This window comes from Solenopsis invicta, chromosome 4, assembly GCF_016802725.1.
Source record: "Solenopsis invicta isolate M01_SB chromosome 4, UNIL_Sinv_3.0, whole genome shotgun sequence".
In the NCBI taxonomy this organism is placed as follows: Eukaryota; Metazoa; Arthropoda; class Insecta; order Hymenoptera; family Formicidae; genus Solenopsis; species Solenopsis invicta.
In genome coordinates, this window is record NC_052667.1 from 7166659 (window position 1) to 7310837 (window position 144179).

Below are 144179 nucleotides of genomic sequence, written 5' to 3' on the forward strand. Positions count from 1 at the left end.
TGCAATCTGTATTTGTGAAATCTAATTCACCACTTCTGTGTTGCACTATACTTGACGCGATATCTAGCGTGTATCACAGCGATAACGCGAATTATTTCATTCTCGAGGGACAGAACACCCTGTCCCAGTTTGCGGAGAAAATTCACTTGAAGAATCCAGAAATACAAGAGAAATTCTTTCAACTGTTGGAATTCATTGTTTTTCAACTTAATTTCGTTCCGTGTAAAGAACTCATATCTCTGTCTATTTTATTGAAAACGAACAATTCAATCTCGTGCAGTATTATGTGTATGGAAACTCTCCTTAATATACTCAGGTATTATGCTAAAGATAACTTGGGAAATTTTTAAAATACATTCAAATATCGTCGTTTTAAATGCAATCGCGCTTGTTTCAGACACAATACCATATTTAAAGATGTTTATAGAGAAGTTGGTATGTTAGAAGTTTTTGTGACTTGTCTTCATCGGTACGCGACATTACTTAAGGATAAGCAAGCCGCAATTGATCAAGGATTAGGTAATGTTCGTTTTAAAGACATACGACCACTTCGATCAATTCCAATTAACTTTAATCGACAATTAATTCAATCGCCTGGTTTTGAGCTGGTAAAATAATATCTTTAACGATATTTTGACTTCAAAATGACGACAAATAACATCAGTTTGTTACCCGGGCGATTTAAATTAATTCGATTAAAATTAATTGAAGTTGGTCGAAGTGGCCCATAATCATACGTAAGATTGTACGTGAGTTTGAGAATATCGCATTTGGTTTTAGAATATACGATATGCTCCGAGGATGAACGGTTGGGTGCCTTAGTAATGGAGGCTTTAACAACACTATTAGCGAGTAATGTTCAAAATGCGAATGTCTTTAGAGAATGTGGAGGCGCGCGTTGCGCTCATAATCTAGTGCCCTATGTAGATTGTCGGTATCAAGCGCTTGGTATCGTGAGAGAATTGATACTCAGCGCGGGTGGCGACGACGACATGGCTACACTGTTGGGAGTTATGCATTCGGCACCTCCTAATGCCTTGATTTTAAAGACACATATATTAAAGGTGAGTTTAATATTCTCTATTATTTCATATCATTATATATGTAAAATTATTAACGATATGTGATTATTTTTTTCAGTCTCTGTTAGCCTGTTTGCGCGAGTCGCATAGGACTAGAACGGTTTTCCGGAAAGTCGGGGGCTTCGTTTACGTAATGTCAGTTCTGGTGTCTCTGGAAAGTCAGTTAGGCCCGCAAAGATCGGAGAAGAGTGAACCTTGTAACGACATCATACAAAGGACTATGCAGGACGAGAGCCAATTGCTAACGTTGTTACACGTGGTATTTCATACTATAAGTACAGCTATGCGATTTGAGCCGGCAAACGCGAAATTCTTCCATCATGAGGTACAGATTTGAAGCGTATTGTAATCATACTATTAATAGAAAGTTATTTTTATTGCATAAAAATAATATCGATCTCGCAGATTTGCCAATCGAGTCTGTGCGATACTTTACGCCTCCTCGGATGCTTCTCGACGCAGACGAAAATCTCAGAGATGGATATGATACCGACTATGAATTACCATAATATGCTAATATCATTATTTACCGGGAGTGTATTGGACCCAATATTTCCCGATAATATGCCAAAGACATTAGGATACGCGTGCTTGCTGCTGCGCTTGCTTTACGACGTGGCGCTCGATTCCTTTGACAAACCCAATTTAGCTAATGTTGGGATAAGGTCACCGAGTCACAAGCAAAATTGCATGGAGGTATACTCTTTTATCAGAATATCACCAACGTTTTAGCCTTTAAAAATGGTAACTATGGCTGTATGTGTTTCAGCAAAAGTCATCATTCGACTCTCCTGGAAGCGGCAAGAGATGTATTATAAATTCCTTAAACCTAAGCCCACCTGCACCCGAGCCAATTGTAGTTCATCCTGGTATAGTAGTAGGAATGCTTCACTTACTCCCGTCTATATCCGAACCATCCAATCCGCAAATGGCACTAGCGTTACAATTGTATGTGGCGGAGATCATCAAGAGCTTAGTACGGTCAGAAAGAAATCAGCAGGTGATGTGTGAAGCCGGTATGGCCGGTGAATTGCTTTCAGTAGGTAGAATCGCTTTGCAAGACGAAACGCATCCGCTTCATCAACCTCTGCAGTACATCATAGAGAGACTCGCTGCGCAATCGCTTGAACCGAGAGATCTAAGGTAAGATTGAGATTATATATAAAAAGGAGAGAAAAGTGGAAGAAATACATATTCGAGTTTGTCGTTATTCGTAATTTAACTTCTTCCAGAGAATTTCTACGTTTGGGTGATCCATTATGTTGCATTTCATTGGATGATATCGAGCCGAACAAGTTCAGAGGTGGACCAGTTCCTTTAACGCGGATTAAGACACTAGTGTCGATGACGACACCCAAGGACTTCAGGGCTCACGGTTCGTGCACCTTGCCACCTTTCGTCGAGTTGGATATGAGCGCCGAGGGATTTGCGTGTTTGTATCTACCGAGTGTCGCTCCGCAAAGTACCACACCTCCTACAGTTGTTTCTGCGGATAACAGTGTACTTGGAGGAATTGGATCAGGTAAATGATGTATTAATTGTATTTTTATTCAATTTATATTGTAGTAAATGATATTGAAATATTAATACAAAGTTAGAAGTAAAAGTTATAAATAATGCTCAGAGGAATAAAATTCAATAATTTAAAACAAAAAATTAGTGTGGTTATCACTGTTAAATTAGGTCTCTATAAGCATGTAACATTATTTTTATGTTAAATAATATTCTTGAAATATTAATAAAAAGTGGTTATATATCCACATCTGATAATATTACATAAATATATGAATATTATATGAGAAGTAAATAATATTACTTACTTCAATATTTTAATTTTAAATTATTGGGAATATTATAACTTTTAAATGTAATAATTATAAAGTTTATAAATATTTTATGCCTAATAATTTACATTAATTTTTTATCACAATAATATTAGAATATTTTCGTAGTATTCCATGAATAGTACATAAAAATGAACATATAACATTAACATAATATTCTTATAATATTAAAATAACATGAAAAATATTGAACAACATTATCGGAATATTATTTTAATGAGTTTAATTTTTAATAATATTCTAGGAATATTGTATGCTTATAGGGATAATACGTGTAATAAAAATCGATTCAAATAATGAAATAATAATGAAAAAGCGGTTCATTTCGTACTAACATTATAAATTTTATAATGATTGTTATTACACATAAAGAATTCTTTTAGGCGACAGATTATTTCCACCGCAGACCGGCTTAACATACAGCACATGGATATGTGTTGACAAATTTAGTGATCCCAGAACTGATCCCCATTGCGTAAGATTACTGACATTGGTGCGTACTCCGCAATCGGCGAGAGACTTAATTTGCCTGACTGCAATTCTTAGCGCTAGAGATAAGGCTATTATTGTTTCCACTCAGGAGACACCCATTCCGCAAAGTAAGTATATTCTAAACGAGTATGCGTCATTAAACTCACAAGTGAAGTAATGTAAATTAATGTGCATTTAGATACAGGCGAATGGGAACCCGAAGGAACGGGCGAATGCGGTGCCAGAGTTTGGTGTCCCGATTTACTTCACGAAGGACAGTGGCACCACATAGCTATCGTGTTAAACCGCGCGGTTCTGAAAAACTCTAGTTTCTCATTATACTTGGATGGTCAACATATCCATAGTCAAAAGGTAATTACCATTAAGACAAAGTAGTTTTCTAGTTCACGTATATAAATGTATTTTTTTAGCTTCATTATATTACACAAGTTCCTGGAGGTGGGGCGGCCAACTTGACCGTGGCTTCGCCAGTTTACGGCTACATTGGTACACCACCCTGCTGGCGCAGATATTCTAGATTGACGTGGAAACAAGGACCGTGCCATTTGGTGGAGGAAGTGTTTAATTCTCAGAACATTGCTACTTTGTTCAGACTGGGTCCGCATTACATGGGAAGCTTGCAAGCACCACAATTGAGTGGTACGAACATGACCAATCTTTAAAATACACTTCTACAAGTAATCAATATTAATAATACATACGTTATTGCAGGCCCTGAACCTCTAGCGCCTCTTGTGGCTGAAGAGAAGGTTGTGTTTGGACTGAATGCAAAAGCCATGTCGCAGTTAACTTTAGCTAAAATCCGGAAGGTTTACAGTCGAGCGGATAATAAGTCAATTGCCAAACAAGTACGAATATTTTTCTTATCTGCGTTTAATAAGAGGAAAAGAAAAAGGGATAAAATAATACGCATTAATATTTGATCATTTTGTACAATAGCTTGGCATGTCATCGCATGAGAATGCCACACCTATCAGAGTCCTTCATAATTCCGCGGGGCATCTCAGTGGTCCAGCCAGAGCATTAGGCGGTGTAGTTGTCGGTTACCTTGGCGTTCGTGTATTTAGTCCTAAACCAGTAGCTACTATGATCGACAATGTAGGAGGATGTTCAGTGTTATTAGGTACGGTTGAGAATCTCAAGTGGCAAATTGGATCTTCATATTGTTATGATAAGACAAGATTAAGAACGATATCTGAATCTGTTTAAAAGGTTTAATAGCTATGGCCCAAGACGTAGAATCTTTGTATGCGGCTGTTAAGGCACTAGTATGCGTAGTAAGATCCAACCAAGCGGCCCAACAAGAGATGGATCGCAGGAGAGGATATCAGACTCTGGCTATGTTGTTAAGAAGAAAATGTCCTCTCCTAAATAGTCATATATTGCATCTAACGTTCAGTCTCGTTGGGACAGTCGACAGCGGTAGAGAAACTAGTGCAATTCCTAATGTCACAGCGTTTCAGGATCTCTTATGTGATTTGCAAGTAAGTTTATAAAACTTCATAATTTCAATACAGAATTTTTTAAATCTGTGACGATCGAGCGTGTATGTAAACAACTTTGATTTAATTAATTAACTTGGTTAATTCAGGTTTGGCATGAAGCTCCAGGAGAATTGCTAAGATCTCTCCTCGAACATTTGTACGAACTAATAGCGGAATCCAGTGAGAAACGAACTAACTTGCGATTAATGAGAGATTTACAATTAGTACACAAACTATTGCACATCTTAAGCGATGTAAAGCTAGGTAGCACCAGACAAATCCTTTTAGCGCTTCTCAGTATATTATTGAGTCAACCACGACAAGCTGATCTATTATGGTAAACAATTTTTCCGTTCACATTTACATAATTACGTATTGTATTCTCTACGTGCATATAACTTTCTTATCTGTCTCATTCAGGTTTGGACAATTTATTGTGGCTACCTTACCGCTATGTTCCGAAAAGCACCTAATCCTTAGAGAAGGAGATGGACCCAAAGATGGGGAAGGAGAGAGCATACTTTTACGCAATCGTTGTTTACAGCTTTTACATTCGTTGTTGTTTAATGGATCCAAGGTTAATGTAAAGTAAGAAATTGCGTTAATATTTTTATTAAATCAGCACACATATATTCGATGATACAAATGCAACTGTACTTTTGCAGTATGTGTGAAGAAGTAGCTAAAGTTTTGGGCCTAGATTGGGTGCTACTGTTCCTCCAGTCTGGTCTTCATAGTACTACAGTCGTCTGGGGGTTACGTATACTCGTAGCGATATGTTCTGTGCAATCGATTCTGCAAAAGTTCAAAGAGGGCACGAGCAATGGTGGTTGGCTGCGACATACCGATCACAATAAGATGGCACTAGCACTTGGTATGCAACGCAATGATGTATTTGTTTTTGTATTTATCGTTTATACAAGCGCTTCGATAAATATTGATTTTATATATTTAATCTAAAAAAGTTGCAATATAATAATACAACATGATTATAACAGGTTGTCACCAACAAATGTCGACTGGTGAAATTAAACCATCCGGGCTTCACGTACCAGGATTTCAGCATCTGGGCTGGTTGCTTCCGCAACATATCGATCTTGTTCCGGAACTTTATTTCCTTTTCATCGCTCTCATGATGGGACAGCCTGTAAAATTACTACCTACCGATTCAAAGGTAAAAATATAGTTAAATATATTAATCGCGTATCTTTATATCAGATATCTATGCATTTTCGCGAAGCTGTAAATTTAAATTTAATTTTGAAATAATTTAGTTGATTTTTATTTTTTGTAATTGTGCTTCTTTATTAAGATTTAATATGTAGAGAATAATAATACTAATTACGTGTATATTATGTGGCAGCTCGATTTAGATAATGTTTGGAATTTTATGTTCGGAGTTCCGGCAAATCACACATTATCGTCCTTTGCTAGTAGAATTAATCTTTGTCCTGAAGCGATGGTCACACTACTAGCTATGGTGCGGACCATGTTAAACAGCCATTCGAACAAGTGAGTTATCAAGAAAAACTGTTAATCTATTTTAACAGAATGTATCACATTAGGTTACTCTTTTTTTCGTATTACGTTACTCTTTCTTTCGACAGCCCGGAAGTGTTGCCAGAGTGGTTAAACGATTATCCCGTGACAATAATACAATTCCTGTTCTTCCTTTACCGCAATTTCACCGACTTCATGCAAGTCTTTATGTCCGCGGAAGTTCTGGGTGCCTTAGCTGGAACCTTGTTTCCGAAACCCGCGAGTTCTAGTCAGGATAGCAGCGGTGCCAGTACCCCAGCCGACGAGGTAATTATATTGACAAAATGTCCTTTAAAAAAAAAACTTAAATTTCAAAATTTAAAGAATTGAATATACTATTAAAATTGTGTTCAAGGCACTTTTAAAAAGCGTGCAATATAAATTTGTTGAATTAGAAAGTATTTATAAAATGTATTAATCTTTTGTAATTAAAAATATTAACTTTAATATGGGATAATTATTGCAGCAAGAACCAGTATTAGTGAGATCACCATCGAAAGATGTTGGGCTGACAAATCACCCGGCGAAGAAGTTCATAATGGACTTTTTTAAAGTTATCGTCGTCGACTCGCTCTCATTGCCAGTTACAGCAAAGTCGCCAGCGATAGATCTTGTCTTGGAGGCATGGCCGGAACATGCGTCGTCGGGACAACAAATGCGTTATCAGACGGAGGTGTTGTCTATATTAATGGAGCATTTGTTAGCCGCCGATGTATTGATCGGGGAACAGGCCGCATTGCCTGTCGTTCCCGGTGGATCGGCCAATAATATAACCAATAATGTTTGTTACGTGGCAGCCAGAATAGTTGACAAATTGTGGCAAGGTAAGAGTTCGGTTCACATTCGGTTAATCTAATTGAATAAGATTAATAGAAAATGTTATACGTCTTCCTCATCAGGTGCTTTGACAAAGGATCCGCACGAGGTATTCGATTTTATCGTAAAACTAATTGGTCAAGCGAAAAGACGACCTGGTGCTGTCAGTATGGAAGGTCTTCATCACTGCCTGAATAGGACAATTTTATTCTTACTGTCACGTCCGACCGAATCTATTGCCGATCAAATGGCGGTACTAGAGGCATTACATAAGCTTACTACTCATAGGTATGTACGAATTACATTTATACACATGTAACACGTATATTTTCGTTAAAAGGAAAGATAAATTTAAATGAGTTTTATGATTCTTTCGTAGATTATTAGTGTTCGGTGCTGGCAATCATGAATTAGAATTTATCGGCTGTTTAACGTATTGCCTCTTACAACTGACGGCTGATATAAGGATTATGTTAGACATCAATATGAAAACTCTGTGGCACGTTAATCCGCAAGTGGAAGCCAGCGACGATAGACTAATGTCTCATCAGGGGCACAATTTAATGGCTGTAGCGGCAACGAGAGTCTGGGAGGAGTTGTACGTATGCAAAAAGCCCGCAATAGAGGAAGTTTTCAAAGTGACTTTGTCGACGCCCGTGGGTAACGAGCGAGCACCAGAATTGCCGGTCGTGAGAGAACAAGTTTACGAAGCTGCGTTCAAAGTTTGGCACAATTACGTAGGTTCAGAAAAAAAAGCCCCATACAAAATTCCCTGGGAACTTCACAATCAGATACAGTCGGTATGTAAAGCTTTTTCTATTCTCTTTTCCTGTGCTTTTTCCGGGATTAGGTAGTGACTAGTTAAAAAGTTAAAAGCTAATAACTTTTAATTTAACTTAGCTAATTTTTAATGATGTTTAACTTTAGTTATTGTTGAAATACATAAATTTTATTAACTTTTTTCTAAGTTAAAAATTTATGTAAAAAAAAAGAATTTAAAAAAAAAATATTCCTGTATATAAAATTATTCAATATTTCTTTGTTATTTCATATAAATTTAATTTACTAAGAAAATATTAAATTTCTTTGATGATTCATATTATAATTATTTTAAATAATCTAACTTTAAAACCTTTCAAATTTAATATGAATGTTTTTCAAAATTAACTTTTAATTTAACTTAGTTTATAATAATTTTAGCCCAACGTTTAGATGAGTTAGTTTTTTGTTTATGTAACTTGTAACTTAACTAAATTAACTTTATAAACCATTAGCCCTTATGTGCACAACCGGGTACCCGGGTATCCACCGCGCCATACTTTTGCGTATAACTTCATGAAAAATTGAAATATCGATTTTTCCGTCTAGGAATGCCTCGTTGAACTCTTTGAGAATATGAAACGACTGAAAAAAAATTTTTTTTCGAATTTTTTTAACCTAAATTACATGATTTTATGACACATACACGTTGGGCACAACCGGGTACCCGGGTATCCATTAGGTATAAAATTATGTTTTCGCTCAGAAATTAATTAATAACATTGATTAATATTTTATTTAGGTAATGATAGTTTATAAATAAACAACAAATATAATTTTCATGCACTGCAAACCTTTATTGAACTTTACTGTGCGCAATCGATACATTTTACAATTGATATACAATGTTCATCGCAGACTGGTTTTTCGCACATTGCACAACTCTTTCGTGTCTTCCTGCGTCGTTTTACCGTCTCCTTATAGCAGACGTGACACGAACCAGTAGTTTTCTTGCGGCCAGTACTGTCACGTGGCTGGTTTTGGACAGCAGGAACCTCAGAAGGGGTAAGCTGTAGACCGACGATGCTCTCGATAGCGAGTTTTGTGTTGAAATGGCGCATCACTTGAGGATTCCCAGCGCGATCTTCAATGAATGGCTTCGCCAGTTCTTCACTCAGTTGCCGCAAGAAAATACGTCGTTGATTCGTCTTTTTATCGATCATCTTGTTGTTTTCGTAGTAGATAACGTATGCAGCAAGAGCTCCTATATCCACAACGTTGAAGAACAAAGCAAGTGGCGTTCGTCTATGAGTTGTGTATCTCGTTACTATCTGGTCCATAGTATCCAACCCACTTTTGTACATATTATAAAAAGTGATCATGCGAGGCTTCTTTTTTTCGTCGTCATTTATAGCAGCATCGTTGTGCGTTGTCGAAAGTAAGATTACAGCCTTATTTTTTTTGGAACATAGGAGCAAAGGGTTACTTTTTCGTGGAAGCCAAACAATGAAGAATACTGTGGTCGGGATTTCAGGGAAGTCATCTGTTTCGGAATGTATGGCTTGTTTTTATGAAGAGTACCTACTACAGATATTTGCCACGAAAGCAAATGCTTGGCAAGTGGTAATGATGTAAAAAAATTGTCCATTGTTATATTTCTACCACTTCCTTTGTAAGGTGCTGCTAGTTGTTTGACGACTCTCTCACCTTGATTTTTTTCTCGGGCATTACCTGTTTTTCCTGAATAAATAATTCCTTGCAGTGAGTACGCATTTTCGGCATCGCAGATCCACCATATTTTTATGCCATACTTTGCTGGCTTGGACGGGATGTATTGCGTAAATTTTGTATGGCCTCGAAAAGGATACAGCTGTTCGTCAATTGTCAAATTTGCAGTCGGCTTGTACATTTTACTCAAATTTGAATTCAAAATATTCCAAACATCACTGATGGGAGCAAGTTTATCCATTTCTGATCATGCTGCGCGTGTATTGACGTCATCAAATCTAATAAATTTCAGTATCAAGCGAAATCTATTTATGCCCATTACCGCTCGATAAAGTGGGTAAGACGTGCTTTTCCACATTTCTGTTGTGTGATCAGTGTTCGAATTGTTAACGCCAGAGCAAATCAAGATACCGAAAAACGCGTACAATTCTTGCGATGTTACAGGCTTCCATGACCGTTGAGAATTCGGATTTTTTTCATTATAATCATCGTATACTTTTTGGGCTTTTTTATTAGTATATCTAACCATTAGATCAACCATTTCGATAGTAATTATTTTTGTGAACGACTGTCGTCGAACTCATCTTCGGATTCCTCATCATTGTCTCCAAGCAAAGTAGTGATGTACTCACGTTTTTGCTGCCTCGTCAATCTAAATTCCAATTCAAAAGTTTCAATTGACAAATATGACAACAAGAAAAATACAAGAAAACGACAAGAATAAGACAAGATAATGACATAAAAATACATCAGGGAATAATATTTACCTTGAAAATTCAGTTCCCGATAATTCATCATCCATAGCGTACAATATTGGCACGAAAAATGCTTGAAAACAATCACAGAAAAATGTTTCACACGCGAAACGAGATGACGCTCTACCGACCGTTACGGAATGTATTCAACACGTTACAATGTATTCATTACTCCACTACAGCCGGTCGACTAAAGTCGCCCGATCCCCTTCGTACCTGCGCAGCGCTCCGGTACTCAATTGTTATGTTTATTTTTTGGAATGCTGTGGCGGGCTCAGGATCTCCAATATGACTTAAATACTTTCTATTGATTTATTTAATGAAATAAATTTATTTCAAACAATTCCGTTTGTTTAAACTGTCAAAAATTAAGATAAACTCGCAGTGGATACCCGGGTACCTCGGTTGTGCAACAACGTGGAAAAAGTTGGTTGTGCACATAAGGGTTAACTTAATTTAGTTAAAAAAATATATTAATATATATCTAACTCTAGCTTTTTCTATGTATATTGTGTATATGCGTCAGCTAGTTATAAGAAAGAAATATAAAATGGAATAATTACACAAAGTGTATGAACAAGTATTATATACATATAAAACAAATTACAGAAAATCCAAAGGGTGACAGGAGGATTAACAAGATTGGCGAGCCGAACAAAAGTGCGAAAAGAGGAGTCTGTGCGTGTAAGGCTTAGATTACATCAGAGTACTGTTGCTCAATGGACGGAGCAACATGTCGCGTTAGTCAGAGAACTTGCTGCGGTAAGACGTCTACAGCATCAACAGACAAACCTGCACACTCAACGTTACGTTTATCAAGTAAGAAAGTTTAAGAATTCTATCTCTGTTTAGTTATTTTGATTTTTTTATCTTAAAGAAAAATGAAATAAGTGGATAAAATAACATGCTAAAAATGCTTTTAATCTATTTGTAGGAATGGCTGCAAACTGAAACGGAATTGACTAGGGAACGCGGTCTTTGGGGATCTCCGACACCGACTATATTGGACAAATGGATGTTGGATATGACTGAAGGGCCGTGTAGAATGCGAAAGAAGATGATGAAGAATGAACTCTTCTATGTACATTATCCATATCGGCCTGAATTAGAGCACCCTGATAATGTAAGTTGTATGTCTTTAATGATGAGTTTTAAAACTTAAACCCACGTTTTTACATGTATTCGGATTTATAATGCATTGCTCTATTAATTTTAGAAACAGCTAAAGTACAAAGTAGCGTCGAGCATGGATAGCAAGGAATACTATCTGAAGCAACTCGGCAATTCATCGGGAATGTTCGAACGCGAACGAGATCCCGTTATAGATGATACACCATTAAACATCAACGAAACCTCCACCGAGAGCGAGCCACCAATGGTTCCGTGTACGCTGGAACGTCACGCTAGTGAACCGGACGAAGCGCCCGAAGATAACGAACAAGAAGAGGAGAACAATCAAACGGTTCCGGACAATCAAACTTTGATACGTCTACTCGAGGAGCACGAGAAGGTTTCTGTTTTTATACAATCGATATCCACGAAATTGCCGCGCATTGCAACTCTTTTTTTCAATATTTCTGTTCACACGTTTCAGATAAGTCACATGTTCAGATGCGCGCGAATACAGGGTTTGGACACGACCGAGGGTCTCCTTTTATTTGGAAAGGAACATTTCTACGTGATCGATGGATTCACATTGTTAAAATCTAGGGAGATAAGAGATATAGAGAGTTTGCCGGACGCGTACGAACCAATCCTACCATCACCAGGATCGCCCAGAAGATCAAGAGCGATGAGACAGTGCTCCAAGTTTAATTACGAAGACATCAGGTATTCTCGAAATAAGATTTCTCCTTGGACAATATTTGAATCATAATTGAAATCACTATAACCTTTGTGTTATCCATAGGGAAGTACACAAAAGACGATACTTATTACAACCCATGGCACTGGAAGTATTCAGCGGAGATGGTAGAAACTATTTACTTGCATTTCCGCGGAAAGTGAGGAACAAAGTTTACCAAAGATTCATGACGTTCGCTACTGCGATCGCCGACAGCGCTCAGCAGTCCGTAGCGGGTCAAAGGCGTACGGCGAATGTTGAGCAAGCCACCGGTCTGCTATCGAATCTTATAGGGGAAACTTCAGTTACGCAAAGATGGGTGGTTAGTAGTTATAATTATATAAAGCAAACAAGACGAGACTCTAGTACTCCTTATTAAATATGGATGTTTTTTTCATGTACAGAGAGGAGAAATATCTAATTTCCAATACCTGATGCATCTTAATACTCTGGCGGGCCGTAGCTACAATGATCTTATGCAGTACCCGATATTCCCGTGGATCTTGGCAGATTACGACAGCGAGGAGCTAGATCTCACGGACTCGTCGACGTTCAGAGATTTTAGCAAACCTATGGGCGCACAAAGTCCCGAACGATTGTTACAATTTAAGAAGAGGTATAGAAAAAATGAGCTATATGTATACGCATTTAAAGACACGTCTTTAAAATGATTATCTTTCGTTACAGATATAAAGAGTGGGATGATCCGCATGGAGAGACTCCCCCTTATCACTATGGCACACATTATTCCTCAGCGATGATAGTATGTTCCTACCTAGTTAGAATGGAACCGTTCACGCAACACTTTCTTAGATTACAGGTTTGTATATATCATGAAAGTACAGTTTACCGCTTATACCCAACCTTTACACGCGTAGTAATTGCAATTTTTGCAGGGTGGGCATTTCGATTTAGCCGACAGGATGTTCAATAGTATAAAAGAAGCGTGGCTATCTGCTTCCAAGCACAACATGGCCGACGTAAAGGAACTTATCCCAGAATTTTTTTACCTCCCAGAATTCTTAGTCAATTCGAATCACTTTGATCTAGGTAAACATCTTCTCAAACAATTAATTATTCCGATTTCTTTGCGTGTAGCGTGTCTCATACGTGACGATTTTCTCGCAGGCTCTAAGCAAAGCGGTGTTCAACTCGGCGATATCGTTCTTCCACCTTGGGCGAAGCAGGATCCTCGCGAATTCATTCGCGGACACAGACTCGCGTTGGAGTGTGATTACGTGTCGCAGCATCTCCACCAGTGGATCGATCTGATATTTGGATGTAAACAAAACGGCCCAGCGGCTGTCGAGGCCGTGAATGTGTTCCATCATCTGTTCTACGAAGGCAACGTTGACATTTACAAGTCAGTTTGCATAATTAATTCTGTTCATTTATGAGATTCCCGAGATCGTCGAGATCTAGAATAAGTTTTCTAATTCCGTCTCTCGATTGTAGCATCGATGATCCGCTGAAAAAGAATGCGACTATCGGCTTCATCAATAATTTCGGCCAGATACCTAAGCAATTATTCAAGAAGCCGCATCCGGCGAAGAAGATGACGCAAAGGACCAGCGTTATAGATCCTGGGCCCATTACCCCTGGACTGAGCATCACCACGTCTGACAAGTTGTTCTTCCACAATCTTGATAATTTAAAACCATCGCTGCAACCTATTAAAGGTTTATATCCTTATATCTCAACATTATTATGACACCATACATTTTTAAATGTCTAATTTATTTCTTTTCTTTCGTAGAATTAAAGGGTCCCGTTGGACAAATACTGCACATTGACAAAGCTGTGTTAGCGGTGGAGCAAAACAAGACTCTCATCCCACCCTCCTACAACAAATATGTGGCGTGGGGATTCGCCGATCATTCTCTCAGAATAGGAAACTACGACAGCGAGAAGGCGATCTTCGTCGGCGAGGCCATGATGCAAAGCAGCGGGGAGATAGTAGCGTGCGTTTGTCCGTCTTCCAAATTGATCGTTACTGCTGGCACCAGCTCCGTAAGTCTTTCGTTTATAGAAAAGGGGGAGTAGTTTTAAATAACAATCTCCTTTTTTATAAAAAGAAGACATACTATAAATTTTTTTTTAAATAAATATACTATTAAAAAAAATAGTAAAAAAATTACATTTAATTTTATTACAGTTTAATATAGTTAAAAAATGGTAGTTTAGAATTGAACTTGTGTGAAGATTGTTACTTGAAAAACTATTTTTTTCTTATTTCACTTTATGTTAGTATTAAATACGTATTTGTAGGTCGTCACTGTTTGGGAATATGCCAAGCGGCAGCTTTCCATAAAACAATGCCTGTACGGACATATTGATGCAGTCACATGTTTATCGTCCAGTCCCGCATACAATGTTATCGTGTCAGGATCGCGAGATGGTACAGCGATCATATGGGACTTATCTCGATGTTTGTTCGTGCGTCAGCTCAGGGGCCACGCAGGACCAGTGGCTGCAGTGGCCATAAATGAATTAACGGTATTCACATTAACAATATACGTAAAGATGTAGTGATTAGATGCACATAATAAAATGTTACAAAATCTGGAAAAATATTTGCATTGCAGGGAGACATAGCTACTTGCGCGGCTACATGGCTACACGTGTGGAGTATCAATGGAGAAGAATTGGCGAGCGTTAATACTTGTGTCGGTCGCGCCGACAGAATGCAACAAATATTATGCGTCGCTTTCAGTCAGACCCACGAATGGGATTCCCAAAATGTTATTATGACTGGCTCTACTGACGGCGTTGCTCGTGTAAGAGACACGACGTTTCTATTTCTCTAAAATATTTTAGTATAATTTCACGAAAAATATTTGCCATCATTGAGATTATTGTAATTTGTTTACAGATGTGGTCGATGGATTATGTGCAAGTGCCTGCGGAGGAAGACAAACCTGAGGAAGTGACAACTGCCAAAGAAAAGAACGAGAAGCAAAACACGGAAGGCAATCAAACTGAAACGAAAAAGAGAGTTCAGGAATTAGTCAAACAAATGAGTATATCTGCTGAAGGATCAGGTAAGGATGTCAATGACTATATCAGTATATATCAATGTATATATCAGTTATAATTAATTTTTATCTTTGCTTCAAGCTGCACTTATGAAAAGTGGCTCTGAAAGCAGTCTCTCCGAAGCAGAAAATGCCAAAGAAGCTTCTAGGCTTCACGAGGAAAAGGAGGAGTGTTCCGATAATGAATCTAGTAATTCAAGTAATAAACCTTCACCTCAGAATAATCACGCATCACTGGTCGTACTGCGTAGGAAAAGTCGCGGAAATCCGATGTTCAGGAAAAGCGAGGGCGGCGGACGTGCTGATAGTGAGGGAACGCAAACCAAGTAATATGCAATATAATACTAGATTATTATGTATAAATAATATTAAGACAATGCAATCGATCATAACTGAATTTTACTACTTAATATTTTTTGCGTGAGTTTATATACATTATCTAATTTATCAAATATTTTCGTTCTTAAATCTGTTATTGTCATAATAAATAAATGCTTATTTAGCATCATTATTATTAAATTGATAATTTAACATTGTGATATTATTCTGGTCTATCTATAACTGTTTCAAGACCGAAGACTTAGATAATGTGTATAAAAAATATTAAGCTATTAAGATCTAGCTTTGGTCGCGCCAGATAATACAATTTATACGCCACAAATCTCGCAAGGATCCTATTGTAATATTCCTTTATTACAGCGAATCCGTCAGTAATTCTGGAGATTCTGAAGGAGCATTGAGGGCTAGTAAAAGCGACACCAGTCTGACCGACAGTTTCGTTATGGTTACCGAAGCTGACACAAAACCGCGAAAGATCAATCCGCAAAACATTTTGCGGGACGGTTTCAAGTGGCAAAGACAATTAGTATTCCGCAGTAAATTAACAATGCATACTGCCTACGATCGTAAAGACAATGCAGAACCAGCATCCATTACGGCCCTAGCAGTGTCAAGGTATTGTGAAATGTATATTATTATTGTTAAAATTATATTGGCAAAGTTTCCTTGTAATGAAGTAAATTTTATAATTTATTGGTTTACGATCTCTGTTTAAAAAAATGTAAAAAAATGAACGAACTTGAAATTAAAACATCTCAATAGTCGTATCATTTGCGGTATATCTTTCGTTTGCATATACGATTACATATATAAAGTTTAATTATTTATGATACAATATTAACTACATTAACATATCGTGTTTTTATTCGCAGGGATCATAGGACGGTGTATGTGGGCGACACTCGCGGTAGAGTATTTTCGTGGAGTGTGTGCGAACAACCTGGACGCACGGTCGCCGATCATTGGTTGAAAGATGAGGGAGCGGACTCTTGCGCTGGTTGTGGCGTCAGGTTCAACCTGTACGAAAGGAGACACCATTGCCGCAACTGTGGGCAAGTATTCTGCTCAAGGTAAGTTGAAAATTTGCAGTTGTCTCAAGAAAAATGGTCCCTGTTGCTGTGCATACTTAGACGAGTTAATTACTTCATACAGATGCAGCCGATTCGAGTCCAAAATATCCAGGCTAGGTATCCTAAAGCCGGTTAGAGTCTGTCAGGGCTGTTATTCGTCATTACGGTCTCAGAGTAATTCTACCGAGAGTAACACTTAATGCGACAGCACGGAGTCTTATCTTACATAAATCGTTAAATTATATGGAAAGCTCTTAGCGGGTTGTAAATACTTATAAGTGTACCTATTAATCTTTTAGTTGAAATTCTGTACACGAACAAAAAAAAACACAAAGCATTCTATTATACCTCGTGTGCGAATTAAACGCGCGATCTACTGTATTGTATCTATTTTTTATGGATGAGTTGATGCAGTCGTAATTCTATTCGTATTTGCGTAAGCAAAGACATTGTTGCATTTTTATTCTTCGCGATGACATTTCCATTATTAACCGACTTATTGAAGCAACAACAAGGTAATGATTAATATAAGTGTTAAGTACTAGGTTGTACATTCCTTGTTGACTGTTTCAAGTCGTGGATAGGATATTATTAACTTGCGAAGGAAAGAGATAAACAATCCTAATATATTAAGATGCATTATATACATATTTAATATACTTTTTATTATTGACAAATTTGTATAAAATTTACTCGTATTTTTTCACTCTCTCTATTCTTATGTTTTAAATCGAGTTATTAATTATATGTTACCCTTAAGATTTTGCATCGACAGGGACAACGTAAGATGTACTTTCCAAATTTCCTTAATTATTAAAATTCTTATATATATTTGTACATTTTTCTATTTAGCACAATAGTGCGTTAAGTCGCGAAATGGTAATAATATTTATTGCTCTAAGCAATGCATTGTGTTATGTGTTACCTTGATTGTCATTGATCATAATATTATATATATTATTTATATGTAAAATTAAGTATATACAACCTGTGATTTTATTATTTTATTTTTATTTAATAATTTTTATAAATATTAATTATGTTGTTATATTGATATTTTATGACCTCTAAGTTATCAATTTTACAATTTCATATATTTTAATGTTGAATTAAATTTGAAAATAATTAACTGAATATTTTGATTTATTTAATACATCTACTAATGAAAAAAAGACAGATGTATATGATTGTTTTCTTATATATATATAAATGTTTATTTTTTTTTTGTTTGAGACTTTTAATTTATTTATTCATATCATTTTCATATATCATATGTTTTACAATGCTTAAAGAGAATTGGAAAGTATTTCTTTGTGATGTAATCGTACAAGCATTTTTTTCATACATCATATACGTTTGACTTTTCTATTGCGCATACGGTATATGTAATCGCTATTTAAGAACTGTATTACGATTTAACAAAAAAATATATATATACTGCAATGTACTCCTGATCTTTTATCTAAAGATATAGAAATCATAACTTCATAATAGACAATACCGTATCTATGTAATATGTTATTAATTATAAGCCACTTAAACAAAACCATAGTTAAAAATAATAAACTGTAGGTAAAATCCACCAGCTAATGTCATTAGCAGTGACATACGTGTGAAATACAAATGATTGTGGTTTACAAATTAATGTGCCGTAATTCTTATATACGTGAAATTAATTGTGGGATTAATTTCCAAGGTGAATTTAGAAGTCCCTATGTACACACGAGAAATTTGTAAAGTTCACTACATTCTATGGTTATAAATATGGGTGTACCTTCTCTATAAGAGTTTAAGTTTCTTACGAAGAGCCGGATTAACATGAGCTATTTGAACAGTTTTACAAATTTCGAGGTCGATTTTACGATCAATTACGAAATTTATATTACCAATCGACTCTACCCTATTTGTATTCTCTAACTTTATGGTACATTTCCACTTCCACTAAAAAGCACAAATTTTATAGATGACAAAAAAAGATTGAAGTTAACGATACAATCACGAGCAGTAGACGAAGGTATTTCGACTGGAATTTTTTTTACATTTTTTTTTTACATTATAAGCATAACGTAGTTGAATATTTCTCGAACGAGAATGTACAAGAATGACAAGAGAGTCGAAGTAGGCAATGCAGATAATATGCAAGAGAATATTGGCGCTCTAACATATGCACACGCATTCAGAGTCACTGTTTTATCATGCATAAAAAGAAACATCTGTGTTACACGTTAGTTCGAATTACATGTCGTCAATTTATTATTATTTATATTTTGCTTTTTGTTCTTCTGAAAAATCTGTCGAACTTTTAACAACCGGCTGTTACGGAAAATCAGACGAGATAAGCGGTGATTTGATAACATATATTTTCGTAAAAGTAGCTGAGAGAAGAAACGTAGATTATTTTTCTTTGAGAATAGAGAGTTCACCAATCTCATGTTCATTATTTTTGAAAAGAAGAAAAAAAGAACTTATATACCAAAGGGATTATAAACGTTTAAACGACAGAGTAAATAAATAAGTTGTGTGAAAATTGTAGGAAAATATATCAGTTATTATATAACAGTATACATATAGCTTAAACACAAATCGCAATGGTATTATCATTGTAGGTTTATAACCATGATTTCTAGTCATATAAATTGGTATAAAAAAGGAATTGTTTTCACTTGACAAAATTTTACTTCATTACACGTGTTAGTGAGATATTATTTATAATTATTGTATAAATAAAATATATTTACTGGATACTACAGATAGATTTTTGGATACAGTTTATTATTATATTGTTTACCAGGAGATTAAAAGCGCAATGCTTTTGAAAGAGTGAGTTTGAAGTCTGCATTGTACCGTTGTTATACTACTGTTCAAATTATTTGCAAGTAAAAATGTGGTTTTAGCACATTACTGTATGCAAAAGTTTATCGCAATTTGTTATGCAGATTTTTCTGAAACGAAATAGAGCGTAATTTTTATTTTTGTAAAGATGCACATTCTTCGTCTTCTTTTAACGTATTTTGTATATGGCATATGTAGCATAACAACCGTACAATTTTTCCGTAAGAATGGTAACCTGCGATAAGCGATTATTTCATTAATGACATTGTATTAGCAAATTTATATTTTCACAATATTTTTTTAAATAGAATACGGAGGAAATCTTTTCCTTGACGATGTGGCGTCACTTCATTCATACGATTGCTATCCACTAAGATGGATTTGAATAGTGTAATAAGACACCTGCGTATTATACAGTTAGAATGACTTGAAATTGTATATAAGTAGAATGAAGAAAAGCAACTTCACAGATTTATTGCTTAAAATTGTACGATAAGATTAGATTTTAGAGAGTAATATATAAATATATAAATAAAACATTGTAATACCCGATATACGACGAATGTGTGAACCTGCACGAGTGTGTTTATGCGCGTATGCGAGTACTTTGCTACCCTTGCGCATAGGAAATATACATGTACACATAATGTAATACGGTATGGTATATATATAAACTATATGTATACGTTATATATATATATATATATATATATATATATATATATATATATATATATATATATATATATGTATGTATGTATGTATGTATACAATATTTATTATATACATACCAATCGCATTATGCAAATATAAATATATATATAAATATATATATATATATATATATATATATATGTAGTTAAAGAGAGCGACTGTTAGCTGATATTCGTAAAACATTGTATAGTAGAAAAGAAGATTCTGATTGGTAAAATTATATTGAATGGGCCAAAGTTACAAGAAATTATGTTTATTTAACTAATAAGGGAAATATAATAATTTATCAAATGTGTCATGTCGCAAAGCTATGTTACGGATACTTGGTTAAATTGATTCTTTTTCCTTTCATCGCAGGGCCTTTTCCGTTGAATTTAGGGAGATTTTATATTTTTTAATACTTTTGTTTTTTATTATAACGAATCAATGTACGCGAATAACGGAATAGCACATAAAGCTGAATGTATATTAACATTAAGAAAGTCAATTCAATGTCTTGCCTTTTGATGGACTTTCCTCAAGAATGTAATTTCCTCACACTGAAGTTTCGGATAAAATACGGAAATTCTACAGGATCGAACTTTTTTTGTTTATCTAGAAAATATAGCGGTTGAGATTATACTTGTACTGGCTCAAGTGCCGTAACAGTAAAGAGAGAACAAACAAATTCTAAAGACAGTAAATTATTGTATTTCATTAAGCCAAATAAGACCATAACGTATTATATAATTTACAAGATAAGTATATTCTAAATGTACGAAATAAAAGTTGTGTGTATTAAAAAAAAAGAAAGAGTATCATTCTTAAGAATTTCTCGAATGTCGGAGGAATTTTTCCCATTGCTTCTTTACTTTTTTTGCTTTGCAGTGAAAGCTCAGTGCTATACATGCACTTTACATTCAAAATTAACAATAAACGTCTATGAAATGCATATATAATAATATTTTAAAAATATTATTTTGTATGAATATTATTTTTTACATTATATACAGCAGAGTGTTTCGATAATTGTATATTATCTATTTTATTATATATATATATATATAATAAAATATACATATATTTACCTAATCAATTTTATTTATTAAATAAAATTTATTTAATAAAATTTTACTTTGTCTATTACCATTTTATTTTATTTACTAATTATCAATTGCCTAATACACATAAATTAATTTCATTTCTTTATTTTTCTACTTTTTACATTCTTCATATTCTTTATTTTATAATAAAGAATAAAATAAGATAAAAGATAAAAAGGTAATAAAACATGATAATAATAATTTATTAGAACGTTAGTAATTTATAAAAATTACTAACGTTCTAATAAATTATTATTAACATAAAGATTAATAAAATAATCAACTTATCTCCAGACTGCGCTTCGATCAGAAGATAATATACCGATATATTCTAGCTGATTGTTAATTAATATTACAACATTACGAATTAATATTGCAGCATTGTTTAATCAATAGATGGCATTTGTTATAAATTTGATAAATAATTAATCTAATCAGGCTAATCCTCTCAAAATATTATTCGCACATCTGCGTGTTCAAAAAGAATATTTTGATTTTTAATTGTCTCGTCAATTCAGATTAATTTTATTATTTCTATTTTTTTTATCAATTTATTAAGATAATCATAATTAAACGAATTATTCAAATATCATGCAAAAGATCTTGTAATCGAGATGTTTTGACATAAAAGATAACGTTAAAACAAGTTTAATGAGATTATAAATTCACATTGAATTCACCTTGTATTATAAAGATTATCGATTGCACGTTTGTCCAAAATTATGGCAGAAGACAGTCAATAACAGTCCTCTAAAATACGATTATTTACACGCTCTGTGATCTGTAATGAAAACAAGAAATCCCCTCGCTGTTTCTTGTTTCTTGACCCTTCAAATCAGTTAGATTGTTTACCGATATACGAATTGGATGAATAATCGATTTTTGCGGGGAATAATTTGAACGGAAGAAAAAAAAGAAGGGAGAGGGGGGAAGGGGGGAAGAAGAAAAGTGAGAACAGACGCGACATATTTTGCGACTCCTTTCTTTTCGTCGCGGTGTCTGAGGCGCTTATCTAATGATAAGGCTTCGGTTCATAGTACGTTCGAGATGCAGGCCTCATAAGAGACCGGGATACTCGAGGCCCAGCCTCAGTTAAAGCTGCGTGTGCAAACCGACAATTAAAGACGGGACGAGTCGCCTAGAATAGCTTCTTCTCCGCGATTGTTGGCAGCAACAGCATCACTCTAATTTTCGTGTATATTGTGTTGTCATCATCTTCTGATTGTTTTCATCGCTATTTCATCCGCTTCTGACGAGAAAGAGATAATTATTTTCTATCCACGATCAGAGGATACAATCAACCCCCGGGAGGAACTATCCGCATTTCATCATCCTCTTCTTTCATTGAAATAACTGACGGTTATTTCACAAGACTGAAGTATGAGTCCTAGGTATAAGGATTTTTACCGATCGACTAGGCCTCTCGATTCGTAATCCCTCTCGGACGGGGGTTTCCGAAGGCGAAACATCGAACGGGAAAACAAAGATGCCCGCCTGCTCGAGCGAGAGCTCGTCTAGATTATGGTCCTCCAGTCCACCAATGTCGCGAAGCAGCAGCGCGTCGCCGTCGTTACCCGGCACACCGTTGTCCACGTCGCCACCCCGGATGTCGCCCGTGTCCATGTTGAAGCGTACGACGTCGAATGTGACCGTGCCGACGTCCAACGTGCCGAGCAATCTTTCCCGAGCGTCATCGCTCTCGAGTATATCGACAGTGATACTCTCCCAGAGACGGCAGCAGCAACGGCAGCAGCAGCAGCAGCAACATGGTACGCTGGCGGCGGATAATCGAAACGCCGTGCGGAGCAACGATTCCATACTGTCGAGGATTCTATCTTGGTACTTTGGACTTCTGTCAGGTCTATTTCGAAGTGTCTTCAATGTTATCGGCTATGCGATCTGGGCGCCTGCCCTCTGGGCATCCGCCTGGGTCTGTTTGTTCTGGGTGATTCTACAGCTACCACTGACCGCTCTCAAATGGTTCATCACCGTGCTGCACACCCCGGCGTACGAGAGATCGCGCAACAAGCGATGTGTTCTGATCAGCGGTGGTAGCACGGTGCAGGCGGTACATCTCGCGCGTAATTTCTACAAAGCTGGCGCCCGGGTGGTGGTGTGCGATCTCGAGGGTCTGTTCGGCCTGGCCAGATTTTCCACCGCCTGCTGCAAGTACTACACAATACCGCGGCCCGGGCCCAGAAATGTTGTCGAGTACATAAAAGCGTTGCGGGATATCGTTCAACGCGAACGGGTGGCCTACTACATACCGGTGAGCGCTGCCAGCACGGCGTACTACGACGCCCTGGCGAAGCCGCATCTGGAGATCATGGGTTGCGAGTGCTTCGTGCCCGACGCCAGCGAGGTGACCGCGCTGGACGACCCGTTGGAGCTGCTGCGACGCTGTCGCATGCTCGGTCTCTCGACTCCGCAGCACTTCCTGCTGCGATCGATGCAAGACCTGTCCGGGCTCTACGAAGGCAACGTGTTTCGCACTGGCAGGTACATGATGCTAGCCGCCGGTCCCGCCGGGATGCGCGACCGCGCCAAGATCCTGCTGCCGCCTACCCTCCAAGAGTTCCGGAATCAGCAGCACGAGATCAGCGAGAGGCGACCGTGGGTGGTGATCCGCGACCCCGACGGAAGTCACTTTATCACCTGCACTACGGTCAAGGAGTCACGGATCATGGCAAACGTGACCTGCCGAGTGGATGAGGATCGGGGTCTCATACCCGAGGAACGTCCGGAGGTGACGCGATGGCTCGAGCAGTTCTTCGCCCGTTCCTTCGGCGGCAGGATCAACGGTCACCTGAGCTTCCGGTTGGCGATGTCAGAGCGGACGGGTGAGCTGATGTCCCTCAGCTGCCGGGTGGGCGTGAGCCTGCCCTACATCTGCCACACGGGAATACATCCGCGTCTGGTGTGGAAACCCTGCCGACACTTCTCCAGGCAGAACTCAGCGTTGCTGGGCACGTCGAACCGGCAGTTGCCGACCGACGCCATGGCGAGTGCTCTCAAGCAATCGACCAGCGAGACCGCGCCCCATCTTCTGGGCACGGTGCTGGACAAGAGGGAGTCCCTTTTCGTGTATTGGGACCCGTTGCCCTATTGCGCCTACTATCATCTTCAATTGCCGTTCAGACGCGTCGCGGGGGCCATCAGGACGCAGCATAATCCACCCTTGGCGGTGGTGCAATAGGGAGACCCTCGTCCCTAAAGCGCGGGGGCTTTTCTTGCATCGAGATCCCAACTGTTCTGCCATAGCTACTTTTCAGAAACGCATCGCGAGACTCATCCAGAGCATCTTGACTCGATCCTTGGCCCGCGGTGCAACTGAAGGTTGGAGTGTAGCTAATAGAGTATCTGAACCTCAAACGTCGATCGCGTCTCCGAGAAGAAACGAAATGTGCCAAAGAGGAGATCCGCAGATCAATTCCGGACGAGATTCTTATCCGTACTTATTTCTTTTTCATGAGTAATTGTGTAGAGTGTGATATTATTTATTGGAGAACAATGTATCTGCGCGCGATATCCATTTCATATATGGCTGATTGGCAAAGAGCGCTACGTTTTTCCTTGTTACATTACCTTGCATCGTATTGTAACATATAAGTGAATATGAGACTCCAACAATGCGATTTCACGGAGTGTGTGCGTGCGTGCGTGAGAGAGAGAGAGAGAGAGAGAGAGAGAGAGAGAGAGCTAGCATGCGTATGCTTGTATGTATTTTCATTTCACTTTCTACTTATTAACAATTACGATATAAGTATGTAGCAGTAATAGTTCGCTAAAGGAGGGACACGCGGTAGTTGTGTGCCAATTAGAGAACTAGACAAGTAAGAACTTGGCAAGGGGGCGCGTGCTCGAGAGGGATTTGCGAAAGTATCGTGCTACCGGCGATCGCGGATTCGAACGAAAGTGAGCGAGTTAAAAATAGGTGCAAAGGTCAAGTTCGATTCGTAATCGGCTTAAAAAGGAAAAGGGGAGAGAAAAAAAAGAAATAGCTCTCTCTCTCTCTTTTTCTCTCTCTACGTGTGCGTTGCCACTCGGGCCTTCGTCTCTTGCTCGATTGGGGGAAACGTATGGGGGAGGAGAGTGCGATCGGACACACGGATGAAAAAAAACACATGCTCTCAGCGGGTTGCACGCTATCAAATACTGATTATACTAAACGGGAGACTTTTGCGCCGCGCTTGATTAATATAGGTTCCTATCTTCTGTAGAATGGCACAGCGACGGCCCGTATACAACAATGGCAGACAAAGAGGGAGAAAGGGGTAGATTCGAGAAGCCGGTTAATTCTAATCTCACCTCCTCCGCTATATTTTACCATAATCGCGCGGCCGCGGTCGCGAGAGGGAGAGCTTCCTCGATTCAATTTGCTCGAATTGTCGATCAGGCCGATCAAGATGCTATAGTAGTCGCATTGAAATGCGAGATTTCGTATTTAAAATCGACGTTCATCGATTATAGCGATATTCTGGAGAGGATGTAATCTTCGATTTTCCATTTGTTATTGAATTGAGATTGATCGCAATTTTGTTTTTTTTTCCGCGCGGTTGCGTAACAGCGAGAGACGTTCGCACGATCGCCGATAGAGATTATTTATGAACTATTGTGCATAGATCAATAGGCGCCGGCGATACAAACGTTTGCCTTTACTCATCGAGCGAGTGAGCGAGCGAGCGTGCTCGTTCACGAATACGATTACTTGGTACATGTTTTTGTAAATACCAGCGCATAATCGGATGGAAGTGGCTTAACTCTTCCGATATCATTTCTTCCTTTTATATGAAAAAAGCACGAGGTATTTATATTGATAAGTTCATGATGCATTTCGACTTTTTTTTTTACATTACGTTGAATCGAATTTAGCGACTCTATCAAACGAGACGTATCTCTGTACTCCGCAATGAAACGAATGATTATTTATTGCTTTCTTTATTCTCGGTGAAACTTTTTGAGCGTTCCTTGGGATCGGGCACGTATCGAGATGTATCCTGATGATATCGAAGGATTAACGAGTAATAAGTTTATCTCTAAACGTTTAATGTATTTCGTCCCGTTATTTTTATTTTGATAGTTCAGTTTTGAAGAGAAGTCTTCGAAATACTTCCAAGAATCTATATTATTCCTGATGATAGTATAATCCACAATGTCAGCCTTTCATTAATAAATGTTATAAAAAAAAAAAAAAAAAAAAATTGAACCATACTCAACAAAAATTTTTGTTATTCCCCAGGTAAAAGCTAAATACTCATGTTAATTGATTACATTTGAAATATATTGAAAAAAATATATTTATAAATACTTTAAACATATTTATATTTTTATAAATTAAAAAACAATATATATAAATATATTTAAAATATTAAGTAATAAGATCTTGGTGGAATTCGTTGCATTGATATTGCAATAAATTCTGCAAACATATATAAACATATGTACATTTTTTATTCCTCATATTTACTGAAATTATTACTAATTAGGGAAGAGCAATCAACCAAAATTGATACGAAGAAGATTACGGGAAGACCGTAAATAAAAAATTCGCGTAAGCAGCCTTCACCGTTTCTTACCTACTATCATTTATATTTTCAAGATCTGTTTTGCATTGGCATTACAATAAACCTTGCGAATGTATTATGGAGTATTTTTTGAAAATCCACACAAGGGAGAGATTTTTGTCAACCTTTCGATGTGCTGTTGTAACAAAAGAGCAATGACCATCGTGCGACATCGCGATCGCATCGTTGATCGATTGTTCGCTGAAAATCGTTGTTTGCTCGTCGGGCGCGACGCGACGTGATGCATCTCGCATACACCGAGGGCGTTTCGCCAACGAATTACTGGCTAGTTGGCTGGGTGGAACTTGTAATCTCCTCACGACGCGATTGTACGCGTGAAACTGTAAATAATGCCTCGCTATATAGATGGAATGACCCGGGGGCAACTGGCTGACGGACTTTGACAGCTCGGGGTCGCCGGTTCGTGAAGAGAGAGAGAGAGAGAGAGAGAGAGAGACTCGGAGAAGTGCTCGGTTTGCCGGTATTATCTGCCTTTCTTCTCCTTTTTTCACCTCTCCTCCCTCCCTTCGTCGAAACGTATTGCACTAGCAACCGCCTCTTTCTCCGAGTAGACAGATATCCGCGTCAACGTCGCCGAACAATCAACTTTGCCGTCAAATTAACCCTTAGTTAGTCGCCCACGGCTCTAATATAACCGATTGCGCGGTGTTACGACTCTCCCGTTACATTTTTCACTACATCGCGCATTATTACAGTTGTCGCTACAAATTGGAAATTAATAACTTATCCGGCTCAATCTCAAGTAAATAACTGTGCGCTGTGCGAATCTGTCAACAGAAACGCGTATGCAACCTCGTTTCCTTTCCCCAGCTGTTTCCCGCACCTCTGCGCTCGGTACAGCCGCACTTGTCACGAGCCCATACATTCGATTACCATTTAATCTCAGGAATCTAGTTCCAGACTACGATCGAGACTGATAAGGATGATCGGAAACATCGATCTTCCGGCGATGATAATGGAAAACAAAGGAAGCCAACAAATGGAAATGTTCACGAGTTAGCGGAAAAATTCGGTCTGATAAGGCGCGATATGCAAAAGCTGTCTGGCGATAGTTTTATCGCCGATAATTCCTCCACGTGCCTCGGCGTAAAAAAAATCATGTTAGAGATGAAAACGCGCTTGGGAGAGCGCGACCAAGATACACAAGGGCAGTAAACTGACAGAGAAAAAAAAACATTTCGCGAAAATACAAGAATACAGAATTATCTTTGAAAATGAAAATTATCGGTAAGATACATTCGCCTAAAGCCAATGTGAAGGTCACGCGAATCCGATTTCAACTTTTATCCCTATTCGAGCGTGATATATGTACTTTTGCGGAGTGAATGAATAAGCAACGTTTATCATATCTCGCTGTTACTATAATATTTCTCGGTAAGTGTAACGTGTGAGCTAAGAAGAGAAGCTCATCTCACAGAAAACGATATGTTTTTTTATCACGTGAAAATACTTTACCAATAACTGTATGCCCTAACAGCACAAGATATCGTACGAATATTACAGAATATTCTAGATATCGTACGAACATTCGTACATTATCGTGATAACGTGCGTATATTTCTAAAATGTCACAATATTCGTTCGATATCATGTGCTGCTGTTAGGGTGAGTATTCGCTCTTCGATGAGCTTACAAGAGAGAAGGTGGAAATGAGAGGCTCTAGTCGGTCCGTCGCTTTTTTTTTTCTTTTCACTAAGCTGGGGTGAGACAGCTGGAGATTCGGACAATAAAGTGTGTAACGCAGTCTTATCATGCGATAATATTGAAATGCAGTACCTTGACGACGGCTAGTAAAATAAATCAATATATACGCCGGTACCCTACCCTCATTTTTTGCTCTCCTTCAGGAGAGGCACGCGATAAGGGCGTCTATCTTTCCCGTAAACTTAGGCGAGTCAGGCTCTCATTCACGGAGGCAGCGATGCCCGACTCGATCCGTTTCTACTCAAGACGAGGATAATACGCTGATACGTAATAACGATGACTCTGCCTTCGATATAATAACGATAGTAACGATCGTTCCGGCCCTCAAGTCGATCTCGCCGTAACGAAACTCCGAAGTAAAAGGACTTAAAAGCCGCTAACTCGGTTTAGCGGCGTGGAGAACAAGAAGTAAAGCCATTTCCTTAGGCAACGCGAGCCGCGTGGTTCCAGGTACGGCGTTGTGGGAACCGATTCACCTGGCTGACATAGCGATGGTCTGGTTACTGCCAGCCGGTTACCTCTCGCTGCCATTCGCTGGTTGCAATAATGTATTTTACAATTCAATACCCGCCTTTCTTCGGTGCCCGAAACCTCGCTTTTCACGCCGTCTAGACCAAACAGAGAGGCACTTGTTGACACCACCAAAGACCATGTTCTACGCGGGATACGGTTGATTTCACGTAGGCAGATCCACTTTTGTCATCACTTTTGTGTACATCATTTGTGAAGCGCAAAGCGCTTTATAACGAGCTTCGGAACGCTTGTTACTTAGAAATTATAGAGTTAGTTCACTCAATAATGTAACTGTTATATAACAAGTGTTATATAACAATTACATTATTGAGTGGGAAATTACAATATAACATTTCTATAACTATGTAACTTTGCTTGTGCTTGCTGGGTAATATTTCAAGTCATAAATATGTCGCTTCAGAGACTTCTTATTGCGACTTGATGGAACGTTTTCCCTCAAATTGGTGTCTTATTCCCTGTGCTAAACATTCTGAATCGTTTCTATATGATTCTATGAATTGCGATCGATTTCGTGTAATATTATTTGAAGCGCAAGGCACTTTCACTGTGAGGGACGCTTGTTGCTTAGAAATGATAGAAACTGTTAGCTGTCAGTAACAAATCATAATATATTACTATGAAGACTTGTTTTTCTTTTACTGCGACTAGTCGAAAAGTTCTCCCTCAAATTAGCGTCTCGTTTCTTGCGGCAGACATTCTGAATTGTTTCTACATGATTCTATGAATTGTGATCGATTTCGTGTAACATTATTTAAAGCGCAAGACATTTTACGTGATGAGCTTCGGAATGCGCTTGTTGCTTAATAATTACAGAGAATTGCCGGTTATTAGTAATGAACCGTGATATACTGCTACCAAGACTTCTTTTTCTTACTGCGACTTGTCGGAAAGTTTTCCTCTTGTATTAGCTTCTCATTTTCTGCGGCAAATAATCTGAATTTACACAATTCTGTGAATCGCGATTGTCCGTTGAGGAAAGAATAGTGTTACATATAAATTTATAACAAGATTATAATGGTTAATTTTATGGCACATTATATTGCACCTATTTTTTACAAAGTGTTAATATTTATACTTTAAATAAACTATATACATATGAAAGATGCGCTTATAACATTCTATTTTTATTAAATAATAAACGTTTATAGTTTATTATTATATTTACTCTATTGGTTATTAATTTTTATACAAATTTTTTTTGTATAAGTACTTCAAGTATTTATATATTTAAGATAATTTATGCAAAATTTTATTAAAATTCTGAGCACGATTGTTTTGTAAATAAATAAATAAATTTTGTTTACTTACAGAATTAATCTCTATATCGCAATGAAATTTTATCTCAATAGACACTCTGTGTGAATATTGCACAATCATGGTATCACGAATTGATGCAAATTTTGCGCTAAAACAATACATCATAACGTAGGCATTTTATCGAAATAAAATTTCTAATTAATAATTGTCAAAAATTAAACAAGTCTTAGTTTAAAATATATTTCACAATTATTTAAAAAACCGTTTGATTTTTCATTTAAAATGTTACTATGTTGAATGTGTAATATTTCATACTGCAATATTTCTACATTATAATTTAGGAATATTTATACATTTTTGTAAACATAAATGATTAATTATATTCATAAATGTTTTGTACACAATACAGCTAAAATATTTTTTATTAAACAATTTTTTCTAAATTTAATTTTGTAAATATATCATTACGATGAATCGATACAGTTTTGCCGAAATACATGTTAAAAAATTCATATTTTTGTCTTTATTTCTTAAAACTCGCTTTACACGATCTGTAATTTACAACACAATTAAGGTAGGTATCGCGCAAAAGTGCCGTCCAAAAGTTAGTCCCTCCATATATGTAATAATTCAACGAAAACAAGCGTAATACTGAACAATTTTATTAAAGAGTGTATTTTTGTCATTTATTATCGCGTAAAAAAGTGAGGAAAACATTCTAAACATTCATACTAAAAATACGAGATAAAAACGGTCACGAGCATTTCGTGTGGACTGTATGTACGTCTAACGACAATGTCACACTGCTATCGAATTGATAACAAGCTTTGCTGATTATTTTATGTAAATATTATATTTATGTGTGTGAATTTTTGGAGAATATTTGATAATTTTTATCAATATTTTTAAAAAAATTGATAAATGTCGGAAATAAATGAACGAGTTCGGTATCTTAATAGAATATTTGAATAGTAGAGTGTTAAAAGACGCGCGAAAGCACTCGCAGTTCGTTTTCCATACGTCTCTCGTACTACTGAAAGTTCATCTTAAAGAATGATTTTAAAAAACAACTTAAAAAATGTATCCTAAAAAACATCTTTTAGATATCTTAAAATCGTCTTATGACCCAATGTTAGATTTTGTGTTATTTGGGTAACATAGGGAACGTATGTTAAGAGTACTAACTTTAAATACAATTATCTTTTGAACATGCCTGGTAACTTCCCTAAAAATTGTGCGTATGTATAGAGAATATCATTATTCTTAAATAGCAAAAGTTTCAAATAAATCTTAACAGAGTCAGTTCGCGATAAAACTATCTTAAAAAAAATCTCGAAAGCAACAATCAAATATTCTATACATAATTTTAAATCAAATTATGGTTCATACATAACACAATTTTTTCCCCTCTACTTATTAATTATATTCATAATTTAATACATAAAATTATAAATAGAATTTCGTCTTGAATTTTGTTGCAAATTAGAAACAGTGTAAAATGAACTTAAAACATTTTTGTTAGAGCATATTTCTACTCTTCTGTTTAAAATAATAATTTTTTATCTAACTAATAGATAAAAAATCATGGCCAAATCTTTTGTACTAATTTCAAACGCAATATAGAATAATGTGTAATTTTATTTTGTTCTTTTTTTTCATTATTTTGAAGATAAGTGTAATATATATTCCTGTTATTTATCCGTATAATAATTAGTTGTATGAAATCGCAGTTGCATGCACACAGATCTATGACAGTCGGAGCCCAACCTCCCGTACAGCTTCGCGAATTCGCCGAGCAGATAAGCCTGCGTTTTACACAAACAGAATAAATATAACCAGGAGGTGTGATACGCGTTGCATATGACGCTGTCAGCGAGGTCAGAGTTGGCAAAGTTGATTTTACATGAGTGATGCCGGTTAATGATTATGTCGGCATCACTTGCAGTTTTATACTTGGAAGTATCGAGAAATTCGATAAAAAAAGAAAGCAGAACTTTGTCAAAACGGAGAACGTGTCGCGTCTCTTCCGTTCAACGGATTTTCCTTTTTTTAAAAAATTGCGTAACCGTGAAAGAAATACAAAGACGCAAATTCGAGATCCTCATTACTCTCTTTCAAACCCTGAGATTTCAACTGACGATCCGTAAATCTCGCCTGACAGTTTGACGCTTTGTAAACTTTGAAAAAGCTTCATGAAAATTTCCATATTAAATTTTTCAAAAATTATAAATTTATAATAAAAAAAAAACCAATATAGTAAAATTGTGAAAAATACTTTAGGATCTCTGAAATGAGTGCCTAAATTGCCTTTTTGACATTGATAATGGTTTAGTAGAAAATAAATAAATAAAAAAAAAAACACAAATTTTGACTACTTGTTTAGTTACAGTAAATAAAAATGTATAGTTGCCTAACTTTTTTTATACTTATTCGGGCAACGTTTTATTTGTCGTACGAGAAACGTGGATTGGTTGCAGGATAGAAAAGTTCTCTTTCGAAATCTTTTCATACACCACACCATTGCGAAAAACATTGCAAAATATTGCTGCAATGTTTCAGCAACATTGCAGCTATGATAAAATGTCCGCTTTAGAAAAATTGATATCTAGCGTTGCAGCAACACACATAATATATTGTGTTCAGGGCTGGACAAAAGGTATTTCAAACACAAAATATTGGCAATTTTAATATTTCAATTACAAAATATTGGCAAACTCGATTTAAAATATAAAACACAAGTCGTATTTCATGTTCCGAATCAAAAGATTTCTAGTATTCTGAATTTTATAATTCAAATATTAAGATTGCCAATAATTTGTATTCTGTATTTAAAATGCTTTTTGTCCAGCCCTGATTGTAATAACGTTACTGCAATACCCTGACGAAATTAGTATGATTATAAAATGTTTGCTTACGTTTTAAAACATATGAAGTGTTTATGAGATGGAAATTTAAACATGGAATTATATGAGATGTTCACGACTGTTCAACAAACGTTCAAAAAATGCACAGAAAAAAAAATTAGTATCAAATAAACAATTCATTATTTTATATATAAGCGAGAATATAAAATCTTCTTGGAAAAATTTATAATCTTAAACAAACATAATTTGCTTACACGGAAAAAAAATTTTTTTTTTCTTTATGTAAGCAAATTATGTCTAAGATTGATTTAATACTAATTTTTTTTTTCTGTGTACGCTTTCAGAATGTAGTAAATGTCCAAAGGGTGTTTTACAAAACCTTTGAACATTTGCAACATTATAAAAAACATAGAACACTTTTAATAAAACATTCCCCGAACATTTGTAACATTCCGAAAGCATACAACATACTTTTCGAACGTCGTCCATCAATCAGTCGCGAACATCTCGTAAACATGTATAAATTTCCATCTCATAAACACATCCATAAATGTTTAGTAAATATACTATTTTCACCAGAGCGTCGCGTATCAACATTTCTGAAGCGGATATTTCATCGTTGCTGCAATATTGCTGAAACGATACGATTGCAGCGACATTTTACAAATGTTTTTGCCACGCTGTGCTGTACGGGCTCTCTATTTAGCAGCCAGTCGACGCACTTGACAAATCTGTCGAGCATGCGACAAATGTAATAGTACCTACCAACTGATTACAGACGCGTGACGCGCTAGTCGCGTTTCTCTCGCGGACCACTCGGGACCCATCGACGACGATGCACACGTCCACGATGATTTCGGCGTTGCGTAACGTGGAGAAGAGGCCAACCCGGCCCGTTTGCGATTACCCGCCCCCTGCTCGCTCGCCCGCTCTGCTCGAAACAACACCGGAGCCGGCACGGGCGGGCGGATGTACGATTGGCATTGTATCTAATCTCCGCGGCTGCAACGCACGAGGAGTAAATATTCTGTATCCCAGAAGGGGATACTTTCGGTGCGTATCGACGTATCGGCTATTAATACCGTTCGTTCGGTTAGTGCTATCCGCAGTCTCCGATCGCTCGACAATAAACCGCCCGTCCTCCCACTCGAAAATAATCCGGAAGGATCTCTCCCGCGCGAAGAGTGAAGATCACTGGGGTCGTACGTTGAAATTTTCTTTCTTTCTCCATTACTCTTCTCCTTTCCCCCCCCCTCCCCGCTCGACAATCGTCGTATCTCTATTCGTTAATGATTGATATATTCTTCTCTTCCCGCGGCGCATCATCCTCGGCGAAGGAAGAAGTCGAGAGGAGGAGACATGCGGTTCCGATCGCCGACGTTTCTGCTCCTCTGCGCCGTTTCGCTCGCGACGGCGCAGGAAATCGGCGAGTGTCAAGAGGGTGCCGACGACGAATTGCTCTGGGAATATGGCGTCAGGAGACCGCATCGAATCGGTGGTTATCAAGTGCGTTTCTTTTTTTTCTTTTTTTCTTTTTACGATCGCGTCACGCGGATCACTGCTAGTCGCATGAGCTTCTCGGGATCTCGCGATGCGCTTTGTTAATGGTTACCTTAAGCCACTCACGAAGGTTTCTCGATTGCAAGTAGGAGGTGGAAGAGGATTACGGGCCGACGGACGCGAGGATCACGTGCATACGTTTCAACTCGCTGTCCGACGAGGATAACGACGCGGCGTGGGTCACCGCCGGCGGAATCGGCCACAACTTCGTCAAAGTCAAGTTCAGGTCGAAGTACTCGCGAGGGCTTCTCTACAGCGTCGTCGTTTACGGACGGTCCACCCTGAGAAGAGGCTCGCTACTTTGATGGCTACCTTCGAAAAGTCCCTCGTGTCCCTCGCATTAGTACTTAATTCCCTATGCGTTTGGATGCGTAATCGTTTTATTCGTTTCTGCCTTCTTTTCATATTTTCTTTAACCCTTTGCGTCATAACCGCTAGAACGCTCTGCCTTCCATCATTCTCCGTTCAGTTTTTAATTATTTTAATGAATTTATTGACGTTAAGTAACGGTTTTTTTTTGTTTTCGCACACAAGTGTGTTAAAAAAGTAGACAGCCATACATTTTTACTTGCGTAATTACTATAACTAAATGAGTAGTCAAAATTTGTGCTTTCTAAAAAAAAAATCATTTTTTATTAAACTATATACATGTCAATATCAAAACGGCAATTTAATCACTCATTTAGAACATTCTAAAGTTTTTTAAAATTTTGTCAGATTTTTTTATTATGAATTAATAATTATAATCTTTGAAAACTCAATAGTTTCTACTATAAATCCAAATAAATAACTTGAATATCGTTTATAACGGTGTTCTAAAGATTTTTTGGGTCACTGAATCCTAATTTGAGATGATAACTTCCAAATTTTAAAATCCCAAACGGCAGAATCACTATGCTGAACCGAAAACAAAAATTAGTCTCATTATCTTAAAATAAGTTCCGAGTTTTTGTTTTATTGCTGCATCCGAATCTGAGGTCAAGATTTTCGCATATCGCAAGATGATAAAACCAAAATGACGAACAAAAAGTATATATTAAAAAATATAGTATAATTCTTTAACTTGTTTTGCGAGGTTTTTTTTGGTTGCGGAATGTTTGATAAAAATTTTCAAAAACCAAAATAATTACAAGAGAATAACATTTATTGCATGTAATCTTCTAATTATCTATTTTAGTCTGATTCTCTATTATCTAAACTGATTTTCATAAAAATTAAAACATTTTTTAATTATTCCGTCATATTGGACCGGTCATTTAAAAATTCTGACTTCTGATTCGTAATGAGCCAAAAATTTTCCGGGTTCCAAAAATAGGTCCAATATAAAAATTCGTGACACAAAGGGTTAACTCTCACAATACAATATAAAAAAGGAGTCTAATTTATTCTCTATTGCTTTTCCTAGTTACTAGTTCTACTATTTAAAGTAGTTCAAAAAAATCTTTAAAAATTTACTAGCATACTTTCAAGTTTTTAAAACAAGACAATTTAAATTTCTTCTTAAAAATCAAGTAAAATAAAATGTATATAATTTAATTACTTTTGAAATTTTAAGAAACTTTCATAAATAGAAATTGATGAAATACGAAGAATACTTATTGAGCCTGGAGAGTTAATATTATTACATCATGTGAAGTAATGCCGTAGTAGAGCCACATGTATATGAATGAGAAGATAAAAATCTCCGCGTTAGATCCGCCCACTTAAATATATTTACAATCCTCATTATCTCGTCGGCCTTCGTCCGGGGCAGCGTGTCGCACGAATTTTCGACACCATCGTCCGCGCAATAAATCTGTAGATACCACCGTCGTAATTTAGGACGTTAACCCTTCGCGTGTCCCGATAATACTGACAGAAATGGAAATGCCTCGTGACAGGAGTTAGAGGCTCCTGCGATAGTAAATCTATCCCCTTCCATTTTATATTTTACTTCTGGCAAAAGTAATAAAAATGTAAACGCAAGCAATTAGCAGTACGTTGTTCTAATTTACTGCAACGTGTTCGTTCTCCGCAAAATTAGGCGAGGACAGGCTTAACCTCGCGCGTGTAATAACGCAATAAATCTTTTTACACGTAAAACATTCCTTAATAATGTAAAAACGAACAGAAAAAAAAAGAATATTTTTATTTTAAAAGTATCTTTATTTTCAAAATATCAAATATTAACACGAGATTACATGTGCCGTTAAACAGATATAACTTGCTTTCACGAAGAATTCTGTTGGCTTTCGCCAAGAAAAATATATTCTCATTATTTTCAATAACAATTTTCACAAGTTGAAAGGAAAAAATATATCAGATAAAAAATAGCAATGTCTTCAAGAATTAAAATTGTTTAATATTACTAGAACAATTATATCGTGTTCTTTAGAAAATTATTAAAATATTGAAATAAAAACGTATACTTCGCTAAAATTTAAGTTATTAAATTCTTAAAAAAAAAGGGGGGTTAAATTACATGTTAACTAAATTATCATTATTTCACATGTAACCACGAATAGAATTTCTTCTATAAGCAAGAAATTATCTAATTATGAAAGAATAATTATTAAATAAATATTAGATTTTTTATACTGTTTTTTTTCTGTGCGGAAAAAATAAATAAAAAAATAAATAATCTTAAAATGTAAAAATATTTACTTGGCTTTAGTTTCGAAAAAAAAACAAAAAAACTATTGATTCTGAAAACAGAAAAATTAATTTTTATGATCCTCAGTTGAGAGACGACGGTAATGTAAAGTTACTATTATTTGGCCAGTTGAAGACTCGGTTTTGTCGAGAAGCTGGCTCGGGTAGGGAAGGAGGTTCATCGCGTTTCCAAATGCACGGTACCATGTAACCTATATATCCCTTGTGGGCCAAATTCCGAAAGCAAACTGACGTGACCGCAGCGATAAGCTCGCGTCGAGTTCTACGTAGAAAGGCGCGGGGACGACTCTCCAGGATTGGAAAAGCATAATACGAGCCAGCCCCTCGGTGAAGGGGGGTGTACCATTCGCGGATTGCCTCCATCGACGAGTACGAAAGAAATATATTTTCCCTGCGTGCAGGAAATAATTACGTGGTCGAACATGCGAAACGATATCCGCCGTTCCTTCGGGCAATTACACGAAAAGAAAGTTTTGATCGGCTAGTCCGGATAGGCGAGCACGTCGAGCGGTATCCGGAAGGGATTGTCTGTTCATCAATCGCATCAGGATATTCGAGGACACTTTCGATATCTGTTCCTTAATATCTTGAAATGGGATTTTCTCATTTTGCGCGAATAATATTTTTGAAATAATTAAAAGTTTAACGTAGAGATAACTTTTTAATCGTATCGAACAAAAAAGAGAGAGCACGCAAACGAAAAGAAGTAAGAAGGTATAATCCTGATTAATGGCAAGCGAGGTTAAATTTTTGTGTTTAATCAACATATAAGTTATCATTATTAATTAGCGTTAATTATGTGTATAAATATTAACATTATCATATTATTCTGCATGCGTTGCAATCGAATATTGTATAATGTACATTAAATATATAAATATATCTCAATATTATCACGCATACACAATAATTTCTATTTTTTTGTCTTATCCTTCACCCGTTGTAGCCTATCTTATATTTCAACGAAGAAAAATGATAGATAAGTAGCAATTTTCGATTACAAATAACGAACGTTCATTTATCACTTTGATTTTAACTAAATTGAGTTAAGTTAATGATTTAGAAAGTTAATTTGATTTTGTTGAAAGTTATATGAACGAAAAACTGATTCAATTACAAGTTATGTTACGATTAAATTGATTTAAAAATTAATTTTGAAAAGCATAATTCATATTAAATTAAAAATTCAAGTTTTTAAAGCTAGATTACTCAAAACAGGTATAATACGGATCATCAAAGAAATTTAATATTTCATTTGTGAATTAAGTTTATATGAAATAACAAAGAAATATTGTTTTTTATGTTGCAATATATTTTTCCTTAAAAAGTTATTAACTTTTTAATTTCGATATTTGTAACTTTTTAATTAATTACTGCTAATACTAATTTAATTAATTACTACCAACTACCTTAATCCTTTATAATTTTTCTAAAATTATGTAAAATGTTCATATTGTTTTAAGAACGCAGTTATATACAATAATAAATAGAAGTAGATTTAGCTATGTGAATAACACGAGAAATAAAAAAAATACCATTTTTCGATTGAAGCAGATCTTATTAAATTTTATAATTGTGTCGCATGAATCTTTGTGTTATATAATACTTTTATATCAATTATTAAATACATTTTTCAGTCTTGTAGATTGCGTGCCGATATGGATTGTCGGACTTGAAACACAATCGTAGACTGAAAGCTAAAAATAACATCTAAAATTATAATTTGATTGTCAGATTCAATATATAATGATGCTTCAAGCATCTCAATATCGTATCGTATCAGCACGCAGTCTACAGAACTGAAAAATGCGTTTATTAATTGATATGAAAATATTATTAAGCGCGAAGATCCGTTTCGATGTAATTATATAAATTATAAAATTGATAAGATAACAAGTCGAACATTCCGTCCGCACGTAACTAGGCAGCGAATTTCGATTCTCCCGGCTCGAATGTTCACACCACGTTCCACGTTGCCCGCCCTCGTTCGTTCGCCGCGTGGATACGCGGGGGATACGTGCGCCGGGACACCCTCGCGTACGGCACCCCCGGCCCTCGCGCTGACTCGCGGCGCAAACGGGGACCGCGTTTAAAGGCGAAAGGCGTTCGTGGGCGCCGCGCGCGGCACGCGATCCCGCCACCCGCGGTGGGATCCCCAGGAACAAAACGGAGCAGAAGCGTCGCGACGCCGATCCGTCGACGGCGCCTCAGTGAAGTCCGGCCGTCCGTGGCGAACGCAAGCGACCGCACCCCCGCTGTTAGGGCCGCCGTCGAGAGAAGCCCTGAGGAAACCGTACCGCCGCCAACCGTCGTCCCTCCTACGATCGCCGGACGAGAGCGCTTTGCTTCCAGCACCAGCGCCTTTGCGAAGAAGCATCGCCAGTTTGAACATCGACGAGACACGCTTCGAAGATGCCGCGGGTGAGTTGCGCCGATTTTCTTTTATTTTCAGATCAATTTTGGATCATTTCGAGTTAAGTACTAATATAAAATTAATTATTATAATGACATATTAATATTTTACAATTATGATATGATATTAAGACGCTGGCGGCATCATTGTACTAAAACTGACAAATTAATTGAAGACATTATTTTTAGCTTCAATTTACGATTGCGTTTTAAGTTCGACACGCAATCTACACAACTGAAAAATGTATTTAATATTTAATACAAAAATATTCAAGTGCAGTATATCGTAGTTATTACAATTATTTCCTATTAGTTCTCTTAACCATTAACTCAGTTGCAATAACTATAATATAGTTTATTTAATTATATATTATAGTTCTATTAACAAAGCTCGAATGGTTGTTCCCTTAAAGTTGCCACCTCTACAATTTTTTTTTCCCAAGTATACTTCATATTGTAATAAATATTTGCTTTTATGTATAAAAAGTTAGATTTCAATTAGCGGAGAGAAATCGTTCACTCTTTTGATATTTAAAAAAATTGCACATCCTTCATGAAGCAAGTAAAAATAGTTTTACCTCTTTATGATTATGCACTGCGTATATTTTTAATAGCAGTGCGTCGTTGATATTTATCACAACGTAGCATTTTTATTGCTAGAGAGTTTTTATATAGACTAAACTGCCTGATCCGAAGACGATTGAACCCCCGCATGGATTCCCGATGCCTAATTACATACGCCACTCTTATCGTGCAATTGATCGGCGAAGTCTTCAAACAAGCGGTTAGTCCTGCAATGTTCAGTTAAGCGTTCGCTGAGAGCGTAGAAATGAAATCGTTAGTAACATCGCTTAACTAGTTCCACGCCAGCGAGAGTTGATTGACTCCTTTCATTATTTCGAACCGCACAAACACTAGTGGTGTGAAGTGATCCTATTACTGCCCGATTCTCTCACGTATTCTACTGGGATATGAGCGTAAAATCTAATTACAAAACTTACAATTTTTTAACTGAAAACAATTACACATTTCTTTGTTGTCTACTATTCGAAATAGTTTATCGCGCATGATGTGAAGAATGATTCCTATTTTTATTATTCGTTCCAAAAATACACGAATGTGAAAGGATATCATAATATCCTTCACGTGGATATAATAATATAAACGAAGATAAAAATTTCTGCTTAAAGTGTAGTTGGTATTTGAAATTTCTTCAAAAAATTGAACAATTTCTTCTTAAATAGAAAAGTATATTGCAATAAACACAGCTACATAGAAACGTTTCAATTCTTCTTGCTACGAAAAGCAGATTAGACTTGAAGTATGATAGATGTTAGCATCCGGAATTTCTTCAAAGGAAAACTAAACAATGACTACGTTTACACGGTCCAATTTACTCCAAAGTTATAATATCGATGTTATAAAACTGCCAATCATAAGTATTCCTCTGAAAAATAAACTGCCTGTAATTGGCTAGTTTCTAACTTCAGCGTAAACGTGTAAACGTAATCGATTTCTTCCCAAATAGAAAAGTATGTTGCAATCGACAGACGTTACACTGAGAAAAATTGTAATTCTACTGCTAATGCCCATTTCCATCAATGTAGATTAACTTTAATCTGAGTTTAATATATTCTTTTTTTTTCTAAGTTTTAAAATTAGAAAAGGATGAAGAGTAAATTAAACCGAGATCAAAGTTAATCTACATTGATAAAAATGGACATAAGAAAAGCAATTACTTAATTTACTTTTTTTTTCTTTTAGCACAAATAACGGTTACCTTCAACAAAGAATATTTTCTTGATAATTGTTTTAAACTACACTCGTTACAAATTTTGGAAAAAAATTTTTTTTTTATTATGTAGTAAAAAAAAAGAATTTACATTTTCGAGGAATATCATAAAATTTTATTTAAAAAAGTCAGAACAATAAGCAAATCGAATTTTTGTTTTAACTTAATATTCTTAATTAAAATATTAAATTACTAGGATTTATAATACACTTCGAACAATTTGATGCTTACGATAATTAACTTATGACAGACTTGCGAATGTAAACCCATAAAATACAATTAGTAACTTATATAATCAAAGTAATTTAAAGTATGCATTTTTCTGTACGAACACAAACATTTATTTTAAATAAAAATTACTTGCTTCAAGTAATATCAATAGTGTATTTTAAGACCATTATCAAGAAAATGTTCATTGAAAATATTCTAAAGATAATCTTTTATTTTTTACTGAAACGAGAGAAGAAAAGCAAAATTGAGTAATCGCTTTTCTTATCATTAAAATGATATTTTTCGGCGTGATATTTTTATTAATAAAAATTGCTTGTCATTTCACTTTCAATTCTGTCTAACGATCCTATGATTTATGTTGGTGCCAATATCCAATATCCAATAAGATATTAGCGTTCGTAAAATGGACAGTGACCACTGGGCAGTTTCACAGAGCATGACGCATTCGAAGGGGAATGTCGACGTAAAATCATAATAATCTATTCATGAACTGGGGTTCATTCTGTCACGTGTCGCAACCTCATTCACCAGTCACATGTCGGCTACGCTACATGTGCTCTCGATACGAAACCATACGTGCTAAGTACACGAGATAAAAACGTTTTTAGAGTCAAAGATCCCACATTTATAGCGCCGAATCGTACAATGCTCTACACGTAAACGCATCCGTTTTCCATCTTTCCTTTTATTGGACAAATAAATTAAATGTCTACGTGCGTCGCGCCGTTTGACGAAGGTCCTTCATTGGGCGATGAATCACATAGGTTTTTTGTGTTATGTTATCATCGATGAGACTGTCGCATTTGCATCATTAATCTTGCGAAGGAACACCGAACCGCGTTTCCATTTTCTGACTGTGATAAGGCAAATGCGCAACATATGTCACGGTTGCGTGTATTTACTTACATGCATATATACTACACGAAATGCAAAGCCGGTTGCGCACTTTTAACACGCGTGCACTGACACACTCGCCGCGGGTGTGAGACGCTCGATCGATACGACATACGCCACGGGGTAAAATATCCTTCGTAACACCGTTTTTCCTCGCGAGACTCCAATAAGTTGGTCTCATTGTGAGAAATTCTTTCGGAATAATGCAGACTTTTATAAACGCCAGATGCATTTTAATTTGAACAGAATCGCAAAAAAAAAACGTTATCACATATCCGTGTTTGCATAATTCCGAAAACGCAGCATTTACAGATCACCGGGCAATGTTCATTACCGTTATATAATTGTATCAACTGCGCTGATGCAACACTCCTTTAATGCGACATTAAAGTTTGATTCCATATAGTGGGTCGTTAAGTATAAAACTTTACACATGTGAATATCAAGATATTCACATGTGTAAAGTTTCATACTTAACGACCCAATATATTGTATATATAAAAAAGATTACACATATATGCACACACATACACACACTAAGAGATAAAATATCTAATCAAAAAATTTTACTTAGCAAAAAAAAAAATATTTACTCGCCGGATGAGTCCCAATAGCTTATTTACTTACAATCAAGTTGAAAATTTCTTAATTAAAATATTTATGTGAGCAAAATAAAGAAGCAATTTTTAATCGAGTAATTTTTTGCAGTTTTAGAAAGTATTTACTGCTAAATTATTTTTATATTCAAGATAATCACAGATTTTTTTAATCCAAGAAAACAATTTATTTAATTGTTAAGTTTAATAATATTAATTTATTTGCATAATCATTATTTAAATGAGAAAAAATGTAAAAATACAAAATTATATACTTGAGATTACACGGCTATTTATTACTTAAAAGTAAATACTTTTAGTTAAACAAAACAAACGCTTGCATCAAAATATATGGTTTTAAGAAAACGTACTTTTTTTCATAAAAAAAAAAAATGTTTCACAGTGTATACAAATATATATATAGAAAGTCGTATAAGTGTGTTTCAAAGTTTATTAAACACACACACGCACGTACGCACATACATCACGGTTGCATCACGGTTGATTAGTTTATATTTTCTTTAAATTGAAGTTAATAATTTATAAAGTCAATTTAGTTCCGTTGCATGCACAAAGACTAAAGCTATAATCAGACTAGAGATCGAGATTGAGATTCGATTAGAATTTGACCAATCAAAGCAAAGTTCTTCAACTTGTGATTGGTTTTCTTTCTTCGGATTGGTTAAATTCCAATTCAATCTCAATCTCAATCTCTAGTCTGTAATTACGGCTTATCTCATTTAAAAGTTGAGCATTAAAATTAAATTAAGTTACATTAAAACTTATTTTGGATAAAAATTATTTATATTAAATTATATCATAATTTTTTTTAATTATTTTAAATAACAAGACAATATGGAACATCATAATACATATGTATGTATGTATGTACACTAAAAAAAAATTTTCTTCCGTTGAAATCATTTTCTTGATTTAAATAAATATCAATATAAAATAAATAATTTTTAAACTTGGGAAATATTTTTTTAATCAAGGGAATGTTAAAATAAAGATATTTATTTAAAAATAAAAAAATCTTTTTTATATAAATTTAATATTTTATTTGTAAATTAAGTTTATAAGAAATAACAAAAAATATTGTTTTTACATAGGAATACACCTTTTCTTTTACACAGGAAATTTTTTAAATTAAAAAAAGTTAATAAATTAAAATTTATGTGTTTTAATAACTAGATAAAATTAAAAATTAACTAAATTAAGAGTTATCTTTTTAACTTTATTTTTATATAATTTTTAAATTTAAAAATTTTCTACTACCTATCCTTGATATACTCATACACATATAATACGATAATATGAAATCACGTTTTCTTTATTTTTAATTTTTTGTTTTCAGTTAACATATTTACATAATATTATTTTAGCACAGCAGACTTCGAATTTTAATCATTGGACATTGACCGGATAATAGTTTCCGTGGGTAAGGCAAAAGCATCTTTTTTTTTCATTTCCTCCAGACTTCACGAGGGAATGATGAAATTGCATTGATAGTACGTAAAATCCGCAAATAAACGGATGACAAAGTGATAAGTTAAAAATCGGAGCCGTTAATAGAAGTGTTTTGAAACGTTATCACAGAAAATCCAAAAGCGGTTATCATAAGGACACTTACTAACGAAATCACGTTTCGCGCATGATACGTCTATAACATATGCAGACAGGCGTTTTCCACAATCTCTCTTATTTTTTCCCTTGGTACGGCGACCAATACGAGCTTGCCATCGGGAAATGTTATCACGGAATAAGTACGAAGATTAGTCCTCTAAGAGAGCGCGTCTCTCGATTTAATAATAATAACCGGTTGATCTCTTAATAAAGTTCGTGACATATATACGATAAGGCGAAACGAGAATTGATGCAGTCTGCACACGATCAAGGGCAACGATAGGCCATCCCTTACGAAACCGCGTGATCGCGAATGTCCGCACGTAGATACGAATTCCCTCACGTTACGCGCGATCGTAGACCATCTCCCTCCCCGTTTGCGTATTTATAATATTATCGAAGATTACTCTCCGTTCGACGACGCTGAAATCCGCGACTTCCGATTCCGTTCCGTGAATTTTCATGCGCAACGAGGCTACGTGGCTTTCGCCAAAAAGAGTTGGGCCTGCGCGTCTTCCTACGTGAAATTTCTCGATATCGCGCTCTCGACTTTGTCCCGTCGCGATGGAAAGGAGAAAGAACAGAAAACAAAAAACCCGAAGAGGAGGGAAAAAAAAAGAGAAAGGAGAACATACCCGGCGCACAGACTCCCCCACATTTTGTTAAAAATCCGTGCACACAGTTCTCCACGGCGTGCTTATCGTCGCGGGACGGAGCGAGATGGCCGGGAGAAAGAGGGAAAAGACGATACCGCGTCTCGCTGACCCACGAAGCCATAGTCTACAAAAACTTACTTGTCAGATAGAGACAGACTCGATCGCTGCGTGCCCCTCAAATGGGGCCTCGTCGACGGAAACTTTGTAAAAAGAGAGAGAGAGAGAGAGAAAGAACGAGAGAGATTCCGTGACAAACTTGGAATTTTTCTTGCGCTCGAACGACCTTCCTGCGGTGGAAGCGGCGGCGACGGCGACGGCGGCGGCGCGGCTATCAACCGGAGCACGTGGACCGCGAGTGATCGGGAGAACTCAAAAACCGATATTTTTGTGCGTTTCTCTCCCGCAAAAAAAAAAATGCTATTGCCTACGAGATACCCGCTATCGTGCGACGCGTAATAAATGAAGACGCCACTCCCAGTCTGGGTCGCCATTGATACCGAAACAAAGTTTTGCACTTTGAGTCAGACATTTCCGCACTTCATTTGTCACTCGTGACAAATACGATTATCTGAAATTATTGCTGATCTCAAAGTCCAATGTTAAATTAAACTACGTTTTGCGCGGCACGTGCGCCTCCAATAAACGGGAATCGGGGGCTAAAAAGGCGGAACGTGTTTTATAATTGTTGCGCGCATTTATGTCGGTCAGCGATAGTGCCGAAAAGAGACGTTCGCCGTGATTTTGCGCGGGAGAAAAAGAAACCGTTATTGCGCAAATTATCCGATTTGCAATGCGATTATTTTTAAGGGCTATGCCCAGTTTGGGTTCCGAGTGAACAATCATGAGTCATATATTAATCAATAGGGGGATACTTAAAAAGTATATAAAACAAGGGGTTTTAATTGCCATATTGAAGTCTGGCAAACGTACGAACCTTATCTATCTTCAGTTTCCTCTTCCTCATCGGAATTCTCTAAAAACTAAACACGCGTCGCTAGCTGATCTTCTTGACACATGGATGTTTTCGTCCAAGTGTTGGGCAATATGGAATATACAATAGTATTGGGCATATGTTGGTGTTGGATCAGTAATACATGATAATACAATACATGTAAGTCATAATAGTGAACTTCAGACGGCTCTAGCACTTAGAAGACTGATTTTATAAGGTCGTGTCAATGGAATTTTTAATCCTCTTTTGATGCTCTACAATCTTGGCCGTGTCTCAATGCTGCTCCCACGCGGGGAGCCCAAATTTCACTAGTAAAACTGGGCATAGTTCTTTAAGAGACTGAAATTATATTGTCCTCAACGCGTCGTGTAAATCGAAACGACCGGTTGTTCCCTCTCGTTTTTCACGGTCTTCCCCGGAGGAGAAATCGGACCTCCCCCTTCGAGGCGAAGCGTTTAACTCGAGCGATGGTACGGCGCGAGCCCGTGTCTAATTTTTGTCTTCCCTACGAAGGGCCTCTAGTATCTGGCATCTGAGCGAATGGGAAGTAGAAGAAGCCCGAGCCGCTGCCAGGCACTGAATGGCACCAATCGATATATGCCCAACTTGGTCCGCCAGGATATCACCGGCGAATACACCGCGCCGGGCTCGAGTCTTCCCGTGTACGAAGACGCTCCCTCTGTCTGACTTTAAGTTGTCACGACGACTTAAATGTGCCGCGTGAACCGGCGACACGCTATAGTTTCCATTGGATAACGTCACCCTTGCCTGGACTTTACCCTGCTGGTCGTAGACTAAATGAATTCTCTGCGTGATCGTAGATCGTAGCTTTCGAGGCGTTCACTAACCTGGCGCTAACCTTAATCGCACGTCATTCTTTTATCGTAATTACGGTTTGCGTCATGGAAAGATGTGTGAACGCGTATCGGCACAGATATTTTTTTCAATTGCTCACGATCGAGTTTCCAAATCAAAGTTCTTTTATGAAACGACGCATAAAATCTGTTGAACCCTCGACGATTGTCAGGGACCGTTTTAGACCCTATTAAAATTTATGGTATCCCGTGACGAACTAAATGAACCGATGGTTTACTGCCAAACTCTTTAAAACGATATTGGAGTCTCGAAGGGTGAAGCAATCGATTTTATGAGTAAATCTGGCGGTGTATAATTTCGCGGTAATAATACTTATTTTAAAGATATATTCTTTATTTATAAGATATTTCTATTAAATCTATATATTTCAATTTTTTCCAGCACGGGTGTCGACACTGTCGGCAAGTTTTTTTCTGTAGAGTCAGGTAATAAATATTTTAAGCTTTGCAGCAAGGTTTGAAAAATCTCAAGTTTAAAAAAAAAATCAGTTCAATGGTTTTTCTGCATTTTTTAGGGATTTTATATTTTGTTATAGTCCATTAATAATTAATAAAATTCGCTATTCAATTAATAATTCTGTTATGAATTAATTTTGATTAAGTATTATTTATTTATATTATTTTTGTTTATTAGTTTAACTTATTAATTTTAACTTAAATAATAATAATTATTATTATTAACTATTAATAATAATTTTAATTTTAATATAATGGACGCATATGTATAAGGGATATTTTATGCCAAATTGATCTTTGGACCCATTTTTCGTTCAATTTTCTGACAAATAATTAAAAAAAAGATTTTATCATGTATGAAGTCTTAAAATATTTGTGTTTCGTATGGTAGATTTTTTATAAATTTGCCTAAAAAAATAAAAATAACTATAATTAATATTTAAAAAAATATAGAAAAAAATAAATTAAATTAAACAATTGTTCTTAGTTCTTTAAAAAAATAGAAAAAATGATTTTACTGGTTGGGATTTTTATAGGGTTTTTAAATGAGTTTCTTTTTAAATAGATCCAATTTGATAAAACCCAATGGATTTTAATGAATTGGAATCTCGTAAAACCGTGCTTTGCAAGCCACGAGGATATTATATAAAAATTTATATTTATAACAAATTTTCACAAATTTTTTTTATAGGTAAAGTTCAAAATATAATAATAATCGCACGTTTATTGTAATCCATTAACTTCTTGATATAGACTTTAAGTGTCCCTAAATCAAAATACCCATTTTTTTGTTCACATTTCAAAACAATTACAATGTCAATTACAATCTTAAATAAATACACATGAAAAGAAAAATTTTGCTGAGATGTCTAAAAAAATTAGCTACAGATCTGAAAATAATTTCGTTAGATCATCAAAATAATTATGTCAGATATTCAAGCTAGTTAATAGAATGTCAAAACTTTTTACATTGCTCACCATGCTTGAGCTTCTACATAATTATATTCTGAAGATCCAACAAAATTATTTTTAGATCTGCCCGATCGGATTGTACGGGTAGATCTCGCAATGTATGATTTCGCGGCACATCCCAGCGGCCATTTATTCGCGCGATCGTACGGTTACTAGCACCCCATGAGAACTCAGCACCTGGACTAATAACTGCCACGAGATAAACCGCAGGTCCGATTCAACCATGCATCAACACCACACCGCCAGGAATATATACGTTTAAAACTACTGTGATCACTATAAAATGAACGTCTGTCTTGACAAACGCAATATTATCTAATCGTTGACAGCGATCATTGTCGAAAACTAGTTCTTGCATTCTCGTTATATACCATATTTTGATATATTATATTTAATATTATATTTTTAATTAGAACCGTCACGACAGCATGATGAAATTAATCAGTTTAATACGAAACATGTGATAAATTATTTTCTATTTTATTTGTGCAGAATAATACTAATTTTGTGAATTTTATTCTCCAGTTTATCTCTGCATTACAATACTATATATACGGGCGTATATATAGTAGGTAAAGAAAAAAGGTTAGATATTATCTCGGTGCATCTCATCCCAATATGTAACGAGATAAAATACGTCGTACGACAGAGACGAAACACAGAAAATATTTAGAACTTCTACTCCGCCAATTTGTTTCGTCTTCGTATCACGATAACGGCGTGTTTTGATAGCAAAGACCGCCTCCGTGCTGCAATCAATCAACAAGCTGACCTATCGTAACTATAAATGTGTTGAATCGCATATCGGCGGTCGCGGTTCAGCTATTAGGAGCTGATATCGATCTACAAGCAAAAAAATTTAACTGGACGCATGCGGATTAATCCTGCTGTTTTATCAGCTTAATTAGGTTTCCGTCAAAGTATCTCACAAATGAGAAAACAATTCTACAGTTAGGGCAATTGCGACGATAAACTCGGGCGCATGAATTCGCGAAAATATCAATTACACAATTCTCCGAAAAAGATAGGTGCATCAAATACGTAAAAAACATTAAAAATAATATTTAGAAGATTGCTTTCTCGCAAATGAAATTTTCGATTAAAGATGTTTTGGCTATACAAGAGCTAAAAGTTGCCAAAATTTAAAAACCGAAAAAAGACTTCTTAAAGACTTCTTAATTAGAATTATTTTTTTTTCTATTTCCCTGAATGCTCGAATTTTGACCTTGAAACCAAAAAGCAAACAACGAAAAATTTGATTTATAATGATTTTTGCAGCGAAAATGTTTGGCTACAGTTTTAGATAAATAACTTCTTAACGCATCAGTAGATTCAAATAAATATTTTTCTTTACGAATATTTATTAAAGTTTCATTAATATACGTAAAAAATTTAATTTAAGCCGTAGTGCTACTTCATCTTTTTAAAAAAATTACCAAATGTGATTTTATATAATAATCAATAGCAAACCAAAAATTAAACAACTTTTAAACCAATAAAAAAAATATGCTTAAATTTTACATAATTCAAACGTAATAATAGGACAATCTATAAAATTGTTAAATTTCTGATAATAAATACTTTGAAATGTGATACATATATCCTTAAAATCGAGATATGATACAGTGCTTAATTATTTAAATTAATCGAAAGATGTTATATGTGTATTGCAGCCAGTTTCGAAAGGACCTCCTCAATTATCGGCACGGGGACAGATGGAGAGGCGGCGGCCACCGTTCCTCAGAGCTTCTGCCAAAACCAAGGAGGTGAGAAAAAAAAATATAAAAAGTATCGTAAATGTGTGTGTGTTTTATGTAAAAATTAAAAAAAAAATTTGTTTAAGAAAAACTTTTCTTGAATCATTATATGAAATAGGGGAGAATAGGCTTCCCTCTTTCTCTTTTAGAATGTAATTACATTAATTAAAAAACAATTTTATTATGTTTGTCTCATTATATGTTTAGTTACATATTATTATAAACATTAATATATAGGTATTAAAAAAATATGTACTCTCAACTTCGACAATAAAAAATAGAACAGTATACATGCGCGCAACAATGATTATTGTAATTTAGAATTATTTGTAAATCATAAAGCAAAATTAGTTTGCATTTAATTTATAATAAAATTTCTTTTTAATAAATTTGTATAACGGGTGCTAATAAAACTTCAATGCGCGCAACTATCACGATGAAACACCTCGTTACGCCAATGAATGTGACGTCACCGTTACCACGACAACTCGTAATAAACAATAAACAGAATTCTAACCAAGATGCACATGACTTCATGTGCGCTCGCGACACGTGCTACTCTATTTTGTTTATTGCATTATTTATATAAATTATTTTTACATTATATTAGTTATTTATGTTAGCATTTATGTATATTATATTAAAAATGATTATTCATAACTTCACATTAAGATAAAACATCTTATCTTGATTGTGAAAAATAATTTTGAATAAAAATCCACAATAAAGGAAATACATTTTTTAATAACAGTATGTTTTATTTTATACGCATACAGTTCCTCTCCCTTATGTTGTTTTCTTTCATATTGATATATCAAATTAGTGAAAAATAGGATTCAATGACTCGATAGGAGAGTGTGACATAACGGTTTCTTTAATGGAATCAAAATAGAATCCCGAGTCTCCGTAACGTGAAGTGCAGTAGAAAATTATGCATTTACAGACGGAACGAAGCAGTAAGATGGATTCTGCACGCAGCGGGGGTGCCATAGAAGAACAAGGTAGTGATGAAGATCTGTCGCCAGACGCTCTAGTTAGGCAAAATTATGAGCTCCGTCATCGCTTGGAAGAGGAGACTGCGAGTTACAAGAGACGTTTGGACACATATCGGCAAGCTCAGCAGCATCAAGCTGCCCTCGTCTCACGGTTACAAGCTAAAGCAAGTATCATTGATGTTTCTTGTTCGATACAGAACTAATTGACGCGCGCACTGTAGGATTCGCCGGCAACAAGCAAATAACAATTGAAGGTGTGCTTTAGGTTCTGCAGTATAAACAGAGGTGTTCGGAACTGGAGAATCAGATGGCAGAGACGATTCCGTGCGATACTATTAAACCGACAGCGACAGCCACAGTGTCCTCCACCACCGTGCTAGAGGCTGCCCATCAGACACTTCGGGATATACGAGAGGAACAAATTCACGACTTGGATACTGCATTGAAAAAGCTTGGAGAAGAACGACGAAAGTACGTAGAAATAACACAGATCGATGACGGTGCTGGTGAAAATATAGTTAGTTGAAACGAAAAATATTAATGAAACGATTTATTCATAGGATTTATTTATAAAAAGTATTACTTTTGAAATAAAAATATTTTGTGTAATAAATATAAAAAAGTAAATGTTAAATAAATTTTCTCTATTTTCTTTCGTTGATTTACTATTTTCTATTTCTTAAGAATGCAAAATAGAAAATAGTAAGAGTAAAATAATTACCTAGCTGCCTTGATAATCAATAACAAGTGAATATATTTTAAAACATGTTTCTAGAAGAATGAGTTACGTCTATACATCCATGAAACATGTACTGTTTTCTATTTTAGAGGAAACTTATTTATATATTGATTTATATGTAAAATACTACATAAAATACTTTTTCAAATAGTAGTTCTTTTTTTTATAGATACATCCTTTAAATAAATATTTCTATTGAATCTATTTCAATTTTTTTCCAGCACCAATCGGTGGTCGACAAGCTTTTTCTGTAAAACCAGATAATAAATATTTTAAACTTTACAAGTAAGAAGATATAACATAAAAGTTTATATTTATGATAAACTGCAAAATTTCTTTATTGACAAAATTCAAAATACGTACTAAAAAAAATTTATTTTCAAATAAATATTTTTCTACATTTCCTTCATACAAAAAAAAAATCTTAAGTTTAAAAATAAATTATCTTGTACTAATTAATATTTGTTTAAATCAAAGGAAATGATTTGATCAAAAGAAACTTTTTTTCAGCGTAATACTAATAAAATATAACAATAATCACACCAATCGTAATTTATTGACTCTAGATATAGATTTCAAGCATTCCTAAATCAAGTTAGATACATGTGTATGAAAAGAAGGATTTTTGCTGAAATATCTGAGAATTTAGCAGACAAAGCTAAAAATGATTTTATTAAACTGTCAAAATATTTATGTCAGATGTTCAAGCTGGTTGCTAGAATGTCAAAACTTTACAGTATTGCTTATCATGCTTGAGCGTCCTACAAAATTATTTTGATGGTCCAACGAAATTATTTTTAGTATCTGTATCTAGCTACATTTTTAGATATTTTGGCAAAATGATCCTGTTCGTACATAGTATTACGTTGTATTTTTCAAAGAAGCCTCCTCTTTTCTGTTACAGATGTGAAGAACTTATACAACTAAATGCAACGATTAAAGATCAACTCGAAGAGTCTCATCAAACAAACGAGGCACTAACCAACGATTTGCAAAAATTAAGTAACGATTGGGATATACTGAGAGAAGAATTGGCTATTAAGGAAGAAGAATGGAAAGAAGAAGAACACGCATTCAATGAATATTACATCTCTGAGCATAATCGATTACTGAACCTGTGGCGCGACGTTGTTTCCGTTAAAAGACTCTTTGCAGAAATGAAATCTACTACAGAAAGAGATTTGTCCAAACTGCGAAACGAAATTATTTCATCGTCTAATGAAATGACATCGGCGTGCAATAGTGCGAATTTCACTATGAAGCTTCAAGCAACTACGGGCCAATCCACAGTAAGATCATTCTATAATTATATGCTAATTCAGGGTGTTTACTCAAATTTTGTAAAAGAATTCCCTGAGAATTTCCAAAATTTCCCAAGAAACTTTAATCAAAATTCCATATAGGATAAGATTAGAGAATGTTTTAATTCTTTTATGCAACTTTGAAATAAATTTATTTAATTGTACTTTTTCATATTTTTAATCATACAATCACAAAGAAAAGTCACTTAAATTTTAAATATTAAATTTGAGGTAGTAAGAAGAAATAAGATGAATTAAACATAACGACACATAACGATCTGTTAATGTCACTAGTGAATTTGACGATCTGTATAGTGTGGAAGCAGAGTGTTAAACAAATTTAATAGGAATTTGAAAGGATTAAACACACAATACTAATTTAGAGCGACGTATTACCTTCCAAGTCACTAATTAATTTACAAAAATTCATGGATTATACGAGAATATACGTGGATATACATGCTATATTTATTGCTAGTTGATCGCCGACAATTTATATTATAAAAAAAATAAACTAACAATTTTGTCAGAAAGATATGAATTTAAATTAAAAAAAATATTTTAGCGCATTTAAAAATTAACTTATTGTTAGTTAAATTTTAAGACAGGAAAAAACAAAGACACATCCTTGCTAAACTGACAAATATCTTTCACAATTAACTTATATATTATAATTAATAACTTGGAAAGTTATAATTATAAATCACTGCAATAATTTAAACATTGCAAATAATTGTAGAATTAATAAAATTCTGTAAAAATCTACGATTTTTAAAGATAAAAAATTTTATGAAAATTCCAGATTTTCCCAGTTTTTCCCGCTGGTAAACACCTGTAATTATACATAATCCATTTTTCATTAAAATTTTCCATTGCCTTTACATCTTATTTTCTATTTAGCCATTTTCCCAGAAAATGGAAGAGGAACAAGCTGTGGCCATCCTGAAAACAGAGATTACCGCGCTCAAGCAACAGAATGTTGCCAATCAACATGAAATTCGTACCAAAGACGACCGGATAGACCAACTTATTCGAGAAATTCGTAATTTAGTAAGCGTCAGTGTACTTCAAATTTAATCTACATCAAGATCTCGTTTCGACAGCGTGCTTTTTCCGTATGTGTAGGAAGAAAGATGTAGCGTTTCCGAGGCGGCAGTGAGCCAGACCATGCGTATGCAGGAAGACATCGAGGTGCTGGAATCCGCGTTACGGGATGTCGCGCATGCCGTGATTCAGGACGCCGAGAGCCGGGACGCCGACGTTAAACAGACACCTACGCACATCCACCTGCCGTCCAGCGGACTGATCCAGCAGAGATCGCCCAAGAGGAGCACGCGAAGCAGCACTATACCGGCGTTTGCCGAAAGTACAATAAGCGCGGTACGAGCAGCTCTGCAGAAGTATCAGTTAACGATACGCGAATTACAGGTACGCGACATCTTGTAAAAATAAAAATAAAAAAAGGTTTTACAGTGCTCGCAGCTTATTTATGAATTTTTCACGTTAGATTAAATCACAAACGAGCAAGGATCAGATTCTATCGATGCGCAAGCAGTGTGACACCGCGGAGGAAAATGCTCATACGTTAAATACGAGGGTTGCGGAACTGATCTCTCAGTTGGATGCGTGCCGTTCGCAATGCGCACAACTGGATCAAGAGAAGGACATGCTGCAGAAGAGTCTCGACACTGTGAAAGTGGAGAAAAATGCATTGGATAAGAATAAAATAGAACTCAATAGCACGGTAAGATCCAAAATATCAATTGATCTTTCTTATACTTAAAAGAGAAGTTTAATTTCAAGATATTAAAATAGTTTATTTATGTCTCCGGGTTTTAAATACTTAAAAATGTTTTAGTTTCAAATAGCGTTTAGGATTTAAAACACTAAAATCTTTAACACGTGTTTTGAGAAATGTCGTATATATCATTAAAATTAAAACATTTTTAAGTATTTAAAAACAGAAATAAAAAACATTTTAATATTAAAAAAATTTTAATACCTTAATACTTTAAAAATTAAATACTGTTTTCGGAATGTATACGCTTATTGTTTATAGCTTAATGGAATTTATATTACAGATGGAGGCTCTTAAAAACAATTACGAGAAACTTCAGAAGACCAATAATAAATTGCAAAAACTGTGCGACAACTTGGAAGATGAAAAGTTATATTTACAAAATGAGCTTGGTAGAATATCGGAGGACGCTGATTTAAAGTAAATACATTAACTGTATTTTGTGCACCGCAATCTACTTCAATTCTGTTACAAATTATTACACATACAGGATGATTATTAATGGAATGTCCCCACTTTTTACCATAGGAGCCCGATTTACCGACGGATACGTATTTCTAACATATTATTATATTAGAAATTACAAATGCGTGCTCCTATGGTAAAAAGTGGGGACATTCATTAATAATCACTCTGTATATTCTTCTTACACAACACTTTCCAGAGAATTAAGTTTACGATCGGAGGAAGATAGATGCAGTAAAATGAGAGAAGAGATCCTGACATTGCGAGAAGATCTTAGCAAAACTCATCTTGCCAAGGACATGTTGGAACAGCAGAAGTTAGAAACCGATGGATTAATTTCTCAAATCGAAAAGAGCAAAGGTACCTTTCGTGTTCCTACTGACAAGTGCTAGACCTTAATTGTAGCTTTTCAAAGTATTATATAAACGTCTCACGCGAATAATTTATTAGGCGATCTTGAGTTGGAGCTGGAACGTATACTATTGGAGAAGTCAGATGTACAGGAAATTTTAATTAAAATAGAGGCGATGTGCTCCAATCACGAGCAGGATAAGCAAAGATTGCAAGAAGAATTGAAAAAAGTAACGTCTAACATTGTCACCAATAATACAGGCGTGATACTAACTACAGATTTATTATAGATGACAGACGAGAAAAATAAGCTCGAGAAAAATAAGCTTGCGAGTCAGTGCATCGATCAACAAGGGGATCTGAATTCGTTGAGAAAGGAATTGCTGCAGGCCGAGCAGACTCGGCTCGACGTGGAGTCCGAGAAGGTTACGTTGAACGAGAAGATTAAATTTCTGGAGATAGAAAAGGAGAAGGTGGAAATGGAGTTGGGTCAAGTGACTCGCGAGCGCAGCGATTTGAGCAATCAACTGTCAGTCTTAGCGCGAAAAAAGGAAACGTTAAACGAGGAGCTCATGAGACTTCGGCAAAGATTAGAGCAGGCCAACGAAATGAATGCGCGAATTAACAGAAACTTGAAAGATCTTGTGAAAGATAATGAGGAGAAACAGGCAAGGGCAATACCAACTAATTAATATCATATTATACATATCAATCATATTATACATATATAATTTACATTATATAAAACTGTAAAGCAATTTTCTTGTTTGTGCACAGGTACTCTTAGAAACAAATGAGAAGGAGTTCCAAAGGTTGCAAGAGCAGCTTGCGTCAATGCGCACTGAGAAAGAAATACTAGAAGGAGTGCTATTTGATACACAGACCAATTTAGAAACTACACACATCAGGAAAACCCAGTTGGAGAAGGAGCAAAAGGAGATGTTAATAAAACAGGAAAGCTTGAAGGGACAGGTGACGCGACTAACGAAAGAGCTGGAGAATAGCGAGAAACGTGCGCAAGATACCAAACAATCGCTTACGCAACAGAGCGGCGAACAGATCGCAGAATTTCAACAAATTATATCCAACATGAAGAGACAATCGGAAGATAGTATAAAAAAGATAAACGACGAGAAGGTATTTGATCCATTATTTGTAGAATTATTTGAATGAATCTTTGACTGTCTAAACCGCATGTTATTTCTATTGCGCTTTGTCCATTCTTTTCGTTTGTCTTTAGGAACAAGTGAGAATAAGTTTAGAGAAACGATTGCAACAGTCTCTGTTGCAAGTGGAGGGAGAGAAAAACGAAGAAATCAATCAACTGCAACAGCGAATAGAGGAGCTGCAGCAACACATAGAGAATTTATGTAAGCAGCACGAGGAAGCGCTTCTCAGAGCCGAGAATGATAAACAACAGGCACTTTTAATAGGTGAGTCAATCGAATATTCTTAATTAAATCTTAATTGATTCTTTTAATTCTCAGCTCGCACTTCAAAAAAGTCCCCAGTTGCTCGCACTCGGATATTCTAACAGAGAAAAAAAAATTAACATCGAATCGATAATTCATTGTTTTATATAAGTATAAGCAAGAATTTATTATATAATCTTAAAAGCAAATGGTGTCTGTTTAAGATTATAAATTCTTCCAAGATTTTATACTCTTGAAACAACGAATTGTTGATTTGAAACCAAATTTTTTTTTTTGTAAACCCGGCGTTTTCTCTCTTGTTTATATTTTGAATCGTAATATATCAATTTTAACTAATTTTTTTCAAATCGATTGTTTAAGGACAAAAAAAGAATTTTTCGGTGCAAAAGTCTGAAAAGTCATAATAAAAAAAAATTTGACAACAAGTAAAAGATGATTGCAAAAAAATACGAAAAAGATAAATTTTTTTCAAAGTCAATTTGTATTTTTGATAAAAATGAATGAAAAAAAGTTTTATTAGTGATGAATCAACAGCTAATGAGTTGAACTTTAAGAAACCGAAGACAATCCGTGGTTTATATTATACATTATTATATATTTAAATATATTTGAATTTGTTACAGCTCATCACGATCAACAGGCTTTAATCGAAAAGATTGACACCATTATGCGCGAATTAGAGGAAGAAAAGAACACCTTGGAACGTGTTAAAAGAGAGGCCGCAGCGCGCGCCGATCAAGAACGCAACAATACGAATCAACTGCGCGACGAATTGAATCGTCTGAAGACAAAGCTGGACGAGACAAAGTTGAAGGCGAGCGAGGAGAAGATGAAGCTCGACTTAAAGATAGAGGAGCTCTGGAAGGAACGAGAGTCCACGCAACGAGAAGTCGAAGAGTTGCAAGTTCAACTGCACATGACGGAGGATAAAGTAGATGGACTGCAAAATCAGTTGCACGATACTATTAGAAAACTCAAAGACGGTAATAAACTCTCTTCCCATTTCTCAATTCTCGTAGTTATCTTAATCAATTTATTATATTTTATCGCAGCTGACAACGTGAACGAGACAATGCGTAAAGAGTTAGTGGACGTGCGAAGACAATTAGCGGATACGAAGTATGAAAAGGAAAAGTACAACAACAGTAACAAGGAGTTGCGGGAACACGTTAAGCAAATTGAGAGCGAAAGAAGGGAACAAGGAAGAACGTTGGAGGAGTTGTATCAAAAGATAGCAAGTCGGTATTATTTTTTCTTGCTATAGACGCGTTTGGCGATTCAGAATAGGTACTAAAATGTCAGTGTTTAGCGTTGGAAGACGCGAAAGCGGCCATGGACGTCGAGAGGACGCGTCTGCAAGCGCAAGTACGCGACATGGAACGCGAAGCGTTGCAACTGCAGCAGCAACTTCGCTTCACGCAGGACGAGCTGCAGAAATGCCACGAGAACAATGCCCAGGCACAAAACGAGGAGAAGGAACTGCAGGCCAGATTGGCTAACGAGATCGAGGAGCGAGAGCGAATACAGCTGCAGTTGCATCAAGTGAAGAAACAGGTGAAGAAACGCGCGAATCCTATAATTCGGTTCCAGTCGATATTGTGGCTGCATTACGATACGTACTGTCAACACACATTTCTTGTTTCGAAAATCTTTACTCTTAAAATGTTAAAAATTGAAATAAAATTTTATAATTCACTTTGTATTATATCAAGAAAAATATATTCTCATTATTTATCAATAATTTTCGTGGATTTAGATGAAAAAATATTAAACAGAAAATAACAATATCTTTAAACCAAAGAGTTTGAATTTTTCGAGGGGAAATTCACAGCCGGCATTGGTGTACAAAATTTCGGCAGTGGACTGCCGAAAAAAGTAAGCAGTGACCTATAATATTGACGGCATTGTCGTCAGTGGTTGGGGAGTGGTGAGCTCACTTCAGAGTCGGTTTTTCGATCATGGGGTTGAGCACAAAAATTTTTGAATACTTCGGGAAAGCTTTAGAATTCTTGTGCAGGCATTGGCGTATGATAATGGGCACGCGGTAGTGTTCATAATTGCATGGCATTGCCTTAATTTTAATATAGGATTGACGGCATTGTAGGCATTGACTAACAATAAGCATTGTCGGCAGTGTACAAAAATGTCGGCAGTGTTTTACAGCAATGCCAAAAATCGGCATTGGTGTACAAAATTTTGGGTTGTGAATTCCCCCTCGGAATTTTTTAATACCATTATTATCGAAACAATCAAACTATGTTCTTTAAATAAATTTAATATATATATATATATATATATATATATATATATATATATATATGTATATATACATTTACAATCTATACTAAAATAAAAAAAATAATATATATTTTATGCTAAAATTTAAAAGTATTAAATTCTTTAAAAAAGATTAAATTATATATGAGCAAAATTTATCATTATTTCATATATGGATAAGTAAGAACATAAAATTTTTTTTAAAGAATTTGAAAATCTTAAAAAGCGATATAATTTGCTTACATAAAGAAATTTGTAGTTTTATAAAAAAAATTCTTATTATTCAATAATATTTTAAAATTTTCATAAATTGAGAAGAAACAATATCGAAAATATAGAACGTAACAATCTTTAAAGCAAGGAATTAAAATTTTTTAAAATATTATTGAATAATAAGAATTTTTTTTTATAAAACTACAAATTTCTTTATGTAAGCAAATTATATCTCTTTAAGATTTTCAAATTTATTATTATCAAAACATTGACTTTTACGTCTGTGTTACTTTGATTTTCTTCAGTGACTCTTTCAGTTGCTCCTTTAGCTAAATTTTAAATAAACTATTATATTACTGAAATAAAAACATATTTTGCTGAAAAGTAAGATTATAAAATTCTTTAAAAAAAATTAAATTATATCATTGTTTCATATAAGCAATAATATAATTTCTTGCTTATATATAAAATAATAATTATTAAATAGAATATACTAGTTACAAATCTATAATTCACGTATATCACGGATTTTCAGTACTAGCAGTGAATTTTGGAACACAGTCTGTAAATCTTGTTATCATAGGTAGTCGACTTGGACAACAGTTTGGAAGTTACACGACAAGAGCTAGGAAAGCTACGCGCGCGAGCGGATGAAGAAGATGAGAGATGGCGTGCCCGGGAACAAGAGTTGCTGGTACGGCTCGAGGATAGCCGCTGTCGCGAAAGAAAATTGGAAGATCAGAAACATAATCTGGAAGTTTGCTTGGCCGACGCCACGCAGCAGCTTCAAGAGCTGAAGGTATTTTCAAGGAGAGGCGCTCGCGTTCGGTTTGCATAAAATTAAGAGTGTATGTCTACTCTCAGGCGCGCCTTGGAGGCTCCGAAGGCAGAGTGAGAGCTCTCGATGCGCAACTGTCGCAATTAGAAATTGCTAAGAAGGAAGTGGAGCAAAAATTGAGCAGTGTAGGCTCCACCCTACGCCGTATTGCCGGTATCCAAATGGACGGAAGCGTGAACATGCCGTTCAAATTGATGAGCCCTTCGAGAAGATGGAGTCCAGCGCGTGGTAATAAAATCGTTCTTATTTCAATCTACAACAATATGATATTATCTCACGGTACATAAGTGCAATTAATATAACATATTTCAATCAAGCACAAGATCACGGTGACACTAGCAGAGATATCATACTAGATGTTGATCCTGAAGCCGTTAGGAAAGGAGTACGATCGCTTATGCAACAAGTTGCTCAAATTGAACGAGAAAGAGTATGTTCAAATCACATACTGATTTTAATATGACATAACATATAATTCATATAATCTATTGTATAAAATTCATTTTATAAAATCAATGATAATTTAATTTTAGGACGATTACAAAACAGAACTGTGTAGCTTCAAGAAGCAACTGAAGGAGTCTCAAGAAAATCAAAGCAACACAGATGTGAAAGTCAACAGCCTCCTGGCTAATATTCGGACGCTTCAGGAAGAGAGGAAATCTATAGAGGCAAAACTAACACAAACGCAGACTAGCTATCAAGCACAGGTACATCTTGTTTTCTAACCACGTGTCTTGTGTTCCTAGGAAAAATTAATATCTTTTATGTATTTTCAGTTGGACGCGTTCCAACAAAAGACGGAGGAATGCGAGCAACTGTGTGAAAAACTTACCACCTTGGAGCTAAAGATAAGTGCGGAATCGGACGAGAAATTACAGTACGAGGTACAATCTAGCAGGCATATTCTCACGATTATTACGTATAATCTTTCAGTGTATACAGCTTTGCATTTTTTTTTAAGGATAAACTAGAAAAACTGAAACAAGAATTGAATAGATTGGAAACGGAAAAGCGTAATCTTCAGAAAGAGGTCCGTCACAGCGACTCTCGCGCAACAGAGATGGAACTGCACCGAATGTCCTTAGACGGCGATCTCCAAAGACTGCAAATGATGCTGCAAGAAAAAGAAGCGCATAATCAAGTAAGGTGGCAACACTTACGATTGCACAAAGTATTTTAATTGCCCACAGCAATTTTGAGAAGAGCGTCATAATCGAGTCGGTGTCAATGCATGTTGTGACAATCTACGAAAACAGTGGCTCGTATTGTCAACTCACTTTTATCGATGAAAGTGAAATGAGTTGAGAATATGGACCAATGTGCTTTGAGAGTTTTTGGAATTTAAACGCAAATACTGTTTTTCCTTTAGAAATTACAAGACCGCTTTGACACGCAAAGCCGTACCATGGCAGGTTTAGAGGAACGTTGCGCTTCGTTAAAGTCTACTATAGAGCAATTAAAACTGTCGTTAGAGAAGGCGTCCGCTACGGAAAGCGAACTCAAGAGTGAAATAAGTTTGTTGCAACACAATGTAATGGAGATTACCACTTCCTCTCAAAGTGACAATGAAAAACTCAAGCAGGTAAGAGTCTGTGATAAAGATTCTTTTCTCCAAACCACAAAATTGACACATGCATATGTTTCTTTTCATTTCAGCTGCAGAAACAACTTTCGAATGCCGAAAATGATCGTAGAATATTATCCGAACGCCTGGAAACGGTTCAGAACACGTTGAGCAATTTGAAACATACCAATCAATCTCTGATTGATCAAAATTCACGGCTGCAGAATGAACTAGCCAATAATGAAGTACAACGATCAGCTTTGGAGTCGCAATTAAGATTGTCCACATGGCCACCGGAAAGCAACGCGACCAAAGACGAAGAAGTCTTACGACAGTTGCAAACTGCTCAAAGAGAAAGAAGCGAGATGAGAGGAAAAGTAGAGGCTCTCAACGATAAAGTAAGGGCGTTTTACAGACAGACGTATTGAAAGAATGAAAAACACGGTAAATGTAAATTGAACTTCCTATTATTTACGAAATATGTTTTCTTGGTAGGTGAAGCTGTTAGAAGCTGACAAACGTAACTTAGAGCGTCAGATCACCGCAGGCAAGACCAGTGCTCGAAGCAAGAGTTACGAACGTCCGGAGAAGGCGCATATAGAACTCCTGGGTACCAGTTACAGCATCGACAGTTTGGAGCACGAAAATAGAGAATTGAGATTGAAGGTACGCAAATTGGAGACCCAACTAGCGGAGAAGGAGGCCGAGCTGATACGCGTGAAATCCACTTACATCCATTCCTCTCATTCGTTATTGGACACGAGTCGAGATAGAGGCGGAGAATTGGAACGGATTCGAGCCGCGCAACTGCAAGCCGAGAAATTATTAGAGGCGAGAGAGCAGAGCCATCGTCAGCAAGTATCACGTTTGGAAAACCAGGTATATATTTTATATATTTTATATGCTGTTTAAAATCGAAAGTAACAGCGTAGTTTAAAAAAAAATGTATTTAAAGATTAGAAAATGTATTTGAAATCATGATGTTCATCACTAAGATCTTGCTGCGATCTTTCCTTGATTTAAATTGTATTATACAAATCGCAGTCTTAGACTAATTTTTTAATCATCCTAATTGTCTGTTAATGATTATATAATATACTTTACATGTTCATGTTTCTCTAATGAAACATATAACACGGCGTGTACATTCAAAAAAAATAAGTGTTCAATTATAAGATATTAAAATATTTTATTTTTGTCTCCATTTTTTATATACTTAAAAATGTCTTTTACTTTGAGTGATGGTTTAGCTTTAAAACACTAAAGCTGTTTTAGATTTACACATTTTAGTATTTTAAATCTAAACAATTATAAAATTAAAACCTTTCTAAGAATTTATTTAAAAAAAACGTAGAAATAAAACATTTTAATATCTTAAAATCAAAGTTGAATAAATTAATATATTTTTTAACTAAATTAAGTTAAAATTGCTGGTTTATAAAATTAATTTAATTAAGTTAAAAGTTACATGAACAAAACACTCTCTAAAAATTATTTTTAATGTTTTGAGAGATATCCTATACATTTTTAAGATTAAATTAACCTATATTAAATTAAAAGTTAATTTTGAACAGCATTTGTATTAAATTAGAAATTTGTGATTTGTGATTTTAAAATTAGATTACTCAAAATAATTATATTATGGATCATCAAATTTTCAATATTTTATTTGTAAATTAAGTTTATACAAAATAATAAAGAAATATTGTTTTTATGTATTTTTTTCTTTTACAACTTTTTCTTTTCAGATAAATTTTTAACTTGGAAAAAAAAGTTAATAAATTAAAGTTTCTGTTTCAAAAATAAAAACTTAAAAATTACTTTTTAACTTAATTATTTAAACTTTTAACTTTTCAACTAGTTGTTACTCAACCCTGCTTAAAATTGAACACTTCTTTTATTAATGTATACATCCAATATTATATTTACTGATATCTACTGCCCATAAATTCACAATGAGTAAAACGAACATTTTGTTTCCTCGCAGATACAATTATTGCGGGAACAGCTCAATCAAGAGATAAAGCGCAGACAACTGTACGTTTTACGAAGCTCGCGAGCCGGTAGAGAAATGCAACAATTGCGACAAGCATTGGGCGACTCCTTGAGAACCGTGGCGCAGGATCCGTCGCTGGATGCGGTATTATTGGAACACGAAGCCCGTAAATTGGACTCTACCCTGACGAGTAGCGCTAGCTTACCACCGTCATTAGCTTTACCCGCTCCGCCGACTTACAGATCCAGCACTCCGTCGCAACTCAAGTAATGCAACAAGTAATCGCGGACTGAATTTTCTCTGAAAACTGCCAGTATATATTACGTATCAAGCATAGTACTTATATATTTTAAGTGTAGTACTTGTATACTGTGCTTAGATATTGGTATCAGTATATGGGTACTTGTAAGTTATATTTCTCTCGAGGAGTACAATTAACTCTCGCGTATGTAGAAATATTGTTCAGCGAGCGCTGCAGCATTGCATAACCGAAGTCATTTACAGAAAGTATGCGTCGAACTATCGCGATGAATTCGTAGCGCTTCTTGGGTGTATCTTATGATTGGGACAATCGCGGATTTTTCGACGACTATATTTCATTTGATATACGATTTTTACATCGAACATATTGAATTTTTAAGGATTTTACTTTATACGAATTTTATGCTTCCAATGATTAACGTTGCATGAGAGATCCAGACATATTTCATACAGTTTATTAAATACGCGTGGGATATGTCAAGGTTTTTGTGATATATGCGTATATTTAACAAGAATACTTAGCTAAATTAATAGTAATATTTGCAACTTTGTTTCACTACCTCGATTCTTATCTATCGACTATGAAGAAATTGTTGCAAGTCAGTTAATATCCAGTAATTAGTAAACACAAAAATCATCCCATTATAATCCATTTATCTAAAAAAAGACTATATTAATTAATATGTTAAGAATATATTAATATATTATAAATTATTATTTAACAAAATCCTGATGAAGATTTTAACAACGAATATTAACATAAATCAAGTATATATACTAGTCTATGAAATGCTAGTCCACGAGTTCATCCGTCCATCGTTGCTGACCAAGCTAAACTTGCGAATTTATTTATTTTAGATATTGATACATTCATTTTGTGACAGATAATCGAAGGAACATGTCGAGGGAATGAAGCGTGTACACTGAAAAAAGAGTTTGGTAATGGATATTAAACTTTGATGAAATAATTTCAATTAAATGATAATATAATATATTATAATATTTGGCAATATTTAATAAGTCAAATATTTAATTTTATTAAACAAACATTTAATTTAATTTGTTCAGGTTCTACCAATAGTAGATAAAAATTATTGAAATTTAAAAGCTGTAGGCTTCTTAGATTTTATCTTTTTCTTCCAATCAACGACTAAAAATTTTAATGCCCGAATTTTGACCCTGAAACTACCCATATAGCAAAGAACATTTCAGTAATATTGTAGCAAAATTGTAACATTTCAATAATATTGCGAAAACGGTGGAAATATTGTGGCAATATTGCTAGAATATTCTGTATAGACAGTGGCAAAAAACGAAATAATGAAGAATTTGACTTACACAATAAAAATGAGCATATTTTGTCGCAGTTTTAGGTAAATTTAAACTTCTAAACGAATAAATGGATCCAAATAAACTTTTGCACAAATATTTATAAGATTACTAATATATGTGTAAAAAATTTGATTTAATTTGTAAGAAAATTTCTCATGCACTACTTGCTCGTGAAATTTACAAATGAATACTATAAATTGCAATTTTACATAAGAATCAAGAGTAAATAAATAAATACTTTTAAACTTGTAATAAAAAAATTGTGCTCAAATTCTACACAGATATTCAAACGTAATAATAGAACAATCTATCACATTTTTATACTTTTGGTAATATTTGGAAATGTGACACAATACATCCTAAATTATCTCACTAAGGCTTAGTAACTATTATCTAATTGATTATCGTTAAACAAGCTCTTCTTCTTCAGTGTACACGCTGATGGATTCGTATAACGAGAAGTGCTTATAAATGTAGGCGGCAACAGTAAAGTGAAAGATGCTATGTTTAGTCTCGTTTTGAGACCAAAGTAAATCAGCAAACAAGAGTATTGTAGAGATACGCTTCCGATTATCAGGTAGACACAAAGCGCGCCACTGAGTAAATTTACCAAAGTCACAGTCTAGCTTATAGACTGTGCCAAAGTAAAGCATAGGAGAACGGCGTGCCGCAACAGGGAGGAGCGAATTTAAGAAATACATAGATGACAGCGAGACGGACTGTGTCTGTTCTCTTTATTATTGAGAATATAGACATCCAGTCCTGCAAATGTAGCCTAATTGTAGCCTGCCTCGATTGAGCCGTCCGGTTTGTGATACGGAACGATCAAAAGAGTTAAAAGGAAAATAATATATTTAATGTTTTGTACGTCTTTTCAAAACTTTTTCTCGAGCAAGAAATTTTGGAGAAACATTACTGCTACTTTGAGTGAAAGTGCATCCACAAAGTCAAGACTTGGAGGGTTTTGTGACAAACACCAAACAACTCCAAAAAGTTTTAGGAGACAGAAAAAACTTTTTAAATTCAAATCATTCGTTAAGTAAATATGATAATATTTCTTTGGACATACAATAAACATAAAAATAAAATTGTAGGTTTTAATTAATATTTCGAGGAGATCCATTTAAAAAAAAGCATCTGGATTTATTTGATTCTTATAGAAGAATATTATATTTATTATGTGTTTACCACATAATATTTTACATTTATTTTTATAACATTTATATATTTTTATAACTTTTTTGAAAACATTAATCATGATAAAACATGAAAAAGGAAATATTAATTGAAATATCATTAAAAATATAAAATATATAATTTTACATTTCTTTTTGTACAAATTTAGTAAAAATTTTTTCTCTAAACATATAATAGATATACGAACAAATTTTAAAATCAATTTTCTCAATGAATATTGAATGTAACACACAATGGATATTATAATATTAGACATAAATGTGTTATATGAAACACATCACGTACCCATAGTATTTCTTGAGCAAGACTCTTCTAATTTCTGTTCCTAATATCTAATCCATACAGCGTAGAACTTGCAACAACATTGTTGCAATGTTGAAATAATATTTCTGCAAGCTTCTGTGCTGTAATATTTCTCCATATATGTATACATGCAGAGCCTCAGGTTAATATTTAGAAAAATTCATAATCAAATCTCTGGAAATCACTTGTGTGCTTGGTTCTTATCAGAAATTGTATATTTATTATATTTATATTTCCTATTTTCTGTTTGATGCTTTGACCTGAAAATTGTTCACGATAATTAATGAAAAATAATTTTGTGCCATAACTTATAGATTTTTTTTTAATGGACTTGTTTGGTTTTTGCAGAAAGCACTTCATCTTTTTCTCACACTTTTTTGTACTTTATAAGTTGCGAAATATTAAAATAACAGTATTTTTATGTAGACAAGATGTTATTGAATGTTATTTTAAGCTGTCAAAATTAGTAATAAAAATGAATCAGTACTGTGTGAGTGCAAATTCACCCACAGTGGCATTCAAGAGTAAAGTTTTAACTCGATTATATCCATAACGAGGAAACCGACTTTCTTGGTAAAAACTGTATTTCTTTTTTTAGACGTATCACATCTCGTTCATGAATCAAGCATCGTCATCAATATCTCGCGAGTGTATTCGCGTTGCGTTTAATCGAAATGCCGGAGAGTTTGTGTGAAAAGGGGCGCTTTTAGATGCGGAGTCATAGTAGAAATATTGTATGTTGTAACATCGTTAAATCGTGTTTTATATTCACGTTCACATTTTTAGAAATATATAAATATAGTATAGCATTGCAAAAATCTTGAGACTTAATACAATTGTTATGCCATTAAGTTATATATATACATATATATATTTGAAATTAAATAGTACGCACCGCTACCGCATGTTCCATTGTATTTCCTCTCCACGCGCAGCTTTCCTCCGTTGCCATCTTTTCGCGTAGATCACGTCCGCGGTAACACAGTCGGGCGGTTGCATTTCATGATTACCGTGTAAGCTCTTCAGCAGCTGGAATTGATTAATTTACGTCAAGAATCTCGATATTTCACATTTCCAAATCCAAATGTTAATCGCACGCAAGACATACTTGTTTACATTCTTGTGACAATACGACGGAACGACCAGAGCAAAAGAAGATCGCCAAAAACGATGCTCGCGCCGTCACGCATGGCGGTTGGTGGAGAAGTTTCGAAAGTCGCGCCGTTCCGTAGACAACTTCACGCACAGGCTGACGCGCGCAGCTACGGTGCTGCACCTATTGTTCCTGGCCGCAACTATCAGTCACATTTCACACACCTGATTGGATGTGTTCTAACGAGCCTTCTGCTCGACTTCCAATGATGACAGATTAAGGGCCATTTGCACCAACTCCGGTTAACTTAATTGGCTGATTTGTCTATCGGAATTGACCAATCGTATTTGTTGTTTTTACTTAACGACAAATACGATTGGTCAATTCCGATAGAAAAATCAGCCGATTAAGTTAATCGGCGTTGGTGCAAGTGGCCCTAAAGAATATCTTCAAAAATTAGAGTTTTGTTATTTCTGCGAGAAATTTCTGAGAAGATAAAAAGTTTACAATATAGGCGACGCAATCAACGCATTGCAGACGGTGCAACGCAGGTGGTCACAGTAAAATAAAATGCAAATTTAACTGGACAAAATTCTAATGTTTTAGAATTTGTAACATAATTATATTAACAAGAATAATTGAAGAAGAACTAACAACAAAATTACAGAAAAATACAAATTTTTGGAGAATTGTAGTGAATATTTGTTGAGAATTTTTCGATATTTTTTCTGCAAGATTAATTTGCAAAAAAATTGAGAAAAAAGTAAAATAGCAAATTTTTAGTGCAATTGCAGAATATATGCAGAGAAAATAAAAAGAAACTGTAAAAATATTTGAAAAAAATTTTTTGCATTTTTTTCTGCGAAACCTTTCTATTTACAAAGAAATGTAAGAACAACAGAAGATTTTTTTATCAATACACGGTACTGCTAGTAGATTAACACAGAAGTTCTGTAAGCAAAACAATTTTCGTAATTTGTGCGCGTAAGTAGTTTTTTTGTGAATAAAAAATCATCGACTAGAATAAAAAGCGCATCATGTTTTTCATTTTTGTTTTGACCACAATATTTTTTGAAAGCTAGTCCCCAAAATTGAACTCTAGATTTAAAAAAAAATTAAGACAATTGTCATAATTTTCTTGAAATTTAATTAAATTTAAAATTTAAATGTTCGTGATTATTTTCAAACTAAAATTATATTAAAATTTCATTGAAATTTATCTATTAATTTTTTGTAATTTTATTATATATTTCTGTACAATTTTCGCGCAAAGTGGCCCATTTTTTAAACAGCAGAAAAATGTGCAGAGAACTTTGTAGAGAAATGTAGTAAAACATTTTTCTGGTTGTAGGATAACGTTTTTTAATACGATTGATTCTTTTTCTTAGCTCTATTCAGATTCGAATGAATAAACCAATCATGTTAGAGAATCATACAACAGCTACAAAACTACTTTCCTCTATTGAACGCAGCTATTGGCCGCATTTAGTGGTCTCAATAGTTGAATGAACGCTCTGTTATTGGTGTATTCTTCTAGATCTAAAAATTTGATTGGATGATCTACAAGAATACACCAATAATAGTAAGCGCTCACTGAATTCCGCCAGTGACGCATGCGTGGCGAGGTGGGATTTGAATTTGAACGAGACGCAACGAGCGTTCAGTCTTCCGTCGACCGTTGGCGATGTGGCGGGTGTTTGCGGGTGTGTTTGTTTTTCGAGTGCGGTGACAGACGCGAGGTCAGCGAGGCCGATACCCCGAATTAGGATACTTGTTGGAAAGATAATTCGAGATGTCGGACAGTATTAAAGTGGCCATCAAAGTCAGACCGCTCATTAAGAGGGAGAAAGATGATAATTTATCGTTGCAATGGACGACTCAGGGAAACACCATTGTGGCCTCGGATACAGAGCTCAAGAAGCGAGCTGACGGTGGATTTGAGTTTGGTACGAAGTTAATATGCTAATATGAACCCGAATTTCGAAACGCATGTTCGGGACACATTTTATTTGCTCAGTTTTATTTGGTTCTTTCTCAAAGATTCCTCGTCGGCGCGACGCAATAGATCTCCTCTGTTGTCGATTTTTGACCTTTCCCCTTCAATTAAATGCTTATCTTGTTTCGCTTGAGGTATCAAAAACGTATATACTCCACGAAGTGCAGCTGAGAAAACTATTCAATCAAAGTTGTGCAATGTTTTGAAATGTCATGTGGGGTTATGGACGTTATGGTTTTCACAGACAAATAGACAATCGTCGGCGTTATGCCATCTTTTGTTCTTAATCTTTTTTTGACAAGGTCAGGGTCGGAAAAGATCCAATTATATCCATTTCTATAAATATAAATTAACCTTAATCTCGGTTTAACTTGCTTTTTATTTATTTAGTTTTAAGTATTAGAAAAATCTCGGTTTAGCTTATTTTTTATTTTTTGTAATTCTTAGCACTTAAAAAAACAAGAAAGACTATCAAAGTTAACATTTCTACATTGATGGAAATGAACATTAAAAAACTTTATTATATGTTTTTATCTATAAATAACAGGGGAAGAAATTTTGTATTTATTTTTACTTATTTCATTGATCAGATGAAAAATGAACATAGCATCAGGATCTGATAAATCTTATCTTCTTGAATGTTCTGAAAATCTTTGTTATTAGAAACTTGGCACAAGACTCACAGATTATTTATATTATTACATGCTGTTGCATTGCAGATCATATTTTTGACATGAATGCCACTAACAATGATGTATTCAACGATGTTGTAAGGCCTATTGTCGATGCTGCTGTGAACGGCTTTAACGGCACAATATTCGCTTATGGACAAACAAGTTCTGGCAAAACCTATACTATGATGGGTACCTCAGAAGAGCCTGGCATAATACCTTTGGCTGTTGAACATATATTTGACGCAATAGCCAACATACCAGGACGCGAGTTTTTATTAAGGTGGATACTGTACTTATTATAATAAACAGAGTTGGGCAATTTTTAAACATGATTTTTTAAACGCAAAAACTTTGATTTATTAACTTTTCGTCTAAGTTAATTTTTTCCTAAATTTATGCAAAAAAATTTTATAAAAGAAAAATACACATAAAAAAAACTTTATTTGATATAAATTTAATTTAAATAAAGTTTTAATTGTGATTATTCATATTATAATTGGTTTGAGTAATCTAATTTTAAAACTAACAAATTTTTAATTTTATAGAATAATACCCATATTCATAGTCCCTCTTTAAGATATGAGGATTCGTTGTTTCTGTCTGTCTTTGTTTTGCATAAGATAAAATGTAGCATGTGAGATAAAGACAGATAATGACAAGGCATTCTTGTTTCTTAAGAAAGAACTATGAATACAGTTGTAAATAATGCTTTTCAAAATTAATTTTTAATGTAAAATAATTTAATTTCAACACTAGTTAGTTTTTTGTTGATGCGATTTGTAAGGTAAATAAAGTTTTTTTTATAAGCTATCAACTTTAATTAAAAAAAATAACCTAAAAATATTAACTTATCCTGATGATTTCTGGAATTTTCTCATTTTTAAAAATTGTTATTTGTACAAATCTTGTAACATTGTTAAGAGCATTTTAGACAATGTATTAATTTTTCAGGGTATCGTACTTAGAAATTTATAATGAAAAAGTCAATGATCTTTTAAATGAAGATTCAGATCTAAAAATACATGAGGATGTCAATGGTCAAGTGTTTGTGAAGTGTAAGGAAGAACTTACAAACTGCCCTGAGGAAGTTTTATCGATAATGAAGAAAGGTAATAAAAGAAGAAGGATAGGTGAAACCAACATGAATGACCGAAGCAGCAGAAGCCATACAATATTTAGAATTGTAAGTATGCCAATTTTCTTTAATATTAATAGTGGCATTGGAAATGAATGGGATTATAGTCCCTAAACTTCACTTAAATCCAAAGAATTCGTCTGTAACTTGCTAGGTCAATTTCAACTCAATATTACATATCAAATCTGGTATGTAATAAGGAAGTATGACTTAAGGAAAAGGAAATATGTGTGAGGTATTGATTGGGATTGAATTTGAGAATCAGCTGATCATGAGTCAATTGTTTTCACATAGTCACGCTTTTTTTCTCGCTTCTTTAATCCTTAAACACATTATTGAACGCCTCTTGAAACTTTGAACGCTTGCTGTGTGAAAATGGAATGAGAGAAGTTACAGAGTAGTTGGAAAAAAAGTTTGAAGTTTCCTCAATCGATCATTATGATTGACTAACTTCGTTGCTTAACGAAAGTAAAATAGCATGAAAGTAAAGTTTTTTCAAGCTTAGACCCCATAATGTGTTTAAGGGTTAACACTTGTCTGCGTATTCAATTGGATACACATTTAGTGTTGCATGTATCAATTTGAATGAACACATCTACTTGCTATGTATACGAACAGATCTCAGTTTACATTTACACAATTACAATTTAAATTTACAATTACACATATTTACATGCAATTTTCACTTTTGTGAAAGTTAGGTACAAAATAAGAGTACGCCACTAAGGATCAGTTGTAAAAATCTGTCCAGCAGTCAAATTAATAACGGGTTAATTAATATTGTATGTGAAATAGTTTGAAAGAATTATTGAATACTAGGATGTTTATTGGAAAAAACTGGAATTTTCAATAGATTTTTTTTTATCTTTGAAAATAGATTTTTATAGAATTTTATTGATACACAGAAAATGTTAAGAATTCTACTTTTTTTAAGTATTTTTTTGAAAAAATCTTTTTTCCTCATTTTTAATGCAAAATGTTGACGATTAATTAGCAATAACCCACATATATGTAGTACATTCTTGGGCGATTTATGAACTTTATAAAAAAAAGTCAGTAATAGCAAGACATCTAAATCGAGATGTGCTTAATCAAGTTTCAAATTTTGTATTTTTCGTTTGTGTGAACTATATTCGTCTATTATAGATAAATCATATGCCATTTAGTTTATATTATTTCTCTATTCTTAATGTTTTCTCAATTTAATATTTAAAAATAAAATGGCTTTTCTTTGGATTATACGACTAAGGAACATTAGAAAGTAATATAATCAAATAAATTTATTTTAAAACTGCATAAAAAAATTCCATAATCTAATCTGGAATTTTGAGTAAAATTCTTTTACAAAATTTGAGTAAACACTCTAAATAAAATTATCTTCAATAAACTTTAAAGTTGTAAGACAAAAATGCCATATTGCAGACGATCGAAAGTCGAGAGGTTGGCTCTAACCTGGATGAAACAGTAGTAAAAGTTGGACAATTGAATATGGTAGATCTTGCTGGTTCGGAAAGAGCACGTCAGACAGGTGCTACTGGTGAACGTTTTAAAGAAGGTCGTCATATTAACTTATCACTTTCTACATTGGCCTTAGTAATAAGGCAATTGAGTGAATCACAAGATGCTCCGAAATTTATAAATTTCCGAGATAGCAAGTTAACAAGATTACTTCAAGCTTCTTTGGGCGGCAATGCAATGACGGTGATGATATGTGCAGTGACACCGGCCGCGTTAGATGAAACTCAATGCACATTGTTGTTAGTATTTTTGATTCTTAAATCATTTCAAATATATATTAATATAGATATAAATTGTAACTAATATTTTTTATAAAACAGATTTGCATCCAGAGCCAGGAATGTAAAAAATAAACCTGAACTAAATGAAGTTATGTCCGATGGTGTACTTCTAAAACGTTATGCGAAACAAATAGATAAGTTAAATGCAGAATTAGAGGTAAGAGCCTATATTGACTGATATACACTACCAGTACTAAAAATTTATAATTTATGTAACATGAACTTTTTAGTACTAGCAATGTATATCAGAACATTTTTATTATAAATATTAAAACATGTATATTGAATTATTATAAAGAATTTCATTTTTTCAACAAATTTTAAATATAAATTATGTATTATGTCTTACAAGATAATAAGATCCGATAAAAGCTTAAAAAGCAAGTAGCAGTATTCCAATAAATGTTCTAAGATCTGTTAACTCATGCAATAAATTTATTTGTTTAGAGAATGAAACAGCTAACTGGAACGACTGATTTTCAAGAGATGGAATCTAAAATGCAAGAGAAAGATCGCATTAACCAAAATTTGGAAGAACGCGTTAGATTGTTGCAAACTCGAATAGTGACTGCTGCTAATCGCAATAGTACAGTATCGTTCAAGACTAAGGAAAAGAGGAGACAAACTTGGTGTGGCACTGGTGCATTTAATAAGGCAAATGCATCCATGTTTCAAGCAAATTTGTCACCAATTAAAGAGATGTCACCTATGAAATCATATAAAAGAAGATCTAATATTATGGATACATGTAAGTTAACTTTTTACTGATGCAAATTGAATACATATATACATATACACACAAACACATATATATAACTTAAAATCAGTAAATGCTATTTAGAATACTGTAAAATTATTTATATATACATATATTGCATTTATGTTATTTTACAGCATTCCAAATAGCCTTCACTGATTTTGAATTGGAGCTGATAAACAATGAAGCAAATCGTGACGAAGAGAACGACGAAGAAAGTGATGAGGATAACTTTATCACATATCGTAAACAGAATCATGTTACATTTATGGATAATATAACTGTTCACAAATCGCCTATAATCGACTACAATGACGACAATGCCATATTTGAGAAAGTTGATGCATCTGCTCAGACTAAAAGGTAAAATAGTAAATAATACCGAAAACTTAATTTATTTTATTTGTTTTATCATTATTTTAATAATTCTTTTTTATAACTAGCGATCAGTCTCCTGATACACCAAAACAGACACTGCGGAACAGAATTCGCGATTTGTCAGAAGAATATTCACAGCTTCAAGAATTTACAACTTTAGAGAAGCAATTATTTCTTGACGACCATTTGGCTGAACTCCAGAAAAATCTTGTCAAAATGTCACAATTGGAAAAGCAATTAAAGCAACTGGAAAATATTGCGTCTGACAAAGACGCTTTTGAACATATAGCAACTGATCTTCGTAAAAAATTACTTATAGCTGAACAACGTTATACTTTGGCAGAAGATCAATTAAATGCACAAAAAGCAGAGCTACAGAGAATACCAGATTTGGAGAAAAAAATTAAGCAATTGTCTGCACAAGAGATAGAGATGCGAAATGTTCCAGTGCTAGAACTCCAGGTAGCCCTTCTTACAGCTGAAAAAGAAGGGTACGAACTTGTTTCATCTGAATTGCGAAAGAAGCTTAACGAAGTTGAACAACACAATATTTTATTACAAGAAAAATTAACACATAATGCAGTAGAAAAATCTCTTATGGATTTCTCGATTAGTGAGAAAATTTCTTCCGAACAAGATGAACTGCAATGTAAAATAACCGATATTCAAAATAAGTTAACAGAAGCAGAGCTAAGCAATAATTCAATGAAAGATAAACTAGAGGAGCAACGGCAAATGCTACAAAATCTTCAAGAAGAAAAAAATGTATTTACTTCTGAAATGCAAAATAAACTGAAAGAAATGGAAGAAATTAATAATTCGCTGAAAGATCAGCTAAAAGAGCAGCAGCTGGAGAAAGATAAACTAGAGGAGCAACGGCAAATGCTACAAAATCTTCAAAAAGAAAAAAATGTATTCACTTCTGAAATGCAAAATAAACTGAAAGAAATGGAAGAAATCAATAATTCGCTGAAAGAGCAGCTAAAAGAGCAGCAGCTGGAGAAAGATAAACTAGAGGAGCAACGGCACATGTTACAAAATCTTCAAGAAGAAAAAAATGTATTCACTTCTGAAATGCAAAATAAACTGAAAGAAATGGAAGAAATCAATAATTCGCTGAAAGATCAGCTAAAAGAGCAGCAGCTGGAGAACCAAAAACTTCAAAATCAAGAGAAGCAAATTGCACAACTTAAATCTGAAAATCACGAATTTAAACGTACTATTGATGAACTTCAAGAGCAGCTAACAGAAACAAAAGTAATAATGAACACAAAGGAAGATGAACATCAACAAGAGTTGCTTAATACACTTCAATATCTAAATGATATGAAGGAAAAAATGGAATTTGAACAAATCAATGAATTAAGAGACCAATTGAAAAATGTAGAAGCGGTAAATGATTCAATGAAAAATAAATTATATGAACAAGATCTATATATTCAAAAAACTTGCAATTTAGAGAATCAGGTTGAAATTCTTGCGATGGAGAAAAATGAATTCAAAGGTATAATTACTGAAATGAACGAGAAATTGAAAGAAAAAGAAGTAGAAAACGCTTCACTGAAAAATAAATTAAATGAATATGAAACAAATACATACGAAACTGACAGTTCAGAGATTGCAAATAAAGTTCTTACACCTGAAAATGAATCTGAACAGGTTATTTCCGAATTGCAAGAAAAGTTAAAGGCAGCAGAATTGAATAACAATTTAATGAAGAACAGAATAAATGAACAGGAATTGCAATTGCAGAAAAATCGTGATATGGAAAAAGAAATTGAATGCCTCACGTTGAAAACAAAGGAGTTCGAATCTATGGTTAACGAATTGAGAGAGAAGTTGGTCACTCAACATAATACTTCAAGAGATGAATCGGATGGAAAACAATTACGAAAGATTCAAAAAGATGCACAAATCGCAAGTTTGATATCTGAAAAAAATGAACAGGATTCTGTAAAATTGCATGAACAGTCATTGAAGAGTCCCGAAAAGGAATTTACAGACAATCAGAACAAAGACGAAGTTAATTATCTGAAGAGTCGTATAAATGACTTGCAAAGTATCATTCGGGATATAGAGAATGAAAATACATATTTGAAAGAACAGACAGCGAAATCGATACCGAATAACGAACAACACAATTTGAGTAACGGCGACTCGTCGAAGATTGTAGATCATGATTTATCGATCACGAGGATGTCTATAGACGAGGATAGTGCTAAGTTATCTGCGGATCTTGTTTTGAAAAATCAGGAATTGGACGAAATAAAGCACGATGTGCAAAGCTTGAAGGCGGATATAGAAAACTTGCATCAAACTATATATTTATTGACAACCGAGAACAGCGAATTGGCAAATAAATTATTGGCTGAGAAAGAATGCAATGAGAAAGCAACTATTCAGTCTCAACAGACTATTGATGAGCTTTACGCGCGAAACTCAAAGATAATGGATGAAAAATTAGAGCTGCAGAATAATTTAGTAAATCTCAATGAACAATTGGAAACCCTTTGCTCGAGGATGCCCGAGGTGAACTTAAACGAAGAACAGATAATTCACAAATATGAAGAACAGATCAATACATTGACGGAAAGGAATACAGAATTGTTATCCAATATCGCAGACAAAACGAAAGAACTCGAGATGTTGACCGAAAGTAAGTCGCTTCTGTATGAACACGACTGCATGTATAAAGATAAATCAACGGATCTTATGGAGAAATATAACTATTTAATAAGTGAACACGATGAACTTTCCACTGAATTGATGGACAAAATCGAAGAGAGTGAGGGGCTGAGACAAGAGTGTGATATTCTAAAAAGTAAATTGGAACTGTCACTGCAGAATAAAGAAAGCACCGCTAATAATGATGTGGTACAATTGAGAACGGAGAATACTCTTTTGAAGACCGAGCTGGTGGAGCTGAAAGCTAACATAAAAACTTTAACCGAAGAAAATTCAAAAATGTCTAGTCAATTAATAGAAACTATAGAAGATCTAGATAATGCACGGAAAATCAATTCTTGCAACGATACTATGCATTTATCAACATTATTTAATAATACCTTGATGAATGATACATTGAATAAATCTACATTAGATGATAATGCCGAGGCGAAAATTTTAAATCTGCAAGAGGAGGTTAATCATCTCACGCATCTCAACAGAAAGCTCAGCGATCTGAAATTGAGTACCTGTACTCAGTGTATACATCTGAATGAGTTAAATGAAAACCGAAGAATGCTGAAACTTCAAGTGAAGACTCTTAATCGTAAATTGGAGCATTTGCAGAGGAAGTTTAATAGCGAGTCCGCAATAAGTGATGCACTCATTCTAAAAGCTAAAGAAGATGTAAACCTAAGTGTGTGCAATTTATCTCTCAACGCCAGTTTTTCGGAGAATATGAATATCAGTTTTGTCGAGGAAAGACTTCAATCTCTAAATAATGAATTGCAAATTTTGAAGGAGGATCACAATAAATTGTCGGATCTGTATAAAGACAAATGCAATGAGGTCGAAGAACTGCAAAATAACACCATCACGGATTTAACGTCGAACGACGACTTGAATTCCAGCATTAAGAAATCCCCAAATAGAACTTCATTGAGATTAGAAAATATCGTGAAAGTTATGAACGAATTACAAAGTGATTTCAAAAACATAAAGGGACAAAACGAAAGTATCAAGTCAGATCTTACAAAGTTCATTAACGAGAAAGAATTGCTGCTAGAAGAGATTAATACGTTGAAGATCGCTAACGAACAGTTGCTGCAAAAGTTAACGGAAAGTGAACACTTGCATGCTACTGCGTTGGAAAAAACTGATATTCTTGAAAATGAGATACAAGACATGATGAAAAAGCTACAGGAGTTTACTGTACAACGTAAAGAGATCGAAAATGCAAAGCTGCTCCTTGAAGTAGAAGTGGAAAGTCTGAAAGAAGACAAAGCAATGAAGGAGCAAACAGCAAACGAATTACGCCAAAGCCATTCCTGTTTAGAACGTGAGTTAGATATAATTAAGGAAGAAAAAGAAGTGCTTAACAACGATATTATTCTTTTGGAGCAAGAATATAAGAAACAACTGGAATCGTTAAAAGCAACGAATGAAGAGTTGAACACCTCTAAAGCAGCTATCTCGCAGGAATTCGCAAATTATTCTAAAGAATCGGAAAATAGATTGACAGAGCTTAATGAAAAGATAACTAAGTGCACTTCCGAAAACGATTACCTAAAACAGGAATTGATCAAACTGCGCGACGTAGAAAGTAAACTTGAGAAGATGAAAACTGAGTACCAGTCCAAGTCACAGCAAGACAAAACATTAGCCGAGGATAACAAGAAGCTCAAAAATTTATTGAACGAGGTCTCTAAAGATATCATTAAGGAGATAAAGTGTCTCAAGCCTAAAGTCGACACTCAGGAATTCGTAGATAAATCTGTGGACGAGCTGTTTCAAGTATTTTTACAAACTGTTTTGACAACGGAGAAAGAAGTAATAAAGACTATGCGAAACCAATTCGAAAAGGAGAAACAAAATCTCGAAGATGAAAAGCGACAGAGCGTGGACGCGGAGAAACGTACGTCGTTATGGGCGAAAGAACTGGAGTGCGAAATAGATAAACTTCAGAAGGACCTGAACGAGCGAGAATCTGCATCCAAGGAATTGCAGAAAGAAATAGAGCGCTTGAAGCATCTTTTGGATGAGAGTAATCGCGATAGAGAGGCATTGGGAGAAAAGAACAGTCTGCTTGAGGCAGATCTCAATAACTTGCAAATTGAATATAATAAATATTCCAAGATTGACACAGTGAACGAAGAGGCCATTATTACTGCGCAGAAACGAGAGAAACAGGCGCAAGAGATGATCAGGAATAAAGAAACGGAATTTCAGACGAAGTTGAAGTCGGAGAAGGAAGCGTATAATAAACGAATCGAGGATCTCGCATGTACGATAGAGTCCTTCAAGACGAAGAACATGGAACTGACGAGTAACATCGAGGGTCTCGAGGCTAATCAGAAGCAAATGAAAAACATTATCGACTTGAAAAGCAATGAATTAATAAAGAACAGTCAAATGATTCAGAAAAAGCAGGCTGAATTGGAGCAGCTCACGGAGGTTTGCAACGATTTGAACAAGGAACTGGAAGAAAAAGAGCTATGTATAACGGAGATCAGGGAGCTTTTGAAAACTAAATGCGACGAGCTGACTGAATATAAAGCCAATCTTGAGACTGTTGTGCCCGAGAACGAGCTCTTAAAGCAACAAGTCAGCGAACGAAAAGCCAGCATAGAGCAGTACAAGGTAGAAATAGAGTCCCTGAAAATGGAAAATAAGAAGGAGATCGATGCGCTTAAAGATCAATTGAAATACGAGGAACTGAAGAGTATCGAGTTGAATAGACAAATAGCTGAATTAAATACCAAGAACACAGTCTTGACAGAGGAGATAAATGCCTCAAGGGACAATTACTCAGCGTTACAACATAAGTGCACGATGTTAGAAAAACGAGTCAGAAATAGTACGAGCAAGGTCCTAGCGGAAGAACAAATGGAAGAGCTGAAGGACTTGAACAGGTCTTTGCGAAATAATTTGGACGGTGCCAGTAATAGGATAACGGAATTGCAAGCTACGAAAACCGATCTGATGAAGCAGTTGGTCACTTTAAGTAGTCAATATGACACGGCGTGCAAAGACAATGAGGAATTAAGGGAAACGCTGTCATCGTACAAGTCCAGACATAACGACACGTATACTGCCTGTGAGAAGTATGACAACTTGCTGCAAGAGAAAAATAAAGTTGCATTAGAGCTCGAAGCGACGAAAGTACAATTAAATCAAAAGAACAAGGATATAGAGAATTATATCAGCGAGATAAAGGCATTGACGGAAAAGAACAAGGAACTGGATCAAGAATCGGAAGAGTTGGCAGAAGTTATTCGCGAACACGATAATGAAAACGCGAGGCTTCAAGATAAGTATTACACGTGTCTGAACGAAGCTGATGAGCTACGAGACAAGATCAAAGCTCTCGAGCAGAAGATACAGAAAACGAACGTGTCGGCCTCCGACAGGCCTCACGGCGATGAGTGCAGTTGCGGTACGTTGAAAAACAAGATACGGGAGTTGCAACTGGAGGTGGTGTCGAAGAATGGAAAGATTGCGACGTTGGAGCTGCAAATACGTAGCGGAAGTTTCCCTTATCAGACAAAGTGCAAAGAATTACAGGAACACCTATCGGCGTATAGTAACAAGGTATTTTATCATAATTTAATTATTACGCACATCGTGTGATAAACTATTGTGAACGATTGTGAGTTCGAATTTTTAATTTTTAATGCTCATTGCTCTTACAGAATAGCGAGTTGAAAGCGGAAATTAAACGACTGCAGATGGCCATGTTGCGCACAAGCGCAAAAGAATGTGATGTATGCAAACAGAGACTTGTAAATAGAAGGCATCAAGCGTGCCAGACGATGCCGACCAACTTATTGCGATTTTGTAGCACGAGCAGCGGCATAATCGATGTAAGTAGATATATATATATATATATATATATATATATATATATATATATATATATATATATATATATATTAATATCCCCGAACTGGAGCAATAAGTGTCTACGTTTTAACAAAATAAAAGGAAAAAATTCCGTAAATGCAAGAACATTTTTTTTTTTTTTCATTGATTACTTCTAAAGTATCACTGTTTTTATTTGCCAATTTGTAAATTATTTGTGTTTCGTATAATTTCATACAGGACGATATCAGAATAACGAAACTGGAGAAAGAAAAACAGATCATGAAGGAGGTGTGTCGATCTCGAAGCAAGACTATAAAGGAACTCGAGAAGAAAATAGAGCAGTTCGAAAAGTTGTTGCATTCCAAAAATTCATGATCTGCGAAAACATTTCGTCACGTTGCTACATACTGACCAAACTTTATCGATTACTATATGTATATACTAAAATAGCCTTATGTACCTAATTTATGGCCTTCTATCATATGGCATTTGAATAGACAATAATTATTTTAAAAGTTCATATAACGTATAGAGCATATAAGATGTAAATATCACGTTTTTACTGTTTTACGATAAAGTGTAATTTCGTATTTTTATAACATAAAGATGCAAACTTATTTTATACATCGACTACAAATACATCGATAACAATATATATTGAAATATTTTTTTGTCAATTTTACTAGTTCTTTAAGATAATATAACTCCTGTGATATGTGAGGTTTAAACTTAATTAGGATATAGGGTGTATATATAAAAGTATTATATAATCAAAATAAATTTGTATAGTTATAAAAATTAAACGTTAGTTGCTATGCGCATTATGCCTTCTAATTTACATATTTTATATAATTTTTAAACAATACTAATGTAGTATTATCGTTTATAATCATTATGTAATATTCTTTTTAAAATAAAATTACAAGTAATCTATGTAAAAATCTATAATCTCTGAATAAATACAAAATAAAGAATTTATACGAGATTAAATTTATATTGCAAAATAAAGCTCAATGAGGAAACGATTCTTGACTTGTATAAAACAAGTTTGCAAATTGATATCTTAAATATTACAAGTAATAACATGTAAAAGAGTTTTATGATGAAGAAAGAATATTTAAACTTTAATTTTGTTCAAAACTCATTAAACAAGATCAAATTACTACTTAATTAAAATGTAATTTGATATAGGAATATAAAACATTCCTTATGCATGACTTTCTAGCTATATTTTCTTTTAATTTTCTTCCTTTTTAATAGAGATAGAGCCTTGCTAATAAAGAGATTAAAGTATGATTAGTAGTGTTAATATATACTACTGTGTCCAAAAAGTAAGGTGACATTGCATTTATTTCGAAAATTCTTTATTCTTTCAAAAATGTGTTGACAAGTTCTGTGTACGTAATATTTTATTTTCATGATATTTTGCTGTTTTTTTTTACAAATTATTTATTATTACTCTGAGATTTGTCGAGTTTCGCTTTCTTTGATTTGTACCTCATTATCTGCTTGTGCGGCCTCTTGGTACCAATTTTTGTTTGGAACAAATCTGAAATGGAAAATTATATTATTATATTCTAGTGAAAAAAAATGATAATTCTAAATATCGATCGTATTACAGAATAAATTAATTTTTGAATTGGCTTGACCATGGGGGTAAGAAATAATCATGGGTTTGACGGATCATAAAATCCTTTTGTAGAATAAAAATACGTACAAAAAAAGAAACTTAGATATAGGATAGATACGTCATCCGCGACCGTTGGCAAACCTGGCGCCGAGCGCGCGTACAACGAATATGTGAACTTTTACTGGGCCGATGGATTTCTAGCTCTTGTCGAGCTACAATACCTCGATTTAACAAATATATGTTAACTGCAATCGTTCCTAACCACTTTTGCGCGACCGATTCATTCGTCTCGTCGTACTGTATTGACGATAATAAATTTACGCGAACGCAATGGAAGCGCAAGAGGCGCGAATACCAAATTGTAGGAACGAATAAACAGTAAACACAAGTATGTACAAATTGTCTCACCGTTCGCCGCTGGTCGCTCCGTCCAGCTCCGTCTCGGCCACAGCTCTCGAACATTCGAGATCCAAGATTCTCCTCACGACGATCCTGCTCCTTTTGATTCACACTTGGCACGAATTAACGAACGCGTGACTCTTCGTTTTCGACACTCTCAAAACACTCCCGGTACTCACGCGCGTCAAAAACTCGGGAATCTCGGGATACGAGGCAACGGAGAAGGTGCCGAAACACGGTTGAACGCGATACGACTTCGCATCGTGCATCGTATCCGACACGACCGACATTTCACACTTGATACGCGTCATAAACTCGTACGAGATGCCGAGGATGCGAGTTGAAATGCGCCGCGACGCGTAGCGAGGTCGCGCCGTCCTGCCTAACCTACCGACTGCCGGCCGTTACCGAACTACGTCACTGCGTGCCACGTACGCATCAGCGGCGCGAGCCGCGCCTGCGCCGCAGTGCCGCTACGCGTAGTAGCGTACGACGTACGACGCAGTACGGTAACGGTCGGCAGTCGGTAGGGCAGGCAGGACGGCGCGTTTCAACTCGCATCCTCGGCATCTCGTACGTGGTTTGTGACGCGAGTGAGCGTTTCGAGAGTGTCGTGGAGTGTCGAGAGTGAAGTGTGAAATGTCGGGCGTTCGTGGCAGCATCCGTCGTGTCGGATACGATGCACGGTGCGAAGTCGTGTCGCATTCAACCGTGTTTCGCGTCTTCTCTATTGCCTTGCATTCCGAGTTTTCGACGCGCGTGAGTCCTGGGAGCGTTTGGAGAGTGCCGAAAAGGAAGGGTCGCGCGTCAAGTGTGAATCAAGAGGAGGATCTTGGATCTCGAGAGCTGTGACCGAGACGGAGCGACCAGTGGCGAATGGTGAGTCAATTTGTGCTCGTATCTACTGTTTATTCGCCCCTACAATTCGGTATTTGCGCTTCGCTCCTATTGCATTCGCGCAAATTATCGTCGGTACGACATCAATACGACGAGATTGATTAATCGGTTGCGCGAAAACGCGGTTAGGAATGATTTCAAGTTGATTTCGTGTACGCGCGCGCGCGCTCGGCGCTTCCTTCGCCAGGTTTGCCAACAGTCGGGCAACGTGCTTTCCGCGATCTAACCCAATCTAACCTGTACATAATAACGCGAGTGCTCTCCAGCGTACACAAGCGACAATGAATAACACATGAATTATTTTATCCTTGCTGTTTGTTAATATTAAACGAGGATAATACGATTTGCTGTGTTACACAGTGTCGCCTGTGTTACGTAGCTGTAAAGCACTCGATGTATGTCCACGTTGTAGAGAGTGGCTCAAAAAATTCTATCGACTAAATCGTGGACATCGCCACTCTCAGGCTTCTCTGTGCTAATACAAATATTTACCTTTATCTGGCTCTTCTCCTACTTCTTCACGATAATACTGCGCATCGTCGTCTTCCTCCGGTTCATTCTTCTCTGCAGATTCCTTCGCAATTTTTTGTAGAAGCATATCGTTCTCTCTTTTTTTCTGAATTCCCTTCAATGATTTCTCTTTGTGTTTTTCCTTCTGCGCTTCCTTCTTTTTTCTATTTTCTTCCTGTAGCTTTGTTCTTTTTTCCTTTAATCTCTTCTTCTCTTCTCTTCTCTTCTTTATCGCGCGTTTCTCTTCTTCCGTTTTATGTACTAATGCATGGAAAAGTACTTCACCATCGAGGAGTCCACTTTCTACTTTGATTAACTAAAACAGATTCGGTCAACATTAGAAAATTATAAATTAAATATCTACAAATTCATTATTTGTGTTAGCTCATTTAGTTCTTTACCTCCAGCGTTATTCTCGGTCCCAGTTCGTATAATTTAATCGCACTCTTAGAATCAGCTTGATTTCCTCTTGAAGACAATTTTTGTGATAATGTGACGTGACTGCTTTCATCATCTTCCGCTTCACTTTCAGACATGGTTGGTTTCGTCAGAAACTCCGAAATATCTTGACATTTAGATAAATTCGGTATTTTTGCTTGCACTATTTTTTTAACACCTCTTGACAAACCTACAGGTACAACTTTGATCGCATAATGTCTGAAGTCAATAGTTTTTGTCGTCGCATTATAATTTAAGCATATGCAACGACGGATCGTGCTTAGATTAACCTGCCAAAACGTTTATGAATGTTTTATTAATGTTTTTTAAATTGATTGCTTTCCACAATTATATTTCTTGAATTGGCTACTTTGTAAAACTTACAGTGGTCAAATTTATAGTTGGAAACATGTTCTGGAATGTGGAAGCTATGAGTTTCAGTTGCATGCCCTCCCCACTGAAATTATTTAAAACTAGCAGTGGAGAAGTTTTGAAGGCCTCCTCGTATACCATCTGTTTCTTCACCATAGATATAACGTCTCGTGCTAAACAGAAACTGTGTATCTTGAAAGAAAGTGTGGGTCCTCTGGGCAACCTATGACAATATTTAAGAATATTAAATCAATAAATTAATTAATTTAAATGTTTTACAATTTTTTTTCTTGTTGATAAGTTTCATTAAAATGAATACAGTACTTGCAAAGTTTAAGGTACATTCCCTGTTCTGTTTTGGTAAATATGCACATGTGACTGACATGCAGTACGCTCGCAACAGAGACAAAGTCTTTAATAGCATTTTTCTTTCGGGCCTTCAACGACGAAGCTGTAAAAGGCTCCATAACTTTGCGAAAATCTTTAGTGAGCTCGACAATGTGTTCTCCTGGCAATCCACGATGAAATACAAAGGAATGGGGCGCTTTTACCACTTCTTCCTTCTCTCCTACATTTATCTGTTTATTTCGCTTTACACATCGACCCTAAAAATAAAAAAAAGAACATTTTTATAAGAAATTAAACTAGATCTAGCAGATTATTTTCAATATAGTCATTGTTACATCTGCTTAATTTGCCATATAAATGCTTAATAATTTAGTTAAATAATAATTTTACTGAAAGTTTTCAAGTTACTAATTGTCTGGTGAAAATTTTTTTTAGAACCTTTAGAATTTTTTAGTAAATTTCAGAATTTTTGCATAAATTTATAACTTAATAGATAATTTCTCATTTTTAATACAAATTGGAACACTTTTTTACAATGTTGAGAAAGTCTACATCTTTTCTACAATTCTTTGTATATGTATATATATAAATAAATTCTGAAGTACCCTAAGGTTTTTAAGGTTTTTTACTCTATAATTTTTGATGAATCTTATAAATCTGAAAAAGTGTAAAATATTTGTAAAAACTTGATAAGAAATTTTAAAACATTTCAGAATTTACATAAATAAAAAATTCTAAGAGTAAATTTTCTTAGTACTTCTAAAAAGTGTTCCAATTCACATAAAATTCTAAGAAAACCTTTTATCGGAATTTATATTAAGTATAATTGCGTTTATAATAAATAACAAAAACAATACCTTTCCTTTACGGCCCATTTCGAGGTTAAGTTACAATTCAGGATTCAGCACGTGGTCGGAACTAGTCAAGACTCGATAAATGAGAGAAATTTCACATAAATAAAAATTATAGTTTTTGAGCAAACGCTGATTTACTTTTTCATTTTTAATATAAAGTAATATTATCTTTTTATTAAATTATTTCTTGCACTAGTCTACACGTTAGGTTCTATGTAGACCACGATAACTACCGCCATGTGTTTTAAAAAACTCACGTCTCTTTAATTTTCAGAACATTAAAAAATATCGTGAAACGGGACCGTGTTTTTCAACAAATAGCAAATGAATAAATAAAATTGGTAATTTATTTGATAATTTTTTAAAAATAACAATTTTACATTGATATATTGTCAATAATTTATATCCACAGTTGGCTATATTTAGCTTTATCAGCTGTAGTTAATTATCATCTCATCCTTACTTACCGCCGATATTATAATTATTTACATTATTTTTCAATTTAATAAAATAAGAATTTTAATTTTAAAAAATTGGCGAAGTAACAAAAAAGAATATAATAAAATAAAAAGTTCTAAGAATTTTTAAGAAAATTTTTAGAAATTTTTAGGAATTTTTAAAAGTATAATTTTCAAGCTCTTAATTAGTGTCATCTTTATTGCTTTATATTATCCTTATGTTAAAATTTTATGTTGTGTAGAATTTAAACTGAGAGAAAAAATTTAATATTAAACTTATAAGATGCTCAGTAGAGTTGAACGCATAAAATATAAACAATTTACAAGACACTGTAAACTATCTATGAAAACCATATTTTATATGTTTATCATCTATATAAATAATAATCAATGGATCGTAGGAGATTTAGATTCATTCATAGTAAAAATTAAATTCTATTTTTTATTTTTAATATTATATATTTTGATTTAAAATCAGATATATTAAAAATTTATTAACTTAATTATTTTTTCTGTATTGTGTTATCCAATTTATAATTTATAATTTTTAATATTTATAATTTATTACATTGTATTGTCTACATGAAAAAAAATTGTGTAAATATAATAAAGTAAAACGCAAACAATTCGTGAATAATTCATAATATATTTTACATAATTTTGAAATTTACAGCACATTTCTGCCGCCAATATTGTAATTATCGATATTATCTTCTAGTAATTGCAAGAATTATACTTCTAAAAATTCCTAGATCTTTATGTCGGAGAATTAACATTGATTTAAATAGCGAGAGATTAAAATACAAAACTTGTAAGATCAGTATGCTCATTATCAATAATATTAATCAATGATTAGCATGAGTATTATAATAAAATAAATGATATTAATAAAAAATCCGAGCATTATAATTTCAAATGCTTTGTCCATCATAAGCTGTCGTTTCTTTTTCACTAACCATGTAATAGCGTGAGCAAAATTAAATATTACGCCAGCATATACGTATGTATACATGCACAGGTTGTGATGCATGCGTGAATATTTAAATGTGATGTGCATGTCTCGAGTATATTACAATTGGTGCAGCTTTATGCACAAGGTATTAATCAATGATTCCAAATGTATAAACAAATGCATCAAAGCAAGCAAGACTTTTATAAGCGCTATAACACGATGTTGCGAATTGAATACGTGATCCTTTTAACGCGGACGCTTTAGCAAAAAAGAATTAGATTGAAAAAGAATTTAATTTTCTGAATGTTGTTCCAGATTTTTAATTAATTTAATAATTTCTTATTTATTTTACCTTATACGTTCTCATCACCTCAAAGCTTTAATTCGAAAGACACATTGGCCCTCATATTTTTCTTACATTAATACTCTGGATAAAAATTCACCTACAAAATTAAGAACTTTCTCTAAACTTTTAAGAATTCTTTTTACATTTTTTTTTTAAGTTGTTAAAATAACTGAACCAACGTTATTTTAACATAAACGAATTCTTATTAAATGTTATTTTAAGTTATCAAAATTTTAATATCAAAAACTATTGTAAACAGTTTTTACTTGAATTAGTATTTTTCAATGAAAATTGACAGTAACACTCCAGGGTTAATATTATTTTATTATTTTTTTATTGACGAGATGGAATTTACGTACGTAGAAAAAAAAAATATGGGAAGAAAATGTAAAGGCGGAAGATATGAATTAATTTTGTAAAAAACATAATTAGTTATGACAAGGAAATATTATCGAACGGTGTAATGTCGGATTAGCGAACGTTTGAATGCATCAGACGTGCCACGAAGGAATCGATCGCAACGAGATAATTATCAATTAATATACAACAAGGTAACGAGAGAAGTTAATCTTGAACTTCTCGAGCGGCGGATTAAGCGACCGCCACAATAAGAAATTACACTTCCCTTCTCATTGTATTACGAATACTACGCGAGTAGAGAGCATGACGACGAGTTGAAGAAGGGGGATAGAAGAGGGAGGGAATACGCACGCAATGGCTTTTCATTGTCTCGAGAAGCGCGGGAACTCGTTAGGCAAAGCGAACTCCTCTCACGGTGCAAAGTTCACGGCTGCTTCTCGGGGATTCTTATCTACCTAGCGCGTGTCTGGGGCCCCGTGATTTTTTTTACCGCGTCGACGTTTATGCCCGCCCCAACTTCAAACCGCTAAATCTTCAGCCACTGCACACACGAAGATCCAGCGTATTTCTCTTCTCTACAAAACTACTGTATTGTAATTAGTTATAACATTCGTATACAATTCTTTTTAATAAACAATCATACAAATACTTTCTAGAGATGTTAAAATATATATGTAAGTGTCATTAGAGGATCATTTTATATTTGTAAAAATAATGAGAATAAAGGGGACATTTTATTCTAATCTAGAGCTGAGAAAAAAAATTTGTTGAGAAACTAAAATATTTAAACATTTGAATAAGAAAGCAGAACTTGCTCAATAATAATTTTACAAATATTTATAAGATTTCTCAAACTGGGCGCCGCATAGCTGTTGAATTTAAAATATAATTTTTAAGAAGAACTCAAACGTATTACAAAAATTAAATTATTAAATTGATATGATCTGTCTCCCCTGCTTTATCCTGAAAACTGTAAAAAATTTATTATGAAAAATTTTCTTTCGGCTAAAGTTTGAAATAATTTCAAATTCTAAGGATTAGAAAAAGATAAAGAGTTAAACTGGCAATGAGATCAAAATTAATCTACATTGGTTGAAATGGACATTAGTCCAATAGGATCAACTGAACATTGGGGTGATTTAACAATTTAGTTGTATAAAAAAAAGATATAGTTCATACATGTAAACTATTTAAATTTTTAAATCAAGAATTAAACCAATTCAACATTTAGTTGAATATATACTATAAATATTCTAGTTTTTCGACAAATTTTTTTCAGTGCGTGAAAAGATAATCTATTTTAGGAATTTTTTGAAAAGAAAATTGCTGAACAAATTCTTCCATGCTTTTACACATTCACTCGTAAATATTTAGTAAACATTTTCAAATTTTGGTATTGATAAATGTTTTGGTATTGATAAATTAGTTTTTATATTACGTAAGTTTAAAAATACATTTTTCAAATTGGCTGATACGATTTTTCAGCAATTATTGAAGCTATTGATTTCAACTTTTGCGTATATGTAAAATGCATGTCTATTGAGTTCATCTATGGGCTTTTAATGCTGAAGCCCCAAATACTTTTTATAAAAACAATATTTTATTTTTTTATTACCCTTATTCGTAAATATATTTTAGTAGTTTAACAAATATTAAAAATATTTAATTAAAAATACTAAAAATTCAATTAAAAATACTTAATTCTTTTCTTTAGCCGTTTTCTGCAAATTATAATTTATATAAATAAATTACTTAATTTTATCAATTTGAAGTATATTATATTATAATCGATATAATTTCGTATGAACTGATGAAGACTATTGATTGAAAATGTCTTCTAATTCACTATATTAGAACAAAATTTAATATTTTTTAATTAAAACTTTTTAATTGCTTGTCTTTGCCTTCTTATTTCTACGTTATTAATTATTTGCTATTTATTTAATAGGGGGAAGAAGGGGAAAGGATTAGATTAGATCATTCGAAGATTACTAGTCCTTAGGTAAATTTTGTAAACGCGATCATACTGTTGTGAGTTAAATGTGTATATCTCGTTGGCATTTGCTACGAATTATCCGAGGATCTCCGTGTAAATTAAGAGAAGACAAATCGGTGGAATTTTAACGATCGTTAAAAGCGTCGCCGCGTTGACAGATAAACACTATCATCGGGACAGATTTCCGCCGCGGGCGCAGATGGCTGCTTGAAGTAACGCAAACGTCTCCAGGCGCGAACGGAATACGTTAATGCCAATTAAGTGGAAATTAATCGGCACTTGCATTGGACGAAAATAAATAATCTTCATGATATATGCGTCAATGGCGGAAGAATCGCTGAATCTCATGAGCGAGACTATCTTAAACACATCGCATTAATCGCCTTTAAAGCATCATCCTCGAGGAGCGAGGAGGGAGTATGTAACTGTTTACTCGCGAGATCTAGGCGTTGCAATTTTTCCGCGAGGATTTATGAAAATGGTGAAGGGAGACGAGATATGTAATAAAGATGCGATTCATGAGCGTGTCTCGTTACATTTCATGCAATCAGTGTTGTAAGGTGTATCCAGCTACAACTATTATCTAGTTAGTTACCCAGATTCTTTTTGAGTATTTGCTTATGTAACTTTATCTTTCTTAACTTCAGTAACTATAACTGTAATTAGTTACATTTTATTTTGTATCTTATCTAAAATAACATTTTAGAAACGTAAAAGACACTTTATTGCAGTACTTCAGTATTACAATAAAAAAAAGCAGGAACGGAGGAGTTAAAAATAACATCCAAATAGATAATAAAGTATCTACTTCATCTGTATGCATTATGCAATTATTAAAACACTTGAGTAATAATTAATACATCTAAGGAGTCGAAGTAGTTGTATAATTAAACTGTAATTCTTGAAATATTTAAATTGTGTAATACAGTTATTCAACATCAGTAGAACTTTTCAGTATTGGAAGACAAACTTTAATAGTAAAAAAAAATTAGTTATTCACTGATCATTTTGATATGTTATTTATGATAAGATAAAAAAAACAAAAATGTTTAAAATATAAATAAAATGAGAGAATTTAAATACGTAAATAATATATATTACTAACATTCATATATCTATTAATGTATCTGTAGAGTATCTAAGATTTATTTTTAACATAAATTAATTTATACATAGTTATTCATAGGAAATCTGTAACGAGTTACATTTTTCTTTAAATATATAATTAACGAGGATATTATTTAGTATTTTTTAATATTATGGAAATATTTTTTTAACATTATATATTTATTTTATATAATATTCTTGGCGTACTACTTTAATATTCGTGGAATATTATAAAAATGTTCATATAGTTTCGAGATTTAAAGGAATGAACATTTTTTGAAATGTTTTATCAAATTTTTAATAATAAATGGTACATTTAACTCTGTTTTTTTTTGCGTAAACTTCATTGCACTTTAATGAAAAAACACATTTACATTAATATTTCAAGAATATTAGTTAATATTATATTATATCAACTAGAACATTATCTATAATTAATAATCTAAGAATATATCCATCTGTATTATTTTATCGTTGTTTTTTATTTAAAACATGTATTTCTTACTACACTGTATATAAATTTCTTTGCCGTTGCAAAAATGATCGCGACGGCAGCGTTACAGAAGGGGGAGGAAAGATGGGGGAGGAGAGTCTCATAGCTCATTGCGTTCGTCATCAATCACAAATTAAATGCGCGCCCGCTCGCTCGCATTTAATGGCCGACGACAGATGGCGCCAGCGGCATCGCGCGCGCGCGCGCGCGGCGTTCAGTGTCCAGTCCAGCCGAACAATTGGCGCCGTGCCGAAAGGAAATTAACCGCGCGTCGGCAGCCGGAAGCGACGCGATGCGACGCGGCCTCATGCGAGTCCCTCACACTTCTGTCGCTCGCAGTTCCGTTCTCCAGCCGGTTCGCCGGCGCGTTCGACGCACGGCGACACGACGATGACGATGACGATGACGACGGGGCCGACGCGCGCGAATAATAGCCGCGAGACGGCGCGCCGGCTGTGGATAAACACTCGCGCGAAGGTAACGTCTGCCATATGCCGGGCTAGAAAACCGGCTGTGATTTTTGCCGGGCGAACGTTTATATACTTGTCGCCCCGGCACCCGAGCGATCGCGCAGCGTCTAGGCGGATTTGCCGAGGATCAAAAACGGAAGAAGTAAGAGAACGAAATCGCGGGAAGGTTGCATGAATGGATCTGTTACGTTCGTTGAATTGTAACAAATCGGAGCTAGGGCGCCACCTGCGTGCACATTTATGAAATGAGATAAAATTTCAACATTTAAATCTATCGTATTCTATCGGGTTTTAAAAAAACAGATTACGCACCGGTCGGTATTTGAGAGATTAAGGATAATTCTTTTTATTCTTATACACATCGAAAGCGACAATGGAAATAGTAAACACATCTCATTCATGCAAATTAAAAAAAGTTGCCCTACGATCATTACATTCGACGTACTATTGTGCAACTTCGGTTTTATCTGGGGAAATAAATTTCTAACGATAATTCGCGAAGAGACGTCCCCGTCGCGTCGTTCTCGCTGAAGCGATCAATTCTCGGATGTAGTCGGAAGAACGTCGCCGGCGGAGCGCGACGTTTCTCGAACCACCGCGAGGGGGGGTCGTCCCGCCGCTCGTCCCACTGCCAAGCGGTATAACGCGGCGCGTTGCCACGCGGTGGAAGGAACGCTACGGCACAGCGAGACCAGCAAAAACGCAGCCTTCGTGCTTAAAGCGAGACGAGAGGCACGCCACGGTGACGGACCCGACGAGGCGCACCGTTGCACCTGCATCTCCCTGCTTGCCCTGGCACTCCTACCTTACTGATCCCAACTGCGGGATACCGAGAATGCCCGCGAGCGAAAGAGGAACGCTCCCCCTCGCTCCCCTGTCCCCCTTTTAGGGGACCCGCCGCGCCGCAAAAATCGCGCGGTCTACGACGGTTACCCCGGTGTAAAGGTAACTTTATTTCGCGCCTCGGATTTCTCTCGCACATAAACGTCGTATTATTTGAAATGGTAAACAAGATTGTTCTGAGACGTTTTGCTGTATATTTCTCTGATTTATTTGCATTTACAAGATTGCTTATAAAATTTGACAGAAGTTTAATTACAGTAAGGTTAAATTTGCAATGTCGGGTTATACAATTTGAGCTATTTGTAATCATTCTTGTAGGTCCTCATTGCTCATACTTAATATGTCAATTTAAACTAAAGCAATAAAGTTAAACAAGTTGAGATTTAACCACAGAAATGGGTTGATTAGATGAGAGGTTGTTTTGTTTAACTACATATTTTGTGTTAAAATAATAAATTTCGACACACTAAAGTTAAAAATAATAAAATGTTATTTTACTCAATTTGTTTAAATTTGATTCTTTAGTATTTAATAGTGTAGTTCCTCAAAGAAAAAAATGTAATATTAAGTCGATTTTACTCCATACAAAAAAATTAGTATTAACAATTGTTTCATATATAAACAAGAATATAAAATCTTAGAAGAATTTATAAACTTAAACAGACATGATTTGCTAACACAAAAACATTTTATTTCTTTATGTAAGCAAATTATGTCTGTTTAAGATGATTAAATTATTAAGATTTGATATTCGTGCTTATATATGAAACAATGAATAGTTGATTTGATACTAATTTTTTTTTCTGTGTACGGCAACCAAAAATAATTTTTGTAAATATATTTTACAAATATTCCTTTGATTTATTTGCATTTATAAAAGGATTTGATATATTTGACAAAAGCCTGATTACGGTAGAATCTCAAAGAAAAAAAGTAATATAAGTGTAATATAAGAATTTTATTAATGGAATCGGAAAATAATACCGTTTTTTTTTTGTACATGTAGGTACAGAGGTCATGTCAATGTTTTTTTTGTAAATATAAACAGTACGTAGTTTTGTTCATATAATTTATTATTTACTCAATAATATAATCGCCATCATTTTCAGTGATAGTTGTAACCTTATTATTCTTTAAATTTTTCGAAGAAACTAACTTTGATCTTGTAATATAACCGATTATAGTGAAAAGAGATACAATAAACCATTGAAGAATTAGAATGAGGAGTACTCCCTCCTTCTATCGTACTCGTCTTATCGGACTATCATCTTTTCCGGTCACTGGAGCACTTGTAAGGAAAAACTTTGTAAGAGCAAGTAGTGCTCAAATCGTCTTATTTTTCGAGAATCAAAACTAATTAATCCTTTTTGAGAAAAGAATTAATAAATAAATGTATGACCATCACAGAAAATGGTGACGATTATATTATTGAATGAATGATGAATTATATTAACAAAACCAATAATACACTGTTTACATTATTTACAAAAAATGATATTAAAATTTCCGGCCCTCCTACTACTTTTATATGCACGTCGCGACAGAAATGTCAATCATAAGAGAAATAAATTTAAGTAATTGTACGGCTAGGTACGAATAAAACGAAAATAAAGTTCGAGTCAATGATATGAAAATATAAAAATAAAAACAAAATATCAGGTATTAAATTACCGAGTCATATATAAAATACAAGCGAAATAAAAAAACAAAACTTTCATCATAAAACTTACACGCACGTGTGTGTGTGTGTGTGTGTGTGTGTGTGTGTGTGTGTGTGTGTGTGTGTGTGTCAACAAAATAAAATTTTCTAAAGAAAATAAAACTAAATAAAAATAAGAGACAATAATTGCTAGAAAACTTTGCTTTCATGTAAAAATAACAGGATTTGACATTTCGCTCGGGCGAAATCAGTCTTTTTTGTTGCAAGAGGCACACGAACAGGAGCTAGAGCTAGAGTTAGAGCTAGAACCGGAGCTAGAGCTAGAACCGGAGCTAGAGCTAGAACCGGAGCTGGAGCTGATGCTTCGGCTCGTGCTAGAGCTTGTATCGGACCGTGACGACGGACTGGAACTCGCGTCGCTCAGTAACGGTTGATGCAGGTTCTTCTCTATCTCGTGCCACTCGAACCCTGTCGTTTTCGCGCGTCGCAACGGAGAGGGTAGTACATCGTTGTCGTTGTCGCTATCGCTCGCGCTCAACGTCGACGTTTTCACTCCTATCCCCGCGCATATCTGGTCTAATTCTGGCAGATTGTAGTTGATGGTCCGCACGCCATACATGTCGCAAATAATCTTTCTTGGCCCCGGTGCTTCCCGACTCTTGCGTTCTCTACGTAGCTTGATCAACTGGCTCTCCGGGCCGATTCTCTTCAGACGTGGTAAACCGTACATGACGCGTTCCGCGTGACGAAAGGCTCTCTTGAACTGAGGATAGGATATCCGGTTGGCCAGCTCGATATTCTCGTCTTTCATGAATAATTCGGTCTTGAGCAAACTCATGGGGTATAATGGCGAGTAATCCATTTTCATATCGTTTACATTGTTGTTCTCGTCGTTGTCCAGATCCACTTTTTTCTTTGTTTCGTAACATTCGCTCGCTTCTTTTTCTTTTTGTTTGATCGGTGGCATCCGATTTCCAAAATATTCGCTCGCATTTGCTTTTTCTTCTTCTTCTTCATCTTGTTGTTTCATTAACGGCATCTGATTTTCAAAACATTTAGTCGAACTGAATGAGTCATCAGGGCTGCTGGGATCTATGGAAGAGAAGTAATATCGCGCGATGATATCCGAGACATTAATCAACACTCTGTCGCGATCGCATTCTGCGGGAACTGCTTTTGATATCTTCGACTCTTTCTCATCGTCCGATACTGACATCATTTCCAAATCAATCGTCGATTCCGAGGTGTCGTCCGTGCCATTTGCCTGTCGAAAAGATTTTCTCTTAATCACAAACCTAACTGTTGTCGTTCTATCTTTCCTTTGTTTCTCGCGTTTATAAAAAGATTTGAGGATAATTCGTGTTATCTACTATGCAAAAAATGTGTTAAAATATGAAGACACTTTAACATGTTATAAGATAAAATTGCCAGGTTTTAAATTAACAATATTTAATATTCCGTGTATATTAAACCTTTTTATTTAACCTGCCAGTTTTGTATGGAGACACTTTAACATGCTTTAAAGCATATTATTTTAACACATCTTTTTTATAGTATTTGATATTTGATATTTCTCGTTAAGCTCCTTTTCGGCGATTCATAATTTGCATCAAAACTTAAAATTTTACTTATAACTATCTCTGCTGTGTGATACAAGAAAACATTTAAAAAATCAGAACACACATTTAAAAAAAAGTATAAATAGGATTCTGTTTTAATACATATATGGTACAAATTATATAGATCACTTAAAGTAATCTTGATATATATGAAAAATATTAAAAAAATTAAATACATATTCATAAAAAAATGTGTAAAATGCACATAATGAGAAGTCTACATGATACATAAAATTATAAATAGATTCTATTCCATGTTAGATCAGTTATAAATCATAAACAGTGGGCTTTTGTTAATACATTAATAATTAATTCCTAGAATAATATTAAAATTAATAAAATAAAATATAGATATAAGAAATAAATTATTACTAATTAACATAATTATATCTTAACATAATTATTGAATGTATCTCAATATGCAAGTTTATGTATTATCTCAGTAAGCAAGAAATATTAAATATTATACATTTATTAATTTCATGTATATTTTTTGAACTGTGTTTTCAAATATTACATAAATATTTCAAAGATTATTATCACATGATTTTATGAAATATTATTGAAATATTTAAAAAAACATTATCTTCAAGTTATGGTCAAAGTTTATTCATACGTATATTGATGTTGTATATAAGATGTTACATACGACATTTGAAACGACATATTTTATTGAATATCGTAATAACATGGTAGTAACGACTATTATGGCCAGTATTAAATTCATGGTCGATGCTTACATTTAAAAGTTACATTTTAAGTGTTGTACTGTTTTGAGATGTCGTTAACCAGTCACAGAGCCATATCAGCATTTTAAGACGTTACTTAAGATGGTCTTGAAATAAGAACTGACTATGAACCGGCCTGTAATTAGTTAACAATATCTCAAAACACTTAAGACAATCTTATGTGGAGTCTACAATGCAATCATTACGACGTTACGACGTTGCGATGGACCAATTAGAGAAGAAAGAATCATATATGGCAGTATTCATGATTCTTCCTTGAAAAATGAGGAATTTCTTGTTCCCGTTTATCTTCACGTACTTCGTTCTATCATACACGAGATAAAGATAAATAGAAACAAAGAATCTATGAAGGACTATGAATATGGACAATAGTCTCTTCTATTGATCCGTTGCAGCGTCATAACATTGTAACGCCTGCATTGTAGATAGAGCATTAAGGTGTGGTGACATCAATTTTGACACTGTAAATGCTTCTAAGCATTTGACTGACCAATCACAATAGATTTGTAGCGTTAACTCGACCGTACCCACAAATGTAAGAATCGACTATGTTTACTTAATTATATCGGCCTATGTTTACTTGTTTAATAACTTTACTCAAGAATGATGACTTTCAATCGTTCTGTAATCGCGAGAAATGCAGGAAATTGTAAGGAGGTTGCAAAAGGGTATAATTTTGCGTCTCTCCTCGGAATCGGGCTCACCCTTCTGATGGAGATCACTGGGACGTCGATGGAACGCGAGACAGGCCTGTACCACGTGTTGCAGCCGCTTCGGGTATTGTAGTAGTACACGCGGTCGGGAAAGCTCTTGGATTGGCACTGAATCCAGCCGTAGTTGTCTTCGAATTCACCAAATTCGAGCACGCGGCACGATTCCGTGTCACGTGACTTACACAATGCCGATACATCGTTGTTGATGCTGTTACTATCGTTGTCGTCGTTGTTGTTGCTTTGATAATAGCTGATATTACTGTCATAGCTCGTACGATCGTCATCGTTGTAATCTTCGTCGAAATCGGTAACAAACACGGTGGAATGCATCCCGGCTGTCAGCACTGTGCGGCGAAATATGCCGAGCCAAGAAGCAAGTGTCACGCCGGATCGGCCAAAACAAAACAAAGCCGGGCGAACGCACGCATCGACGAGAACATACAGTTTGCTTTCTGTTCCTGAACTTTTTGCACTGGTGTACTTAAAAAATGTTTTGAAAGTTAGCGAAAGCGAGAAGGGACGTTTCAGTGCGGTTTCGTCATAGAACTTAAGTCTAGTGCAGGAATATGAAGCAAACCTATAGATAATAGACATCTAGCGGAATTAAGGTTAGATCGGTAACGACGAAAGAGCGACAAAGGATGCGATATAAGCGATGTGCGTAGAACTGTGACCGGAATTGATCTCTGATATGGCCACGTAAGCGCCTGTTTTATTGTTATCGATTTTCAGCTACAAAAAATTGATTTTATTTATTTGTATAACATTTTAAAAGTTTTAGAGAGAGAGAGAAAATTGAAGACAAAAATACTTGTATACATTTTCTTTTAATGACATATATAAATTGTTTACAAAATTGTTAATAACTGGTATTTTATATTGCCCGCGTTTCTTAAAATAACGTTAAAAAAAATGTTGCTGCGAGAGCTCATCTAGTTTTAACCCATTTGATTCAAAATTTTTAGGAAATATAACGTTTATCTTTCGATCTACAAATAAAGATTTTAATCACAATTTTACTTTATTTTTTTTTAGTAGAACATTTCGAAACGGAGAAATAAAAAATTGATTTTTTTTTTAATTTTGCCGTTTTTGCAGAAATCAATTTTTTAACTTGGTTGTAAGTCGGACGTAAACTACATAAATATAGATTAAAAGAATTTTTTTTATTTTTATTTCAGATAATTTGTGCATCTTTTGAATCAGTGCAACAGTGAGTCGGTCTTTTGCGAACACGTCCATACAGGCCAGGATTGGGTAAGTTAATATTCTTTTTTAACTAACTTAAGTAAAAGTTATTAGTTTTATAATGTCTTATAAAACTAATTTAGAAACGTTAAAAGTTACACCGTCAAAAGCTTAGCTGAAAGTTATGGTCAAATTAAATTAATTTAATTTAATTTAAAGTTAATTTTAAAAAACCTTTATGTTAAACTATAAACTATAATTGTTTAAAAATTATTTAAAACAATTTATAATATAAATCATTAAATAAATTGAATATTTTATTTCTAAATTAAATTTAAACGAAATATTGTTTTTTATATAGAAATGTATTTTTTCTTTTATAATTTTTTTTTCTTTTACATAAATTTTTAATTTTGGAAGAATTAACTCAATTAAGTTACAAGTTATTAACTTTTTAGTTTTATTATTTGACTTTTAACTTTTAACTTTCTAACTAGTACCCAACAACCTTGCAGATTACAAATAATTGTTAAAATATCTTTCCTAATAACAATTGAAAACATATATGTATAAAGAACAATTAAATGTACCAAGTTACAAGTTTATAAAAAAATTGTTATAAGAAAATTCTTAAAAAAAAAGGATATAAAAATGATATATACTAAAAGCGAGACTATCCTCTTAAGAAGAAGACGACGAATTATGCGAACGTGCATATTGCACAGGAACATTTCCTTATTTGCAGACCCGCGATAAAAGTTGCAATATAACGCATTCCGCACGAACATAAGAAAACGCATTGAGATTTCAGATTAGAAATCAGAACAAAGCAGATTAAGATTGAAATTCCCGATTGCTGTCCATTTCTATTAATGTAGATTGCAGTAAACTGTAATCTTTGTTTAATTTATTTTTTATCTTTTTTATATAGAATATATTTTTTAATATTCTTAAAATTAGAGAAATGTAAAAAGTAAGTTAAATGATACTGAAACTGAGATTAAAGTTAATCCACGTTGATAGAAGTGGACACATGATCGAGTAGACATGATTCTAATCTTCAGTTCGACGAACTCAATCTCTAAACTGTAATACGTAGTTTGACGTAGGATTTAAGATGACTACGGTCAAACTCCGATTAACTTCATTCAAAATCGAATTCCATTTATATTTTGATGTACTATATTTTATATTTTTTTCTATGAAAGTCAACGTCATACGAGAAATGTTCACCTAACATTTCCGATTTATTTTGTCAGAATTATCACTCTAATAATCGCTTATAGCCGCCGCGTGCTGGTCACGAGGTTTATCTCACCGTTTGTTCTCGCGTTTTTCAAAGTCTTTGAAAATTGCAGGGCTTTGTAAGCCTCTACGAAACAGGTCAGGAGGGCCGACTGACCGAGAACCGACGGCCAAGCTTTTTTTATCCATCTCTTTTTTCCGGAAGGAACGCCGGGAGAATACGTAATGCAATATGGTCGGCGCGCATCCCGATGCACGGCTTATTATTCGCGACCGCGCGTGCATAGTTTTTATTATTCGCGACGTATCTCGAGAGCGCGCTCCCGTGGTCCCGCCGAGTTCTGGTTCCTGCCTTGTCCCACATCCTTCTGATTTGTTTTTTTTTTCACAATAGCCGCTTTTCCCTGAAATTCTTAATCCTGGTTTAGAATATGCAATGAAGACGCACCAGCTGCCATGTGGTTATTCGATACGCGCGGTGGTCCGCCGTCCGTCATTTATCTATAGCGACTTTTAGGCAGCCTAATTATATCTATTCGTATAAACGGACGCATTTAGGATTTTTTTGGGGGTTTTAGCCATTTTATCAATTTTATTACATAATAGTTAATAAAATTTTTTTCCATATTTTAGAACTTGGAACGACTTTTTTTCCTAATTTTGATTGATGAAAAATATTAGGTTTTGAAATTTACAACTTTGATTTATTTATTATATTTATTTTTTAAGAAAGCATAGGCAAAATACAGAAATGATACATGTAATTCTTTAATATTGCTATTGTTATTATTTATTACATACAAAATATTCCTGATTATTTTTCTAAGAAAAGAAATTAAAAGAAAAATTGTATAGATAAGAAAGGTTTTTTTGAGGAATATTGCCAAATATTAAAAATTGATTTTAAAGTTAAAAAAAATTGCGGAATAATGAATAAAACATGGTTTTATTTAATAAAACTTACAAAATTAAATAATTTTAAGACGATTTTTTCCCCAAAGCGATTTAATACATTTTTAATATTTTACATGACAACAAAAATTTATTGAAAGTCGAAAATAAAGTCATTTTAATTAAAAATAGAAATGAATAAAAAATTTGAAGCCTACAAACCTCTGATAAACTTATATTATATACTTATTATACAGCTTTACATTCGTGTATTGTCTTGTGAAATAAGACTTTAAATTTTGAATGCATGACTTTCCAATGAATTTTTGTTTTGAAAAAATGTTTGGGTGGTTGAAAAGTTTTGATAATTTTATATTAAATTTACTGTTTAAAAATTTAGGAAAATAGCGAAGATGTTGGATAAAAAAAAAGTTTTACGTGAATAAATGTCGTGATTTTAGTGAAGTATACATAAAATATGTTTAAGAATATTTTGGCTATATAATACGACTGAAAGTTATCGAAATTTAAAAACTGAAGATTTTTTTTAGGTTTTTTTTTTCTAATCAATAACATAAAAAATTTTAGCCACAGATGCCCGAATTTCGGCTTAGCTGTAAGAAGAAAACAATGAACAATTTGATTTATAATAGTTTTTGCAGAGAAAATTACTGTTTTGCTGCAATTTTAAATAACTTTTAAACAAGCAAGTGGATCTAAATGAATTTTTGCACGAATATTTATTAGAATTTTATTAATATATGTTATTAGTATAAAAATTTTGATTTAATTGATAATGCTACTTCTCCATCAAATTTGCAAATAAATCTTGCAAAACGCAATTTTACATAAGAATCAAAAGTAATCAAAAAGTAAGTAACTTTTAAACCAATAAGTGAATTATGCTCAAATGTTACACAGATATTCAAACGTAATAGAATATTCTATTAAATTTTTATATTTTTGGTAATGTGGTTTTTTTGTTTTGTTTTGTTTTTTTTTTGTTTTTTTTTGATATGACACATACATCCGTAATAAATGTTGCGGTTTTAGAGAATTGCATATAAAGTACATTAAATTATATCGCTATGAATAAGCTTCGATTTCTGATTTTAATTCTGATTCATGCAATGAAAAAAAAAAAAAAAGAAATCGAATTGTTCTCCGTGTTTGCCGATGCAAGAAGTTCTGCGTTTGACAGAAAATCCTTGGCTATGCGCAATGATTCCGTTCAGACTGCTAAAGGTTAAATCTTATGATTTACGAACATAACTGTTCTGTTTCCGCTTCATATTATTAGGCGTTTACATGCAGCGGCCTTGTCGGTAAATACTAAGAATACCGAGAAAAGTCTATTCATTGACTTTCCTCTATTGTGCTTATATACAAAACATCCACCCGTCATGCTCTTTTTTGAACTAAATCCTTTATAATCGTGAACTTATTATTGCCATAAATTTGACGCTCGTACTAATAAAAATTTCTTTTTATTTGTCAAATTTTAGATTACTCTCGGGAAGATTTTTTACGAACGTAGAAAACTTTTTAGTTTTAGTTCGGTCTCTTTTTCCGGAAGTGGTAAAAAATTTAGTCCGTATCTAATATCAGAGAATTCTCTTTCGCTTTTAAACTGTGCCGGCTTCTTTGAAATTGCGGCTAGCGCTGCGAGAGCGCGCGGCGAAGAACAAATTCGCGTAAAACTTAAGGAAGCTTATCGGATCGTTGTAAAAAGAGGGAAAAAAAAAAAGGATAGGCGGTTAGGCCCAACGTGAAAAAGATCCTGTAACTCGAGAATTTTTCGGACCTTTGATCGCAGAGAGAGCGGGGGAGTTCTTTTTTTTATCCGTGGATCCGCTTTAGATCACGCGCGGCTGTGCGGATATGAAGTTTCCTTATTCATCTCTGCTCCTTTATCGAGCGGTCATATTCGAGTGCCTCCAGTTGTATGACCGCGCCGAGTTTCGAGGACAGTACCTTGACGTCTAAAAATAGACGAAATGATCAGGTAAGATCGACCGATCACTTCGCTCCGTTATGATATGCAATGCGGGCGTCGCTGAGGTATGATAACAAAGAAACTTGAAAAGGGTGGATAATCTTGTAGTGAAAATAGCTCGGCCGAAGGGCACGAGAGAAAGTCTCATTGCGCCGATCGTCGTTGTCGAAGTACTTTACGCTGAAATACGTATAATCAAATACATCTCGTCGCGTATGATTGATACGAAAATTATATTTAACCTTGAAGAAACGATACGAAATGTTTGATCACTTTTCACGTTAAATTGTCATTGCGTACAGTTCCGGCAATAAAAATAAAATTAAATAGAAAGCAATTTATTTTAATTTATCTGAGCTCGCGTTTCAGAATCCCGGAATATTTTTGAATTTAAATGGACTCACATGAATTGAAATGCGAAATGCGCTGTTCATTATTTTGAATTCGGATGGATTCATGTTTCATTATATTATTTTTGGATTCGAATGAATTGAAATACGAAATATTTATTCATTATTTTGAATTCTGACGGATTTATGTCTTATATTGTTTTTTAATTCAAAGAAATTGAAATATCAAATGAGTTATTCATCATGTTGAATTCGGATGTATTCATATTCATGTTATATTATTTTGGGATTTAAATGGATTTGAAAAATCTGAAGCGCGAAATTGAAGATGTCGACATGAATTTATTTCTATCCATTTTAATTCGTTTTTATTTGCTAGGGTATTATTGCAAAATTTGTTAGACTGTCTCAGGTGACACAGTCTAATAAATTTTGCATTTTTTTGTTTTTAGAATTTTTATACAAATTGGGACACTTTTCAGAAATAACGAGAAAGTCCATATCTTCAGAATTTTTTTATATGCGTGAACTCTGAAGATTCATATAAAAAAATTAATAATAATAAAAAATTAATAAAATATAAAAAATAGTCTTGATTTGTATTAAAAAAATCTGAAAAAGTTTCTCAAATGTTATAAAATTGTATAGAAATTCTAAAAAATTATGAAATTTACATAAAAAGTTTGAAAAATTATAGAAAAAGTTTTAAGAAAGTTTAAGAATTTTTCTAAAAAGTTACAAAATTACATAGAAATTCTGAAAAATTATATGGAAAATTCTGAGATTATGAAAATTTTTCTCAGAATTTTCCATATAATTTTTCAAAATTTCTATGTAATTTTGTAACTTTTTAGAAAAATTCTTAAATTTTTTATACAAATTGGAACACTTCAGAAATTCAGAAAAAAGTCTACATTTTTTTAAAATTTTTTATAAATTCTGAAATATCCTAAAGTTTTTCTTCTTTTTTATTTTATAATTTCTGTTGTATCCTATAAAATCTGAAAAAAATTTTAAATATTTCTTAGAAATTATAGAATTAGAAATTTTAGAATATTTCAGAATTCATATCTATGAAAAATTCTAAAAAAAGATGTAGACTTTCTCAGTATTTCTGAAAAGTGCTCCAATTTGTATGAAAATTCTGAGAAAAATTGTCATCAAATGTCAAATGATTGTACGTCAAAGATTAACATAAAAAATGTTAAAATAAACAAAATACTTTTACATATAACCCTCGACATTCTGTACAATCGGAAAGTTGGACATATACATTGTACGTTAGTACTAATATCATGAAAATATACGTTAGACTTCGAGTGCTGCGGCATGTTCTTGCTAAGTTATCTTCAATGAAGACAACGCAATAGACTCTGTTTTCGTATTCGCGAGCTGAACGCGGTTCATTCTACTCGCCGCGCGTGATAAGGCACAAATAGGAAATACCGGATACGATAAGAGATACCATCGTCGTGATACCTCGGCAATGGACGTGCGCAAAAATCCTTTCCCCCTCCCTCCCTCCCTCACCCCGCGAATGGTACCCCGCGATCGTTCACGCCTGAGTTGTCCCTTCGTCGCGCTATCGCCTCGTCGCCTCGTCTGCGTTCGTGGAATTCGTCGTAAGGAAATGTAAAAGGAAATGTAAAAGACCGATCGCGAAGAATTTGTAGTTTAAAAGGATCTGCGCGCACACGCGCGTGATCGAGCGAGTAACACGACGGTGACGGCGGAGAGGGAAGGGGGGGTGGAAAAACGAAGCGCGAAGAAATGCAAGAGGAGAAGAAAGATGACGAGAACTATCGAAGTGAGGTTCGCGCGCCGGTGGTGACGGTGGCGAACCGATGGTGGCGATGGCGACGGTGGTGGTGGTGGTGGTGGTTTGGACCGTTAGTTGGCCCCGGCGGGAGCGTTGTCCGGGCACACCGCGCGTTACTATTCCCCGTCCCCTTCGTCCGCCGTTCCTCCGCCTTCTCCTTCATCGCCGTATCTCTTCTCTTGTACATGACGCGCTCTCCCTTTCTCCGTCTATTCTCTCCTTCTCTCTTCTCTCTGTACCTCTCGGTCAAGCTCTCGCCCGCGTTCCCGCGTTCATTCTACCGCGGACTTCCCCGTGCCGGCCGACCCTTCCGCGCCGCACCGGTTAATCAATATGGCGGCGGTCCGGTCTCCGGTCTCTGCCTGCCTGCCTGCCTGCCTGCCTGCCTGCCTTCCTTCGCCACGCCGCGCCGGTAAAAAGCCGCACCGTGAGGAATTTGCGATTTTGCGCACTTGAATCCGAGCTATTCGCCGTATTCCTCGATACTTGATTTTAAAAGAGAGAGAAGAGAAATTTTACTCGTTCGAGGAAGACGTCCACAGACGTCTTCGTTTGTCTTCCATTGATTCGGATCAATTCGAGGAGCGCTCGTCAATCGTTGACTCTGTCCTTTTAAAATGTCGAAGGGATCCGCGATGATACTGACAAATCTCCGCAGGAGCTGTAACGAATATTTTGCCATATAATCAGCACATTTCGATATACATTTTTACATAACAATCATAGCTTCTTATTCTTCTTTGATTATTCAGGAAGCAAATAAGAATAAAGAAAGAACAATTTTACTGTGGTATCTAAAAATAATTTTATATTGAACTATCAAAATTTTATTATGTAAAACGTTTAAGTATGATGGTACTGTTGCAAAAAGTTTCGACATTCTAGCAATCAGCTTAAACGTCCAATATAAATTTTTTAATAGTTAAACATAATTATTTTCAGATCTGTAATTCAGTAAAATTGTTCTTTCTGTGTATATGAATACGAATAAATACGTAATACTATTATGCAATCATACATTTCATTCTTATTTGCTTTCTGTATAATTATAAACAAGAATAGAAAGCTATAATTACTATGCAAGAAAAATATGTATATATATATTTTTTTTTTTGAGAATATTTAATAAATATATTATTACACATTATTTAAAAAATAATTGTGTATATGAAATTAATATATATTTATATACATACAATGTAGCGTGAGTTTTTTTTTTTTGTAGAAATCTAGAGTTTCCAAATGACAAATTGATAAAGCGACATATTTCTTTAGAGTTTATAAATCTATATTTTGCAAAATTTTTTCTCACATATATACATGTATATAACATCATTTATAGAATCTTTAAAGATCTTTTTACCGTTAATGCAATTGATGTCTATAGAAAGAAAGGATTATTGACAAGTATTTATTGCTCATCATTCTTAACACAGAATATTGGTCACGTTTTACAGTGGAAACGTGAAAAATGCAGATTTTTACGATCAGAGTTAAGTGCGGAAATTTTTTTTCACTTTTCACGTTTCCGCCGCGAAGAAAAAAAGTTACGTGATCGGTGTTTTAGAAAGGATAATCGCAAATCATTTTTTTTTTTCGTCAGAGCACAGTAATGACGATGACACAAGACAATAATTTCACTCGCGGTACCGCGATCGATAAATTTACTAGAATTTACAATCCCTAGAATTCTCTTTAAACAAAAATTTGATGATAATTTATATTTCTCTAATTTATTTTCCGGTTTGTAGATTAATTAACAAAATCAGCAGACGGTTATTAAAACAATTTTTGTTACTTTCACGTTTATTTTTAACAATTATTGTTCCTTTAACTGTAAAAGAGCGGTTGTTATAGCTCTTGTAAAACGAGTGTCAAAACTTTCTCTCAATAGCTCGCGCAACACTTTTGTACTCTGCGTACCTGCGGATATACTCGCGAAGAGATAAATATGATACGGAGCACCAACTTCGAACATAGTTTCACGAGAAACGCGATAAAACGTGCGGCTATTGATCGAATGTTCGTTTCGAGACTGTCGACGAAACGACATTGTTAAACGAACTGAGTGCCGACTTGATCGCTGGGCCAGTGGGTCCCCTCGTCTGCTTCTCCGCAAGGATAACAGTTCACGGGTGTACCGTTCGCGCTAACGTTATCCGCGCCGTTTTAATATCGTATCTCCAACTTCGTCATGATGATCGAAAGTAAGAAAGTGAATACCTGGGTGGGTGAACGCGGTCAGGTTACACATACACGAAAATAATCGGGTTCAGAGGTGCCCTGAATGCACCGTTCGACCGAATACCCCGTAACGCTGTACATGGATATAGTTCGTGAACTGTCGCGTAACGGGTTTCGGAAAAAAAGGAATTGGACTGCTTTATTTTTTTTAAATAATATGTTTAACGCTAAAATTCGCGAAAACGATCAGAAAAAAAAATTACTCGTCCCGCTGACATTTGTTCAACGTGTAATAATTCACTGAAGACTTTTGCGCATCTTCCGTCAGGCGAAATCCAGGATTATCCCTCACGTATGCAAACTTGTGCATATAATTTTATTGTAGGCATACGTTCGTAATGATGACAAATCATGTTTCATTATATCGAGGGATATAATAAAAAAAAAAGATCTTACGCCATCTAATGGATGCATTAGACTGTTAGACTGACCGACCGGATAACGATCGCAGAAAACGCACTACACTACGCGGAATAATCTCCATCGTCGGCCGTGCCGTTGAACCTTGCGATGTGACCTTGTTAAAGAAACAGCTAACGGGGACAGCTGCGACACTAGAGATCGCGATGCCGATATAACGATCCAATTCAAATGTGCGACGCGCCCTTGACACGTGCGCAAATAGCAAATGATGACGGCACGAGTCGCGTTTCGATCGTACTTGGATAAGTACATCGCGAAATGAGAGACTCCTCTCGCGTTACCTTGAACCTACGCGTGTCCATCTCGTCCGACACAAAACGCCTCCGATCCAGAATCCAGGCTCTTTTAAAATCCCCTGAAACGTCTTTATCTTCGATCGAGCTTTGACTTTCGGTGATCTAGGTGGAGTGTGACGTATTACGTACGACCAGCGAGATTTAAACTCTCGTTTTATTTTTTGTTTTCTTGTTTTAAAAATCAAAAGGTTTATTCCCTTTTGATTATTTTATTTTATTTCTATGCTTTAGGGACAAGAATCGATGTTATTACAGTGGAGTTATTAAATTAAGAGAAGTATCTAAAACATTGCAAAATATTGCTGCAACAATGCGTATCAATATTTCCGAAGCAAACATTTTATCATTGCTGTAATGTTGCTGAAACATTGCGGCAATATTTTGCAATGTTTTTTGCAATGTTGTGCTCGTACTTTATTCTGGAATATTAAAGAACTTTAATCTTGAATCCTAAAAAAACACACTGTAAGCTACAGCCATTGACAAAATTATTAGGCACCCTATTTATTTAACAATTTTTTTAATTTATAAAGAAATACATAACACTATCTTTATAAAAGTTATCATTTATTTCTTAAATAACCACAAACTAATGTTTGCTTGGTCCACTATTGTTTTTTATAACTTATTTTTTAGCTTACGCAATTTAGTTATAACAAATTTAGAAAAAGCAAGGGTGCCTAATAATTTTGTCAATGGCTGTACATATTGCAATAGTATTTTGTTCTAAAACATTAGTTAGAAAAGCTCCAGTACAGTGGTGTTTTACTCTAAACACCTTAACGATGAATCATTACACTGGTATGTAAGTAGCCAAACAATTAATAAAATAGAAGATTTATTTATTTCAGTTTACATGTCAAAGGACTTGGTCTACTATTGTATTTTAACCGCACGCGTTCATTCATTCGCCAAAGGGTTAATGAAACATTTGTTTGTTGAATCATCCGGGTAGCCGATCAATTAACTATCGATCATCATCATTTCGTGGCATTTTCGCGAAAAAACCGACGACGACGATCTCTCGCTCGGTCGTTCAACGGTCGTCCAACGGTCGTCACGCTCGCCTGTTGCGATAGATCCAAATACACGACTTGACGATCTCGTACAAGCGGTAGTCGGGTGGAAGGTTGCCCGTTAGCCGGGTGATACACAAGCTCGGCAAAAGCGCCGGGAGGCGCATCTTCTCGCGCCGACGAAAGTAGGATCGCGCTCGATTTTCACTCTCCGTGTTTTCGATTACATAAGTAGCCGCTGAACGCGAAGACGCGGCTTACGGTTTAATAAAACAGTTATGTTCGCGCTTACGCGCGGCCGCGTGCACTTGGACGCGCGCGAGTCGACCTCCTCCTTCGGGACGTGCCTTCGTGCCGTTCTTATCGGCGAACGGGTTAACGCGTCGTCGCGATGCTTTTTCCTTAACTTCTTCATTGATTTATGTTAATAAGATAGACAGTTAACGAGACAGCTTTACATTTATTCGACAAGCTGACGCGTCTTGGCAATACAATGAACTAAAAGAAATGTAAAATTAAATAAATTAAAGCTTGAAGATTACAAATTGATTGGAGCGACAATTGGTGTGTAATTTATTATTACGTACGATATCCGAAGACTTTTTTTTATATATATAAAAAAAGTTGATGAAACGGGATGACGGTCAGATTTTCGGGTTATCGATTGAAATTAGGATAATACAAGGTATACGTTGAGGACAGGGCGAGATGATGCGTTCATTTTTCTCGGTCGTACTAGAGTGTACCTCGTTTCTTGCGAGGGCCTCTTGAAGGGCCACAACCGAGGTCACTAAACGGTGGACACTTTCGCTCATCATGTCCTTGGGAAGGTTGAACGCATCTGCTGATCCGGGGGATTACCTTACAGTATGCGTAACGCGCAGTGCGACACGATACGTTCCGTTAGAGCGATCCTACTGACTCGATTTGCCGGCGCTGGACGAACAAGTGCAACCAGCTCGAGGCGAGCCTCGATCGCATTAATGTTAAGAGGCAGAGAACAAGAGACAGAGAAAGAGATTTGATTAAAGTTATTCTATTTTATTATAAAGTATAATCGAAAAAGAAATCAGCTGAAGACTATAGAGTACTTTCAATCATTGCTGAGAAAAAATTCAAATCAATTCAGATTTAATTATTTTAAAGATAAAAAGGCAAATAATATTTAACGTTTACATGTAAAATAATATTGTATATACAAAATAATAACGTTAATAAGTATAACGTCTACGTATTTTAAGTTTTGTTAAATTTATGGTCGATAAAGTTTTGTATTTGAAAAAGTCGTAACCGTGCATCACTAATCGCACTTGATTCTCATTAGTTTATTTCAAATATTATTATTTTTAACTCACGAGAGTCTTTTTGTATTTTTGTTGTTTTTTTATATATAAATAAATAAATAAACAAAGACAAGAATGCTCGTATCGTTGTTAAATCTGAAAGTAAATAAGACGGTCAAAATTAACGAGCAAAGCAACCTCTATTATAATTAAAATTCGTCTTTTTATTAAAATAATGGCAATTATTTATTTAAATTACATCCTTTGTTTGCTTAATTTTGATCCTCTTATTTACTTTCATAAAGAAGATATTGTACATTTTGATATGTCGTGAATAGATAAGCTTTCTCTATTTTTTTATAGTCTATGTTTCAAAACTTAAAAATACAAAATAGAAAAATACCCTAACCTAAATACTAAAATAATTACCTAGCTGCTTGGAAATTAATGACAAGTGAATTTATTTTAAAACTTCTTCACTGAAAAATGAATTATATATATAATTAATATGTTACATTTTTTAAATAATAAATTTCTATTACTAGTTTTTATTTTAGCCTGTTTTCTTCAGCACTGTGTTTCTCAGTGCCTTTTAAATCGATATTTTTCAAAGATGAAGATCGTAGCATGTTACACAGCTATGAGCGGCGTTCCACTTAATGCTCGCAACGTTCTTGAAATCCTTTCATCCTTGTTGTTTATCGAATATTAAACAGAGAGAAATGATGCCCGGTGAGCATTAAGTGGAACGCGCCCATGCCGCGGAAAGCTTCTTCTTCATTCTTAAAAAAGCATGCTACAGACGGCTTAGAAATTCAATTTTATAGTAATGCAAATAGAGGGATGCTTTATTGAACTCTGTCCCGCTCCGTGAATCTAGTCGACCTACTTTCACGTTTTAAATGTGATATATATTTAAATTTTATGATTTCGATTGTGCCGTTCATTTCGAAATTGATCCTCGCACGATACAGAGGAGGCTGAATGTGACCGAAATGGCATTTAAATATAAATGCGTCGATCCGCACATTATTTAAATATCCGCGAGTTTCCTATCTACTGATCGTCCTATTGATCATCAGCGCGTAGGACAGGTACTTCAGAAATGCCCACCCTTCTCCCGAGGTTAGTTACTTTTAACATTCTTCACTTTACGATTACGATGAAAAACGCCCCTTTTCAAGAATCGATTACCTGTCGGGAAGTGAACAAAGAAATCGGAAACCGGACGGAGAGTTCTTTCTCCTGCGGAAAGAGAGGCTGCCTCGCCCAAGTAGGCGTGATGCTCTTCGGCTTTTCAGCGGGAAAGGCTCCGCCGCAGGAAGGGATTCCTTCTAAGTGAACGCTCGTTGGTTTGCTGGGTAAATACTCGAGTCATGTACCACCATTACACACATGCGGGACCACCTAACGTGTGCCTGTGCCTGCCTGTGCCGTGTGCGTCTAACGGTGCCCGGGTTGGAACATTCGGCTATTAGCTAACCCCAGGTTGCGCAATTACGGTTGCGCAACACGGCAACATAATCCGTAAAAGTGTTACGGCAGCGGAATAAATGCCTCCTGTCTCCGCGTCCCTCCCTCTCGTCCCGCGGCTCCTCCTCCGTCCGTGATTCCTCTTTTCGGTCTTTCTCCGTCGCCCGTCGGTCGTTCTCTCTGTCGTCGTCGTCGTCATCGTCGTCGTCGTCGTCGAAGAGGCGACTCGAGAGCGAGACGGAAAAAGACGGATTACTCTCAAACTCTCACTCCAGCCTTGACCCACTGAACCCCCGGCTATCGCGATTCTCGATCTCATCGAATCTTTTTTTTTTTCTCTTTCGCGAGACAGCGGCTCGCGAAATGGTGAAATCCAATCGCAATCTCTCGTTGAATGAATTTTAAAAATCGATGATCGACGGTCGGAAGAGCGATTGCATTCGAAGGAGAGAACGCTAATCGCAATTTTCATTGAAAATACTCCATATACGTTGTATATAATGTTTCACACTTTAATACTTCGTCTGATTTACGCGATCGTTTATTGTACACTTAAATTTGAAGTTCCTTCATCTATGGCCTCTTTTAGTTTCAGGCCGCTGTTAGCTCAACTTTCTCTTTTCTGATATTGGATCTTTCTCTTTTAATTCTATTTCTGTTTTCAGATCAGCTCTGTGTTACTTGGCTTCTCGTTTCTTATACTAATTTTTAATTACTATTTATTGATTTACTCATTTTTTTGTACTTAGTTTTTCATATTTGAGACAAAATTTTATTTATATTTTTACAAAAAAACAAGTAAATAAACAAGATATATAAAATACGTGCATTGTAGCATTGCAAATTATGATGTTTAGTCTAATAATTTTCATGTTTGCTCGCTTCGCTTACGACAGTTACTGTGTCGTATATATTCATCTTTTATTATATTTATTAATATATTTGTTGTATTATTATTATATCTTTAAGTCCACTTTACATGATTTATAATTTACGACAGAATTACAGTCAGAATTCTGTTTATAATTTTATATCATATTATGTTGGATTATTAAAAAAAATGACATGTTATTAAAAAATACATATAAATATAATAAAAATACGTCATGATGAATTCTTTAATAATAACACCAGTTTTAATAATATCAACAAATATAGCAATATTCGCTTGTAAAAATAACAATATATTTCGTAAACGTAAAAGGAATATTTGGAGTAAGTGGCTTACTAGAAAAGAACAAAATATACTTAACATGCATTAGTCAAAGATCCAGTAGTACATGAAAAATTTTTAAGATTAAAGAATAATTTGAAGATTTATTTAAATTACATTTTAATTTCGAGAAAATCTTTTCTAAAACATCGGCACATTTATTTTTGTAATTGATAGATTTCACTACGTACGAGATATTCTTATGTTCAATTAATGAACAAGTAACTTGTTCCTGGAATCAAGATATTGTTATGTAGATGATCAAAGATGACGTAGGTTAAATTGTAGTTTATGTTATTTATAATTCACGGGTAATTCTATACTACAATGCACGTATTTTATATCTTGTTTATTTACTTGTTTTTTTGTAAAATTATAAATAAAATTTTGTCTCAAATTCTGCCGCAAATTATAGATCATGTAAAGTGGGCTTTGGTTTTTTTTTTAAATTAGCATTTCTTGTATTTTTGCACATGCAGGGCATCCTAGATCAGCCATACATCGTTTTTAAAATGAAGAAAACGTGATACTTTTTTTATAGCAGATTAGAATAATATTAAAAAAATTAAAATTTCAAGTATTTATCTTAAACTTTTTTTCTTTTTTAAAAATATTTATTTTAACTTACAACTTGCAATAAAAAATTAAAAAAAAGATTAATTTAAATAAAAAATCAATCTCCTATTTTAAAAAATTCCATGCAATTTTTTAATAATATTGTGGGTTTTTAAGATAATTTCTCTTAAAAATCATATGGTTCCTTATATCGAACAACGTCTTGTTAAACTTACTTTCTTGTATTATTTGCACATTATTAAAATTGTTATTATTATAATATTGTCTTTCTCACCATTTAATTTGATATGCCTAGGTGCGTAACATAACGTGTATATGACAAAACGATTTATTATTTGATTAAATTCGTTTACTTTTCCGCATCGTGACGAGATTCGCTACGAAGCTGTGAGACTCGGTGAAAATTGTATTACCGATATTATCTAACGATGGAAAGTAGCGCAAGGCCGCTTTCTTCTTACTCAACCGACTATTACACCTGAACACTGTAACACGCCGGTGAGCTCTTTCTCTTTTCGAACCGTCGTCCGTCCGCGGAAGCGAGAAATTAATGCGGTCGTCAAAGAATCGTCCCACCTGAGGAAAAGAAACGCACGGAAAAGTGCTTTTCACTCTCAAATTGTCTTTTTAAGGATGTTGATTATATAATAGCAACAGAAAGTTATCGAAATTTAAAAACTGCAGGTTTCTTTTATTTATTCTTTTTGTTTCTTAATCAAGAGAAAAAAGTTTTGATTGTGAATACTCGAATTTTCATCCTGAAATTTTTTATGCAGCTGAAACGATCATATTTTGCTGCAGTGTTAAATAAAGTTTAAACGAATAAACGGATCCAAATAAACAATCTTTTTGCACGAATATTTATTAGAGTTTTATTAACGTAAATATTTAAGAAATTTGATTCAATTCGTAATGTTATTTTTTTTTTTCAAATTTACAAATAAATACACTGAGAGAAAAAAATGTCTAAATTTTAATGAGTTTATTCGAATAGTAGTAATGAGATATTTACTTACGGTACATAAATATTTATTCTGCAAGAAGAAATGATACCTTAATTAGTGATTTTATATAAATATATATGTATTTATATTTAATAAATATTTTATTAATACTATTTGCATGAATGTTTATTAAAATTTAGTAATTTTTTCCTCTCAGTGTAATACAAGACGCGATTTTAGATAACAACCAAAACCAAAAAAACATTTAAACATCTAAATATAAATTAAATAATATTTTACTAGTTATATATAAAAAAACTAACAATATAAACAATTAAAAAAATTAATATCAAATTAATAATCATGTTCTCATATGTAAGCAAGAATATAACATCTTCTTGAAAGAATTTGATAATCTTAAACAGATATAAATTGTTTACACATCAAGAAATTTTGTTTTTTTCTATGTGTGTGTGCGCGTGTGTTTGTAAACAAGTTGCGTCTGTTTAAAATTATTAAATTCTTTCAAAAAGATTTTATACTCTTGCTTAAATATAAGACAATGATTGTTGATTTGATAAAAATTTTTTTCTGTGAGGAGAATGGTGTTGAAATTTTACTCTAGTGTAAGATACTCTAATGTAATAATAATAATAATAATAATAATAATAGAACTACGAAATTTTTATATTTTTGCTAATGCTTCGAGATGTGACGCATACATCGCGTATCCGCGTTTCCGCGTGTTCTTGAGTCATGTTAAACTGCTGAAGTCAGATCGAGAGACAATGTTTTTTATTTGCAGAAATAGATCTATTAAATTGTAAAGATCAGTTAGAAATAGATCTCGTTATATATATATATATATATATATATATATAGAAATAGATCTCGTTATATATATATATATATACACACTATATACGACGACGATGAAAATGTCCGAGTTAGCCGAACCGGCTTTTCCACCTCCGCAAATTACAAAGCAAGGTTGGTATTTGCCACGTGCAAACATTTGACGCGTTGTTTCTCTCAGCATTTCACATTCCGCTACCTGTCTTATTGCGAGCTCAGTTTGAATAGTAAATAACCACACGCGCGCGGTCTTAACGATCCAATTAATTATTAATGCGCAACGCAGAGGGAGGAATAATATTGTTGCTACGAGCATCAGCCGCTCGTATTAATAAACTCTCACAAAACGCGTATGCTAAATTCCTTAATTAACAACGCGAGAGCTTTTTTGTTTAAGGAAACATATTTCTTTTTCTCTTTACGGTTACGTGGACCTCGGATTTAAACACGGTTACCGGCGGCCACGCCGCGAATCTCGAATAATATTACATATTAATTCCGATTTCGGGTGGAAAAGGCTGAAAACGCATATTCGCCGGGATGCGTGTTGCTTGTTATTACACGTGTCTCGTCCGTGGTAACGGGATAAGGAACCAAACCGACCGGCCTACTTACGCACGGACGTTCACGTACATTGAGCCGCGCGGCGGCGAGTCCGTCCCGAGAATCGCCTTAAGAAACCAAGACGCGCATGAGCGATACGCACGTAATCCCGAAGATTTACAGCCGAAACTCCGAGCGACCGTGGTAGCGCCGACTATATTCGCGACGGTAGGGGCCGCACTATCCAACCGCGATTCATGAAAATACGTAAGAAATATTAGAAATAAATTATCATAATTTATCTCTCCTTTTGAACACGGACGTTGATACCAATGCCATTGAATGGAGAATAAAAATACTTGTTATCATTATTGCTTATAGCGATAAATTATTTGTAATTATCCGGATGGATTGTAAATGTAGATGTTTTATGGAGGTGTGATATTGAAAGATATCGCTTGTTTATCAGAAAGTAGGATTATTTACGATGCACGTACGAGAATTTTCCTGTTCGATTTAATAAAGTGGATTGATATTTAAATTCGCCGTATTGAGAGAAAAAAGAATTCGCGAGATAAACAACAGGAGGAGAGAGAGCATACAGATCAGACTGGCTTTCCCGATTTAGAATAGTGCTGTAAATCATTTTGAAAACGTAGTTATTCGACGCGAATCGCTTCTTCAGGATTCGTCCGACGAACATCCAGACCAGCCGACAGGTACGCGAAGGAATTTCGCAATTTGCTGAACCGGCAACGTAGCGGCTAACAAGAGCGAAGTTACGACGCTCGCTGGCTCGTTGAAAACCAATTTTAGCTTGTCGCGAAGCCGCAGCTAGGAGCAAAAAGGGCCGTCGGACCGTCCGTCGATTCCCCTCGATATTTTATAACGCGGCCGACATTTCCGCGAGCGCCGTATCTATCGGATCTTTCTCTCTCGGAGAGATATTCTTATCGCACATTATAATCGTAAATATCTCGTGTTATTTTTAGTCGAAATCGTTTACAGGATTATTCCTGGCCAGATTTACGTCTTTGTAATTTATTCTGCTTTCCGCTACCGCGCGGATACCGACGTTATTCATATAGTAGTAATATATGCGAGAATCTATATTTCTATTGATATCGCATTAGTATTCAATGTTTACCATCTGCTTAATATTCCGAAGACGGTGCTGGCAAAAAAATATCATTCTTGTGCTAAGAAAAGCGATTACTCAATTTTAGCTTTATTCTTTTAAGTAACGGTCGTCTTTGCAAAGAACATTTTTACAAAGAATACTTTCTTGATAATAGTGTTTTAAAATACACTGACCATTTACTTAAAACAAGCGATATTTACTTAAAATTTGTGTATGTGTGTGTGCGGGCGTGCGTGTGCGTGTGCGCGCGCGCGCGCGTGTGTGTTTGTGTGTTAATATCTAGATGTACACACACTGTAAATTACTTGAATTAAATAAATATTGCTTATTTCAAATATTTTTGAAGTTTATATGTCTGCAAATGTGTCATAAAGTCATCATAAGTATCAAATATATTTTGTTAGATTACTGAAATTCAGAATATATTTATTCAAAGTACATTCTGAATTTTAGTAATCTAACATAATTAAAAATAATAACTTAAAAAATTCGAAAATTTGCTTATTTTATCTTGATTTTTCTTCGATAAAATTTTATAATACCTAGCTATAATATCCTTCGAAAGAGTATTTAAATTCTTTTTTTAAGTACGTAATAATGAAATTTTCTAAAATTTAATGAGTATATTTTAAGACTATTATCAAGAAAATTTCTTTGTTAAAGATAACTTTTACTTACATTGAAAAAAAAAGTAAATTGAGTAACTGCTTTTTTTTAAATTTTGATATTTTTTTATATGTGGTAATTTTACGGGGTCAAATAAATGAATTTTCAATAATCTTTAATAATTTTAATAAGATAAAATATTGAGCAACGAAATATTAAAGGAGACATTATTTAAGTAGCACATGTTTTGTATTTATATATATATATATATATATATATATATATATATAATTTTAGAACCGTAAAAAATCAATAAGAAATATTATACCAGAAACGTTTCTGAAACCATAATTTATGAAATGTAAGTGTTACGTTTCCATATGGTTAAAAAAGATTTCTTTCTATTATAAATAATATATAATTTGTTGGATCTATAATAATGTTATTATCTATATTATATTTTATCTATAAATAATATAATCAATATATTTTCTTATGTCCCACCAGCCTTAATACCTGACCCACCTGAACTGCTCTACTTATATAATAGTATTCTATGCATGAATACATATTGTTAGAGCAGATCGAATATATTACATACACATCATACAATCATTGATTTATATACATATCTATTACCATGCAACACGCATGAATGAAAACGTGAGTATCATATCTCGCCAAAAGCACTTGCTGTGTTCAGTAAAAATAAACAATGTGCAACTGTTGTGAGAATCTTTAATATAATTTACACATTTATCTACTTGGCAGATACTAAGGGTAAAAATTAATTAAAGAATGTTACGGAATGTTTACAATTTCAAACTTGTTGTTGAATGTTACAGTGGGTGTAATGTTGCTTTTTTTGAATACAAGCAATGATTGTTAGTATATTATATATACTAGCAATCATGCTAAATGTAGATTAAAATATATATTATAGTATTATATATATTATAAATGTATATAATAAATATATTAACTATATTGTAATATACTCAATATAGGTTAGAATAATATTATAGCATTGTTCATCGAAAGAATTTTATTTTTAACATTTTTACAGAGAACATTTTCTTCAACCGTAAAATAAAATTTCTCTAATAATTTCTTTTACTTAATTCTGCCAAAAAAAAAAAGAAACGTTTTCTTTAACGTCTTTCGAATGGACATTTAAACTCGTGAGAAACGTTTCTAGAACGTATAAAACGTTTTTGAAACGTGTACGTATTTCCTAGGGTTATCTCCTCCTTGTACACAAATGGCTTTCGAAAAACGACGGATATTTGTTATCCTCATTTTTTTTTAATACTTCGAACCTCGAGTTTTTTTAAATTCAAAGAACTTTGATTTCTTCAATCTTCACACAGATTTGCCTCTGTGTTAATCCCTTTTGATCGCCCTACCTTTCATGCGCGACGGCACATTCTCTGCCGCGACCTCGCTCCTGTTTCGGAACGAAGGTTCGTCGACTTCGACATTGAATTTTGGTACCGAGCAGGTTTTCGTTTCGTAACACCGTTTCGTCACGTGATTTCACCGCATGTTTCGTGATATTGGGCCGCATATGCGCGCATACGTACGTGGGCTGACTAAACGCCTCACATACTCCTGGCCTCTCTGTCTCTCTCTCTCACTCTTTCTCGTCTACCCATGCATTCGAATCTCCTATTACGCCTTCGATTTCTCTATGTATATCGTAATCGAGTGTACCTCGTAATCTTCTCTTTTAACGTATGTTACGTGCACCGAAAGTAAAAGATATCGTCCGACACAAAAATCTGATTAGCGTAATAAATATTTTATCATTGAACCTTACCTCTGATGACATATTTGAATTATTACATCCTACATCATGCTGCTGTGAAATAAGAGAAAGACATATATCCCATTAAATTATTTTGTAACGTTAATGAACCGATAACGTGTTCGTGCTTAACTCAGCGGATTACCCCCTTATAAAAGATATGATTAAAGGCGCGTCATTTCTCACGGATTAAATCAGCAGAAAGAGATTCGCATTAAAACTACATTCAATAATAAGATACGATCGTTCCCCTAAGATTTTTGCGAGCTCGCCCGCGGGCACGCCGAAGCCGAAATAAAATTCGCGAGGTCGCCGCATTCGACTGTTGTCTCGCTACTTCGCGACGATCTCTTTATACATATATTTATACGAATCTACCAAACGAAAGAGATATCGCATGGATTTCTCACCGAGCGCGAGCGTGCGAGCACGGAACGCTCGAGACCTTCACCGTGGAGATCTTGAACCATAGCCGGCGCACCGAGACAGACCGGTACCAAGATGGCGGCCGTGGCCGAGGAACGGACGGAGGAGCCGCAGCCTCGGCGATTGTGTAATGGCGGCCCGAGCCGGGGTCTCGCGGGGCCCCACGAGAGAGGTGAACGTCCTGCGAGGCTCGTGCCCCCCTCTCGTCTCCAGCCCCCTGCACGGTCCCCTTCTTCTCGCTCCTCTCCTCTCTCCTTACCCCGCGGGGGACCCCGCTTTTTCCTACCTCTTCACTCTTTTTCTCTCGCGGACTCGTCTTTATCCTCGCTTACCACGGGGACGACGAATGCCAACCGCGCTAGCGAAGGCTACGAAGCTCGTCGAAGCGGCGAACAAGTGCGCTACCGACTGACGTGGAACCTCATTTCGGTCAAGTGTCATCGCCCTCGAGTAGGTAAACAGCGATCACGGCGTTTCCCTGGACCTAATTCGGGACCGCGCAATGGTATTCCGAAGATAAATGAGATGTCCTCCTCCTCTTCTTCCCCCCCCCCCCGGATATGCCTTTCACAGCGACGCATCATGCTCTTTTCGCTGTCACTAGAATCACCGCTCTAGAATTCTCTCTGCTCCTGTAGGCGGGAAAAATTTCGTTTTAATCTCTCCTAAGGTATTCCAGGCTCTTACGAAAGAAATCTAGCCAATGGCTTTCCGTAATATCCGGAATATGGTATCTGTAATCCGTAATGCCCGTATATCGAATCCGTGCGGAACAAGTGACGTTGCGCTTTCAAAAAACTCAACAATTTTCACACATATATTGCGTAACAGTTCTCATTCTTATCGTACTTCTAGATTTTTAATTGTTAACCCCCTCTGAGGCTGACAGTGGGTCCTCAGCAAATTACAGTTATAAATGTCAGGTGCAATTTCCCACTCAACGATGCAACTGTTATATAACGCACTCGTTATATAACAATTACATTGTTGAGTGGGAGATTACGACCATAAACATTTACATAACTGTAATTTGGTGTTTGTTGGATCTATTGAACTGTCAGTCATAAATCTTAAATTGTTGTTATTAAAATAAATTTCTTTATTTATTTCTTTTTACATGAATTGGGTCATTAGGTTTCTCGAAATTAATTAGTGTCTCAGTTAACAAATGAAATGTGTACCCAGGTTTAACGTATCGGCGTCAGTAACTGTGTTACAAATTACTGACGTCAGCTCCAGTTCGAGTATGTTTTGACACGAGCGTGTTTTTGTAATGCCACTGCTATAGACGCTTATTCAACACCCGAGTATCATACTGAATACAAAAATTGTATTGAATGTAAAAAAGTATTTTATTCATTTTAATAATCCCGCATTAATAATCGACTCCGAGGGGGAATTCACAACCCAAAATTTTGTACACCAATGCCGATTTTTGGCATTGCTGTAAAACACTGCCGACATTTTTGTACACTGCCGACAATGCTTATTGTTAGTCAATGCCTACAATGCCGTCAATCCTATATTAAAATTAAGGCAATGCCATGCAATTATGAACACTACCGCGTGCCCATTATCATACGCCAATGCCTGCACAAGAATTCTAAAGCTTTCCCGAAGTATTCAAAAATTTTTGTGCTCAACCCCATGATCGAAAAACCGACTCTGAAGTGAGCTCACCACTCCCCAACCACTGACGACAATGCCGTCAATATTATAGGTCACTGCTTACTTTTTTCGGCAGTCCACTGCCGAAATTTTGTACACCAATGCCGGCTGTGAATTTCCCCTCGCATTAATAATCGACATATCTCCTTTGCGATGATGCGTTCAGAAAAAAGTCATACTTAAATTATGATAAAATCGTTTCTTTAACTTGATTTTTTTTTAAGTTGAAATAAAAATATCTTTGAGGAAAATGAAAATTTATTTGTTTTCAGTAAATGATATTATTAGCCTTTTTTTTAAAGTAAATTATTTTTAATTTAAACAAATAGTGTTTTAATTCAAAGAAAGTATTAACAGAAGTAATTTAGTTGTTCTAGTTTAAAAAAATATATTTCTTTCATTCGCGTTGCACAACCATTATCTTTAATTTTGACAAAAAAAAACACAATTAAAATCTTTTCAAATCAAAGTGACTTTTCTTTAAAGTATAGCAATGTGCAAATTTTTTTTATTCATACAAACATTTTGTTTTTATTCGAAGTACTTTCCTCTGGGTGTATCATCTAACTCTCATTCAGATATTACGCTAGGCAGAATGCTTCTCATGGTTAAGAGCCTAATCCGGAGACTTAATCCAGACTCGCTACAGTTCTTACCGCAGTTTTACCCTTCCGCTTATCGAGTCTAATAGTGTTCGGGATCTCTAATTACGCCGCTGTCTGTATTTTTACCTCTGCAATATTGAGAGCATGCAATCTTGTTGCATCATCTGTTCTTACGTTAAACCGTGATTATTTTCATCATCGGTATCGACGAACGCTCTCGTGGACGCATATACGTCGTCTTTAGTAACGATAAATTATAGCATCTGCATGTGTCTATGAACTAACGATCCTGGAAAAATCACAGGATTTTTCCAGATGCAATTACATCTCGCGCGTTCATTTACAATGCAAATGCGGCCTCGCGCCGGCGCTACTTCAAATTTGATTAATCGTGAAGCCACGTGCAAACCGCGCGTATTATTATTTTATACCGAGTATTATTATTTTATATATCGCGCTCGCTTACAAAACATCTCCTTCAGTATCTTTCCGTTGCGACCGGATGATCCCTGCGAATAATTCCACCAGCGGCACTTCGCTTGCCGCCGTCGCCGCAGAAAGGAAAAAAAATATAATAAAAAAAAACGAACAGAATAAAAACCCGACGTCCCTCATCACGACGCGCGTCGTGACTGATGAAAAGTGACGGCTCGCTACGCGAAAAGTGGGCCGTGATGCTGGGGGAAAAACTCTTCTCGGTGAGGATGAAAAACCGGCGCACCACAAAATGGCGCCGCCGGCGCGTTTCGCGGCATGGAATCTGATATTACCTCACTATAGCCGTGGCAGTGACAGTGGCCCTCTCTCTCTTCCGTCCCCCTCTTTCCTTGCGTCCCCCTTGGCCACCGTCGTCATCGTCGTCGTCTACTCTTTCTTCTGCCAAGCCCTCCTTTCCCTCCGTCTTACCTACGGCTGTCACGTCGCCACGAGGAAACTATAAAGCCCGCTAATTATAGTAGGTACCCGCGGTAGCCGTTCGGAACGAAAATCTTGGAACGGACACGCGAGCTAGGCCACTTCCATCGCGATGTACATACTCTCGTAACCGTGGAGCGATCATCCTCACGCAATATTCATTTGTAATCTTTTCCTTATCCTAGAGCCCCTCACTTTCGACATTGCATGAATGTATCCGTAATATAAGCGTTGCTAAAACTAATAATTAACTTTCTTTACAGTTTTTCGAGATTAGGGGAGATAGTAGAGATGCGTACAAGCATCAAATAATTGAATTGATTAGCAATTTAATTTCGTGATATAACATTCAGATTTTTCTTTAAAGCTGTGTTTCAAGTCCGGCCCAATTGCGGCACGCAGTTTGGGAAAGTCTTGCAAATGTTTATAAAATTTATCTAGAAAAAACTATCGAGCACCAAGAACTGCTTTCGACCGGTAATGCCGTATTTGATATTACAATTTCTGATCATATTAGGATTATTTGTATAGTAATTAACTTGAAATTCGTCCCGATAATCTTATCTTATGAGTAATATTCCTAGAATATTATACGAATATTATTAAAAATTAAAATAATATTTTGAGAATATTATTCAATATTTTTAATATTATTATTTTAATATTATTTGAATATTGTATATACGTCCGTTCGAAATAATGTTCGTGGTATATTAAATTTTAATATCCGCGGAATATTATGAAAACGTTGTACGAATATTATTTGTGTTAAAACATTAATGTGGATTATTAAAATGTGCATAAAATATTCATAAACTTTATAATTATTACATTTAAAAGTTATGATATTACTGATAATTTAAAATATTGAAGTAAATAATATTATTTATTCCTCATGTAATATTCATATAATATTATCAGGAATGCAATATAACATGCAATAACTTTTTATTAATATTAAATATTTCAAGAATATTATTTAACATTAAATAATATTATAGTATTTAATAGGGAAAAAGCTTTTTTATTGTAATTAGGTGTCTTAGACATGATGATATGTATTTATGCGGCGCTTGATAACTTCTTCAGATATTTTTTTCCAATACTCTTTTTTTTTGTCTCTAACACAACGGTGCTTCTTGAGATCGAGCTGTCCTTCGGATGTCGTCGTGCGAAAAACGACATCGACGTTTTCGGTATGAAAAGAATTCGAACGCTCGTCTCAACTTGGTGACTCACAAGTGTGCCGTGCGTGAACCGCAAGCCCGATGAAATAATCGCCTCATCCATATTTAAAAGCGAGTCTTACTGTGAAAATTGTGTCATATTCCTCACGATTACGTCGCGACGTTCGCAAACTTCGCGTTAATTCTCGAGGAAGAAACGAAAACGTCTCACTGTTTAAATCTGCAATTTGAAACGTTCGAGATCCGGGAATACAAATAAAAAGCTACGGATATCGTTAGGAAATGCCTCATAATTCCGCCTCGAAGCGATGGTTGCATACGTTATTGATGCGTTAAGAATAAGTTGTTGAGCGACGAGGGGCGAAGAGTTTTTACGCGGTCGTACTTCCTTCCGGTTGCGATCGATCAATCAGACGGACGATCGCATTGAACGAACGGCCGAGGTCGATGTCCATTAAAAATTTTGCGGGAATTCGACCGCTTATTCTCACCGTTCGAACAAAACAACTGCGCAATTCGTGTTTGGATCCGTATCTGAGATTACAGAGAGTCGGCATGAAATTCTAATTCAGTTTGAAGATAAACAAAGGCGGAAGATTTCATCAGCAAGCGTGCGCGACGTAGAAACGAGATGTTGATGTAATTATCGACGAGTTTACAACAGTCGTTAAGAAGATTCATAAACTCATTAATGTTAATTTTGTTCGAGGCGTCGAATGAGCTCTATATTTCTTCATTCAGCTTAATAAATAGCAGTGATAAATCTCTCGGTTATAGACAGTAAAATAAAGTGCGTAGAATGTTATTAAAATTTTCGATAAGATTTCATTAAAACGCTGTGTATCTTTTTCTTTCCATTTTTCAACTTTAAATAGCTTTGAACTAAAAATTTATATATTAGTGAGAAAGGTGGTATTGGCATTAGCACTCGTATTATCTCCGTTATTAGAATGACGAATTGCTAGTAATTACTTATGGAACCATTTGTTTAGTTATACACCGTTATATAGTGACGCTAATATGTAACGATACAACAGCTGACAATTATTATTGGCGGAAAAAATTTTACAAAATTCTACATAAGTTTGAAAAATGCTACAAGAACATATGAAAATGCCAGAATTGGAATACTTTCCTTTTTTGTATTTTTGTAGTGTCATTTTTGTAATTTCTATATGAATTTCTCAGTGAAACTATGTCAAGTTACGAACTACAACATTCTACATATTTCTAAGTGGTTTACTCTGGTAAAAAAAATTTCTACGAATTGGTATAAAATTCTACTACAAATAGAAATTTGTAGAAATTATTAGTTTTTTTTTTATAGAGATATTTACTTTTTCTATAAATATGTATTTAATTGTGAAAAATAAAAAAAATTTCTAGCATTTTTTATAGATTTTTGTGGCATTTTTAAAAGTATAGAATTTTGTGGAATTATTATATGAATATATGGAAACTGGAGTACTTTTTTTGTTTAACTTTTTTGGCTATACACATTTTGAATTATGCAAAGTTATTTAATAACATTTTATTAACATGGATATAAAAGCCTAGCAAAGAAAAATAAATTTTGCTATGGAATCGTAATTTTCCAATGAATTTAAAATTGCAATTTATTTTAATTTATTCGAGTTCACGCTTTAAAATTCCGAAGTATTTTTGGATTCAAATGAATTCCAATGAAATGCGCGATTCATCCTTTTGATTTCAAATAGATTTGTTTTCATTATATTATTTTTCGATTCAAATGGAAAAATCTGAAGCGCGAATTCGAAATTATATCAAAATAATTCTTCAAAAAGTCGATTATCATTCTACAGGGTTTCAAAAATGTTAGAGGTATTATTTTATCCTTGTTGTTTAATGTTAAACAAGGATAAAATAATATCTCTAATTTTTGAAAACAGGAAAATTCCAAAAAAATCATGAAAAATAAAAAGTATATAATTTTATAACTCAATACTGTATCTTTTTTTTAAAACAAATCCAATTTAAATTTATTTCTGTCGTGGGCCATATTACCACCACTCTTTGACTCATTACACAGTATGGTCACATTTTTATGAATCATATTCTCAGCAATAAATATGTCACAACTTTGGGTCTAGAATCTATTGAACAATATTTTGATGAATATAATCGTTAAGTTTCAATATAAAATGTTGATTGTTAATAAAGTTATTGAATAAAATATAAATAGGTGCCCATAAAATGTCACCTTCTCCTCTATCCAACTGAAACGATATTAAATTGCAACGATATTAAATATAACGAAATTCGATCCTTTCATCCTGGAATTTTAATTCGAAAGAAGAAAGGGACACTTCTCTTTCGATTACTTATCACACGGAGCCTGAGGATTTGAATTTTAAATAATCTGCCGCGCGCGAATCGTTATCGCTGTGCACTCGCGGTCGTATAGCGTATTGAAACGAAACGGGCTGTTCGCAGGCCAACTCCTCGCGAAATAATTCCACGAGCGGGGCCGGGTCCAAGGTCCCGCGGGACACGGCGAGAATGCCGCGGGGACCGAGAGAGCGAGAGAACTCTCTCGAGGGGAAGAAACGGGATCAGAAGGTCACACCGCTGAGCAAGCGCGCAGTTGCTCTCGGTGCTTGCCTCGTTAAGGATCACCAAGGAGAAGGGGCGGGAGAGGGAGAGAGAGAGGTCTCCTCGCACCTCCCCATCGGTACTCGTCCCACCATACGGGGCCCTTTTCTCGGTCCCGCTTTCTCTCCGTCTCTCTCTCTCTCTCTCTCTCTCTCTCTGTCTCTTTCGTTCTCTCGCTCTCCTTCTCTCTTTCGCAGCGCGCGGATCCCGCGGGCGCGAGCGGTGCGTTCCTGCTCGGCGCGGTAGGTGGGTGTGTAGGACATAGCGGACTCCCGCAGTCAAGGACACGTTCCGCTTGCCCACACAATCGCGTCTCGCATTCACCGTCGCGTCCCGCGTCCTGTCCCGTCCCGTCACGCCCCGCTCCGCCCCGGCACGTCGCGTCGCGTCGCATCGCTCTGCTGCACCGGCTGGATGTGCAAGCGTATATGCATGCGTGCACGCGTATACATACCTCTGACGAGTGTACGTACGATCGTTTTCGCGCGCGCAATCGCACCGGACACGCCGCGCCGCGCCGGCGTCCGTTTTAATATTCATTAAAACGAAGGATCGAAAAACCTGCGTGTAACAGTTAAAAGTTAATTGGCTCTATCGAGAGTTTATTTTTAGCTTGATGTACAAATGATGGTGATCCGATGCGGGGATTGAGGCATTTTAGAAATACATTTCGAGATAGTGAGCACCTGGCGTTTGGCTCTCTTAGCGATTCTCGAGGTATCATTTTATTCCTCCGAGCCTCGTCGTACTTTCGTTTTTTGTTTTTTTTTCGATGTATAAAACTTTGAAAGATATAGATGTTATAGACATTTTAAATAGATGAGGTGGAACTTTTACACAGCAAAGTTGCATTTGAGCGTAATGCGGCGATTAACATTTTCAGTCACGCAATTCGGGGAACGGGCAGATCTTCGCATCACGCATGCTGTTTATAGGTTTTTGGAGTCGCTGACTTCAAATTCGCTATCAAATGTTGAAAAATCAAAAATGGACGAATTACTCAAAAATTAAATCTATCTGACTTACCACATTAAACTATTTTGAATACAAAATCTTAATAGAAATTTTGAAATTAATCAGCAATAAACCTTGAAACAAGCAGGCTAAACCCCAAAAATCCTTTATGTACATACTTAAATATACGACGCACAAACTTTTCAAGTTACCGCAAAATTGTATTTAATCGTAGAAACTTACACTTTTTCATCTTAGTGTTGTAAAAGGTTGAAAGTTGAACCTATAAAAACTCGACAAAAAATTATATTTTGTCCTTAGGGTATTTATTAATAAAAAAGTATGCGTTTATCCAAAATAGTTCACGTACAAATGAATTTAATGTAAAAAAAATAGCATTTTTGAGTATTAATTTGTTTATAACAACAAAAGCGTGAACAATATTGAGGTGATTGTTGTAGAGTCAAGATTGAATCTTCAGATAGTCGACACAATAATACAAAAAGTCTAATAGCATTAATAAATATTACATTGATATAATGAAAAAAAGAAGATAAAAGAGGTGTCTTATACAGAATACGCTGTAATTGAAAGAGTTAATCAATCGAATGAATTAAAAACTCGCTTACACGCACTGCTGCCGAAGCATTCAGCTGTTTATATTTCGCCGAATTGACTTGGCGTATTGTACATTGTACTACGTCGATATTTGGCACATGTGCACCGAAGAGAGAGAAAAATATTTCTTTAGATTTAACAATCTCTTTTAAATTCATAGATATTTATGCATTGGGAATAGCCCAACCAAACTACTGTTTGAACTAAAAACTGCAAACTTGTGTTTAACTTTTTAAATGTATTAAATATTTATATCTTAAAGTAAATATTTGTTTGAAAATAATTTAATTCTTTTTTTACTTAGAAAATTTTATTGTTTCAGTGAAAATGATTTACAAATTATAGTTTTAATTCAATAATTTAATTACATTATCAGTGTTAAATGCATTTACTTTTTAATTTTACTAATCTCGCTTATAACAAAAAATATTATTTTACTTTAATAACCTTGTTTGAAAAAAGATGTTATACATCGAAAAAGTATTACAATGTGGAATATTTACAAGCAAATGTGGTAAGCTACATGCTTTTAAAAATAAATAATATTCTTCAAGGTTACTTAATTTGAATAAAACAAACTTTAATGAAATTTATTTTTGGAAACAAACCAAACTTCTTCTCCAATGTTTGAACTCAAAAAGATCGAAGATAATCTGAGTCTAAACTAAAACGCGAAAGCTCACTGTGCATCAAAAGACGTGATATGATTGCAACGATTATTCCAAGCAATAAATTAATTGTAACAAGTAACAGTCTTATTTCAATCAAACATATTTTGTGCAAAGAAATGTATGCAAGAAATATGCAAAAATGTTATTTTATCGAAAAATATTGTTTCAAACAATTGTTTTTTTTCTGTCAAATAATATGGTTTAATGCAATAAAAAAAATTTGTTTTCAACAAAATAATTTTTTTTTTTTTTTTTTTTTAAGATACAAGCATGTTGTTTCCGCGAAGTAAATGTAAGTCAAACAAATATGAATATTGAATTTAAAGAAACGTTTCTTTTTCTCCGTGGCGACGCGCTGCAAGACTCGACGCGGCGGGATGTATACCGTTGTTATCACTCTTCCCAGCGCGATCGCGAGACGAGCATTAGAAGATTCTGAACGTGTATCTTTTCTACGGCTTAACGATCATCAGCCCGCTGCGAGTAATCGATTCATGCAATGAGACTCGCGAGAGCATAACGACATGACTGTTCGTCGCGTGATTTATTCTTCATCGAAATAAAAATTGCGAAATCGAGATGAGGATTATAAATCACTTATGACATTTATCCGCATGGTAATTATTTGTTCGATAGCATTTGGATCTGAGTCTCGCCGATGTATCTAATGTATCGTTTCCGAAATACGCGATTCATGACACATTTAGTCGAACGATTCAAGTGTTATTATATATTTGTTATGTATCATTACTTACCATTATGTATCATTAAAATATATAATATTAAAATTACAATACTAAAATATATAATATCAAGTTTTACATATCATGTTAAATATAATTTCTAAAACATTGATTATTTATAGTAGTAGCGTGTTCATTTGTCTATAGATACGGTGAGATTTTCTTAGAGAAAGTAGAGGACAAATCTAAACATCTTAGGCTTTAAAAATATTTTTTAGATAAAAATACATTTTTATTAATTTTAATTTCAAGATATGTTTTGTTTCAAGATTTTATTATTTCTTCGTATAAACAAAAATGTAAACATATTATATTTAAAAAAAAACTTATATTGACTCATATTCAGGATCTTTTTCATCAATCTTTGATTAAATTAATCGATGATTAACTCGTAGAAATGCCAATAGTAGTCCATTATATCAGGACTTCCTTTCTCTCTTCTCCTTTTGTGATAAACTGTTTAGTTCTTGTGTTGGAAGTCGTGATGGCTGATTTAATCATCGATTGGCCGGAAAGAAGCTTTGAACAGATAACAATAGCATTCTTTTTAATAGTGCCAGATAATGCCGTTTTTGTATTCTATAAGAATTCTGTTCATTAGTATGACATTAAACATTCGAACGCTGTTTAAAAAATAATTTCCCGTTAAATTAATAAAATTGAGTTTTGAAAAAATACATAAATCAAAAGGACAGTTGTTCGAAATACATAAAAAAGACTGTTCTTTACAATAAAAGTATGTCATGGCACCTATAGGCTTTTAGAATTGGAGCCCTAGGGCGCCGAAGCACCGGGAGCAACGTCTTTTATAAAAGATGTTTTACGTTTTAATTATTTTTCCTTATTCGCAAATATATTTTGTAGATATTAAAAATGTTATTTACTGTTTATTTATTGGGGGAGAGAAAGGAGAAAGGCTGGAATTAAATTATCCGAAAATCACAAGCTCTAAATTTTATAAACATGACGATGGACATTTTATTGTGTAATAAGCCATTATAAAATATAGGTCTTTTAACAGTTTATAAGAAGTTTGAATTTGCATAAGTAACAATATTAGGCGTAATAATATGTAAACACATCTAGTATTAAATACAATTATAATTGATTAAATTTTCGATTTAATATACAGATTCACTGTCAGATAAATAGCGAAAAGTAAAAGAAGAGACAAAGAAGTTAAAATATAAAAATTTAAATACCGTTATATTTTTAAAATGTAATATTATATTTATTATTCAATTTTACTTTTTTCATAATCTCTTAAATACAGTGTAAATTTCAATGCGATGTTCATATTTTATCGAAATTTATTTCGTCGACGGAATAAATTTTAATCTAATTATTTTAATTTGTCTTGAACTGTTCGTTCATTTTATTGATGACTTGGTCTTATATGATTTGCAGTAAAGTAAAAAGACGTGAGATTCGATAGATACTCTGCCGTGACATAGACAAATGTTTTATACCTAAGTTATTTTTTTTCTTCTTTTTTTTAATGACGGTTATAAATTTACTTGATGTTTGAAATAACATTTCTAAAGTATTTTATATTAAAAATTATTCGGACAACATCAGCAATATAATAATGAGAGATATTTATGTTGATGTAAAAATTTATGAAGACGTGTATTAAAAAACATGAAAGATACGCAGCAATACTTATAATATAATACTAATCGTGCGGAGAGAAGAAACCCATTAGTTGTTTCGGATCTCATACAGAAAAAAAAGTTAGTATTAAATCAGCAATTCATTGTTTCATACATAGGCAAGAATATAAAATCTTCTTGGAAGAATTTATAATCTTAAACAGACATAATTCTTCCAAGATTTTATATTCTTGTTTATACATGAAACAATGAATTGTTGATTTGATAATATTAATTTTTTTTTCTGCGAACGCGCTGAAAAAAAAAGAGTTTAGTCAAGTTTTGATGAAGTAATATTTCAATTAAAAGTTTCATTAATATAAACAAAAATTTAATAATTATATTAATAGTAACCAATCGATTACTAAATGATTAAATTGTTGGTTATAAATCAAACGTTTAATTGAAATTATTTCTCCGAAGCTTATTAACTATTATCTAGGCTTGATTATTATTACCAAACTTCTTTCGTGCGTTATATCTCATCAACTCTTAGAGTGTAGACGTTACAACGAGCAACAGACGGAAGAAAATTATTTCGATTAGAAAAATGTTTTTCTTTTTCAAAAAAATTAACTTATTCCGATTTATCATACGTGGAGAGACCGAGTTAAGACTTCAACAGTCCATGGGAATTCTCGCAAGCGAAATCTTGTCGCGCTGTACAGGAGCGCGCTAGGATTAAAGTTTATTTTCGCGAAGACGCGTCGTGTCGTGTGTCCTGCCTTCACCCCGTCCCTCCTATTATCGTAATGCGAATAGAATTACCATGCTCGCGCATGGCGTACTACAAAGTTGCGAGCAAATATGCCGATTGCCTTCAGGGACACGTTTACCCTCTATCCTGTTAGAGCGCGGGCAGGAATGCCGGTTGCGAGTCGCGCGGCGCGCTCTCTCGTTGGCGGGATTCTCACGATGCCGCACCGCCTCCGTCTCCGAAGATCCCGATCATTCTCGGATCCATTAAAACGAGTCGGCGGCGAGCGACAAAAGAGCTCGCGGTCGTCCGTTGCGCGAAATACCATGCAATTTCGTTGGCGAGTCGCTCGACGATTCTTTTTCGTCCCTCCCGCGTCCTTAGGCGAATATTACTGCTCGACGAAGGTACGGAGTGACGATAAGCGGCTTTCCTTGGCGATTACGTTTCTTAGTCCGTAATCACGCGTCGCGATACTCCGTGATGATATAAATTTCGGCTCTGCGCGTGCAATCGTTCCCCAATCGTTCGCGCAAAGGCCAGTTAACGAGATGGAATGTCGGCAGATGAATAAATATGAAATTTCAAATTCAATGCTCGAAGTTTCTAAGTGATCAGTTAGACATTTAATCGCGGAAAGGCAAATAAAGATAATCTTCGTTCGGCGTAAAATCATTATTGCAGAGAACGTTCGGTTTTGCTGCGAAAGAATCTCTAAAGAATTTAAAAATTTACCTCGATATAAACGTGAAAATAATTTTGTTGGACCATCAAAATAATTGTGCCAGATATTGCTGGTTGTTAAAATGTCAAAACTTACGCGATGCGATGCGTATATATGCGGAAACAACGGTTTCGCTGAAGCATCTGAAAATTCAGTTAGATAAAGATCTGACAGCAACTATTGCTTGAACCTTCTTTCGTAATTATTTTGATGGTCCCACAAAGTTATTTTCAGATCTGTATCTGGTTGAATTTTTTAGATACTTCAGCGAAACCGTTCTTACCGCGTACATGCATCACACATTAGTCTTTAATTTATAATGACGCAATAACGACGCTAAATACCTATGCGTTGGAGAAAGGGTGGGTAAGATGGCGACAAACGTTAAAGTTTGTCGATTTTTCTAATTTCTGTAATTTGTAATTTCTTTTGTAGGATTTTTCCAATTTCTTTAAATATGCAAAAATTAACAGCTGTTAATTAAATTATAATCTCTTAAAAGTTAGATTTCTTAAGGACATGTCGATTTCGTCGTGCCTCCATACGCGGGTAAAATGACGAACAATCGAGCAAAGCTGAAAATGCATTTCTCAAATTATTTATTATTATCTAAAATCTTTAATGAATTGAGCATCGTCGTTTCTTATTAACCTAGAAAAATTAACAATTCGTCACCTTATCCTTTGTCATTTTATCCTCCTTTCAGGGCTGGGTAAGCAAAGAGTAAGCAAGTTTGCATTTTGTCTTTCAAGTCGAAAGATTGTTAAGCCGCCGACAAAACAGTAACTTTGTGTATCAGTATTAATTATCGATCGGAAATACAACTCTGTTATGCAGTGTGTTTATGTGTCGTTACAAGCGCACATAACATGTGACGCATTTATGAATATACAATAAACTGGGAAACATTTTGATAACGAGTCCGAAGGAATAATGGTTGCCTTAGACGTCGCGTCATTTTGTAATTTTCGTTGTTATATGTCGAGAGACATTTGGCAGTTTGCGGTTTAGCAGTTGCGGAGATTTATGGGAAAAGAATCGACGGGCAAATTATAAGGAACATTATCCTTACACATTCCTAGCACAAATAACGTCTCCGGGATACGTCGACTATTTTATCGATAGTACAATAACGCGAAATTAACTGGGATGACATTATCGTAGTAAATTATCGTAACAAAATATCTGAAACAGCAATATCGACGTAACATTGTAGAGGTAATAAGTCGGCGGGGAATAGGCAGGAAAATAATCGCGGACTAAGTGGAAAATGGCGTCACGCAGGAGTTGTACATGGGGCTGGAGAAGAGGCACGGGCGAGAAGAGGAGGAGGAGGAGGAGGAGGAAGACGAGAAGCAACCGACAGAGGAATAGGATTGAAGGAGAAGAAAGAGAGGGGGCAGAGGAAGTGAAGCGAATTAGCGAAGGTATACGACCGAAAAGGAGGCCACGATCGTTCGAGTAAACAAGTGTCTTGGCCGCGGCTCGAGAGACCAGTTCCACCTTCCTTCTCCTCCTCCTCCTCCTCCTCTTCCTCGTCTTTCTTCCCCTTGTCTTTTCTCCGAGTCCTGTCGCCGTGGCCTTTAACGCGTATGCGAGAGGTAATCAGTTCCAGAATCATACACGTTACCATTCCGGATATCGCGATGGCCGCGACGCAAAATGGATATGCGTTAAGGATGTACGTGTCACATCTCACAGTTTGCCAAAAATGTTTTAAATTTCTAGGTTGTCCTACCCTAGAAAAAGCAGTATCCAATATTGGTATTAAATTAAAACTAATGTATGCTTTCTTTCAAATTAACAATTTATTGTTTCATGTATAAGCAAGGAATCATATTCCTGCTTCTATATGAAACAATGCTAATCTTGCTTATATGTTTATAACTTAATCTTTTTTCTTTAAAAAAATTTGATAATCTCAAATTTCAGTAAAATATTATATTTTTATTTTAATGTTACAATAATCTCTTCTAAAGAACATAATATGATTATTTTGATAATAATAATAATACATATTAAAAAATTCTCATTCTTGATTTGAAGATATTTTTTATCCGACGCTTTTTCCTTTCAATTCATGAAAATTATATTTTTCTTCATAAAATTATACAAAATTTCTTCATATGTAATTGTGTTTGTTTAACGCTATGTAATTTCTTTTCAATATTTCGAACATAAGGATTTCAAAACAAGAATATTCTTTTTTCTCTATGTATTTATTATATTATGTTTGAGTGCCTGCGTAAAATTTGAGTATAATCTTCTTATTGATTTAAAAGTTATCTAATTTTTTGTTTGCTCTTGATTCGTATGTAAAATCGCGTTTTATAGCACTTATTTGTAAATTTGATGAGAAAATAGCATTACGAATTAAATCAAATTTTTTATATATATAAGATATATAAAAAATACTCTAATAAATATTTATTCAAAACTTTATTTAAAAATCACTTACTCGTTTGAAAGTTATTTACCTAAATTCTGTAAGATAGAATCATTTTCGTCGCATAAGCTATTAAGAATATTTGGGTCATATCTCAAAATATTATCGAAGGTATAAAAATTTCATAGAATGTTCTAGTATTACGTTTGAGCATCTGTGTAAAATTAGAGCACAAATTACTTATTGGTTTAAAAGTTATTTAGTTCTTTATTCACTCTTGATTTTTATGTAAAATTACGTTGTGCTGTACTTACACTAATATATTATTTATATATTAATATACTAATAATTATATGTATTTATACATATAATAATTTATATATTTATATACTAATATTATATTATACTTGCAAATTTGATGGGAAAGTATGATAGCATTACCAATTAATCAAAACTTTTACATGTACCAATTAAACTCTAATAAATATTCGTGCAACAATTCATTTAAATCAGTTTGCTCGGTTAAAAGTTATTTATTTAAAATTGCAGCAAAATGTAGTAATTTTCACTGCAAAAATCAAATTTTTCATTGTTTTCTTTTTTGCCGCTGGTTTCGGAGCCAACATTCGCGACCAAAATTTTTTATCGTTGATTAAGAAAAAAAAAACAAGAAACCTAAGAAAGCTTGCAATTTTTTTAATTTCTACTTTGGTATCGTAAAGCCGAAGCATCCTAAGGCACAAGCCGGATCCGGTGTTGCTGCTTGTCAAAGGAGCGACGAAAGCAGCAACGAATTTGGTTGCCCTCGGCGCTCGAAATCGCGTTTCACGATCACGAGGGAAAGACCGGTGCGACAAAGCCACCATTGTCCGGACGCGAAAAATCGTACTTATCCACCGTCACATGTAATTTACGTGTCCTTCTTTTTTTCCTTCGGAACGCACCCGTTCGCTGCACCGCGCTCGCTCGAACCGCGAAGAACGAAAAAAAAGATTCAAGCGCTATTAGAAAAACGATTTTTTTTTTTTACCGAGATTCGCGAGTTTTATAAAATACAGTGACTCAACGCGCTGGTAGTATGACAACCGCGAATGCAAAAATCGCCCGTGATTCATCTAGCAGCTGCTATGAATTCAGGATTGAAGCGGTAAATCAAAACATCGAGTGGGTTATTTATGCAATATTGCATCATAGAGCGATAGCAAGAAACGGCCTGCTGCGATTTGCGATATTTATAAAATTATTCGCGCGGCTGCCTTAATATATGTAATAAGCTGACTTTTTCTTTCGGCGGATAATGCCCGATCCTTCTCCGGTCCAGTAACATATGAGGGAATATATCTTTAACGGTTAGCTGATAATCGACCCGCTCTTAACCCCCGTTACACGTTACAATCCAGGATTTGTTGCATTTTCAGTCCCGCCGGGGCTCGTGCAGGGAGGATTACAGAATCGAATCATTATCCGGCTAATGAAAGTCTTTATGCGCAGTAACCTCGGCGGGAAGAATAGACGAAAAAACGAAGAGTCCGAGCCGCGCGCGGCTCAATGCAACTGCACTTCTTCTCTCTCGATCATTCGCGTCATACGTGTGATCTCTCTTTCTCCCTCAAGATCAAGGCTCCGCGATATTAGCGTGATTACCGCATAAGAAAACAATCTGGGTTAGCGCGGGGCACATGTGTGCGTATGTACAACGTCACGCGCGCGAAAACGAAGCGTGTATGTGCACATTGCAGGTCGCGGCGGCAGAAACGCATGTGTGCGTTACGTTACTACGGGCGACCGAACGCCGATACCGCTCGATCAGATCGAACGGCCGCGCGCCGATCGGGCCTCGGCCATGTGAGTCAGTAAGACGTTTGCTCCGCATGCCACACCCGCGGCGCATTGTGTGCATTCCGTTCGTGCATTTCGCGCCACAATGCGGCAGACGATGACGGGCGCGTTCCCCGAGGTTTCCCTTCCCGCGAGGTGAAGGGTCGCCCCGACGAATTGACCTGGGCCCCCTCCTTATTTATCTCGCGTGCGCGAATTTTTATCGGGAAGAAAGCTTTCCGCGAATCCGGAAAAACCAGGGTTGTTAGTTATATTTTTTTAACTTGATTAAATTAAGTTGATAGGCTTGTAAAACTAATTTAATTACGTTGAAAGTTAACAGGAAAAGTCATTTGAAAACGTATGTTGAGATTAAATTAATTTAAAAGCATTATGCATTTTATATTAAAAATGTGCAAGTTTTTAAAGTTTAGATTACTCGAAACAGTTATAATACATATCATCGAAGAAATTTAATATTTTATTTGTAAATTAAGTTTTTATAATTTTTTTTTTAGGTAAATTTTTAGGAAAAAAAGTTAATGGATTAAAATTTAAGTTTCTAATAAAACTAATTAAAATTAAAAATTAGGTTAGTTAAAAGTTATTAAACCTTTCAACTTTATTATTTAACTGTTTAATTACTTGAAAAAAACTCAAACTTTAGCGCTTTACTCTTGCACTTATTTAATCCTTTAAGAATTCATTCTGAAATAAAAATTTTATTTGCGACTTGAGAAGAAGAAGCTTGAAGAAATTCGACGAGAAAAATCGTAAATTACAAATAAACAAGATTGGATAGTAACATAGTTAAATAATAAAGTGTAAAAAATTAAGCACTTTTAACTTAGTTAATTTTAAATAATTTTTAACTTTAATTAATTACTTTTAAAATATACAAACATTAACTTATTAACATTTCTTCTCGCATTAAAAATTTGTTTATGTAAAAGAAATGCATTTCAACATAAAAGTAATATTTTTTTGTTTTATTTTATATTGAACTTAATTTACAAATAAAATATAAAAAATTAGTTTGATGATTCGATATTATAATTGTTTTGAATAATTTAACTTTAAATGTTGTAAATTTCTAATTTAATATTTAATATTAATAACGCCTTTCAAAATTAAATGTTAATTGAACTTAAGTTAATTTTATCTTAAATTTTAATTAAGTTTGTCGCTCGTATAACTTTTAACGTAACCAAATTAATTTCACAAGCCATTATCTTTATTTAATTTAAAAAAAAAATTATTAATTTACTCAATCCTGTAAATAAATAATATATTTTCCTAAAGTACACCCTCCTTCCCCTTCGCATTCAAATCTAGCAATAAAAATCGAATTACCGGCACGAAATCGATGGTGTTTAGAATGCGGATGCCGAGCATAAACGCAGTCAGTTTCATCGTCGGGGAGGAATAAAGTAATCTGCGACGGAAAAGCCTCGGATTGCTCGCAGAGCCACGGTCGGCATTAGCTAATTTTATGTCCCCGTATTTTACACAAAGTCAAACAATAACGTACCGGCCCCCCGAGTCTGGACGCGCGAGCGACGAGTTACTATATTAGAGCCACGTAATCTAAGCTAGGCACGACAGGATATTAGCCGTGCGCGCCTGTGCGCCGATGGGAATACGAGCCGGGCGATATTTACCACCGTAAGAATTTCCCGTCGCGCGCATTACTTTCAAGATCAATGCAAATACTATTTTCTAGGATCGCGCCGTTCTCGACCGACCTGTGGCACCTCTCTTCCCTCGGCGCACTACACAATATAAGATACGAACGTCTGTCACCTCTGCCCGCCGCGCTAAGAATCGGTACAATATCGTTCGCGGACGTGTAAATTTTAACGATCGCGGGACCCGGATCTCTTCTAATCGCGAGTTCACGCGCGTGCGTGTGTGTGCATGCGTGCAATTACACGCGCGTGCGTCGCGTACAGCGATGGAGAACGGTCAAGGCCATCGTACGTACATATACGCTCGCCGCGAGTAGAATCGCGAGAAAGCAGTTCCCCCCGGTGTTTTCCGATCGCCTCGCGGTCTTCTGGACTTGACCTTCGCTTTATCGTGTGGCTGAAGAAACCATCGGCGGCGGCTGCGGCGGCGCGGCGGCGGAGCGAGCAACCCCGCGCGCGCGAAGTGAAGGGCTCGCCGGCTGGCTGCGTACGCATAGCAAATTTGTCCGCCGGTAATCGACGGAATAAATCACTCGCCAACTGATAAATAGGATCGTTCCCGTCGGCATTAAGTCCCTGACGTTAATCGCGATTAATGTCGGTGAGAGACTTCAAATATTAATTCCAGCCGAGAGCCAGGTCTCACCCCGCCTCACCCCCGTGTTCCCGATCCCGCGTCTCGTCGCGTCGCGAACGCGCGAGAGAGCCTACCCGCGCGATCACCGCGATTTCTCGGTAGGAAACCGCCTTCCTGGTTCCTTATCTTTCTCGCACGATCTCTCGCAAAATTGTCCCGGCGGCGCGGCGAACTCGCCCCGGAGTCGACGGGAGAGCCGCGCCGGGTCACGCCAAATTACGGTAAACCCGCGCGTTTCAACGCAGATAGACTGCGCGCGATTGTCGCGACTGTCTCGCTATTGTCGTACTTTTAATTACTGTCGTCGCGTCCTCTTAGCCTGAAGCTATCGTGCGCTCGTGCGGTGAAAGACGGAGAATTAAAGTTACCGCGCGTGAGGGTAAGAGGGAGAAAATCTTTCTCTCTCTCTCTTTTTCTCTTCCCCCGGAGTGAGCCACGTGAGAAAATGCGTGCGGACGAAATGGTAGAGAGTCGGCGCGCTGTCGTGACTATGCCGGCTTTATCCTACCTTGCCGAGTTACGCGAGCAGAGCAACAACCGATGGCAGAACTAGAATTACGTTCTAGGCAGCGATGAACTTGGCCCAAGAAACGGGAATGAAATTACTGCTATTGCGCGCTCCCGCGCTTTTTGCCGGACGACGCACTGCTCGACGGCTGTTTTATAACGTTTCTTACATTACAATAGACCATTCAGCCAACCGGGAACTTTGTATCTAACAGTGGCATAATGTATTCAATAAGAGACGTAACACTGATCTTTCAGCAACATTGTGTTACAGGCATTACATACGTATCAACGAATCATCGTTTTAACGATTATTAAATTAATTTATTAAGTAACGTTAAACGCAAGATTCTTTTTATAGTGTAATCGTCATGAATATATTGAGAGAATAAATATCAGCGAATTATATGTCGTTTTAAAGAATATTAAATTAAATTATTAAGTAACGTTAAATTACGCATTTTGATTTTTAAATAGTAATTCTGATGAAAAGAAAAATTTTTTTATAATATAATTGTCGTACACATACACTGAAAAAAAATATTGCAAAATAATTATTTACTAAGTGGGTTTTAATAGCTTATTTACTTGCAATCAAGTTAAAAATGTTTTAATTGATATTTATGTAAATAAAATGAAGATATAATTTTTAATTGTATTTTTTTGCAGTTCTAGAAAATATTTACTGTTAAACTCTTTTTTTAAGATAATCCGATTTTTTTAATCTAAGACAACAATTTAATTGAGGTAAAGTATATTATTAGCTTATTTGTAAAATAATTATTTGAATTTAAAAATTGTAATAATACTAAATTAATGTAATACGTCTATTTACTTCAAGTAAATATGTTTACTTAAATAGAACAAATATTTGCGTTGAATATATATGGTTTTAAGAAAATGTATTTTTTTCATTAAGAAATTTTTTTTCTTAGTGTAATTATGTTGAAAATTAAAGCGTGTAATTTAATATTGCTTAACAATTTAATTTAACAATTTTTAAAATAGCTATTATACTTAGCTGATTAATGTCAAAATTGTTAGGCATTTTTTAGAATTTTTTTCCTTTAAATTTTTTGTTTTTTAAATCCTTTTTTAAATTGTTTTTTAAATTCAAACTGAAAATGTTCTTAAAACAGTTTCTAATGTAATTAAAAATTCGGCAGTTTTATTTTCGAGAAAGGAGTAATCCTTTTAAATAACCCTCCGTGTTTCGACCGAGAATTTAAACATCTAAACAAATTTTCACTTTTGAATTATTCTGTCGCAAATTTGGACACACATAAAAAAAGTGAAAAAACATTTCGGGTCAAACCGGTCGGTTGTGAAATCATAATCCCGAATGTTTAAAGCGTGTAACAGAATTTTTTCAGATTTTTTTAAAGCCCAAAAATCTTTTCAAACTCAGGTACTAGTGACCCGGTTGGACTAGGAAAACAATGAAAGAAACGAACCATAGAAAGATAATCATACTTTCAAACGATCTTTCTTGATATTTGTCAACAGCTTCACAAATGCGGGATCCATATTTTTCTTGTAGAATTTCACTTTACTTTATATGTAAAAAGATGCAACATCTATTTATTTTAGTAACATCTACACATATACACTTTTCAGGCATTTGTTTTATTTCAGGCAGTTTTCTTTCTAATTTGTCACGAGTGTGAGCTGTGATTGATTTTCCACAAAACGATGTTTTTCTTCCATGCATATCTAAACTTCAAAGTAACACTATAAATATGAAATTTGGACAATTTATTTTATCAAATATCTAGTAACTACCTGATATTTTTTTACGATGTTCTATAATTAATTATTAACATAATACGGGAAACCGCAGTATGATTTTCGACGAAAATAAACACTATTGTTAAACATAGCAACACGCTCGAATTAAGTAATAGTAAACCTTTTCGTTCTGCTGTGATGTAAAAATTCAAAGTTATTCAAATAAGATAAGCTAATATATAAAGAAATATAAGATTAAAATTATATAATTTTTAATGTACCGAAATAAAAGATAAAATTATGTATCGTTGTATATAGATAATTTTAAAATAATGCTGTTAAACAAAATAATATAGCACATGAAAACAATATATTCATATTTTTATTTATAAATTTTTATTTCTTAAAAACAGAGATTAAAATCAAATAATTCTATCTGATACAAAATGTCTTTGTTCTTTGATTTCGATCAACATAAATAAAAATCAAAGTTGAAAAGTATCCAGGGAATATATAACTCATAACAACTCTGCTAAAGTCTCTTGTAAAAGTTCTCGAAGCACTTATAATTTTGGGGTAATCTTTACATCGCGTTACTATTTTC

The 144179-nt window shown here is 34.8% G+C and overlaps 6 protein-coding genes and 3 long non-coding RNA genes across 13 annotated transcripts in view; 5 read left to right on the forward strand and 4 right to left on the reverse strand.

The window, feature by feature from the left end:
• Window positions 1-17463, forward strand: part of LOC105203416 (WD repeat and FYVE domain-containing protein 3) — a 21712-nt gene extending 4249 nt beyond the window's left edge. For 4 of the 5 annotated variants that reach the window (XM_026136948.2, XM_039448386.1, XM_039448384.1 and 1 more), the window contains exons 8-47: window positions 1-316; window positions 398-519; window positions 781-1064; window positions 1141-1407; window positions 1488-1778; window positions 1852-2225; window positions 2315-2604; window positions 3310-3525; window positions 3597-3769; window positions 3829-4057; window positions 4130-4266; window positions 4358-4541; window positions 4631-4902; window positions 5010-5239; window positions 5323-5490; window positions 5568-5776; window positions 5901-6076; window positions 6266-6414; window positions 6510-6708; window positions 6908-7265; window positions 7341-7545; window positions 7637-8057; window positions 11109-11318; window positions 11434-11622; window positions 11716-12009; window positions 12094-12329; window positions 12409-12664; window positions 12747-12958; window positions 13030-13162; window positions 13239-13392; window positions 13471-13705; window positions 13798-14021; window positions 14099-14352; window positions 14611-14838; window positions 14928-15119; window positions 15215-15383; window positions 15460-15703; window positions 16077-16331; window positions 16589-16786; window positions 16869-16986. The exon at window positions 1-316 is cut by the window's left edge and continues 36 nt beyond it. In XM_026136948.2, coding sequence (XP_025992733.1) covers window positions 1-316; window positions 398-519; window positions 781-1064; window positions 1141-1407; window positions 1488-1778; window positions 1852-2225; window positions 2315-2604; window positions 3310-3525; window positions 3597-3769; window positions 3829-4057; window positions 4130-4266; window positions 4358-4541; window positions 4631-4902; window positions 5010-5239; window positions 5323-5490; window positions 5568-5776; window positions 5901-6076; window positions 6266-6414; window positions 6510-6708; window positions 6908-7265; window positions 7341-7545; window positions 7637-8057; window positions 11109-11318; window positions 11434-11622; window positions 11716-12009; window positions 12094-12329; window positions 12409-12664; window positions 12747-12958; window positions 13030-13162; window positions 13239-13392; window positions 13471-13705; window positions 13798-14021; window positions 14099-14352; window positions 14611-14838; window positions 14928-15119; window positions 15215-15383; window positions 15460-15703; window positions 16077-16331; window positions 16589-16786; window positions 16869-16986 — 9071 coding nt within the window. Of the gene's footprint in view, window positions 317-397; window positions 520-780; window positions 1065-1140; window positions 1408-1487; window positions 1779-1851; window positions 2226-2314; window positions 2605-3309; window positions 3526-3596; window positions 3770-3828; window positions 4058-4129; window positions 4267-4357; window positions 4542-4630; window positions 4903-5009; window positions 5240-5322; window positions 5491-5567; window positions 5777-5900; window positions 6077-6265; window positions 6415-6509; window positions 6709-6907; window positions 7266-7340; window positions 7546-7636; window positions 8058-11108; window positions 11319-11433; window positions 11623-11715; window positions 12010-12093; window positions 12330-12408; window positions 12665-12746; window positions 12959-13029; window positions 13163-13238; window positions 13393-13470; window positions 13706-13797; window positions 14022-14098; window positions 14353-14610; window positions 14839-14927; window positions 15120-15214; window positions 15384-15459; window positions 15704-16076; window positions 16332-16588; window positions 16787-16868 lie in introns of all 5 variants that reach the window. The other variant, XM_026136949.2, reaches the window with a different exon arrangement.
• A 4902-nt stretch (window positions 17464-22365) lies between these two features.
• LOC105203417 lies at window positions 22366-26626 on the forward strand. Its single transcript, XM_011172210.3, has one exon. It carries the CDS (start codon window positions 22901-22903, stop codon window positions 24608-24610), a length of 1710 nt encoding a protein of 569 aa, XP_011170512.1. The 5' UTR covers window positions 22366-22900; the 3' UTR covers window positions 24611-26626.
• A 7533-nt stretch (window positions 26627-34159) lies between these two features.
• LOC105207069 lies at window positions 34160-35144 on the forward strand. Its single transcript, XR_005574543.1, has 3 exons — window positions 34160-34560; window positions 34696-34864; window positions 35005-35144. It is a non-coding gene; the product is annotated as an uncharacterized LOC105207069 (long non-coding RNA).
• A 4583-nt stretch (window positions 35145-39727) lies between these two features.
• LOC105203419 (rootletin) lies at window positions 39728-65841 on the forward strand. The gene is made up of 27 exons (XM_011172211.3): window positions 39728-39991; window positions 50706-50798; window positions 51733-51948; window positions 52050-52255; window positions 53428-53812; window positions 54725-54874; window positions 54950-55252; window positions 55332-55568; window positions 55906-56042; window positions 56287-56447; window positions 56538-56668; window positions 56729-57106; window positions 57216-57575; window positions 57679-57871; window positions 58495-58854; window positions 58924-59109; window positions 59181-59425; window positions 60945-61160; window positions 61226-61427; window positions 61517-61629; window positions 61733-61909; window positions 61979-62086; window positions 62164-62343; window positions 62572-62784; window positions 62859-63164; window positions 63262-63645; window positions 64754-65841. The coding sequence occupies exons 1-27, from the start codon at window positions 39983-39985 to the stop codon at window positions 65030-65032; spliced, it is 5928 nt and encodes a 1975-aa protein (XP_011170513.3). The 5' UTR covers window positions 39728-39982; the 3' UTR covers window positions 65033-65841.
• Window positions 65842-67933: 2092 nt separating this feature from the next.
• LOC120357544 lies at window positions 67934-69219 on the reverse strand. Its single transcript, XR_005574545.1, has 2 exons — window positions 68964-69219; window positions 67934-68884 (listed from the first exon to the last, which is right to left on the reverse strand). It is a non-coding gene; the product is annotated as an uncharacterized LOC120357544 (long non-coding RNA).
• Window positions 69220-70616: 1397 nt separating this feature from the next.
• LOC105203422 (kinesin-related protein 4) lies at window positions 70617-83167 on the forward strand. Its single transcript, XM_039448228.1, has 10 exons — window positions 70617-70894; window positions 71664-71898; window positions 72570-72801; window positions 74176-74510; window positions 74592-74709; window positions 75000-75300; window positions 75447-75672; window positions 75753-81942; window positions 82044-82214; window positions 82453-83167. Exons 1-10 carry the CDS (start codon window positions 70741-70743, stop codon window positions 82588-82590), a joined length of 8100 nt encoding a protein of 2699 aa, XP_039304162.1. The 5' UTR covers window positions 70617-70740; the 3' UTR covers window positions 82591-83167.
• A 399-nt stretch (window positions 83168-83566) lies between these two features.
• On the reverse strand, window positions 83567-87923 carry LOC105203420 (protein Peter pan). The gene is made up of 6 exons (XM_011172212.3): window positions 87667-87923; window positions 86786-87066; window positions 86474-86684; window positions 86053-86379; window positions 85634-85967; window positions 83567-83764 (listed from the first exon to the last, which is right to left on the reverse strand). The coding sequence occupies exons 1-6, from the start codon at window positions 87682-87684 to the stop codon at window positions 83661-83663; spliced, it is 1275 nt and encodes a 424-aa protein (XP_011170514.1). The 5' UTR covers window positions 87685-87923; the 3' UTR covers window positions 83567-83660.
• Window positions 87924-96480: 8557 nt separating this feature from the next.
• On the reverse strand, window positions 96481-100165 carry LOC105203434. Its single transcript, XM_011172232.3, has 2 exons — window positions 99421-100165; window positions 96481-97612 (listed from the first exon to the last, which is right to left on the reverse strand). Exons 1-2 carry the CDS (start codon window positions 100021-100023, stop codon window positions 96596-96598), a joined length of 1620 nt encoding a protein of 539 aa, XP_011170534.2. The 5' UTR covers window positions 100024-100165; the 3' UTR covers window positions 96481-96595.
• Window positions 100166-106330: 6165 nt separating this feature from the next.
• LOC120357545 lies at window positions 106331-108963 on the reverse strand. Its single transcript, XR_005574546.1, has 2 exons — window positions 108842-108963; window positions 106331-107579 (listed from the first exon to the last, which is right to left on the reverse strand). It is a non-coding gene; the product is annotated as an uncharacterized LOC120357545 (long non-coding RNA).
• Between the last annotated feature and the right edge of the window lie 35216 nt (window positions 108964-144179).

Coding starts and splice junctions, on each gene's coding strand:
- LOC105203434 (XM_011172232.3), bottom strand. CDS start 100,023: ATGTCTATTATCTATAGGTTTGCTTCATATTCCTGCACTAGACTTAAG. Junction 97,613..99,420: donor CAGTGATCTCCATCAGAAGG/GTGAGCCCGATT, acceptor TCTTTTCGACAG/GCAAATGGCACGGACGACAC.
- LOC105203422 (XM_039448228.1), top strand. CDS start 70,741: ATGTCGGACAGTATTAAAGTGGCCATCAAAGTCAGACCGCTCATTAAG. Junction 71,899..72,569: donor GGACGCGAGTTTTTATTAAG/GTGGATACTGTA, acceptor TTAATTTTTCAG/GGTATCGTACTTAGAAATTT. Junction 82,215..82,452: donor CGAGCAGCGGCATAATCGAT/GTAAGTAGATAT, acceptor AATTTCATACAG/GACGATATCAGAATAACGAA.
- LOC105203417 (XM_011172210.3), top strand. CDS start 22,901: ATGCCCGCCTGCTCGAGCGAGAGCTCGTCTAGATTATGGTCCTCCAGT.
- LOC105203419 (XM_011172211.3), top strand. Junction 56,669..56,728: donor TGCAAGAAGAATTGAAAAAA/GTAACGTCTAAC, acceptor GATTTATTATAG/ATGACAGACGAGAAAAATAA. Junction 61,910..61,978: donor AGACTAGCTATCAAGCACAG/GTACATCTTGTT, acceptor ATGTATTTTCAG/TTGGACGCGTTCCAACAAAA.
- LOC105203420 (XM_011172212.3), bottom strand. Junction 86,685..86,785: donor ATGTACCTTAAACTTTGCAA/GTACTGTATTCA, acceptor ATATTGTCATAG/GTTGCCCAGAGGACCCACAC. Junction 85,968..86,052: donor GACCGAGAATAACGCTGGAG/GTAAAGAACTAA, acceptor AATCTGTTTTAG/TTAATCAAAGTAGAAAGTGG.